Source organism: Salmo salar, chromosome ssa07 (assembly GCF_905237065.1).
Source record: "Salmo salar chromosome ssa07, Ssal_v3.1, whole genome shotgun sequence".
NCBI lineage: Eukaryota > Metazoa > Chordata > Actinopteri > Salmoniformes > Salmonidae > Salmo > Salmo salar.
Genome location: NC_059448.1, coordinates 25786023 through 25930201, shown reverse-complemented (window position 1 = coordinate 25930201; position 144179 = coordinate 25786023). Strand labels below are relative to the sequence as shown.

The 144179-nt window shown below is 40.7% G+C and overlaps 7 protein-coding genes, 2 long non-coding RNA genes and 1 pseudogene across 11 annotated transcripts; all 10 read right to left on the bottom strand.

The window, feature by feature from the left end:
• Positions 1-128: 128 nt before the first annotated feature.
• LOC106609007 (Fc receptor-like protein 4) lies at positions 129-11100 on the bottom strand. 2 transcript variants are annotated; one of them, XM_045721788.1, is made up of 14 exons: positions 10833-11100; positions 9910-9951; positions 9474-9746; positions 8980-9243; positions 8472-8756; positions 8135-8251; positions 7987-8011; positions 7804-7901; positions 7593-7643; positions 7114-7194; positions 6954-7016; positions 6760-6831; positions 735-797; positions 129-565 (listed from the first exon to the last, which is right to left on the bottom strand). In XM_045721788.1, exons 1-14 carry the CDS (start codon positions 10861-10863, stop codon positions 558-560), a joined length of 1473 nt encoding a protein of 490 aa, XP_045577744.1. In that variant the 5' UTR covers positions 10864-11100; the 3' UTR covers positions 129-557. The 2 variants fall into 2 exon arrangements, with proteins under 2 accessions (XP_045577744.1, XP_014062805.1); XM_014207330.2 differs by having other exon boundaries at positions 6760-6834; positions 10833-11099.
• A 16917-nt stretch (positions 11101-28017) lies between these two features.
• On the bottom strand, positions 28018-28967 carry LOC106608912 (uncharacterized). The gene is made up of 4 exons (XR_006770715.1): positions 28701-28967; positions 28507-28557; positions 28318-28380; positions 28018-28156 (listed from the first exon to the last, which is right to left on the bottom strand). It is a non-coding gene; the product is annotated as an uncharacterized lncRNA (long non-coding RNA).
• Positions 28968-29868: 901 nt separating this feature from the next.
• LOC106609008 (Fc receptor-like protein 4) lies at positions 29869-32373 on the bottom strand. Its single transcript, XM_045722551.1, has 5 exons — positions 32287-32373; positions 31342-31386; positions 30923-31189; positions 30078-30398; positions 29869-29974 (listed from the first exon to the last, which is right to left on the bottom strand). Exons 1-5 carry the CDS (start codon positions 32315-32317, stop codon positions 29895-29897), a joined length of 744 nt encoding a protein of 247 aa, XP_045578507.1. The 5' UTR covers positions 32318-32373; the 3' UTR covers positions 29869-29894.
• A 19618-nt stretch (positions 32374-51991) lies between these two features.
• On the bottom strand, positions 51992-76392 carry LOC123723867 (uncharacterized). The gene is made up of 22 exons (XM_045722584.1): positions 76385-76392; positions 76247-76302; positions 74083-74340; positions 73865-73981; positions 73341-73391; positions 72760-72831; positions 70818-70873; positions 64164-64221; positions 63217-63261; positions 62781-63053; positions 62278-62541; positions 61783-62067; positions 61417-61532; positions 58789-59203; positions 58415-58693; positions 58008-58256; positions 57802-57912; positions 53191-53307; positions 52889-52966; positions 52308-52388; positions 52136-52207; positions 51992-52011 (listed from the first exon to the last, which is right to left on the bottom strand). The coding sequence occupies exons 1-22, from the start codon at positions 76390-76392 to the stop codon at positions 51992-51994; spliced, it is 3081 nt and encodes a 1026-aa protein (XP_045578540.1).
• On the bottom strand, positions 52871-54066 carry LOC106608913 (uncharacterized). The gene is made up of 3 exons (XR_006770594.1): positions 53191-54066; positions 53046-53070; positions 52871-52966 (listed from the first exon to the last, which is right to left on the bottom strand). It is a non-coding gene; the product is annotated as an uncharacterized lncRNA (long non-coding RNA).
• LOC106608914 (signaling lymphocytic activation molecule-like) lies at positions 75934-82727 on the bottom strand. Of its 2 annotated transcripts, none has more exons than XM_014207124.2 (7): positions 82448-82727; positions 79710-80012; positions 79201-79470; positions 78920-79033; positions 78668-78726; positions 78505-78582; positions 75934-78376 (listed from the first exon to the last, which is right to left on the bottom strand). In XM_014207124.2, exons 1-7 carry the CDS (start codon positions 82518-82520, stop codon positions 78296-78298), a joined length of 978 nt encoding a protein of 325 aa, XP_014062599.2. In that variant the 5' UTR covers positions 82521-82727; the 3' UTR covers positions 75934-78295. The 2 variants fall into 2 exon arrangements, with proteins under 2 accessions (XP_014062599.2, XP_045577742.1); XM_045721786.1 differs by having other exon boundaries at positions 78920-79027.
• A 10844-nt stretch (positions 82728-93571) lies between these two features.
• Positions 93572-99163, bottom strand: LOC106609012 (SLAM family member 8-like). Its single transcript, XM_045721787.1, is given in 8 exon segments — positions 93572-95190; positions 95192-95233; positions 95349-95426; positions 95511-95569; positions 95674-95781; positions 95954-96223; positions 96473-96775; positions 98585-99163. Coding segments are annotated over 8 exon segments (966 nt in total). The 5' UTR covers positions 98658-99163; the 3' UTR covers positions 93572-95157.
• Positions 99164-108308: 9145 nt separating this feature from the next.
• On the bottom strand, positions 108309-113901 carry LOC123743760 (SLAM family member 8-like; annotated as a pseudogene).
• Positions 113902-114191: 290 nt separating this feature from the next.
• LOC106597027 (B-cell receptor CD22-like) lies at positions 114192-118544 on the bottom strand. The gene is made up of 4 exons (XM_045722583.1): positions 118280-118544; positions 117780-118043; positions 117267-117551; positions 114192-115013 (listed from the first exon to the last, which is right to left on the bottom strand). The coding sequence occupies exons 1-4, from the start codon at positions 118542-118544 to the stop codon at positions 114805-114807; spliced, it is 1023 nt and encodes a 340-aa protein (XP_045578539.1). The 3' UTR covers positions 114192-114804.
• A 922-nt stretch (positions 118545-119466) lies between these two features.
• On the bottom strand, positions 119467-124438 carry LOC106609011 (natural killer cell receptor 2B4). The gene is made up of 7 exons (XM_014207332.2): positions 124110-124438; positions 122932-123234; positions 122423-122692; positions 122143-122250; positions 121877-121935; positions 121715-121792; positions 119467-121586 (listed from the first exon to the last, which is right to left on the bottom strand). Exons 1-7 carry the CDS (start codon positions 124180-124182, stop codon positions 121506-121508), a joined length of 972 nt encoding a protein of 323 aa, XP_014062807.2. The 5' UTR covers positions 124183-124438; the 3' UTR covers positions 119467-121505.
• Between the last annotated feature and the right edge of the window lie 19741 nt (positions 124439-144179).

Here is a 144179-nt window from a genome sequence, read left to right as displayed (position 1 = left end):
GGAAATAACTCACACATTATGGAGCCTGAGATCTATACTAGGCTTAAAGGAGTTTTGACCAGATTAGGTTTTATGGAAAAGTTGATGACATTATCCATTTACTGTAAGAAAACACTCATGACATCTGGTGGATGAAAAATAGTTTATTAAAAAAGCACAACGCAAAGATATTGTAAAAGTACAGGTGATTAGAAGAAAACGGGAATAGTACTTTTTGGGAAATTCAAAAACAAATACGTTATTCTATCATCTGAATAAATCAACAATAAACTCAATACACAATACGACGATGTACCATATTGTTAAAAAAAGCTGTTACAGTGAAACACAATTTAACCATGTTGAAATACAATAAAATAAGTAAATAAAATAAGTGAGAACTCCTTGATGTACAAGGTGTTATTGCGTGTGTGTTTGTGCATGTGTGTTTGCTTGTGTGTGTTGAGCGTACAACATCCATGTTCTGGGTTCCTTCTGCTCTTCTGATGGTGTGTCCTTCCATCCTTCTGTCCCTCCATCCTTCCCTCCATCCATCCATCCCTCCATCCCTTACCCCCTCAAGTACCTGCAACATATCACCACACAAAGTTGTTTTTCGACATGCAGTCAAATAAACTCTTAAGAATTAAACAAAGAGACATACTTTAAATAGATACATTATACTTTGATATCAGAGAATTAGTTCCATATTAGTATCATACTAAGTATCAATAGCTTATGGCTATTAGTCTTACCTGGGGCTGTACATGGCTTCAATTGAGAATAGACCAAATCTGCCTCAGGTGGGGTTGCTGTTTCTGTAAGGGGTGAGGATAAAACATCAGAATAATATAACAGTTATATACAGAATATTATACAGCGAGTCAATTTGGGGTCAGAGGTGTGAGGTTATGATAGGGGTGTCGTGTCTTTGGCATCATTAACTTGAAGACATGTTTATCAAATAACTCTCTGTAATTATTATTACGCGATTAAACTGATTAATCGTGTAACTGTAATTAACTAGAAGGTCGGGGCACCAAGGAAAATATTCAGATTACAAAGTTATAATTTTCCTAATATAACTTTCAGATATTATAATATCTGATCCATGAGTCCCCTGATTAATGATATGTTAGTTTACCTCACGCCAGTCTCATTCCAAACGTCGCAAATTGTTGGTTATCTGCACGAACCCAGTCTTCACTATGAGTCATCCATGCAACAATTGTCTTAAAATCATTTATTTACTAAACTAAATAATTCACAGAAAGGCATATAAACAGTAGGTATCGTTACGAAGAAATGGTAGAGGAATGTGCCCTAGTGGGCTAAACCGGCATGGCGGCTTGTTAACCTCTTACATCTAGACGTTCCGCTAGCGGAACACCTGCTCCAATATCCAATGATAGGTGTGGCGCGAATTACAAATTCCTCAAAAATACAAAAACTTCAATTTTTCAAACATATGACTATTTCACAGCATTTTAAAGACAAGACTCTCCTTTATCTAACCACACTGTCCGATTTCAAAAAGGCTTTACAGCGAAAGCAAAACATTAGATTATGTCAGCAGAGTACCAAGCCAGAAATAATCAGACACCCATTTTTCAAGCAAGCATATAATGTCACAAAAACCCAGAAGACAGCTAAATGCAGCACTAACCTTTGATGATCTTCATCAGATGACAACCCTAGGACATTATGTTATACAATACATGCATGTTTTGTTCAATCAAGTTCATATTTATATCAAAAAACTGCTTTTTACATTAGCATGTGACGTTCAGAACTAGCATACCCCCGCAAACTTCCCGGGGAATTTGCTAACAATTTACTAAATTACTCACGATAAACGTTCACAAAAAGCATAACAATTATTTTAAGAATTATAGATACAGAACTCCTCTATGCACTCGATATGTCCGATTTTAAAATAGCTTTTTGGTGAAAGCACATTTTGCAATATTCTAAGTACATAGCCCAGCCATCACGGGCTAGCTATTTAGACACCCGGCAAGTTTAGCACTCACCAATATCAGATTTACTATTATAAAAGTTTGATTACCTTTTGTTGTCTTCGTCAGAATGCACTCCCAGGACTGCTACTTCAATAACAAATGTTGGTTTGGTCCAAAATAATCCATCGTTATATCCGAATAGCGTCGTTTTGTTTGTGCGTCCCAGACACTATCCGAATGGTAAATCAGGGTCGCGCGCATGGCGCAATTCGTGACAAAATAAATCTAAATATTCCATTACCGTACTTCGAAGCATGTCAACCGCTGTTTAAAATCAATTTTTATGCCATTTTTCTCGTAAAAAAGCGATAATATTCCGACCGGGAATGTCCATTTAACTAAACAGAGGAAAGAAAACAAAGCTTTCGGTCGACGCGGGCACGAGCCTGAGTCTCACAGTACTGTAACCAGCCACTATCCAAACGCGCTACTTTGTTTCAGCCAGAGCCTGCAAAGCCACGATTCAGCGTTTTGCCGCCTTCTGAGAACCTATGGCAGCCGTAGGAAGTGTCACGGGACAGCTAAGATCCTCACTCTTCAATAAACAGAGACAAGAAGAACGACACCTTGTCAGACAGGCCACTTCCTGCATGAAATCTTCTCAGGTTTTTGCCTGCCATATGAGTTCTGTTATACTCACAGACACCATTCAAACAGTTTTAGAAACTTTAGGGTGTTTTCTATCCAAAGCCAATAATTATATGCATATTCTAGTTACTGGGCAGGAGTAGTAACCAGATTAAATCGGGTACGTTTTTTATCCAGCCGTGAAAATACTGCCCCTAGCCATAACAGGTTAAACAAAAGGGGGGTGGGGGCAGCGGAGAAGACACTACAGAGTTGATAAATATTAACAATTGAAATGCTAATCCTTTGCACAATGAACGCTCACTCATTCGGGAACAATTGCAATCAATATATATTTACGCTTAGTGTGTCGTCGGGATCTTTGTTGAAAAGTTTGGTTCTGTTGGAGAGTTATGTCCTCGCGTTCTCTCTCTCGGTTAGAATGGATCTTTCAAAGTGACATTCATTAATGTCGTTATAGAATGGATGTTTCGTCGGTCTTCGCGTTCAATGATACCGAATTCCTAGCTGCAGACTAGTAATTAATATCTTATTCTGTATCGATAGTCTAATAGTTTAACCACGTGGTATGGTTAAAGTTCAGTAGAGGGATGCATGGTCAAACCTATTAGCCAACTCGTAATGGAGTGGAGGCCTGGTCTACGGAAAGAAACCCTGGGTGGGGGTTTATATACTGAACGTAGAAAAGGCTGTCACATGATGCCAGGACCTGTCTGTGTCCCTGGGGGCATGCCGATGACTTGGTAAAACTTTAAACAGAAAATACAATTCTCTCACATTAACATCTTACAAGCATCCCAACATATTCCAAATAGCTTTCTCCTTATTCATTAATTTTATACAACCATTTAGATGTAAGTCTCATAGCTGAGTCTAGTATATAAACATTATTATGGTAATATAACCGTATTGTCTCTCAAGAGTTTCACAAAATTGAACCAAACAGACCAGTTTGTAGCTGGATTCTTCACCGATCTTTTATACCTTCTCCAGAACATAAATGTCATTCAGTTCCCCAGTTTTGTGAGGTGGAAGAATTCCATTGTCTCTCTATGAAAACACTCTGTCTCTTTATACTGTGGCCATGAGGCAGGACATTTTCTTAGGAATTTACGACCCCTTCTGACCACAGCAGAATGGGTGTAGGAGACAGAGGGAGATGGTGAAGAAGTGCAGGGGGAGGTGCAGGGGGAGGGGGTTAACCTCTATGGGCTAGGTGGGACGCTAGCGTGCCACCCGTGGTGCACTCCATCAACAGCAGGTGCATTTCAAGAGCGGCAAATTTGAATCCAAATAAATGTCAAAATTCAAATTTTTCAAACATACAACTATTTTACACCCTTTGAAAGATAAACATCTCCTTAATCTAACCACGTTTTACGATTTCAAAAAGGTTTTACGGCGAAAGCATAAATTTAGAGTATGTTAGGACAGTACATTTACAAGAGTTGTGTGTAATGTTTTGTCAAGTCAAAGACAGGGTCACCAAAACCATAAAACCAGCTAAAATGATGCACTAACCTTTTACAATCTCCATCAGATGACACTCCTAGGACATTATGTTAGACAATGCATGCATTTTTAGTTCTATCAAGTTCATATTTATATCCAAAAACAGCGTTTTACTATGGCATTGATGTTGAGGAAATCGTTTCCCTCCAATAACCGGCAGTCAAGTCAGCGTCACAAATTAAATAATTAAAATTAGAAAACATTGGTAAAATATTATATTGTCATTTAAAGAATTATAGATTTACATCTCTTGAACGCAATCAACTTGCCAGATTTAAAAATAACCTTACTGGGAAATCACACTTTGCAATAATCTGAGCACTGCGCCCAGAAAAATACGCGTTGCGATACAGACTAGACGTCATGTTGGGGAGATCTAAAATCGAAAATACTATGTAAATAATCCATTACCTTTGATTCTCTTCATCAGATGTCACTTCCAGGTATCACAGGTCCATAACGAATGTAGTTTTGTTCAAAAAAGCTCATCATTTATGTCCAAAAATCTCCGTCTTGTTAGCACATGATCTAAGCCAGCCGGACTTCTGTCATGAACGAGGGGAAAAAATATATTTACGTTCGTTCAAACATGTCAAACGTTGTATAGCATAAATCATTAGGGCCTTTTTTAACCTGTTAGGGCTAGGGGGCAGCATTGACACGGCTGGATAAAAAACATACCCGATTTAATCTGGTTACCACTCCTACTCAGTAACTAGAATATGCATATACTTATTACATATGGATAGAAAACACCCTAAATTTTCTAAAACTGTTTGAATGGTGTCTGTGAGTATAACAGAACTCAAATGGCAGGTCAAAACCTGAGAGATTCCTTTACAGGAAGTGGCCTGTCTGACCATTTCTGGAACTTCTTTGCCATCTCTATCATTTACTAAGGATCTCTGCTCTAACGTGACACTTCCCACGTCGTCCATAGGCTCTCATAGCCCGGGAAAAAGAGAATGTCGTCATTCCAGCCCCAGGCTGAAACACATTATCGCCTTTCTCAAGTGGCCCATCAAGAGACACTAGCTTATGCGGGCCGACCCCGACCCCCCCCTTTGGGATTTTTTCCTCTGTTTGCCGAAAAGGAGATTCCCTGTCGGAATTTTACCGCTTTTCTACGAGAAAAATGACGTAAAAATTGATTTTAAACAGCGGTTGACATGCTTCGACCGACGGCAATTGAATACTTTGAATTTTATTGTCAGGAATTGCGCCAAGCGCGGACACTTCTTTACTATTTCGGATAGTGTCTGGAACGCACGAACAAAACGCCGCTATTCGGATATAACGATGGATTATTTTGGACCAAACCAACATTTGTTATTGAAGTAGACGTCCTGGGTGTGCATTCTGACGAAGACAACAAAAGGTAATGACATTTTTATAATAGTAAATATGATTATGGTGAGTGCTAAACTTGCCGGGTGTCTAAATAGCGAGCCCGTGATGCCTGGGCTATATACTTAGAATATTGCAAAATGTGCTTTCACCAAAAAGCTATTTTAAAATCGGACATATCGAGTGCATAGAGGAGGTCTGTATCTATAATTCTTAAAATAATTGTTATGCTTTTTGTGAACGTTTATCGTGAGTAATTTAGTAAAATGTTAGCGAATTCCCCGTAAGTTTGCGGGGGTATGCTAGTTCTGAACGTCACATGCTAATGTAAAAAGCTGGTTTTTGATATAAATATGAACTTGATTGAACAAAACATGCATGTATTGTATAACATAATGTCCTAGGGTTGTCATCTGATGAAGATCATCAAAGGTGAGTGCTGCATTTAGCTGTCTTCTGGGTTTTGGTGACATTATATGCTGGCTTGAAAAATGGGTGTCTGATTATTTCTGGCTTGGTACTCTGCTGACATAATCTAATGTTTTGCTTTCGTTGTAAAGCCTTTTTGAAATCGGACAGTGTGGTTAGATTAACGAGAGTCTTATCTTTAAATGGCTGTAAAATAGTCATATGTTTGAGAAATTGAAGTAATAGGATTTTGAAGATTTTGAAAATCGCGCCACAGGCTGGCAGTGGATGTTACGTAGGTGGGACGAATTCGTCCCGCCGGTCACATAGAGGTTAACCAGAACATGAATAATATTCAAGGTGGACGAATGCATACTCTTTTATAACGTATTGGAACGAGGGTACCCAACATGAACTCGCGCGCCAGGTGTCTAATGGGACATCATCGTTCCATGGCCCTTGTTCGGTCAGATCTCCCTCCAGAAGACTCAAAACACTTTGTAAAGGCTGGTGACATCTAGTGGAAGCAATAGGAAGTGCCAAAATATTCCTCAGCCCCTGTGTTTTTCAATGGGATAGGTTTAAAGGTAATACAACACATCAGGTATCCACTTCCTGTCAGAAAATGTCTCAGGGTTTTGCCTGCCAAATGAGTTCTGTTATACTCACAGACACCATTCAAACAGTTTTAGAAACTTTAGAGTGTTTTCTATCCATATATAATAAGTATATGCATATTCTAGTTACTGGGTAGGATTAGTAACCAGATTAAATCGGGTACATTTTTTTTATCCAGACGTGCAAATGCTGCCCCCTAGCCCTAACAGGTTAACTGTGCTCGCTGTACCCAAAGAGGGCAACGTCATGACAGGGGGAATATGGAAGGAGGGATGTCCAATCTTACCTTTCTTCTTCTTGGCTTTGGCCTTCTGTTTAAGGTTAACCTCAGCATAGGTCACATCAACAAGTCCAGTTGCTGCTGAAAATTGACATTTCCAGTCAACAAATTAAGGAATTAGATTATTCTGAATATTTTTTGAAACTCCAAAATCATACATTTAAATTTCACTGACCACCAACCTGTAGAATGGGTCTCACCTGTGGTCTTCCCTGTCTTCACCGCAGAATAGACTGGATTTTCTTTTGGATCAGCTGTCATTTCTGAGGAGGAGGAGAGAATTTGTACGTTTCTATCAATTTTGATGACTAAAAAACATTGCTACATTTTATATTAATTTATGTGACAATTGAAAGTTACTTTTCTTTTTCTTGTCCAACTGTTTGAGTTGAATCTGTGCGTACATCACATCACTTGATCCAGCAGTAGCAGTACCAGCATCTGAAATATATAGGTAATACACTAATATCTCTACTTAATGTTAGTATGCTAGTTATATTAAACATATGAAGAACAACAGCAACAACAACTCTATACTGTATTCATGCTAAATTTAACATACAGGTAGCCTTGTGGTTAGTAACCAAAAGATTGCTGGGCCAGTAACCAAAAGGATGCTGGATCGAATCCCTGAGTTGACAAGCTAAAAATCTATCGTTCGGCCCCTGAGCAAAGCAGTTAACCCACTGTTCCCCAGGCGCCAAAGATGTGGATGTCGATTAAAGCAGCCAACCGCATCTCTCTGATTCAGAGGGGTTGGGTTAAATGGGGAAGACATATTTTATTTGAAGGCATTCATCTACAACTGACTAGGTATCCCCCTTTCCCTTTCCCAGTACCATTGTCATCATTGTCTGAGGGTGTGATTGTATCATAGATGTTAGCGCCATCTGTTGGTCAAAGAAGAGAGAGAAAGATTAATAGGTTGGTTTTCCCTCAGCTTGCCTAGGGACATAGAGTACGGTAACATATATATAAAGTGAATGGTGAAAAGTCAGAATGTGATGTTACAGAGAGGAAAGTGACAGTGGTCTGGGATGAGAGACTGACCATGCTGTAGATGTGTATACCCAGCATCAGGAGCCTGGCTCTGGGTAGATCCTTGGTCCTGTTGGGGGTCCAGGTTGGTGCTCTGGGGCTGGGGGGGCCTACAGGGAGAGAGATACTCATGAAACACACAGATTATATTTTACTGTATGAAAAGGAACGTAGTTGAAAGACAGGTGTACTCACGAGAATATTCTGTTGCAACAGGAATCTGTAATGAGAAATGCATACTATTATACTGTATCAAGTCATTACTGTTTTATTATTTTGTTATTAGACACTTTTCTCCTAAACATGAACCAAAAAGACAAATGAGAATTGATAAAAGTCTCACCTTTGGCTTTTTTATATCGACACAGCAGTACCAGGAGAATGGCCAGTAGAACACCAGCAACAACCAGGCCCACAACCACTCCTACTAGGACTGATGTAGAGGGTCCAGGATTTACGCCTGGAGAGAGAACAGCAAATCACCATCAGACTCTGAGGTAGTTGTAGAAAATAAATAAAGTAGTGGACAAAGAAAAACATTAATACACATTTCTACACACACACGCACACACACACACACACACACACACACACACACACACACACACACACACACACACACACACACACACACACACACACACACACACACACACACACACAGACACACAATTACTCACCTTTCACAGTGATAGTGACAGGATCACTGATGATTGATGATATGGATCTGGACTGGATCTCTCCCTGACACCAGTAGAGACCCTGGTCAGACTCAGCAGCTCTACTGATGGTGAAGGTGGCTCCTGTTGTAGTGTGTCTGTCAGACAAGGTCACTACTTTCTTAGTGTTGTCTTTGTGCCATGTATAGCTCCAGCCACTGTCAGACCCCACTGAACACGTCAGAGTTACTGTCTCTCCTTTATATGCTGGGTTTGGATTTACGGTCAGTGTAGTTTCAGGAAGAGCTAAGAAAACAGAGAGCAGAATATCAAAACATCTGGATACATGCTTGGTCATTTATAATAATTTAACACTTACTGTTAAGTTTTGATTAAAGTTTATTTTAAATAGGGGTATGTTGACTCCATTCAGTTAGAATTTACAGTCTATACAGTATATTTAGATTTTCCTCATTCGCTTAAATTTCAGAAATTTCAGACAGTGATTGAAGGTTAATAGCGAGCTCACCTGTGACGCTAATGTGGAGAGATGAGCTGAGATATGAATTTTGGGGCCGTTTTGTCCTTGTCCCCTGACACTGGTACTGACCAGCCTGGTCAGAGAGAGAGATGGTGCTTGTTTTACTGGTCTGACTGGAAAGCAGTTCTTTATTCATTAACCAGTGGTACGTCCAGCCTGTGTAGTTTGATATGTCACACTGCAGCTTGACTGTGTCTCTGGGATACAGTGTCTCCTGGGTAGTGACCATCTTCACTGAGGCTGTAGGCAGAGCTGTGGAAACAGTTCAAGAAGACAAATACAGGTAGTGCACCAATCAGTTAAAAGTATGATCTTAGTACCGTACAACATATTTCTTCAATTATTACATGAAATGAGAATAAAATAACGGAAGAATCTGAACTGCAACTAAAATGACAAAATAGAATCCTTAAAATGGGGCCCAATGTCAAGTGGTTATGTGTATGGAGGCACTGATGTGAATGAGAGATAAGATGACTTACCTGTCACCGTCAGTGTGACTGCATCACTCCACTTAGAATCCTTCTTCTGATCAATATGTCTACCCAGACACCAGTAGTTACCACTGTTTGAAATATTAACCTCACTGATCTCATATTTATGCTTCCTACTGAATAAGTCTACAACATCCTTGCGCCATGTGTATTCCCAGTCAGTGACTTTTCCCCTCTGTATGTTACATCTGAAAGTGACAGACTCTCCACTGAATATCTGGGAGGATTTGGGGCGTATGGTCAGAACAGCCTTTGCCTGTCCTGAAAAACATAAAACCAGAATGAAACAATTTCTTTACACATGTTATTTTGAAACACTCAAAACACAAAATATGTCTATCCAAAAGCAGCTTTAAAAATTACAAATAAAACATTTGATGAAGCATTAAGAGATGAAGGCTTGATCAAGTGTACAAATATCTACCATCATCTTCAGAGTGTCCAGAGTAGATGTGTGTACTCAGCACTACAACAAAGAAAGTCACATTGCTCCAATATTAGATAGAAATAAATAACAACACGCCATATTCATGTTACTGATTACCAAATCCATCCTGTAATTTATTTTAAAGGTGCAATCTAAGATTTCTACACACATGTTGGATCTTTCAATTAATTATAGGCATTTATTCTTGAAGAGTATAACTTTTAATTCCCTCAACTGTCTTATCCCATCATAAACCAAAATATATGGTTATGTTATGACAACTATTGTAAACAATGTAGATGAATGAATTTCCTTAGCCCCATCCCTCAGCCATATACCACAAAAAGTGTCAGGGTGGCCATTTTGTTGTAGTTTGAATTACGGACTGCAGCATTAAATGGCCGCTGACTTCTCATGTTCTGCACACAGAGAGTGTACAGAGACCAAAAACACCAAAATACCACTCATCTCAGTTTAATATAACTGTAGCGAAGGAACCCTCAACCATTTACAATAATCACAACTTGATACTACAACACATCCAACAAATATTGCATTTTATATTCATTGTCATTGACAGCATATTTCGCAACCACTGAGTTAGCACCACTCTTTAGTTCCTGAGTGATGAGCTGGTTAAATGCACACCACCACACTAACCTGGTCTGCATGGCATCGGCTATACAAGCTCAGGTTCTCACAGTGATGCAACATCAATGTAGAATGGTTACTTTCTACACCATATTTGCTGATATTTCCTTTGAGTGCCATTTACTAATATTTTCCCAATAAGGGCTAAAACACCAAAAACAAAGCTAAAGCATGAAACTGTCTTCATATCGATTAATGTCTTATTCCTTTTCCCCTTAAATTCTTAGTAAATGAGATAATTAGTGTTCATAAACAAACTCAGTACTTACATAGTAGCAAACAGAGCAAGGTGTGCTCCATTCTGTCCCCACAGACAAGTGACTTTCTCTACAACTACAGTCCTTCTAACAAACCCTCTACTTCCTATATGATGACAGTCTGCTTAGATCACACCACATCATGCTAAGATCACACCTCTTCACCGTACACAGAAAAGCAGAGAAATATTCTAGAGAATTGTAAAAATAGATAAATACGTAAGTGTAGGACTTCCCTCAAACCTTTGCTCAGTTGTAAGGTGGCAAGCCAAGCCAGCTAACCTCTGTTGGGGCACAATGGAAATGGACATCTCCAGCCACCCCTCACTTCTCTCTCTCTCTCTCTCTCTCTTTCTCTCTCACACACACACCACACATCAGATGGTTCTGTTATGAGGAATATATTTAGTTAGCTACTGTCTACATATATATGTTTGTTATTGTGTTGTATTTCAATTTGTCTGTATACAGTATGTCATGTGTATCAGGTCTATTGTTCATGTACTGTATTATGTGTGTGTTGTTTGTGTGTGTGTGCGTGTTGTGTTGTGTGGTTTGTTTGTGTTTGTCTATTGTTTATTTTTGTCATTATTTTTTACTTTTTTTCACTTGCTTTTCTTTTTGTAAATTATTTTTGTAACTTATTTATTAAGTTATTTGTATATACAATATATATTTTAATTTTTTGTGTGTATTTTCTTAAAACCGCATTGTTGGTTAAGGGCTTGTAAGTAAGCATTTCACTGTTGTATTCGACGCATAGTACAAATAACTTTTGATTTATTTGCATTATTTATTACCACTGACCAGAGATGGGAGGAGTTTCAAAGCTGTAACTGGGGAAGTGGGTTTCCAGGTTAAAGTCTAGAGTTTCATTCAGCTTCACATCATTACATGTTGAATACATTCATCTATTTTCTTTAACTATTTACCTCTAAAATTATCTAAGTGGTTTGTCGTAGAGTGTAGAGTATGGGACATATGTACAACATCTGTGAAGAAACCAAGAGAAAGGTTACAGGGGAAAGCAGTTACAGACTTCACCTTTAGTTGGTATCCTATGGTAAACATCTGGGGTTTCTTATCGCACCCTTCAGGGACAGGCCTGTAACTACTCCCCATTCTTGTGGATCACAATATCAAAACTAATCAATCAATCAAATGTATTTATAAAGCCCTTTTTACATCAGCAGATGTCACCAAGTGCTATACAGAAACCCAGCCTAAAACACCAAACAGCAAGCAATGCAGATGTAGAAGCACGGTGGCTAGGAAAAACTCTAGAGAGGAACCAGGCTCTGAGGGGTGACCAGTCCTCTTCTGGCTGTGCCGGGTGGAGATTACAAAAGTACATGGCCATTAAGGCCAGACTGTTCTTCAAGATGTTCAAACGTTCATAGATGACCAGCAGGGTCAAATAATAAGGACCGTCGTTGTAGAGGGTGCAACATGTCAGTACCACAGGAGTAAATGTCAGTTGGCTTTTCATAGCCGAGCACTCAGAGGTAGAGACAGCAGGTGCGGTAGAGAGAGAGTTGAAAACGGCAGGTCTGGGACAAGGTAGTGAACTGGTCAAGGTTCTATAGCCGCAGGCAGAACAGTTGAAACTGGAGCAGCAGCACGACCAGGTGGACAGGGGACAGGCAAGAGTCATCAGGCCAGGTAGTCCTGAGGCATTATCCCAGGGCTCAGTTCCTCCTGGGGGAGGAGGGAGGGGTGGAGATGGAGAGAGAGAATTAGTGCTTAAAAAAAGTAAGGCCCGCATCCATAGAGACACATACCAGCTGTACTGGTAGTACTAATACTACCAGCAGTACTACACCTGCACCTGTCAATGACACAAGTTGTTCTGCTTCCACGAGCACATCCAATGCTAGCATCAGTAATTCTACTTGTTGTTAGACCAGATAGCATGGACACTGACAGTTGTGAATCTGATGCAGCAGAAGAGCTACTGCCTCCTTACCTGGGAAAGCACCGAACAACAGACAGGGACATTGGACCATCGAAGAGGCGCAAAAATGATGAGAATTACATTGATTTGAGGTTCATTTATATTGGGAGTAGTGCCTTTCCTCAGCCACAGTATGTTATATGTGCAAAAGTACTATCTCACAACTCGATGAAACCTTCACTCTTGCGCAGACATTTAGAAACAAAACATGCCAATTTGAAAAATAAGCCACAGGAGTTTTTTGAGCGAGAATTAAGACGACTTTCGAGTAGTAAGACATGTATAAAAGCAACAGATACCATTAATAAGAAGGGGCTAGAAGCATCTTATATGGTGAGCTACCGAGTGGCAAGGACAGGCATGCCCCATACTATTGTGGAGGACTTAATTCTTCCTGCCAGGATATGGCTGGGACAATGCTTTGGGAAAAGGCCCACAAAATTATACAGACAATGCCTTCAAGAAACAGCACTGTTTCACAATGCATCAGTGACATGGCAAGTGATGTTTTGAAACGATTACTGCTTCGCATACAAGCCAGTGAAATCTATGCGTTACAGCTGGATGAGTCAGACGTGGCGGGCCTGGCACAGCTCCTGGCATATGTCCGTTACGTTTATGGGGGGTCTATTAAGGAAGACATCCTCTTCTGCAAAACACTGGGAACCAGGGCAACAGGAGAGGATATTTTTTAAGTACTGGACAGCTTTGTGACATCAAACGGACTTTGGTGGTCAAGATGTGTTGGTGTCTGTACTGATGGAGCAAAAGCCATGACAGGAAGACGTAGGAGAGTTGTAACGCGCGTGCAAGCAGTTGCTCCCGACGCCACTTGGGTACACTGCAGCATCCACCGAGAGGCTCTTGCTACAAAGGGAATGCCTGACAGCTTGAAATATGTTTTGGACACTACAGTGAAAATGGTTAACTTTGGTAAAGCAAGGCCCCTGAACTATCATATATTTTCTGCACTATTCAATGATATGGGCAGCGACCATGTAGCGCTTTCACAACATACAGAAGTGCGCTGGTTATCAAGGGGCAAAGTATTGACATGTTTTTTTTAATTGAGAGATGAGCCTAAATTTTTCTTAGCTGACCATAATTTTCACTTGTCTGAACGCTTGCATGATGATGAGTTTCCCACACGACTGGCCTATCTGGGTGATGTTTTTTTCTCGCCTGAATGATCTGAACCTAGGATTACAGGGACTCTCCGAAACTGTATTCAATGTGCGGGACAAAATTGAGGGTATGATTAACAAGTTGGAGCACTTCTCTGTCTGCATTAACAAGGACAACACACAGGTCTTTCCATCACTGTATTACTTTTGTGTGTGCAAATAAACTCAAGCTTACGGACAATGTCAAATGTGATATAGCGAAGCACCTGAGTGAGTTGGGTGCTCAATTACGCAGGTACTTTCCCAAAACGGATGACACAAACAACTGGATTCATTATCCCTTTCATGCCCTGCCTCCAGTCTACTTACCGATATCTGAACAAGAGAGCCACGTCGAAATTGCAACAAGTGGTTCTGTGAAAATATTATTTAACCAGATTTCTGGATTGGGCTGCGCTCAGAGTATCCTGCCTTGGCAAATCGCGCTGTTAAGACACTGATGCTCTTTGCATCCACGTACCTATGTGAGAGTGGATTCTCGGCCCTTACTTGCATAAAAACTAAATATAGGCACAGACTGTGTTTGGGAAAATATTTAATACAACCGAATATTGAAGAATTATTTACATCCTTTCAAGCACACCCTTTTCATTAACCTGTGGTGAGTTATTCACAGTTTTCGATGAAAAAATTAGGTTTTATATGTAAGATGGTTAAATAAAGATCAAAATTACTGATTATTATTATATTATTATTTGTGTCATTATCCTATAAGAGGTTGTCACTTCCCACTTCCCAAAACGTACACTCATTCTTATGTTTAATATATGTATTGTTTTGTGTGTGTGTGGCAGGCTTACAATGATGGCAAAAACATTTGAGAGTGCGCTGACCGTGGTGCTAGAGGGGGTACAAGACGATAAAAAGTTTCTCAACCACTGATGTAGACCAATTAGGGTTTCAAATCTCTCCAAAAGAATGTGGTGATCGATGAAGTCAAAAGCAGCACTAAGGTCTAGGAGCTCGAGGACAGATGCAGAGCCTTGGTCTGACACCATTAAATGTCATTTACCACCTTCACGAGTGCAGTCTCAGTGCAATGATGTGGTCTAAAACCAGACTGAAGCATTTCGTATACATTATATTTCTTCAAGAAGGCAGTGAGTTGCTGCGCAAACAGCTTTTTCGAAAATGTTTGAGTGGAATGTTAGACTCGATATAGGCTGATAGTTTTTTACATTTTCCGTGTCAAGGTTTGGCTTTTTCAAGAGAGGCTTTATCACTGCCACTTTTAGTGAGTTTGGTACACATCCGATGGATAGGGTGCCATTTATTATGTTCAAGATAGGAGGGCCAAGCACGGGAAGTAGCTCTTCAGTAGGTTAGTTGGAATAGAGTCCAGTATGCAGTTTGAGGGTTTAGAGGCCATTACTATTTTAACAGTGAGAGAACTGACAATGCAAGACTCAGGGAATTTTATACTTACAGGCGAAGCGGACATAGGTCAGATTGGCAGTAAGACCATCACTCTGAAGGTCCATGGTAAGCTGTTATCACTTTTTTTGCATCCTATTTTGATAGCATTCTTATTTATATCCATAACCATGGCTGATGATCTTTACACTATAACACAGGTATTGTGGTTTCTTACTGACCTTACTCACCATGCTTTGTTAAATATCCATCACATTTTCAAGTCGTCTTTCTCCTGCTGGTATGGCTATGGTAGGGTTCATTTAGATGACTGATTATGTTTCTTTCTCTCTACTGGTTGGTTAGAGCCGATTTCCAGACAGACATTAAGCTATTGGCTAACCACTCCTGTACGGTGCGGCTGGTGTGCAACGTGTCCTGCTACCCCAACCTCACCTATACCTGGGAGAGAGACAATGAGATGTACAGGGACGCCCAGCAGATTCACTTCTCTCTCTCACCAGCAGAGTTAAAACCTGTTGAGTATTTCAATTTCTCAAACATATGACTATTTTATAACATTTTAAAGATACAATTCTCCTTAATGTAACCACATTGTCCGATTTCAAAAAGGCTTTACAGCGGAAGCAAAACATTAGATTATGTTAGGAGAGAACATAGACAAAAATAACCACACAGCCATTTTCCAAGCAAGGAAATTTGTCACAAAAACCCAAAATACAACTAAATGAAGCACTAACCTTTGACGATCTTCATCAGATGACACTCCTAGGACATCATGTTACACAATACATGTATGTTTTGTTCGATAAAGTTCATATTCATATCAAAAAACAACATTTTACATTGGCGCGTGATGTTCAGAAAATGTATTCCCACCAAAACTTCTGAATGAGCACATCAATTTACAAAAATACTCATCATAAACGTTGACAAAATACATAACAATTATTTAACCTGTCTGGGATAGGGGGCAGTATTTTCACGGCCGGATGAAAAACGTACCCGATTTAAACTGGTTACTACTCTTGCCCAGAAACGAGAATATGCATATTATTAGTAGATTTGGATAGAAAACACTCTGAAGTATAACAGAACTCATATGACAAAACTTCCGGTGAATTTACTAAATTACTCACGATTAATGTTCACAAAATACATAACAATTATTTTAAGAGTTTTAGATACAGAAGTCCTTTATGCAATCGCGGTGTCAGATTTTAAAATAGCTTTTCAGTGAAAGCACATTTTGCAATATTCTGAGTACATAGCCTGGCCATCACGGCTAGCTAATTTGACACCCACCAAGTTTGGCCCTCATCAAACTCAGATTTACTATAAGAAAAATTGGATTACCTTTGCTGTTCTTCTGCTGTATTTTCGATTGAGATGCCACAGAAGGAGAACAACAGACAGGGCACTTCCTGTATGGAATCTTATCAGGTTTTGGCCTGCCATATGAGTTCTGTTATACTCACAGACACCATTCAAAAAGTTTTAGAAACTTTAGAGTGTTTTCTATCCAAATCTACTATATGCATATTATATGCATATTCTCCTTTCTGGGCAAGAGTAGTAACCATTTTAAATCGGGTACGTTTTTTATCCGGCCGTGCAAATACTGCCCCCTAGCCCCAACAGGTTAATTTTTCTTCACATCATTACATTTTGAAGACATGAATCCATTGTTTTTTTTTACTATTTACCTTGTAGTGTGTAGAGTTTGAGACGCTGTGTGAAGAAACAAAGTAAACATCTCGGGTTTCTTATCGCCCCCTTCAGGACAGACCTGTAACTACTCCACATTCTTGAGGAACACAACATAGAAACTAAGATGTGATTGGTCACATAGCAATAACATAACCCCTCAGTCCACTGGGTCTGTCCCCTTATTCCTTCCTCTCTCTATGTCATCATATTAGTTTATATTATATGTTTCTCAGGCTCATGCTACAACCTGATTAAAAGCAGTAGTGACCAACAACTCCATTACTCTGCAGTCGGTAAACACAGTGTAACCAAACAACGTCATCATCAGTTACCACATTTATTGTGCATATATGACATACTTCATATTCTATGAATGAAACATATTCTTGTCCAATAAAGGAAATAGTTATCTAACAATATTCAAAATACATATAGATGTTCTTGAGTTACAGTCTGTCAACTGCTCAAAGTAATAACCCAGGAAAGTAGTGATCACAGTGATCGATTGAATGTAAAAGAGAAATGAATAAGTGAACTACAGAAAATGTATGCTGCAAGAACAATTGTCATTCGTCTCTCTGAAATGGACATAAATCCCTGCACAACTTTTCATGTGTACTCATCAGCCCAGCAACTAGGTTTTCACAGGTTTTTGCATATGATTACAACCATTTCTCTATTTGACTCTCTCTGATCACAGCGGGAAAAGACAGCTTCACAGAGTGCCTTCCTTCACAAACCCACACTGCTAAAGACGAAGGGAGCAAACCATGACCCCTCAACTATGACAAACAAGTGAAGTTCCTCAGCCTTTTAATTGCATACACTTTGCACTGGAAAAAGTCAAACTTAACCAATTGCTTAAGTAGCATTATTATGCAAGTTGAGTGGTCTTAAACATGACAAGAATTTAAGCCAATGTGTTAGTCTTTAATCAATAAACTCTGCTTGAAGTCAGTTGTACTTGAACAAGCTTGTTGAGTAAAATTCAAAATGAATCTTTGCTCAAAACAACACCAAACATCATCATTATCATTATTCCAGCATGATCTCTTCACAGGTTGATTTTCAGAATGGTTCGTTTCAATACCTGTGTATTTGCATGTACTATGACTGTTGATTAATCTTATGCTACACAAACACAGATAGGATTAGTTTCTAGAAATGTATGTTATCTGTTACTAGTTGGACTTATTTCACACATTACTGATATGTTTGTTCCAGTTTATATGATTTAGGTAGTCTCAAAAATCAATCTTCTCTACCCCAGCAGTCATTCTGAATGCAGGTTGCGTGTGACTGAAAGTTTAAATTGTTGGATATCCTAACTGGCTGGATTCCAATAGAAATGACACATCCCTTTGCAAGCCGGCATAATTTGACAAAACCAGGAGTTTCAGACCAGTGTGTTAGGGTATAACTAGGCCCTCAGGGGCTTTATGATATATGTAATGTGTTGTCATAATGAGTTTCATTTTAAAGATAACATATCCACTTAGACATTCACTTGGTGAAGGCTACAGTACTGAAAACCATTCAATACAACAATCACGTCTCTGTCGCTAACAAATACAGTCGTGAGTGGTAATTACAACTCACTCTAAATGCAAGGCACTCAAGGTATGCATATAAGGTAGAAATATTTGTTTTTCTCTGAACAGCATATTTTTTTTAGAATGAACTGAATTCCATCTGGTTATTGGGACAGACATGAATGCCATTTTGGACATGCGGACAAATCAAATAAGACCATCTACAATCAAAACGCAACCAAGGCTTGTCTATTTCAACACGCCTGCCTATTACACATTTCAGAATCTCCTAATTGTAACTAGGCCCTCAAAGAAAGGCATAAGGCCTGATGATATACTGTATATATGAAAATCAACGAAGTAAAAGTAAGCAAATAGTGTAGGTTGTGATGAAATTAAAGAGTAACATCTCGGCCTATTTACAGAATATACACGTGTAAGATGCAGAGGGTCCTATATCTATGGATTGCCAGTTTATGACCACATCCTGTTCAGCTCACAGTACTTTCTGGCAGGGAGAGGAGGGTGCATTCTGGGCGTCCAAATGTGATCTTGTCATTCAGATTCTGCGGTTACATGTGACAGATAATCAAGAAGAAACTGTTTCAACATCAAGAAAGGTAGTGACTATTCTCAAAGTAGACTACATAGCCTTCCATTCAACCACAGACATTTTACCATTATGACCATTTATATCTAACCTTGTTCAATCTTGGGATAACCAGATCATTGACAGTTTCATAGGTGGATAAATCCTGTTGGGGCTAGGGGGCAGTATTTTCACGGCCGGATAAAAAACGTTCCCGATTTAAACGGGTTACTACTCTTGCCCAGTAACTAGAATATGCATATAATTATTGGCTTTGAATAGAAAACACCCTAAAGTTTCTAAAACTGTTTGAATGGTGTCTGAGTATAACAGAACTCATATGGCAGGCAAAAACCTGAGAAGATTACAAGCAGCAAGTGCCCTGTCTGCGATTTTGTAGTTCTGCTTTTGCTTGTCTATCGAAACTACAGTATCTGTGGGGTTATGTTACACTTTCTAAGGCTTCCATTGGCTCTCTAAAGCCTCCAGAAAGTAGACTGGGGGGGTCACCTGTCTATGGGCAAAGTATAGGAGCACTGTTTGTTAGTGGAATGCCTGAGGACAAAGGGAATGGAAATGCTCGTTCACGAGAGATCACCATTTTTTTCTTTCCCTCTTGAATGAATACAACGTTGTCCGGTTGGAATATTATCGCTATTTTACGAGAAAAATCGCATAAAAATTGATTTTAAACAGCGTTTGACATGCTTCTAAGTACGGTAAAGGAACATTTTGAATTTTTTTGTTACGAAATGCGCTCGCGCGTTACCGTTTGGATAGTGACCTGAATGCACGAACAAAACTGAGATATTTGCACATAACTATGGATTATTTGGAACCAAAACAACATTTGTTGTTGAAGTAGAAGTCCTGGGAGTGCATTCTGACAAAGAACAGCAAAGGTAATCCAATTTTTCTAATAGTAATTCTGAGAGTTTACTGAGCCCCGACGTTGGCGGGTATCTGAATAGCTAGCCTTGATGGCCGAGCTATGTACTCTGAATATTGCAAAATGTGCTTTTGCCGAAAAGCTATTTTAAAATCTGACACCGCGATTGCATAAAGGAGTTCTGTATCTATAATTCTTAAAATAATTGTTATGTATTTTGTCAAGGTTTATCATGAGTAATTTAGTAAATTCACCGGATGTTTTCGTTTGGTATGCTAGTTCTGAACATCACATGCTAATATAAAAAACTGTTTTTGGATATAAATATGAACTTGATTGAACAAAACATGTATGTATTGTATAACATAATGTCCTAGGAGTGCCATCTGATGAAGATCAAAGGTTAGTGCTGCATTTAGCTGTGGTTTGGGTTTTTGTGACATATATGCTTGCTTTGAAAATGGCTGTGTGATTATTTCTGGCTGGGTACTCTCCTGACATAATCTAATGTTTTGCTTTCGCTGTAAAGCCTTTTTGAAATCGGACAATGTGGTTGGATTAACGAGAGTCTTATCTTTCAAATGGTGAAAAATAGTCATATGTTTGAGAAATTGATGTTACACCATTTAAGGTTTTTTTATTTCGCGCCAAAATAATCCATAGTTATGTTCCAACAGCGGCGTTTTGTTCGTGCGTTCAAGACACTATCCGAATGGTAAATAAGGGTCACTCGCATGGCGCATTTCGTGACAAAAGATTTCTAAATATTTCATTACCGTACTTCGAAGCATGTCAACCGCTGTTTAAAAAAAGCGATAATATTCCGACCGGGAGTCGTTGAATCCGTTCAGAGACGATAGAATAAAAACATGGTGTCGTCTCGTGCACGAGTCCCTGTGTCCGCTGATAGACCACTTAGCAAAAGCACTCGTGCGTTTCAGCCAGGGCTTGTAATTACGTCATTCAGCTTTTTCCCGGGCTCTGAGATCCCATGGGAGCCGTAGGAAGTGTCACGTCACAGCAGAGATCCTTTGTAATGGATAGAGATAATCAAGAATGGCAAGAAATGGTCAGACAGGGTACTTCCTGAACAGAATCTTCTCATGTTTTGGCCTGCCAAATGAGTTCTGTTATACTCACAGACACCATTCAAACAGTTTTAGAAACGTTGGAGTGCTTTCTATCCAAAGCTAATAATTATATGCATATTCTAGTTTCTGGGCAGGAGTAATAATCAGATTAAATCGGGTACGTTTTTTATCCGGCCGTGAAAATACTGCCCCCTATCCATAACAGGTTAACTGGGGAAGTCAGTTATGAACAAATTCTTAATTTCAATGACTGCGTAGGAACAGTGATTTGCCTTGTTCAGGGGCAAAATGACAGATTTTTACCTTGTCAGCATGGGGATTCAATCTTGCAACCTTTCAGTTACTAGTCCAACGCTCTAACCACTAGGCTACCTGCCGCCCTACCATAAATGAACCCTACTATAGCCATACCACCAGGAGAAAAACTACTAGAAAATGTGATGGATATTTAACAAAGCATGGTGAGTAAGGTCAGTAGAAAACCACAATACCTGTGTTATAGTGTAAACATCAGCCATGGTTATGGATATAAATAAGAATGATGTCAAAATAGGATGCAAAAATGGTGATAACAGCCTACCGTGGACCTTCAGCGTTATGGTCTGTTACGCACGCCTCTAGAAAGAGGGAACGCAACACCCTGCTACAACTTAACTCTCCGTGGTGTGAAAAAGGTATGGAAGTGTAGGTGTGAGCAAGGATGACAAATAGGCAGAGAATACCGTTAACAGGGAATTTATTCCTTCACGCGGTAAGGTTGGGAAAAGGGGCTGGACGGAACCAAAGCAAAGAAACTAAATATCAAAGCCCCCTCTCCTACCTTACCTGCCTACCCACTACTTACCTAACTAGCACCACCTGGTGCACTAACCAAAATACAGGGGATGGTCCGCCCAGGTCTTTCCTAGTGTGTATAGACAATAAATTACTACGGGTATATGTACGCCCGCGGGCCTCTTGCCTAAGCACTCCCTAGGTGCCTTCCCCTTCCCCCCTGGGAACAAAGGAAACAGAATAACAAACAATTTCACAACTAATCTGAGAAAACCTCAGGACATTAAAGAAGCTCTCTCTGAGCAACAAACTAACACAGAACATTACAATCAGCTCTCACAGCAACAACTACACAGTACATACCAAATGTCTTAGCAACCACCAACATGCTATAACTCTCAACCATTATCTCTGTGTCTCCCAACAAATATCTCTCTGCAATCATCTCTCCTCCCTGTCTGAGCAACAGAACTGGGGCTTATATAGCTTCAGGTGGGGTTGTTAATTGGAGACAGCTGCGTCCTGACGAGGGGGCGGGGTCAGCTCTCCAATCAGCAATGGGGCCGACCAATCAGCTGATTGGAGAACTTCAGGAAGCCATTACCTGAAACACACTCACAAATATACAAACTACAACACAGAAACTGGGGAACGTAACATGGTCTTACTGCCAATCTGACCTTTGTCCCCTTCGCCTGTCAGTTGAAAATCCCCTGAGTCTTGCAGTGTCAGTTCTCTGACTGTTAAACTGACGTTTTTTGTGTTCATCTTTAGTCTACCCTCAAACTGGGATCCAGGTGAATATACAACTTCTGTGTTGAATTCTGCAATATCCTTTCCCATATACTTCCACACCAAAGATTTGAAATGTTCCCTCTCTATGCCTGCCAGCAGCTCCACGGAGCCCCCCACTCTCTTGTTGATGATCAGAGGAACACCTACACCCGAAACACACAAATACAAACGTTTTAAAGAGTAAATGAAATAAAAAATGGAACAATTCTGACATCAATCAATGGTTGCACAATATATTACAATGACCTTATTACTGTGTAATTTTTCATGTAGTACGATGTAGCAAGTGTTGTTATTACTCATTGTTACACTGTAATACTTGTTACACTGTGACTGTAATACTTGTTACAGTGTGTCTACATGAATAATTACACAATAATAAACTGCAATGCAAAGTCCTACCTAATCAATAATAGATTATAATGGATTGGATATATTTCGTGCATTTCCAGGTTTCATTTATGCTGTTTGTGGGACTTTACATATTTTAACTTTATATCTTTACGTATCTGAGTGTGTGGGTGCTTTTTTACTTCATTAAAGTCCATTCCTTTCCCACATTCAGTAGAACAGGATGAGATGACAGGAAAAGAGAAGTGGGGTGGATCTGATAACCTCTCCTCAGCTCACAAGAACAAATACTTCTGTGTTTACTGTGTAATTATTCACCAGAAATGCATCATATACTGCATGGGCAACATTATAATTACATATCAGTCTGAAGTAATATTTTATAAACCCTTACACCAAAGAATGTCAGTCATGAATTAAGAAATTAATACAGTTACAGTTCATTGAAGAATTTAAGACATCTGCAGTTATCCTAGTCTGGCAATGTATCATATTATGTAATAGAAACAATAATTTGATACAATCCCATATCGCCTGAAGTTTAATGAATGACAGCCATTAGGCACAGGGTCGTACGATCTGTTGCGTTCTAGAAGCACTGTGTCACGTCCTGACCAGTAAAAGGGGTCATTTGTCATTGTAGTATGGTCAGAGCGTGGCAGGGGGTGTTGTGTTTGTGTGTTTTGGGGTTGATTTGTTTCATGGGGATTTGTTCTAGTTTTTATTTTCTATGTTAATTTTCTATGTGTGGCCGAGTATGGTTTCCAATCAGAGGCAGGTGTCTTTCATTGTCTCTGATTGGAAGCCATACTTAGGCATCCTGTTTTTTCCTTTGGGTTTGTGGGTGGTTGTTTTCCGTATAGTCTGTGCACCTTACGGAACTGTTTTGTCGTATTGTTTATTTTGGTTAAGTGTTTACTCTAATAAAAGAAGATGAGCACTTTACACGCTGCGTCTTGGTCCAATCCTTCCGACAGTTATGACACACTGCAACAGCTGCTGACCCAACCACACCATTGGCACTCATTCAAAACTGCAGAATACGTACATCATGATATGTTCCTGAATATAGGTATTATATAGGTGTTATCACACAGCAATAAAGCAAATGTTTTGAGATATCCAACCAATCACTGATGACTAGGCATTCTACAGTCAACACACACCATGTAAAGACCAACAACGAATTTAGAGAAAGCTGATGGTTTTCATTACTTTCTCATGCAAGCAAGCACATGCAATAGATCCTGTTTGGGGATGATGCTACCCTCTTGGTTTCACATTAGAATAAGGAGACCGTTGAAAAGACCCTAAGCAGCCAACTGACTAAAGTCAGTAAGTGGTTATCCATTTAGGCAAGACAGAATGTATCCTGTTTGGTTCCAAACAAAAAGTGAAAAACTCTCCAAGTTCTCGGTCAAGTTTAATGGTGTAGCGGTGAAGGAAAAATGCTTTGTTACATACATTGGGATGTGTACTGGACCAACACATGACATGCGAACTTGTGGCTCTGAAGGCCATTGTCACGACTTTTGCCGAAGTCGATGCCCCTCCTTGCACGAGTGGTGCTCGGCGGTCGACGTCACCGGTCTTCTAGCCATCATTGATCAGTTTTTCATTTTCCATTGGTTTTGTCTTGTCTTACATCACACCTGATTCCAATCCCATTAATTACTTGTTGTGTATTTAACCCTCTGTTTCCACTCATGTCCTTGGTGATTGTTTGTGATGTTATGTACGCGTGATGTTGTATCGGTGGCGATGGGTTTATTTGAACCATGTTATTTTGTCATTTGGTTTTGGAGTTTGTTTTATTATTAAATACTCCAGTTTACCAATTTGGTTTTCTCCTGCGCCTGACTTCCCTGCCACCTACCTACACGACATTGACAGCCATTGGGAATGTACACTCCAAGACAAAGTTCCTGGGAAGGGTAGCCAAGTTCCTGGATAGAGAGACTATGAGGACCCTGGCAACATCTCTGATACAAGCATAGTCATAGTGGCACTGTATCTCATGGTTCAGTGGCATAACAAAAAATCTGAAGGACAAACTTCAAATGGCCCAAAACAAACTAATGAGAATTATACTCAAGCTCAGCCATAGAGACGCACGTTGGTCCTAATCATTTCAGGGAACTGAACTGGCTTCCAGCTGATCTGGTGGTGGTGCAGATCAAACTGTTGATGGTTTTTAAAGTGATACATGACCTTTCCCCCAGTTACCTGTCTGGTTATTTTAATTCCATTAGAGACTCTCATAGCCATCACACCAGAGCCAGTGTTGCCAATATGAGACCGCTGCTCTATAGGAGCATGGCTGGAAAAAGCTCTTTCCTTAACACTGGTGCAGAGGAATGGAATGGTGTACCAAACCATATAAAATCTATCAATACACTAGGGAGTTTTAAGATACATCTTAAGAAATGGTTTATGTGCAAAATGCTTTAAAACTGTGGAAGTATAATTGTTTCAATGAATGTTACTTGGTAATCTATTTTATTCCTTTTACGGTTTCCTCTCTATTAATGAGATGTATTTTGTTTTCATGTTATCTTGTGTATACTGTATTTTAGTGTTCATGTATTTTCAAGAGGACCACAATGGGGATACATTTTTAAACGTGTTTGTGTCATCCTCGTTGATGCTTCTACTGTGTTTAAAATGTTCAAATAAATAGGAATAGTTACAAAACTTACCATAGTGGAGGTTGGAGAGTAGGAGAAGTAGTTTTCCCTGTTTGGAGAAGCAGGAGAAGGGACCACCAGACATCTCTGTCAGGCATTGGCTGTTTCGTCTGGCTGTATGTCCTTGTCTTTCACTGTCACTAATGGCTAGCAGTTGACTATCCTAAACACACAGAGAAGATAGAGCAGAGAGGAGAAAGAGCAGAGACTTCCTTTTGATGAGGGCTGCTGTTCTATAAAATAATTCCTGTATGTTAGCTGAAAAATAAGTAACATTCTAGGTACTTAGGGTGGTTGTGCGTGAGACGATGAGGCGTTGAGCGTGAGACGATGAGGCGTGGGTGTGTTTTGGGTCTGTCACTGATGGTGGTGGTTTTGGAGCCTGTGTTTCCTAGCTGCTGCTGTTTTTTTGTGGTAAATGGTCATGGTGTTTCACAGATACCAGTAGCTTTGTTATTTTGTGAGTAGACCACTCAAAGTTGCAGAGAAAGAGAAAGGAGGGAGATAGACGGCTTGGGGGAAGAGAGAGTGAGACAGATTGAGACAGAGACAGAGAGAGAGAAAGAAAGACAAAGCGAGAGGGGGAGAAAGAGAGAGGGGGTTAGAGAGAGAGAGAGCGAGCGAGAGAGAGCAAAAATATCATAACACTGTCTGTGCAGTTTCATCTTGGCTTCATATGCCTGCAGAAGTGTTTGCATGACTTCTTCTGCCTGCTCATAGGTCAGTGTGACTGAGAGACATGAAACACCTGGAAACTTTTTTCCGAAGGTAACGGGTCCCAGGTTACTGATAGAGGCCCCCCTTCTACATTTCAGGTAACATCTCTTGGTGATGTCACTTCCTGTGACTGTTTCTCAGGAGCAGTGACAATGACCTGGCTGCCGGCTGTCTGTCTGACCACATAGACATAAACACATAGACACAGGAACCCCCTAACTGGAACAGTGACCTTCCAGACCATGCAGGGACACTGAAAATAGCGGTAAGAGTCATACACCACTAATGTCATTATTCGTCATGACCTGTCTGTAGGATGAGCAGGTAATATGGGAGAACTGGTAGTCATTCATACGTAGGTTACTAGCTCCTCAGAACTCCTGCAGAGTATATGACATCATAAAACTGAGAAGAACTGTTCTTTTCAGGCACACTCTTTCCAAAAAAGTCATTCTGAAAAACTCAATGGGTCTTCAGCTGATGGGGTACGGCTTTTGAACTTTGCTCATGGGGCATTTTTGTTATATTTCTCAAGATGCAATGGGTAGATATAATTAAATCCAACAATTGATGTAGAAATAGCAGATTTCCCCTTTAACTCACACTTTGTGGAGCCTGAGATCTATACTAGGCTTCAGGAGTTTTGACCAAATTAGGTTGTATGAAAAAGTTGAAGATGACAATATCCATTTACTGTAAGAAAACACTCATACCATCTGGTGGATAAAAAAATGTTTATTAAAAAAGCACAATGCAAAGATATTGTAAAAGTACAGGCCGTTAGAAGAAAACGTCAATAATACTTTGGAAATTCATATACAAATATGCTATTCTATCATCTGAATTGCAGATATAAATCAACAATACAATTTGATACACAATACAAAGCAGATACAATTACTGTAGCTGCAGATACGATCCATTATCATTACACCTTAAAATAAAACAGCTGTTAAAGTAAAACACAATTAAACCATGCTTACATACAATATATCTATTTGTGAGTAATATAAGAGGAAAATCCTTAATGTACAAGATGTTATTGTGTGTGTGTGTTTGCTTGTGATGTTGAGCTTGCATAATCCATGTTGCTGGGTTCCTTCTGCTGCTCCTCTGATGGTGTGTCCCTCCATCCCTCCTTCTCTCCATTGTTCCATCTGTCCATCACACCATCCGTCCATCTTTCCATCCTTCCATCATTCAAATCAAATCAAATTTATTTTTATATAGCCCTTCGTACATCAGCTGATATTCTCAAAGTGCTGTACAGAAACCCAGCCTAAAACCCCAAACAGCAAGCAAAGCATGTGAAAGAAGCACGGTGGCTAGGAAAAACTCCCTAGGAAAAACTCCCTAGAAAGGCCAAAAACCTAGGAAGAAACCTAGAGAGGAACCAGGCTATGAGGGGTGGCCAGTCCTCTTCTGGCTGTGCAGGGCGGATATTATAACAGAACATGGTCAAGATGTTAAAATGTCAAAATGTTCATAAATGACCAGCATGGTCAAATAATAATAATCATAGTAGTTGTCGAGGGTGCAACAAGCACGTCCGGTGAACAGGTCAGGGTTCCATAGCCGCATCCCTCCAACCCTCCATATTTCCATTCCTCCATCCTTTTATCCTTCCATCCTTCTATATCTCCATCCCTCCCCATCACTCCATCCCTTCCCCCCTCAAGGACCTGCAACCTTTTTCCACATAAAGTTGTTTAGGACATGCAGTCAAACAAAATCTTTAGAATCAAACAAAGATACATACTTTAAATAGATACATTATACTTTGATATCAGAGCATTAGTTCCATATTAGTATCACATTAAGTATTAATAGCATATGGCTATTAGTCTTACCTGGGGCTGTGCCTGGCTTAACTTGAGAATAGACTGAATCTGCCTCAGGTGGGGTGGATGTTTCTGTAAGTTGTGAGGATAAAACATCAGCATAATATAACAGTTATATACAGAGTATTATGCAGCTAGTCAATATGGGGTCAGATGTGTGAGGTTATGATTGGGGGATTTTCACAAAGTGTACAGTACCACTGTCATTATTGTCTGAGGGAGTGATTGTATCATAGATGTTAGCGCCACCTGTTGATCAAAGAAGAGAGAGAAAGATGAATAGGATGGTTTTTCCTCAGCTTGTAACATGTTTTAAACATAGTGGATGGTGATAAGTCAGTATGTGATGTTACAGAGAGGAAAGTGACAGTGGTCTGGAGTAAGAGAATGACCTTGCTGCAGATGTGTATACCCAGCATCAGGAGCCTGGCCCTGGGTAGATCGCTGGTCCTGTTGGGTGTCCAGGTTGGTCCTCTGGGGCTGAGGGGCCTACAGGGAGAGAGATATTCATGAAACTCACAGATTATATTTTACTGTATGATAAGGAACGTAGTTGAAAGACAGGTGTACTCGTGAGAATATTCTGTTACAATTAGAAGCTGTAATGAGAACTACATATTATAATATTGTTATAAACTTTTGTAATTAGACATTTCTATCCTAAACATTAATGAAAAAGTTAAATGAGAAAAGTCTCGCCTTTGGCGTTTTTATATCGACACAGCAGTACCAGGAGAATGGCCAGTAGAACACCAGCAACAACCAGGCCCACAACCACTCCTACTAGGACTGATGTAGAGGGTCCAGGAGTTACACCTGGAGAGAGAACAGCAAATCACTATCATGTTCTGAGGTTGCTGAAGAAAATAAATAAAGTAGTGGAGCTTTAAACTCCAAACCTACAGGAAGCTTTTTAACACTATGAATGACTGATGACCACAGATGTTATGAAAAGGTCATGTGATCATGACCATTTTCTCACCTCTTACTGTCACCCAGCTCTCTGGTGATTCTCCTTCATTAGATTTACACTTATAGGAGCCTTCATCTGACTTGGACACTACAGGGATGGTCATCTCTCCTGTGGTCTCATTCCTGATGAATACTCCATCTTTGTAGAAATCAACCTTGGGGTTCGGGTTTGTTTCCTGATATCTATTTGTACAGCTCAGAGTCACAGAGTCTCCCTCAGTTATGGGATAGGAAGGGCTCTCCAGGATCAGAATGCCATCTGTGAAACATAATATATAAATAATACTGTAAATCTGGAGTTATCACTCACATGAGTTTGTATTTTATGAGATGCAACCATTCAATTACAGAATTAAACATCATTAACATACATTATAATGTAAAAAAAGGTAAGTGAATGTTGTACAACAGATATACCATCCACTGTGATTTTGACAGCATTACTGTACTCTCCTGATCCAGACTCAGACCAGTACACTCCACTGTACTTTTTACGTGTGGACCTGATGGTACATGTGGACCCTGCAATTGATCCCCATTTAGAGCCACACTCTGACTCCACTGCTTTCTCTCTGTATCTCTTCAGCCTCCATCCAGTAGAGTTCCTTTTTTCCTCACAGTTTAGTGAGAGAGACTTTGATGTAGTGTTGAGTTCTGTTATGTCTTATTTTGAGAGACACTGAAGGTTGCGGATCTGAAACAAAGGGTGACAGAGTAAAGCGTATATAGTAGTTATATATACACATGAGGGTGACTTATTAAATATGATTAAATGCAGTTTCAATTTAGTTAGTTACCTCCTGACCAGAAAAACGGAGGTTCACTGTATTGTATGTCATAGACTGGCTCTCCTCTCCCAGCTCTACACACATATCCTCCTGTGTGACTAGGACCAGCAGGGATCAGAGTGTAGGAGTCTTCACTAGTCCCATTGCCAGATAGAGGCTCTACAGAGTAGGACCTGCCTGATAGGGAGAGTAACCCAGCTGTGTAGGGAACAGTTCGGTACCAGAAGAACCTCTTGCCTGTAGATGACTCTTTAACCCCACAGCTCAGAGTAACTGAGTCTCCAGGGTTCAGCCACTGAGGAGAGACACTCAGGACAGCTTGGGGTTGATCTGTTAGGAAGGAAATTACACAAATCAAATGTTCAGTCTTTAAAATGTTTACCCATTTTGTTATTATGGTATTGTACCTTACCCCAAAATTGAACTACAGTTTTGTTCCATCATTGATCTCACTGTCTGCTATTTGACCTCATCCCTTCTGTCTTTCTCTTTCAATCCCATAAAAACAGACTTACCTAACACGGTCAATTGTATAGCATTACTTGTCTGGGAGTGTTTTAAGCCATTTCTTTTCTGAAGACCTTCACAGTCAAATAGACCATTCTTTGCAGGACTGATTCTGTACTCAGGCTCTGTTTTGGTGTAGACCGACTTCCCACTGTTATAAACATAATACTCAATCTCTTCTCCCCCCTGGTATGTCCAACTGAGTGTGACAAAATTCATAAAGTCCAGATAGTGATTGGAGATTAATAGCAAGCTCACCAGTGACACTAATGTAGAGAGATGGGGCCCTATGTCAAGTGGTTATGTGCATGGAGGCACTGATGAGAATGAGAGATAAGATGATATACCTGTTACCGTCAGTCTGACTGCATCACTCCACTCAGAATGCTTCTTCTGATCAATATGTATACCCAGACACCTGTAGTCACCATTGTCTGAAATCTTAACCTCACTGATCTCATATTGATTCTCCCTACTGATTGAGTCTACTCCGTCCTTGCGCCACGTGTATTTCCAGTCAGTGACTTCTCCACTCTGTATGTTACATCTGAGAGTGACAGACTCTCCACTGAATATCTGGGAGGATTTGGGGTGTATGGTCAGAACAGCCTTTCCTGCACAAAATAAAACCAGCATGATACAATTGTTGTTTTGAGACACTCAAAACTGAAAATATGTCTAGTCAAAAGAAGCTTTAAAAATCACAAATAAAACATTTGATGAAGCATTAAGAGATGGAGGCTTGATAAAGTGTACAAATATTTACCATCAACATCGTCAAAGTGTCCAGAGTAGATGTGTGTACTCAGCACTACAACAAAGAAAGTCACATTGCTCCAATATTAGCTTGAAATAAATAACAACATGTCATATTCATGTTACTGATTACCAAATCCATCCTGTACTTTATTTTATTGTTGCAATCTATGATTTCTACACAAATTTTTTACCTTTAAATTAGTAATATGCATTTATTCTGGAAGAGTATAACTTTTAATTCCCTCAACTTATCTTATCCCATCATAAACCGAAATATATGGTTATTTTATGACAATTATTATAAACAATATAAATTAATGAATTCCCTTTGCCCCATCCCTCAGCCATATACCACAAAAAGTGTCAGGGTGGCCATTTTGTGGCAGTTTGAATTACGTACTGCAGCTTTAAATGGCTGCTGACTTCCCATGTTCTGCACACAGAGAGTGTACAGAGACCAAAAACACCAAAACACCACTCATTAATCTCTTAACACAGTTTGCTATAACTGTTAGTGAAGGAACCCTCAACCATTTACAATAATCACAACTTTATAATACAACACATCCAACAAATATTGCATTTTATATTCATTGTCATTGACAGCACATTTTGCAACCACTGAGTTAGCACCACTCTTTAGTTCCTGAGTGATGACCTGGTTAAATGCACACCACCACACTAACCAGGTCTGCATGGCATCGGCTATACAAGCTCAGGTTCTCACAGAGATGGAACATCAATGTAGAATGGTCACTTTCTACTCCATATTTGCTGCAATTTCCTTTGAGTGACGTTTACTTATATATTCTTTAAGTGCTAAAACACCAAAAACAAAGCTAAAGCATGAAACTGTCTTCATCTCGATTAATGTCTTATTCCTTTTTCCCATAAATTCTTAGTAAATCAGGTAATTAGTGTTCATAAACAAACACACTAACTCAGTACTTACATAGTAGCAAACAGAGCAAGGTGTGCTCCATTCTGTCCCCACAGACAAGTGACTTTCTCTACAACTACAGTCCTTCTAACAAACCCCTCCACTTCCTATATGATGACAGTCTGCTTAGATCACACCACTTCACGCTTAGATCACACCTCTTCACCGTACACAGAAAAACAGAGAGAAATATTATTGAGAAATGTAGAAATAGATAGAGATAGTTGGGCTTCGCCCAAACCTTTGCTCAGTTGTAAGGTGGCAAGCCAAGCCAGCTAACCTCAGTTGTGGCACAATGGAAATCTCCAGCCACCCCTCACTTCTCTCTCTCTCTACTTCTGTTATGAGAAATACATTTAGCTACTGTCTAATGCTTGTTATTGTTGTATTTAAACCTGTTGGTTAAGGGCTTGTAAGTTTATTTTTTACCTTTATTTAACTAGGCAAGTCAGGTTTAAATACAAATTACCCTTTTCAAGGACAGCCTAGGGACAGTAGGTTAACTGCCTTGTTCAGGGGCAGATTGACAGATTTTTACCTTGTCAGCGCAGGGATTTGATCTTGCAACCTTTTGGTTTCAAGTCCAATGCTCCAACCACTAGGCTACCTGCCACCCCACTAAGCATTTCACTTTTGTATTCGGCACATGTGACAAATAACATTTGATCTGAAGTGTGCGTTTATTATTACCACTGACCAGAGATGGGAGGAGTTTCAAAGCTGGAACTGGGTTTCCAGGTTAAAGTCTAGAGTTCCATTTAGCTGCACATCATTACATATTGAATACATTAATCTATTTTCTTTAACTATTTACTTCTAAAAATATTTAAGTGGTTTGTTGTAGAGTGTAGAGTGTGGGACACATGTACAACGTGTGTGAAGAAACCAACATGGGGAGCGAAAGGTTACAGGGGAAAGCAGTTACAGACTTCACCTTTAGTTGGTATGCTATGGTAAACATCTGGGGTTTCTTATCGCCCCCTTCAGGGACAGGCCTGTAACTACTCCACATTCTTGTGGATCACAATATCGAAACTAATCAATCAATCAATCCAAATGTATTTATAAAGCCCTTTTTACATCAGCAGATGTCACAAAGTGCTATACAGAGACCCAGCCTAAAACACCAAGCAATGCAGATGTAGATGTAAAAGCACGGTGGCTACAAAAAAAACTCTAGAGAGGAACCAGACTCTGAGGGGTGGCCAGTCCTCTTCTCGCTGTGCCGGGTGGAGATTATAAGAGTACATGGCCATTAAGGCTAGATTGTTCTTCAAGATGTTCAAACGTTCATAGATGACCTGCAGGGTCAAATAATAATGACAGTGGTTGTAGAGGGAGCAACATGTCAGTACCTCAGGAGTAAATGTCCGTTGGCTTTTAATAGCTGAGCATTCAGAGGTCGAGACAGCAGGTGCGGTAGAGAGAGATTAAAAAAAAAAACAGCAGGTCCGGAACAAGGTAGCACGTCCTGTGAACATGTCAGGGTTCCATAGCCACAGGCAGAACAGTTGAAACTGGAGTAGCAGCACGACCAGGTGGAATGGGGACAGCCAAGAGTCATCAGGCCAGGTAGTCCCGAGGCATGATCCTAGGGCTCAGGGAGAGGGAGAGAGAATTAGAGGAAGCATACTTAAATGAACACAAGATGCCAGATAAGACAGGAGAAGTACTCCAGATTTAACAGACTGTCCCTAGCCCCCCGGCACATAGACTACTGCAGCATAGATACTGGAGGCTGAGACAGGGGTGGGTGGGGGACACTGTGGACCGGTCCGATGATACCCCAGGACAGGGCCAACCAGGCAGGCTTTAACCCCACCCACTTTGCCAAAGCACATTCCTCACACCAATAGTGGGATATCAACAATCAACAGACCACCAACTTACTACCCTGAGACATGGATGAGTATAGCCAACGATAAATCTCCTCCAGCACCCAAGCCCGAGGGAGCACAAAACTGGACAAAACGATCACGTCTGTGATTCAACCCACACAAGTGACGCACCCCTCCTCAGGATGGCATGGAAGAGCACTAGTAAGCCAGTGACTCAGCCCCTACAATAGGGTCAGAGGTTGAGATCCCTGTGGAGAGAGGGGAGCCGGCCAGGCAGAGCAGCAAGGGCAGTTCATCCCTCCAGTGCCTTGCTTTGGCGTTCACATTCGCACACTTAGGTCAGACTACACTCAATCATAGGTCTTACTGAAGAGATGAGTCTTCAGCAAAGACTTAAACTGTGTGCGTTTCTCACATGGATAGGCAGACCATTCCATAAAAATGTATCTCTACAGGAGAAAGCCCTGCCTCCATTTGCCTAGAAATTGTAGGGACAATACGGAGGCCTGCATCTTGTGACCGTAGCGTACGTGTGGATATGTACGGCAGGACCAAATCAGTGAGATAGATAGGAGCAAGCCCACGCAATGCTTTGTAGATTAGCAGTAAAACTTTGAAATCAGGCCTAGCCTTCACAGGAAGCCAGTGTAGAGAGACTAGCACTTGAGTAATATTATCAAATCCGTTGGTTCTAATCAAGATTCTAGCAGCCGTGTTTAGCAGTAATTGAAGTATATTTAGTGCTTTATCCAGTTAGCTGGAGAGTAGAGCATTGCAGTAGTCTAATGTCCGAGTTTAAAAGTAAAACATTTGCTGCCATCCACTTCCTTGTGTTTAAAACACAGCCTTCCAGGGTAGGCAATTTTGGGGCTTCACCATGTTTCATCGAAATGTTACAGCTGTGTGTTGCCCGCATAGCATTGAAAGTTCACATTTTGTTTCCGAAAAAATGTGATTCACATAAAAATATATATATATTTTTTTCTTTCTTTACATTCTATTCAAACAGTCCATTTATATTTTCCAACGGGGCTATACATTTGGGCGAGTTTTTTTTTCTCAACTGAGTAGCCTCGTTTCAATGAATACCATTTTTTTTTAACCATCAGCGAAAATAACAACACAATGTTCAGCGAAATAACAACACAATGTCAAATACAGGTAGCCTGGCCAAATAATGAACATCCAATCACATTAACTGTTACTCTCTCGCTGGAATTCCACTAACGATTCATATGTAGCCAAACGTAGCTGCTGCTCATTCCGTTTGCTCGAAAATTGATAAATGGTTAAAAAAAGTAAGGCCCGCGTCAATAGAGACAAATACCAGCTCTACTGGTAGTACTAATACTACCAGCAGTACTACACCTACACCTGTCAATGACACAAGTTGTTCTGCTTCCACGAGCACATCCAATGCTAGCATCAGTAATTCTACATTTATTGTTAGACCAGCTAGCATGGGCACTGACAGTTGTGAATCTGATGCAGCCGAAGAGCTACTGCCCCCTTACCCGGGAAAGCACCGAACAACAGACAGGGACGTTGGACCATCGAAGGGGCGCAAATATGATGAGAATTACATTGATTTGGGGTTCACTTATATTGGGAGTAGTGCCTTTCCTCAGCCACAGTGTGTTATATGTGCAAAAGTACTATCTCACAACTCGATGAAACCTTCACTCTTGCGCAGACATTTAGAAACAAAACATGCCAGTTTGAAAAATAAGCCACAGGGAGAATTAAGACGACTTTCGAGTAGTAAGACGTATACAAGCAACAGATACCATTAATAAGAACGGGCTACAAGAGTCTTATATGGTGAGCTAAAGAGTGGCTAGGACAGGCAAGCCCCATACTATTGTGGAGGACTTAATTCTTCCTGCTACCGCGGATATGGCTGTGACATTGCTGGGGGAAAAGGCCCAAAAACCTATACAGGCAATTGTCACGTCCTGACCAGTAAAGGGGTTATTTGTTATTATAGTTTGGTCAGGACGTGGCAGGGGGTATTTGTTTAGAGTCTTCTGTGGTTTTTGGTTATGTTCTATGTTAGTATATTTCTATGTTCTGGTCTAGTCTTTTAGTTCTATGTTTAGGGTTATTGGATGGACCTTCAATTGGAGGCAGCTGTTCCTCGTTGCCTCTGATTGAAGGTCCTATATAGAGGGGTGTTTTTGTAATGGGTTTTGTGGGAAGCTGTTTTTGCATAGCTGTGTGTAGCCTGCATTGCCGTTCGTCTCGTCCGTTCGTCCGTTCGTCTCGTTCGTCCGTTCGTCCGTTCGTTCGTTCGTTCGTTTTCTTGTCTTGTTTTGTTTTGTTTTTCAGTGTTCAAATAAAAGTTAAAATGAGCAATCAACCCGCTGCGCCTTGGTCCATTACATACGACGACCGTTACAGCAATGCCTTGATCAAACAATACTGTTTCGCGCCGTATCAGTGACATGGCAAGAGATGTTTTGAAACAATTACAGCTTCGCATACAAGCCAGTGAATTCCATGCGTTACAGCTGGATGAGTCAACAGATGTGGCGGGCCTGGCACAGCTCCTGGTATATGTCCATTACATTTATGGGGGGGTCAAGACATTTTTTTAAGTACTGGACAGCTTTGTGACATCAAATGGACTTTGGTGGTCAAGATGTGTTGGTATCTGTACTGATGGCGCAAAAGCCATGACAGGGAGACATAGTGGAGTGGCAACGCGAGTGAAAACAGTTGCTCCCGACACCACTTGCGTACACTGCAGCATCCACCGAGAGGCTCTTGCTGCCAAGGGAATGCCTGACACCTTGAAAGACGTTCTGGACACTACAGTGAAAATTGTTAACTTTGTTAAAGCAAGGCCCCTGAACTCTTGTGTATTTTCTGCATTTTGCAATGATATGGGCAGCGACCATGTAACGCTTTTGCAACATAGAGAAGTGCGCTGGTTATTAATAAGGGGCAAAGTATTGACACATTTTTATAAATTGAGAGACACGCTTAAAGTTTTCATTACTGATCGTAATTTTCACTTGTCTGACCGCTTGCATGATGAAGAGTTTCTCACACGACTGGCGTATCTGGCTGAGTTTTTTCTTGCCTGAATCTAGAATTACAGGCTCTCAGCAACTATATTCTATGTGCGGAAGTTGGAGCTCTTCTCTGTCTACACTAACAAGGACAGCACACAGGTCTTTCCACCATTGTATGATTTCTTTGTGTGCAAATGAACTCAAGCTTATGGACAATGTCAAATGTGATATAGCGAAGCACCTGAGTGAGTTGGGTGTACAATTATGCAGGTACTTTCCCTAAACGGATGACACACACAGCTGGATTCGTTAGCCCTTTCATGCCCTCCCTCCCTTTCATGTCCACTTACCGATATCTGAACAAGAGAGACTCATCGAAATTCCAACAAACGTTACTGTGAAAATTGTATTTAATCAGAAGCCCCTGCCAGATTTCTGGATTAGGCTGCGCTCAGAGTATCCTCCCTTGCCAAATCAAGCTGTTAAGACACTGATGCCCTTTGCAACCACGCACCTATGTGAGAGTGGATTCTCGGCCCTCACTAGCAAGAAAACTAAATACAGGCACAGACTGTGTGTGGGAAATGATTTAATGCAACCCAACATTGCAGAGTTATCCTTTCAAGCACAGCCTTCTCATTAACCTGTGATGAGTTACTCACAATTTCTGACGAACAAGTAAGGTTTTATATGTTTATATGGTTAAAGAAAGAGCAAAATCATTGATTATTATTATATTATTATTTGTGTCCTGGTCCTTTTAGAGCTCTTTGTCACTTCCTACGAGCTGGGTTGTGAGAAAAATGCACACTCATTCTTATGTTTAATAAATGTATCGTATAGTGTGTGTGTGTGGCAGGCTTACAATGACGGCAAAAAACAACATTTGAGAATGCGCTAACCCTGGTGCTAGAGGGGGTACGTGACTATATAAGGTTTGAGAACCACTGGTGTAGACCAATTAGGGTTTCCAATCTCTCCAAAAGAATGTGGTGATCGATGATGTCAAAAGCAGCACTAAGGTCTAGGAGCACAAGGACAGATGCAGAGCCTTGGTCTGACACCATTCAAATGTTATTTCCCTTCACAACATCTCAGTACTATGATGGATTTCACGGAGTTGCTGCGCAAAATCTTAATCTATAAGTGGAATGGAACTCGATATTGATGTTATTTCTGGGTCAATTTGCTTTTTCAAGGCTTTTTACTGCCATTAGTGAGTTTGGAACACATCCGATGGATAGGGCGCCATTTATAATGTTCAACATAGGAGGGCCAAACACGGGAAGTACCTCATTCAGTAGTTTAGTTGGAATAGGGTCCATTATGCATCTTGAGGGCTTAGAGGCCATGACTATTTTCATAAATGTGTCAAGAGATAGGATTAAAAAACTTGATTGTCTCCATTGATCCTAGGTCCTGGCAGTTCTGTGCAGACTTAGGACAACTGAGATATGGAGAAATACGCAGATTCAAAGAGGAGTCCGTAATTTGCTTTCTGATGATCTTCATCTTTTCATCTAAGAACTTCATGAATTCATCACTGCTGAAGCGAAAACCATCCTTTCTTGTTGAATGCTGATTTTTAGTTAGCTTTGCGATAGTATTGAAAATACATTTTGGATTGTTGATTTTGTTTTTAGGGGTGCGACTGCATCTAGGGTATTATCTTGTTATGGATAGGGGGCAGTATTTTCACGGCCGGATAAAAAACGTACCCGATTTAATCTGATTATTACTCCTGCCCAGAAACTAGAATATGCATATAATTATTAGCTATGGATAGAAAACACTCCAAAGTTTCTAAAACTGTTTGAATGGTGTCTGTGAGTATAACAGAACTCATTTGGCAGGCCAAAACCTGAGAAGATTCCAAACAGGAAGCGCTCTCTCTGACCATTTATTGGCCTTCTTGATCATCTCTATCCAAAACAGGGGATCTCTGGCATAACGTGACATTTTCTAACGCTCCCATAGGCTCTCAGAAGGCGCCAGAACGTTGAATGATGACTTTGCAGGCCATGGCTGAAAAACAGTGCACGAGACGAATCCATGTTTTCATTTTCAGTCTTTGAACGAAAACAACGACTCCCGGTCGGAATATTATCGCTTTTTTACGAGAAAAATCGCATAAAAATTGATTTTAAACAGCGTTTGACATGCTTCGAAGTACGGTAATGGAATATTTTGAATTTTTTTGTCATGAAACGCGCCGGGCGCGTCACCCTTCGTTACCCTTCGGATAGTGTCTTGAACGCACGAACAAAACGCCGCTATTTGGATATAACTATGGATTATTTGGAACCAAACCAACATTTGTTATTGAAGTAGAAGTCCTGGGAGTGCATTCTGATGAAGAACAGCAAAGGTAATCCAATTTTTCTTATAGTAAATCTGAGTTTGGTGAGTACCAAACTTGGTGGGTGTCAAAATAGCTAGCCATGATGGCCGGGCTATCTACTCAGAATATTGCAAAATGTGCTTTCACCGAAAAGCTATTTTAAAATCGGACACCGCGATTGCTTAAAGGAGTTCTGTATCTATAATTCTTAAAATAATTGTTATGTTTTTTGTGAACGTTTATCGTGAGTAATTTAGTAAATTCACCGGAAGTGTTCGGTGGGAATGCTAGTTCTGAACGTCACATGCTAATGTAAAAAGCTGTTTTTTGATATAAATATGAACTTGATTGAACAAAACATGCATGTATTGTATAACATAATGTCCTAGGAGTGTCATCTGATGAAGATCATCAAAGGTTAGTGCTGCATTTAGCTGTGGTATTGTTTTTTGTGACATTATATGCTAGCTTGAAAAATGGGTGTCTGATTATTTCTGGCTGGGTACTCTGCTGACATAATCTAATGTTTTGCTTTCGCTGTAAAGCCTTTTTGAAATCGGACAGTGTGGTTAGATAAAGGAGAGTCTTGTCTTTAAAATGGTGTAAAATAGTCATATGTTTGAAAAATAGAAGTTTTCGGATTTTCGAGGACTTTGTATTTCGCGCCACGCCCATCATTGGATATTGGAGCAGGTGTTCCGCTAGCGGAACGTCTAGATGTAAGAGGTTATGGAAGGTTAAATTTAGATCCTCAGTTAGGGGGTTAACCGATTTTTGTAGTCCGACTTCCTTGGGTAGGTGGAGGGAGTCTGGAAGGGCATTTCGGAATCTTGTGGTTGTCAGAGAATTTATAGCACAGCTTTTGATGATCCTTGATTGCGGTCTGAGCAGATTACTTGTTGCGATTGCAAATGTAATAACAGTACCTATAAAAAGTGATTGAGTATGTTCCATAGAGTTCAGTAGTTTAGAGACTCACAACTCAACCAGCAATTGAGTGTTGAGACTCTGCTGTAGAGCTCATCACTCCCCCCAACTGGGAGGGGGCATTGGTCACATAGCAACAACATAACCCCTCAGTCTACTGTGTCTGTCCTCTTATTCCTTCCTCTCTCTATGTCATCATATTAGTACAGACATGAACACTTCTGTATGGGTTCATATCAGTAGAAATCAAATCTAAATGTGGTTTACAGAAGACTGACAGCAATATGGTGCATAGAGATTTTGTTAGAAAGTTTTGCTTTACACATGTCACACCCTGACCATAGAGAGCCCTCGGGGTTCTCTATGGTGTAATAGGTCAGAGCGTGACTAGGGGGGTTTTATAGTTATTATAGTTCTATGTTGGTGTGTGAGAATGGTTCCCAATTGGGGACAGTTGAATATCGTTGCCTCTAATTGGGGATCATACTTAGTGTGTCCCTTTTCCCACCAGCGTTGTGGGATCTTGTTTATAGTTAGTGCCTATGTGCGCTACGTATTGGCACGTTCGTTAAATATTTGTTGTTGTTTTGTAAGTTTCACTTTAATAAATATGTGGAACTCTACTCACGCTGCGCCTTGGTCCACTTATTTATTCAATGAACGTGACAACATAATAACAAGTGTATAGGAATGTTCAAGATGTAAATGCATTGTTTCAACTCAGTAATACAGACCGTAAAAGGAATACGTCCTTAAATGAAATTATATTTTAAAGATATACAATGATGTTGGGAATCATCACTTTTTACTTGACATATGAGAATTAATACAACATACAACACGCCCCCCATATACAGTACCAGTCAAAAGTTTGGACACATCTACTCATTCCAGGGTTTTTATTTTTACTATTTTCTACATAGAATAATAGTGAACTATGAAATAACTCATATGGAATATTTTATATTTTAGATGCTTCAAAGTAGCCACCCTTTGCCTTGATGACAGCTTTGCACACTCTTGGCATTCTCTCAACAAGCTTCATGAGGATTGCTTTTCCAACAGTCTTGAAGGAGTTCCAACACATGCAGAGCAATTGTTGGCTGCTTTTCCTTCACTCTGCGGTCCAACTCATCCCAAATCATCTCTACTGGGTTGAGGTCAGGTGATTGTGGAAGCAAGGTCATCTGACACAGCACTTCATCACTCTCCTTCTTGGTAAAATAGTCCTTACACATCCTGAAGGTGTGTTTTGGGTCATTGTCCCGTTAAGTGCAAACCATATGGGATGGCGTATCGCTGCAGAATGCTGTGGTCGCCGTGCTGGTCAAGTGTGCCTTGAATTCTAAATAAATCACTGACAGCGTCACCAGCAAATCACCCCTACACCTCGTCCTCCATGCTTCACGGGGGGAACCACACATGCGGAGATCATCCGTTCACCTATTCCGCGTCTCACAAAAGACACGGCGGTTGGAACCAAAAATCTCAAGTTTAGACAGCTCAGACCAAAGGACTGATTTCCACCGGTCTAATGTCCATTGCTCTTGTTTCTTGGCCCAAGCAAGTCTCTTCTTCTTATCGGTGTCCTTTCGTAGTGGTTTCTTTGTAGAAATTCGACCATGAAGGCCTGATTCACTCATATTCCTCTGAACAGTTGATGTTGAGATGTGTCTGTAAATTGAACTCTGTGAACCATTTATTTGCAGCAGAGGTAACTCTGTGTCTTCCTTTCCTTTGGCGGTCCTCACGAGAGACAGTTTCGTCATTGCGCTTGATGGCTTTTGCAACTGCATTTGAAGAAACTTTTACATTTCTTGAAATGTTCTGGATTGACTGACCTTCATGTCTTAAAGTATTGATGGACTGTCGTTTCTCTTTGCTTATTTGAGCTGTTCTTGCCATAATATGGACTTGGTCTTTTACCAAATAGGGCTATTTTCTGTAAACCACCCCTACCTTATCACAACACAACAGATTGGCTCAAACACATTAAGAAGGAAAGTAATTCTACAAAATAACTTTTAACAATGCTCACCTGCTACTTGAAATGCATTCTAAGTGACTACTTCATGAAGCTGGTTGAGAGAATGCCAAGAGTGTGCAATGCTTTCATCTCAAATATAAAATATATTTAGATTTGTTTAAAACTTTTGTGGTTACTACATAATTCCATATGCGTTATTTCATAGTTTGGACGTCTTAACTATTATTCTACAATGTAGATAATAGCAAAACATAAACAAAAACCTTTGAATGAGTAGGTGTGTCCTAACTTTTGACTGGTACTGTATATAAAACACAGCAATGTCACTTGTTTTACTGAAATGGGCCTTTTAACAATAAAAGATGATACACTCTTGTTTAATTGACAAACTGAAATCAAAGAGAGGTAATGTGTAATATTTAGTATCCTCGTCTTGAGCAGATTTGGCTGTTGAACACATGCCTTTAGAAATATATAATGGACGGAGAGTAGCGTTAGACTTAAACTGATTCAACTGCTCGTCCAACTGCACAGCCCTAACATGTAATGCCTCAGAAGTAATGAAGGTTTGTTTGCCTTTTCGAGGGCTGAAGATTTCTATAGAAGAAATGTATCAGAAAAAGTTGGCCCTGGGCACTTTGTCTATTTACATTTGAAACGAACCATTTGAGTCAATTTTACTTGATGACAAGGATATAAGAGAATGACATAAAGAAGGAGAATATCAAGCTGGATAAGTTGATTGTAGATACACACTGAAAGAAAGTGGTCACCTCGAGCCCTGCAGCGTTACACCATAAGCATGATGGAAACCAGTAGAAAGGGAGACACCGCCAGCAGACCACACAGAAGCCTGGGCAGGAGAGAGATGGAGACAACAGAACCTGGAGGGACTAGCCTAACACATGTTTTACCATCTAGACACACACACACAGCTCTTCGCACCTCTCACTGTCACCCAGCTTTCTGGTGATTCTCCATCTTCAGATTTGGCACAGGATTTTGCTTCATAGTCAGTGTAGCTGTTGGGCAGGGCATTTAAGTTTTTTATTATTAATCCAATTATTTAAATTTCATTAGAGACTCTCATAGCCATCACACCAGAGCCAGTGTTGCCAATATGAGACAGATGCCCTATAGGTGTCACGCCTGCTCCCTCTTCCCCTCCCTGGAGCTTAAAGGCGCCAGGCTCCCCAGCATTACACACTCTGCCTTTCCCCCGTCACGCACATTATTTGACTCAGCTGGACTCAATCACTTCTGTCATTACCTCCCCTGTATCTATCTGGTTCCCCGCTCTATTCCCTGCTGCAGCATCGATTGTCATGTCCTTGTTTTCCCGTGTGCTGATGCTGTGCCTGTCTTGTTTCATGTCTGTACTTCATTAAATGTTGAACTCCCCGTACCTGCTTCTCGACTCCAGCATCGGTCATTACAGAATGCTGCAGCCACCACACGAAGCATTGGGGAGTGCTGGTTTTCCGGTTTGTGGTGACGTTGGGTCCGGGGCCGCCACCGATGGACCCGGGGGTGCCTAAGCCTTCTGTATTTTTTTTCAAAAGAGGATCACAATGGGGATACATTTTTAATCTTGTTTGTGTCATTCTCGTTGATGGTTGCATCGCGTTTATTTTGTGTTTAAAATGTTTAAATATATAAAAATAGTTACAATACTTACCATACTGGAAGGTAGAGAGTAGGATAAGTAGTATTCCCTATTTGGAGAAGCAGGAGAAAGGACCACCGGACATCTCTTTAAGGTGTTGTATGACTGTTTCCTCTGGCTACATGTCCTTATCTATCACTGTCACTGATAGCTAGCAGTTGACTATCCAAAACACACAGAGAAGAAAGAGTAGAGAGGAGAAAGGACAGAGACTTCCTTTTTGATGAGGGCTGCTATTCTATAAATAATTCCTGTATATTAGCTGAAAAAGAAGTCACATTCTATAGTTGCTCTCTGAAAATAACCCTTCACTCAGCTTGAGCGTTAGACGATGAGACGTGGGTGTGTTTGCGGTGTGTCACTGTGTTGATGTCTGATGGTGGTGGTTTTGGAGCCTATGTTTCCTAGCTGCTGCTGGTTGTGTGGTTAATGGTTAATCGTTTTGTCACCAAAGCCCCATATTCTACCTACCACTGCGACCTGTACGCTCTCGTTGGCTGGCCCTCGCTTCATACCCGTCGCCAAACCCACTGACTCCAGGTCATCTACAAGACCCTGCTAGGTAAAGTCCCCACTTATCTCCACTCACTGGTCACCATAGCAGCACACACCTGTAGCACGCGCTCCAGCAGGTATATCTCTCTGGTCACCCCCAAAACCAATTCCTCCTTTGGCCGTCTCTCCTTCCAGTTCTCTGCTGCCACTGACTGGAATGAACTACAAAAATCTCTGAAACTGGAAACACTTATCTCCCTCACTAGCTTTAAGCACCAGCTGTCAGAGCAGCACACAGATCACTGCACCTGTACATAGCCAATCTATAATTTAGCCAAAACAACTACCTCTTCCCCTTCTGTATTTATTTATTTATTTATTTTGCTCCTTGGCACCCCATTATTTCTCTTTCTATTTTGGACTTTCTTCCACTACAAATCTACCATTCCAGTGTTTTACTTGCTATATTGTATTTACTTTGCCACCATGGCCTTTTTTGCCTTTACCTCCTGTCATGACGTTGGCCTCTTTGAGTACAGGGAGGACAGTTGACCCCCTCCCCCCTTTGCACCATCCCCCAACCTACCTTCCCCCACCCAGGCCCTGTGTGAAAGGGTTGTAAAAACTCTAAGAGGAGAATCTCTTGCCACATGGCCCATAGAGAGACACAGGAAATTCTTCCAACTCACAGAATTTGGGAGCCAAGCAACATTTGTGTTCTGGAGAAGGTATGGAAGATTGGTGAAGAATCCAGCTACGAACTGGTCCGCTTGGTACAATTTTGTGATACTCAGAAGAAACAATATAGCCATATTACCATAAAACGGTTTATATAATAGCCTCAGCCTTGAGAATTGCATACACATGGTTGTATAGAATGTATTAATAAGGATAAAGCTATTTGTAATACATTGAGACGCTATGTACTAATGTTAATGTGATAGAATTGTATTTTTGTACCAAGCTTAACTCAGTCATCGGCACGCCCCCAGGGACACAGACAGGAACAGGCGTCATGTGACAAGCTGTTCTATGTCACTATAAAACATACCCTGATTTACATTTCTTCAGACCCGGCCTCCACTCCATTGCGAGTTAGCCAATAGGTTTGACCCTCCAAGTACTCTACTGAAAGTGAACTATACCACGTGGTTAACTTTTAGACTATTGATACCGACAGAATAAGAACAAGTCTTTGATATTAATTATTAGTCTGCAGCTAAGTAAATTATATCATTGAACGCGAAGACCAACGAAACATCCATTCTATGACGACATTAATGAATGTCGCTTTGAAAGATCCATTCTAACCGAGAGAGAGAGAGAGAGAGAGAGAACTCTCCAATAGAACGACGCTCCAACAAGGATCCCGTCGACACACTGAGCGTAAATATATATTGATTGCAATTGTTCCCGAATGAGTGAGCGTTCAATTGTCAATTGTTAACCTCTTACATCTAGACGTTCCGCTAGCGGAACACCTGCTCCAATATCCAATGATGGGCGTGGCGCGAAATACAAACTCCTCTAAAATACAAAAACTTCAATTTTTCAAACATATGACTATTTCACAGCATTTTAAAGATAAGACTCTCCTTTATCTAACCACACTGTCCGATTTCAAAAAGGCTTTACAACGAAAGCAAAACATTAGATTATGTCAGCAGAGTACCAAGCCAGAAATAATCAGACACCCATTTTTCAAGCGAGCATATAATGTCACAAAAACCCAGAAGACAGCTAAATGCAGCACTAACCTTTTATGATCTTCATCAGATGACAACCCTAGGACATTATGTTATACAATACATGCATGTTTTGTTCAATCAAGTTCATATTTATATCAAATACCAGCTTTTTACATTAGCATGTGACATTCAGAACTAGCATACCCCCCGCAAACTTCCGGGGAATTCGCTAACATTTTACTAAATTACTCACGATAAACGTTCACAAAAAGCACAACAATTATTTTAAGAATTATAGATACAGACCTCCTCTATGCACTCGATATGTCCGATTTTAAAATAGCTTTTTGTTGAAAGCACATTTTGCAATATTCTAAGTACATAGCCCAGGCATCACGGGCTAGCTATTTAGACACACGGCAAGTTTAGCACTCACCAATATCAGCTTTACTATTATAAAAGTTTCATTACCTTTTGTTGTCTTCGTCAGAATGCACTCCCAGGACTGCTACTTCAATAACAAATGTTGGTTTGGTCCAAAATAATCCATCGTTATATCCGAATAGCGGCGTTTTGTTCGTGCGTCCCAGACACTATCCGAAAAGGTAAAGAAGGGTCGTGCGCGTGGCGCAATTCGTGACAAAAAAATTCTAAATATTCCATTACCGTACTTCGAAGCATGTCAACCGCTGTTTAAAATCAATTTTTACGCCATTTTTCTCGTAGAAAAGCGATAATATTCCGACAGGTAATCTCCTTTTCGGCAAACAGAGGAAAAAATCACAAAGGCGGGGGCGGTCGGGTCACGCGCCTAAGCACAGAGTCCCTTGATCGGCCACTTGAGAAAGGCGATCAAGTGTTTCAGCCTGGGGCTGGGATGACGACATTCTGTTTTTTCCCGGGCTCTGAGTGCCTATGGACGACGTAGGAAGTGTCACGTTAGAGCAGAGATCCTTAGTAAAAGATAGAGATGGAAAAGAAGTTCAAGAAATGGTCAGACAGGCCACTTCCTGTAAAGGAATCTCTCAGGTTTTGACCTGCCATTTGAGTTCTGTTATACTCACAGACACCATTCAAACAGTTTTAGAAACTTTAGGGTGTTTTCTATCCATATGTAATAAGTATATGCATATTCTAGTTACTGGGTAGGAGTGGTAACCAGATTAAATCGGGTATGTTTTTTATCCAGCCGTGAAAATACTGCCCCCTAGCCATAACAGGTTAATATTAATGAACTCTGTGTACCTCCTCAGCTGACCCTTTATGACCCATTGTCTAACAGACCAGCCATGCCTGTTTTAGACCACTAGGGCACATTACTCTACCAATTCTTTGTGATGATAATTACTGTTTGTATACTTTATGTGAATTAATTAGTTTAGTAAATAAATGATTTTAAGACAATTGATGTATGGATGACTCTTAGTAAAGACTGGGTTCGTGCAGATACAACAATTTACGACGTTTGGAATGAGACTGGACACGAGGTAAAATACACCATTTAAACCAGAAGATAATCGGCCTATACTACAATAGAATAGAATATATAATGTTATAATATAGGAAAGTTATATTAGGAAAATTATAACTTTGTAATCTGAATATTTTCCTTGGTGCCCCGATCTCCTAGTTAACCTGTTAGGGCTAAGGGGCAGTATTTACACCGCCGGATAAAAAACGTACCCGATTTAATCTGGTTACCACTCCTACCCAGTAACTAGAATATGCATATACTTATTACATATGGATAGAAAACACCCTAAAGTTTCTAAAACTGTTTGAATGGTGTCTGTGAGTATAACAGAACTCATTTGGCAGGCAAGAAACTGAGAAGGTTTCATGCAGGAAGTGGCCTGTCTGACAAGGTGTCGTTCTTCTTGTCTCTGTTTATTGAAGAGTGAGGATCTTAGCTGTCCCGTGACACTTCCTACGGCTGCCATAGGGTCTCAGAAGGCGGTAAAAAGCTGAATCGTGGCTTTGCAGGCTCTGGCTGAAAAAAAGTAGCGCGTTTGGGTAGTGGCTGGTTACAGTACTGTGAGACTCAGGCTCGTGCCCGCGTCGACCGAAAGCTTTGTTTACTTTCCTCTGTTTAGCTAAAAGGACATTCCCGGTCGGAATATTATCGCTTTTTTATGAGAAAAATTGCATAAAAATGGATTTTAAACAGCGGTTGACATGCTTCGAAGTACAGTAATGGAATATTTAGATTTTTTTGTCACGAATTGCGCCATGCGCGCGACCCTGATTTACCATTTCAGATAGTGTCTGGGACGCACGAACAAAACGCCGCTATTCGGATATAACGATGGATTATTTTGGACCAAACCAACATTTGTTATTGAAGTAGCAGTCCTGGGAGTGCATTCTGACGAAGACAACAAAAGGTAATGAAACTTTTATAATAGTAAATCTGATATTGGTGAGTGCTAAACTTGCCGGGTGTCTAAATAGCTAGCCCGTGATGCCTGGGCTATGTACTTAGAATATTGCAAAATGTGCTTTCACCAAAAAGCTATTTTAAAATCGGACATATGGAGTGCATAGAGGAGTTCTGTATCTATAATTCTTAAAATAATTGTTATTCTTTTTGTGAACGTTTATCGTGAGTAATTAAGTAAATTGTTAGTGAATTCGCCGGAAGTTTGCGGGGGGTATGCTAGTTCTGAACGTCACATGCTAATGTAAAAAGCTGGTTTTTGATATAAATATGAACTTGATTGAACAAAACATGCATGTATTGTATAACATAATGTCCTAGGGTTGTCATCTGATGAAGATCATCAAAGGTTAGTGCTGCATTTAGCTGTCTTCTGGGTTTTTGTGACATTATATGCTAGCTTGAAAAATGGGTGTCTGATTATTTCTGGCTTGGTACTCTGCTGACATAATCTAATGTTTTGCTTTCGTTGTAAAGCCTTTTTGAAATCGGACAGTGTGGTTAGATTAACGAGAGTCTTGTCTTTAAATAGCTGTAAAATAGTCATATGTTTGAGAAATTGAAGTAATAGCATTTCAAAGGTTTTGAAAATCGCGCCACAGGATTCAACTGGCTGTTACGTAGGTGGGACGAATTCGTCCCGCCTAGCCCAGAGAGGTTAATTACAACTAAACGATTAATCAGTTTAATTGCGTGATAATAATTACAGGGAGTTAATTGATAAACATGTCTTCAGTTTAATGGTACTGTCACGTCCTGACCAGTATAAGGTTAATTGGTATTGTAGTTTGGTCAGGACGTGGCAGAGGGTATTCGTTTTATGTGGTTCGGGGTGGTGTGTTTTGTTGAAGGGGCATTTGGTTTAAGTATTCCGGGGTTTTTGGGCACTGTTTGGTTTTCAGGTATTCTATGATTTGTCTAGTATGTCTGTTTCTATGTTTGGTTAATTGGGGTTGGGACTCTCAGTTGAAGGCAGGTGTTGTCTATCTGCCTTTGATTGAGAGTCCCATATATGAGGGTGTGTTTGTGTTTGTTATTTGTGGGTGATTGTTCTGTGTTGAGCCTATGCTTTGCCAGACTGTTGGTTGTTCGTTCATTCTCGTGGTTTGTTATTTTGGCATTCATTTTGAAAATAAATAAACGTCAAGATGAGCCTGCACTTACCTGCTGCGTTTTGGTCCTCCTTCACCGACGACAAGTGTGACAGGTACCCCAAAGACACGACACTCCCTTATCTCACCTCATTTGCTCACATTGTGTATATAGCCTTATTTTTCTACTGAATTATTGACTGTATGTTTGTTTTACTCCATGTGTAACTCTGTGTTTTGTGTCGAACTGCTTTGCCTTATCTTGGCCAGGTCGCAATTGTAAATGAGAACTTGTTCTCAACTTGCCTACCTGGTTAAATAAAGGTGAAATAAAATTTAAAAAATGGTAATGTTTCACAGATACCGGTAGCTTTGTTACTTTGTGAGCAGACCACTCAATGTTGCAGAGAAAGAGGCTTGGGAGATGAGAGAGACGACAGAGAGCAAGGGGGAGAGTGTGTGTGGGGGGGTTTAGAGAGGAAGCAAAAATGTCAAGTGTCGGTGCAGTTTCCTCTCGGCTTCATATACCTGCAGAAGTGTTTGCATGACTTCATCTGCATGCTCATAGGTCAGTGTGACTGAGGGACATGAAACACCTGCCAACTTTTTCAGAAGTAGTGGGTCCCATGTTACTGATAGAGGCCCCCTTCTACGTTTCAGGTAACATCTTGTGATGCCACTTCCTGTGACTGTTTCTCAGGAGCAGTGACAATGACCTGGCTGGCTGACCACAGACATAACACCCCCTAACTGGAACAGTGACCTTCCAGACCATGCACGGACACTGAAGATAGCAGTCAGAGTCATACACCACTGTCATTAATCCTTTTTACCTGTGTTGGAATCGGCTAAACTTTGAACATTGAGATATTAAATAAATGAGAGAAGAAGCCTTGAATAGAAAGAGTGGTAGAGAATGGGTTTTATGTCAGAAGTTAAGGGTTCTCTGTAGAAAGCCAGGCTTCGGAATGTGTTTGAGGAGAGCAGAGTGACGTGTTGATATCGGGAAGCAAAATTGATATGTGGATTAGGTAAGGAGGGGTTGAGGTCAGTTCACCTTAAGGGAGTAATCAGGGTGTAGTATCTGGTTACCTTCTTCCTGTTGGGCATAAACTGCAAGGATTGGAGAGGAATGTTTTGCTGTCTGATTACAGCTGTACAGAACCTTTGGGAAGAATTAAACTTGGTTAAAGCTTCTCTAGTATCCGTGAGTGATTTACTCTGAAAAATAAGAACCTAACACCTGTCTGTAGGATGAGGAGGCAATATGGGAGTACTGGCAGTCAGTCATATGTTACTTGATTCTCAGAACTCCTGCAGAGTATATGACAAACTGAGAAGAACTGTTATTTTCAGGCACACTCTTCCCCAAGAAGCAATTCTAAAAATCTAAGGGTCTTCAGCTGATGGGGTGCAGCTTTTGAACTTTGCTCTTGGGGCATTTGTTATATTTTCAATGGGTAGATATAATTAAGTCCAAAAATGGATGCAGAAATAGCAGATTGCCTTTTAACTCACACATTGTGGAGCCTGAGATCTATACTAGGATGAAAGGAATTTGAACCAAATTAGATTTTATGGAAAAGTTGACGATGACAATATCCATGTACAGTAAGAAAGCACTCATGCCATCTGGTGGATAAAAAATAGTTTATAAGCACAATGCAAAGACATTGTAAAAGTACAGGCCATTAGAAGAAAATGAATAATATACAAATGTTATTCTATCATCTGAATAAATCAACAATAAAACTCAATACAAAGCAGATACAAATGCTGTAGCTGCATATGGTGCAATGATGATGCATCTTAAGGCAAAGAAAAAAGCTGTTACAGTGAAACACAATTAAACCATGCTTAAATACAATAAAATAAGTAATAAGTAAGAACTCCTTAATGTACAAGTTGTTTTGGCATGCGTGTTTGTGCGTACAAAATCCATGTTCCGGGTTCCTTCTGCTCCTCTGAGTGCGTCCGTCCATTCCTCCGTCCCTTCAATCACTCCAACTTTCTATCCCCCCCTCCATCTCTGACCCCCTCAAGGACCTGCAACATATCACTGCACAAAGTTGGTGTGGACATGCAGTCAAATAAACTCTTAAGAATTAAACAAAGAGACATACATTATACTTTGATAGAGCATTAGGCCTATATTAGTCTCAATAGCATATGGCTATTAGTCTTACCTGGTGCTGTACCTGGCTTCACTTCAGAATAGACTTAATCTGCCTCAGGTGGGGTTGATGATTTCTGTAAGGAGTGAGGATAAAACATCCGAATAATATCAGTTATTCAGAATATTATGCAGCTAGTCAATATGGGGTCAGAGGTGTTATGATACAGGGAATATGGAAGGAGGGATGTCCAGTCTTACCTTTCTTCTTGGCTTTGGCCTTCTGTTTAAGGTCAACCTCAGCATAGGTCACATCAACAGGTCCAGTTGCTTCTGAAAATTGACATTTCCAGTCACAAATTAAGGAATTAGATTATTCAGCATCTTTTTAGAAACTCCAAAAACACACATTTAGATTTCACAGACTGCCAACCTGTACAATGGGTCTTGCCTGTGGTCTTCCCTGTCTTGACCTCAGAATAGACTGGATTTTCCTTTGGATCAGCTGTCATTTCTGAGGCGGAAAGAATTTGTTTGTTTTATTCAAATTTGATGAGTAAAAAAAAAACACTGCTACATTTTGTATTCATTTGTGACAGTTGAGAATTACTTTTGTTGTCCAACTTTGAGTTGAATCTTGGCGTACATCACATCACTTGATCCAGCAGTAGCCGCACCTGAAATATACAGGTAGTACACTAATATCTCTACTTTCTGTTAGCATGCTAGTCATATTAAACATATGAAGAACTGCAACTCTATTCATTCTAAACTTAACAGTGTACAGTACCACTGTCATTACTTTCTGAGGGAGTGTCTGTATAGATGTTTGCGCCACCTGTTGGTCAAAGAAGAGAGAGAAAGATTAATAGGTTGGTTTTCCCTCAGCTTGCCTAGAGACAGATTACAGTAACATGTATGTAAAGTAAATAGTGAAAAGTCAGTACGTGAAGTTACAGAGAGGAGAGTGACAGTGTTCTGGGATGAGACTGACCATGCTGCAGATTATTATACCCAGCATCAGGAGCCTGGCCCTGGGTAGATCCTTGGTCCTGTTGGGGGTCCAGGTTGGTCCTCTGGGGCTGGTGGGGCCTACAGGGAGAGATACTCATGAAACAGATTATATTTTACTGTATGAAAAGGAAGGTAGTTGAAAGACAGGTGTACTCACCAGAATATTCTGTTGCAACAGGAATCTGTAATGAGAAATGCATACTATATACGGTATCAAGTCGTTACTGTTTTAAACTTTTGTAATTAGACGTCTTTCTCCTAAACATGAAACAACGTTAAATGAGAATTTATAAAAGTCTCACCTTGGGCTTTTTTATATCGACACAGCAGTACCAGGAGAATGGCCAGTAGAACACCAGCAACAACCAGGCCCACAACCACTCCTACTAGGACTGATGTAGAGGGTCCAGGAGTTACACCTGGAGAGAGAACAGCAAATTTACTATCAGGTTCTGAGGTAGTTGTAGAAAATAAATAAAGTATTGGACAAAGTGAATATATATTTGACAACTGACTTGAGATCAGATGACCAGCCTGAGCTTGCAACTCCAAACCTATGCTTTTTAACACTACAAATTACTTATGACCACAGATATTACCCTCATGCATTGTGTCCCACCACCTGCCAACCCCTCTTTTTACACTACTGCTACTCTTCATCATATTGCATAGTCACTTTAACCATACCTACATGTACATACTACCTCAATAAGCCTGACTAACCGGTGTCTGTATATAGCCTTGCAACTCTTATTTTCAAATGTCTTTTTACTGTTGTTCTATTTCTTTACTTACCTTCACACACACACACACCTTTTTTTTGCACTATTGGTTAGAGCCTGTAAGTAAGCATTTCACTGTAAGGTCTACTACACCTGTTGTATTCGGGGCGCACGTGACAAATAAACTTTGATTTGATATTATGAAAAGGTCATGTGATCATGACCATTTTCTCTAGCTCTCTGGTGATTCTCCTTCATTAGATTTACACTTATAGAAGCCTTCATTTGACTTGGACACTACAGGGATGGTCATCTCTCCTGTGGTCTCATTCCTGATGAGTACTCCATCTTTGTAGAAATCAACCTTGGGGATCGGGTTTGTTTGCTGATATCCATTTGTACAGTGTAGTCAGTCTCCCTCAGTTATGGGATAGGGAGGGCTCTGCAGGATCAGAGGGCCATCTGTGTAACATAACAATAAAACTGTAAATCTGGAGTACAGAATTGAACATCATTATCATACATTGTAATGTAAAAAAGGTTAATGAATGTTGTACAACAGACGTACCAGCCACTGATGTTGACAGCATTACTGTTCTCTCCTGATCCAGACTCACACCAGTACACTCCACTGTCCCCTGTGTATGTGGACCTGATGGTACATGTGGACCCTGCTATTGATCCACAGTTAGAGACACCTCTGACTCCACTGCATTCTCTCTGTATCTCTTCAGTCTCCATCCAGTAGAGTTCCTCTTCTCCTCACAGCTTAGTGAGAGAGACTGATGTAAAGTGTTGAGTTCTGTTAGGTCTTATTTTGAGAGACACTGAAGGTTGCGGATCTGAAACAAATTGTGACATATTCTAACGTATACTGTAGTTATATATACACACACACACACACGAGGGTGACTTAAATATTATTAAATGCAGTATCAATGCAGTTAGTTACCTCCTGACCATAAAAACTGAGGTTCACTGTAGAGTGTGTCATTGAGTGGGTCTCATCTCCCAGCTCTTCACACATATCCTCCTGTGTGACTAGGACCAGCTGGGATCAGAGTGTAGGAGTCGTCACTAGTCCCACTGCCAAATAGAGGCTCTACAGAGTAGGACCTGCCTGATAGGGAGAGTAACCCAGCTGTGTAGGGAACAGTTGGTACCAGAAGAACCTCCAGCCTGTAGATTACTCTTTAACCCAACAGCTCAGAGTCACTGAGTTTCCAGGGTTCAGCCACTGAGCAGAGACAATTCAGACAGCTTGGGGTTTTCTGTTATGAAGGAAATGACACAATCAAATGTTACGTCTTTAAAATGTTTACCCATTTTGTTATTATGGTATTGTACCTTAACCCAAAAATCTAACTATAGTTTTGTTCCATCATTGATCTCACTGTCTGCTATTTGACCTCATCCCTTCTGTCTTTCAATCCCATAAAAACAGACTTACCTAACACGGTCAATTGTATAGCATTTCTTGTCTGGGAGTGTTTTAAGCCATTTCTATTCTGAAGACCTTCACAGGTATATAGACCATTCTTTGCAGGACTGATTCTGTATTCAGGCTCTGTTTTGGAGAAGACCAACTTCCCACTGTTATTAAAAATAATGCTCAATCTCTTCTCACCTCTGTCATATCTGAGAGCGACAGTCTCTCCACTGAATGTCTGTGGCCAGCTGGGTTGGATGGTCAGAACAGGCACAAGTAAGTGGACAGACACAACACAGACAACTAACTGAATGAACATTTGCACAATTTTCACACACCTTAATGTAAAATAATGTGGATCAGTATTTATCACAAAATGAACATATCAAAAGTTGTCATTTCTGAACTTCAGACTGCATACTGTATCTGTCTGATTTACCAAGATCTATCAGAATACTGACATATACAGTGATGTCCACACACACACTGTAATGCTTTTCACAGGAGAAGTATCGAAGTCAGGCGCAGGACACAGGGATGAGTGCAAACAAAACATTTTACTCAAAAATAATAATCCAACTTCTCCCGCAGCAATAAAACATGGCTGGGAGAAAATCCTCCAACAACTACAAAACAGGTAACAATCACAGACAAGACAAACATGAAAGCCAGAGGGTTAAATAGTGAACATAATCAGGGAATATGAAACAGGTGTGTATAATAAAGACAAAACCAAACGAACAGGGAAACATAGATCGGTGGTAACTAGTAAGCCGGCGACATCGATCGCCGAACGCCGCCCGAACAAGGAGAGGGGCCGACTTCGGCGGAAGTCGTCACACACACACACACCACACACCACACACACACACACACAACAATAGTAATTTACAACATTAACAATGTCTGAAAAATGTGCTTTTATTTCAAAAACAAGGACATTTCTAAGTAACCCCAACACTTTTGAATGGTAGTGTTCATCAGAGGCAGCTGTGTGGAATGTTTTACCACTGACCAGAGATGGGGGGAGTTTGAAAGTTGTAACTGGGGAACTGGATTTCCAGATTAAAGTGTAGAGTTTCATTTTGCTTCACATCATTACATGTTGAATACATTAATCCATTTTTAAGCTATTTACCTCTAAACATATCTAAGTGTTCTGTTGTAGACTGTGAGACACCGTGTGAAGTAATAAGGTAAACATCTGGGGTTTCTTATCGCCCCCTTCAGGACAGGCCTGTAACTACTCTACGTTCTTGTGGATCACAATATAGAAACTAATATAGTCATTGGTCCATAGCAACAACATAACCCCTCAGTCTACTGTGTCTGCCCTCTTATTCCTTCCTCTCTCTATGGTCCCGTGTGGCTCAGTTAGTAGACCATGGTGTTTGCAACGCCAGGGTTGTGGGTTTGATTCCCATGGGGGACCAGTATGGACAAAAAATGTATGAAATGTGTACATTCACTACTGTAAGTCGCTCTGGATAAGAGTGTCTGCTAAATGACTAAAATGTAAATGTATCATTATCATATTAGTACAGACATGGACCACTTCTGTATGGATTCCAATCAGTAGAAGTCAAATCTGGATGTGGTTTACAGAAGACTGATAGCAATATTTTCAAAGGAATACAATGATGTAGGGAATCATCACTTTTTGTTTGACATATGAGATTTAATACAACATTTAAAATCCAAAATACAACACACCCTCCATTGTCTTACGTTGGTTTGCGTCACTCTTATGCGATCATCGTCGTGCGGAATCATTGCGCTATCTGACGTAAGACAACAAACACTCTCTTCATTCAAGTACCATAGTGGAATACTAATCTGGCTCCTATAATTACTGTAAAAATACAATTTTACAAAAAACATTGAGACATATAGAAGTGAAAATGATGTACAATGTATATAAAAAATAAGCGTTAATTGAATTAAAACAAACAATAAGTGTGGAAACTTAACAGTTAAAGTTGTATTAGCAGGTCGGCCAACCAAGTATAAACCCACCTTTAGTTTTATTTTAATTATGAAAATGTATATAAAAGGCTTGAAATTATGTAAAACACAAAATATAAAAAATGCAAATTCAGCTTGTAAACAAAACAGGCACTACACTACTGTTTAAACAACAAACTGAAGTCAAAGAGGGGTAAGTGTAATATTTCAAGAAAATGAACAACAATCAACAATAACAAAGACAAGCATACAAGCCCCCGAAAGCTGAAAACGGCAACTTGCTAAATCATAACATTTAGTATTTGTAAAATTCCATTCAGTGATATTTGACTCAGTAAACACTGTCATAAATCAATGTAAAGGCAATGGCAAAAATGTAAAAATCCACAAAAATGGTTGTTCAGTTTACAGTTCTTACTGTAATGATCACACGGATGATTCAGTCTGTTCAATAACATCATCAGATCGTAACTCGTATTGAAGAGATTTGGTTGTTGAACACAGGCCTATGGGAATATAACAGACGGAGAATAGCATTGGAGTTAAACTGATTCAACTGCTCTTTCAACTGCTCAGCACTAAAATGTAATCCATCAAAAGTAATTAAAAGGTTAGTTTGCCTTTTTTGAGGGGAGAACATTTCCATAGAACACATTTAACAAAAATAGCTGACCATGGTCACTTTTCTATTTACATTTGACATGAACCATTTGAGTGATATAAGAGCATGACATAAAGAAGGAGAATATCCAGCTGGATAAGTTGATTGTAGATACACACTGAAATAAAGAGGTCACCTCGAGCCCTGCAGCATTTCACCATCAGCACGATAGACACCAGTAGAAAGGGAGACACCACCAGCAGACTACACAGCAGCCTGGGCAGCAGAGAGATGGAGACAACAGAACCTGGAGGGACAAGCATAACACATGTTTAACCATCCACACACACACACACACACACACACACACACACACACACACACACACAGAGCTCTTCTCACCTCTCACTGTCACCCAGCTCTCTGGTGATTCTCCTTCATTAGATTTACACTTATAGAAGCCTTCATCTGACTTGGACACTACAGGGATGGTCATCTCTCCTGTGGTCTCATTGCTGATGAGAACTCCATCTTTGTAGAAATCAACCTTGGGGATCGGGTTTGTTTCCTGATATCTATTTGCACAGCTCAGAGTCACTGAGTCTCCCTCAGTTATGGGATAGGGAGGGCTCTCCAGGATCAAAGAGCCAACTGTGTAACATAATATATAAATAATACTGTAAATCTGGAGTTATCACTAACATGAGCTTGTATTTTATTAGATGCAAACATTCAATTACAGAATTGAACATCATTATCAAACATTGAACTGTAAAAAAAGGTTAATGAATGTTGTACAACAGACGTACCATCCACTGTGATGTTGACAGCATTACTGTACTCTCCTGATCCAGACTCACACCAGTACACTCCACTGTCCTTTTTACGCGTGAACCTGATGGTACATGTGGACCCTGCTCCTGATCCCCAGGTAGAGACACACTCTGATTCCACTGCTTTCTCTCTGTATCTCTTCAGTCTCCATCCAGTAGAGTTCCTCTTCTCCTCACAGCTTAGTGAGAGAGACTTTGATGTAAAGTGTTGAGTTCTGTTAGGTCTTGTTTTGAGAGACAGTGATGGTTGCGGATCTGAAACAAAGAGTGACGGAGTAAAACAAATATGTATATATACACATGAGGGTGACTTAAATATGATTAAATGCAGTTTCAATGCAGTTAGTTACCTCCTGACCAGAGAAACTGAGGTTCACTGTAGAGTGTGTCATAGACTGGGTCTCCTCTCCCAGCTCTACACACATATCCTCCTGTGTGACTAGGACCAGCAGAGATCAGAGTGTAGGAGTCTTCAGTAGTCCCACTGCCAGATAGAGGCTCTACAGAGTAGGACCTGTCCAATAGGGAGAGTAACCCAGCTGTGTAGGGAACAGTTCGGTACCAGAAGAACCTCCAACCTGTAGATGACTCTTTAACCCCACAGCTCAGAGTAACTGAGTCTCCAGGGTTCAGCCACTGAGGATAGACACTCAGGACAGCTTGGGGTCTATCTGTTATGAAGGAAGTGACACAAATCAAATGTTCAGTCTTTAAAATGTTTACCCATTTTGTTAATAGGGTATTGTACATTACCCCAAAATCTAACTATAGTTTTGATTCCATCATTCGATCCTCGTTTGTTAAGTCAAACGACACTGCTGGTCCTGCTCACATTGCCCTACCCTATGCTTTGACCTCTTTCTCCACTCTCTCTCCAGATGAAATCTTGCGACTTGTGACGGCCGGCCGCCCAACAACCTGCCCGCTTGACCCTATCCCCTCCTCTCTTCTCCAGACCATTTCCGGAGACCTTCTCCCCTACCTCACCTCGCTCATCAACTCATCCTTGACCGCTGGCTACATCCCTTCGGTCTTCAAGAGAGCGAGAGTTGCACCCCTTCTCAAAAAACCTACACTCGATCCCTCCGATGTCAACAACTACAGACCAGTATCCCTTCTTTCTTTTCTCTCCAAAACTCTTGAGCGTGCCGTCCTTGGCCAGCTCTCTTGCTATCTCTCTCAGAATGACCTTCTTGATTCAAATCAGTCAGGTTTCAAGACTTGCCGTTCAACTGAGACCGCTCTTCTCTGTGTCACGCAGGCTCTCCGCACTGCTAAAGCTAACTCTCTCTCCTCTGCTCTCATCCTTCTAGACCTATCTGCTGCCTTTGATACTGTGAACCATCAGATCCTCCTCTCCACCCTCTCCGAGTTGGGCATCTCCGGCGCGGCTCACTCTTGGATTGCGTCCTACCTGACAGGTCGCTCCTACCAGGTGGCGTGGCGAGAATCCGTCTCCGCACCATGTGCTCTCACCACTGGTGTCTCCCAGGGCTCTGTTCTAGGCCCTCTCCTATTCTCGCTATACACCAAGTCACTTGGCTCTGTCATATCCTCACATGGTCTCTCCTATCATTGCTACGCAGACTACACACAATTAATCTTCTCCTTTCCCCCTTCTGATAACCAGGTGGCGAATCGCATCTCTGCATGTCTGGCAGACATATAAGTGTGGATGACGGATCACCACCTCAAGCTGAACCTCGGCAAGACGGAGCTGCTCTTCCTACCGGGGAAGGACTGCCCGTTCCATGATCTCGCCATCACGGTTGACAACTCCATTGTGTCCTCCTCCCAGAGTGCTAAGAGCCTTGGCGTGACCCTGGACAACACCCTGTCGTTCTCCACTAACATCAAGGCGGTGACTCGATCCTGTAGGTTCATGCTCTGAAACCCCACCTCTTCAAGGAATACCTGGGATAGGATAAAGTAATCCTTCTAACCCCCCCCTTAAAAGATTTAGATGCACTATTGTAAAGTGGTTGTTCCACTGGATATTATAAGGTGAATGCACCAATTTGTAAGTCGCTCTGGATAAGAGCGTCTGCTAAATGACTTAAATGTAAATGTAATGCTCTACAACATTCGTAGAGTTCGACCCTGCCTTACACAGGAAGCGGTGCAGGTCCTAATCCAGGCACTTGTCATCTCCCGTCTGGATTACTGCAACTCGCTGCTGGCGGGGCTCCCTGCCTGTGCCATTAAGCCCTTACAACACATCCAGAACGCCGCAGCCCGTCTGGTGTTCAACCTTCCCAAGTTCTAGCACGTCACCCCGCTCCTCCACACACTCCACTGGCTTCCAGTTGAAGCTCGCATCTGCTACAAGACCATGGTGCTTGCCTACGGAGCTGTGAGGGAAACGGCACCTCCGTACCTTCAGGCTCTGATCAGTCCCTACACCCAAAGAAGGGCACTGCGTTCATCCACCTCTGGCCTGCTCGCCTCCCTACCTCTGCGGAAGCACAGTTCCCGCTCAGCCCAGTCAAAACTGTTCGCTGCTCTGACACTCCAATGGTGGAACAAGCTCCCTCACGACGCCAGGACAGCGGAGTCAATCACCAACTTCCGGAGACACCTGAAGCCCCACCTCTTTAAGGAATACCTGGGATAGGAAAAAGTAATCCTGCTACCCCCCCCCACAAAATATATAGATGTACTATTGTAAAGTGGTTCTTCCACTGGATATCATAAGGTGAATGCACCAATTTGTAAGTCGCTCTGGATAAGAGCATCTGCTAAATGACGTAAATGTAATGTAAATGATCTCACTGTCTGCTATTTGACCTCATCCCTTCTGTCTTTCTCTTTCAATCCCATAAAAACAGACTTACCTAACATGGTCAATTGTATAGCATTACTTGTCTGGGAGTGTTTTAAGCCATTTCTTTGCTGAAGACCTTCACAGGTATATAGACCATTCTTTGCAGGACTGATTCTGTACTCAGGCTCTGTTTTGGTGTAGACCGACTTCCCACTGTTATAAAAAAAATGCTCAATCTCTTCTCACCTCTGTCATATCTGAGAGCGACAGTCTCTCCACTGAATGTCTGTGGCCAGCTGGGTTGGAGGGTCAGAACAGCCACAGGTCTCTCTGCACAGACACAACACAGAAATTACATATTATCACACACTTTAAAATGTAAAATAATGTTGATCAGCATTCAGCACAACATGACCATATCATAAGTTATCATTTCTGAACAAACAGTATGAACTGTCTGACTTACCAAGATCTATCAGAATACTGACATATACAGTGATGTCCACACGCACACGCACACACGCACACGCACACGCACACACACACACACACACACAGTCACACAGTCACACATACTCACCTTTCACAGTGATAGTGACAGGATCACTGATGATTGATGATATGGATCTGGACTGGATCTCTCCCTGACACCAGTAGAGACCCTGGTCAGACTCAGCAGCTCTACTGATGGTGAAGGTGGCTCCTGTTGTAGTGTGTCTGTCAGACAAGGTCACTACTTTCTTAGTGTTGTCTTTGTACCATGTATAGATCCAGCCACTGTCAGACCCCACTGAACACGTCAGAGTTACTGTCTCTCCTTTGTATGCAGGGTTTGGATTCATGGTCAGTGAAGTTTCAGGAAGAGCTAAGAAAACAGAGAGCAGAATATCAAAACATCTGGATACATGCTTGGTCATTTATAATAATTTAGCTGTTGCTGTTAAGTTTATTTTAAATAGGGGTATGCTGACTCCATTCAGTTAGAATTTACACTCTATACAGTATATTTAGATTTTCTAATTCGCTTACATTTCTGAAATTTCAGACAGTGATTGAAGGTTAATAGTGAGCTCACCTGTGACGCTAATGTGGAGAGATGAGCTGAGATATGAATTTTGGGGCTGTCTTGTCCTTGTCCCCTGACACTGGTACTGACCAGCCTGGTCAGAGAGAGAGATAGTGGTGTTTTTACTGGTCTGACTGGAAAGCCGTTCTTTATTTATTAACCAGCGGTACGTCCAGTCTCTGTGGTTTGATATGTCACACCACAGCTTGACTGTGTCTCCGGAATACAGTATCTCCTGGGTAGTGACCATCTTCACTGAGGCTGTAGGCAGAGCTGTGGAAACAGTTTGTCATCAATCAGTTAAAAGTATGATCTTAGTACCATACACCATATTTCTTCAATTATTACATGAAAGGAGAAATAATTAAAGTAAGAATCTCAACTGCAATAGTAGACAGACCTTTTTAAAACGACAAAATAGCGTCCTTAAAATGGGCCTAATGTCAAGTGGTTATGGACAAGTGGTTATGGACAAGGAGGCAGTGATGTGAATGAGAGATAAGATGACTTACCTGTCACTGTCAGTCTGACTGCATCACTCCACTTAGAATACATCCTATTATCAATATGTGTACCCAGACACCTGTAGACACCATTGTCTGAAATCTTAACCTCACTCATCTCATATTCATGCTTGCTACTGATTGAGTCTACATCATCCTTGCGCCATGTGTATTTCCAGTCAGTGACTTCTCCCCTCTGTATGTTACATCTGAAAGTGACAGATTCTCCCCTGAATATCTGGGAGGATTTGGGGTGTGTGGTCAGAACAGCCTTTGCCTGTCCTGCAAAAAATAAAACCAGCATGAAACAATTACTTTACACATGTTATTTTGAGACACTCAAAACACAAAATATGTCTATCCAAAAGCAGCTTTAAAAATTACAAATAAAACATTTGATGAAGCATTAACAGATGAAGTCTTGATCAAGTGTACAAATATCTACCATCATCATCTTCAGAGTGTCCAGAGTAGATGTGTGTACTCAGCACTACAACAAAGAAAGTCACATTACTCCAATATTAGATAGAATTAAATAACAACATGTCATATTCATGTTACTGATTACCAAATCCATCCTGTACTTTATTTTAAAGGCGCCAGCTATGATTTCTAAACACATTTTTTATCATTAAATTAATCACAGGCATTTATTCTTGAAGAGTATAACTTTTAATTACCTCAAAACTGTCTCATCCCATCATAAACCAAAAAATATGGTTATTTTATGACAATTATTGTAAACAATGTAGATGAATGAATTTCCTTAGCCCCTTCCCTCAGCCATATACCACAACAAGTGTCAGGGTGGCCATTTTGTTGTAGTTTGAATTACGGACCGCAGCGTTAAATGGCAGCTAACTTCCCATGTTCTGCACACAGAGAGTGTACAGAGACCAAAAACACCAAAACACCACTCATTAATCTCTTAACACAGTTTACTATAACTGTAGTGAAGGAATCCTCAACCGTTTACAATAATCACTTCTTGATACTACAACACATCCAACAAATATTGCATTTTATATTCATTGTCATTGACAGCACATTTTGCAACCACTGAGTTAGCACCACTCTTTAGTTCCTGAGTGATGACCTGGTTAAATGCCCACCACCACACTAACCAGGTCTGCATGGCATCGGCTATACAAGCTCAGGTTCTCAAAGTGATGCAACATCAATATAGAATGGTCACTTTCTACACCATATTTGCTGCAATTTCCTTTGAGTGACATTTACTAATATTTTCTCAATAAGTGCAAAAACACCAAAAACAAAGCTAAAGCATGAAACTGTCTTCATATCGATTAATGTCTTATTCCTTTTTCCCTTATATTCTTAGTAAATGAGGTAATTAGTGTTCATAAACAAACACACTAACTCAGTACTTACATAGTAGCAAACAGAGCAAGGTGTGCTCCATTCTGTCCCCACAGACAAGTGACTTTCTCTACAACTACAGTCCTTCTAACAAACCCCTCTTCTTCCTATATGATGACAGTCTGCTTAGATCACACCACATCATGCTTAGATCACACCTCTTCACCGTACACAGAAAAGTAGAGAAATATTCTAGAGAAATATAAAAATAGATCGATAGTGTAGGCCTTCCCTCAAACCTTTGCTCAGATGGTTCTGTTATGAGTAATACGTTTAGCTACTGTCTACATAGATATGTTTGTTATTGTGTTGTTTATGGTTGTATTTAAATGTGTCTGCATATGTGATGTGTATCAGGGCGATTGTTCATGTAATGTGTTGTGTGTGTCTTGTGTTTGTGTGTGTATATTGTTTGTGTTTGTCTATTGTTTATTATTTTCATAATGTTTTAATTTTTTTCACTTGCTTTTCTTTTTGTTAATAATTTTATGACTTATTTACTTATTTATTTTTATATCCATGATTTGTTTTACTTTTTGGGGGGTATTTTCTAAAAGCTGCGTTGTTGGATAAGGGCTTGTAAGTAAAGTGTAGAGTGTGGGACACATGTACAACATGTGTGAAGAAACCAACATGGGGAGAGAAAGGTTACAGGGGAAAGCAGTTACAGACTTCACCTTTAGTTGGTGTGCTATGGTAAACATCTGGGGCTTCTTATCGCCCCCTTCAGGGACAGGCCTGTAACTACTCCACATTCTTGTGGATCACAATATCGAAACTAATCAATCAATCAAATGTATTTATAAAGCCCTTTTTACATCAGCAGATGTCACAAAGTGCTATACAGAAACCCAGCCTAAAACACCAAACAGCAAGCAATGCAGATGTAGAAGCTCGATGGCTAGGAAAAACTCTAGAGAGGAACCAGTCTCTGAGGGGTGGCCAGTCCTCTTCTGGCTGTGCCGGGTGGAAATTATAAGAGTACATGGCCATTAAGGCCAGATTGTTCCCCATACTATTGTGGAGCACTTAATTCTGCCTGCTGCCGCAGATATGGCTGGGACAATGCTGGGGGAAAAGGCCCAAAAAACTTTACAGACAATGTCTTCATCGAACAATACTGTTTCATGACGCATCAGTGACATGGCAAGAGATGCTATGAAACAATTACTGCTTTGCATACAAGCCAGTGAATTCTATGCGTTACAGCTGGATGAGTCAACAAACGTGGCGGACCTGGCACAGCTCCTTTTAAGTCCATTACGTTTATGGGTGGTCAATTAAGGAAGACTTCCTCTTCTGGAAACCAGGACAACAGGAGAGGATATTTTTTAAGTAATGGACAGCTTTGTGACATCAAATGGACTTTGGTGGTCAAGACGTGTTGGTGTCTGTACTGATGGGGCAAAAGCCATGACAGGGAGACATAGTGGAGTGGTAACGCGCGTGCAAGCAGTTGCTCCCAACGCCACTTGTAACGCTTTTACAACATATGCGCTAGAATTGCGGTAGTTATCAATGGGCAAAGTATTGACACGTTTTTTTAATTGAGAGACAAGCTTAAAGTTTTCTTTACTGACCATCATTTTCACTTGTCTGACCGCTTGCATGATGACGAGTTTCTCACACGACTGTTCTATCTGGGTGATGTTTTTTCTCGCCTGAATGATCTGAATCTAGGATTACAGGGACTCTTCGCAAAAATGTTCAATGTGAGGGACAAAACTGAGCCGATGATTAAGAAGTTCATATTTATATCAAAAACCAGCTTTTTACATTAGCATGTGACTAGCATGTGACTAGCATTCCCACCGAACACTGCCGGTGAATTTACTAAATTACTCACGATAAACGTTCACAAAAAGCATAACAATTATTTTAAGAATTATAGATACAGAACTCCTCTATGCACTCGATATGTCCGATTTTAAAATAGCTTTTCGGTGAAAGCACATTTTGCAATATTCTCAGTAGATAGCCCGGCATCACAGGGCTAGCTATTTAGACACCCAGCAGGTTTAGCACTCATCAAAGTCAGATTTACTATAAGAAAAATGTTCTTACCTTTGTTGTCTTCGTCAGAATGCACTCCCAGGACTTCTACTTCAATAACAAATGTTGGTTTGGTCCAAAATAATCCATCGTTATATCCAAACAGCGGCGTTTTGTTCGTGAGTTCTAGACACTATCCTAAAGGCTAAATAAGGGTGACGAGCATGGCGCAATTCGTGACAAAAGAATTCTAAATATTCCATTACCGTACTTCGAAGCAAGTCAACCGCTGTTTAAAATCAATTTTTATGCCATTTTTCTCATAAAAAAGCGATAATATTCCGACCGGGAATCTGCATTTAGATAAACAGACAAAGGAAAAGAAAGCATAAGGTCGAAGCGGGCACGCGCCTAAGCCCATAGTACTCTGAGTGGCCACTTGCCAAAAGCGATAAAGTGTTTCAGCCAGAGCCTGCCTCGATATCGTTCAACGTTTTCCCGGGCTCTGAGACCCTATGGAAGACGTAGGAAGTTTCACGTTATTGCACAGATCCTGAGTCTTCAATAAAAAGAGCCAAGATGAAACACTACTTCTCAGACAGGCCACTTCCTGCTTGAAATCTTCTCAGGTTTTGGCCTGCCATAGGAGTTCTGTTATACTCACAGACACCATTCAAACAGTTTTAGAAACTTTGGGGTGTTTTCTATCCAAAGCCAATAATTATATGCATATTCTAGTTACTGGGCAGGTGTAGTAACCAGATTAAATCGGGTACGTTTTTTATCCAGCCGTGCAAATACTGCCCCCTATCCCCAACAGGTTGCTTACGGACAATGTCAAATGTGATATAGCGAAGCACCTGAGGGAGTTGGGTGCACAATTACGCAGGTACTTTCCTGAAACGAATGACACAAACAGTTGGATTCGTTATCCCTTTCATGCCCTGCCTCCAATCCACTTACCGATATCTGAACAAGAGAGCCTCATTGAAATTTCAACAAGCAGTTTTGTGAACATTTTATTTAATCAGAAGCCACTGCCAGATTTCTGGATTGGGCTGCTCTCAGAGTATCCTGCCTTGGCATATCGCGCTGTTAAGACACTGATGCCCTTTGCAACCACGTACCTTTGAGAGAGTGGATTCTCGACCCTCACTAGCATGAAAACTAAATATAGGCACAGACTGTGTGTGGAAAATGATTTAAGACTGAGACTCTCTCCAATACAACCCAACATTGCAGAGTTATGTGCATCCTTTCAAGCACACCCTTTTCATTAACCTGTGGTGAGTTATTCACAATTTTCGATGAACAAATAAGGTTTTATTTGTAAGATGGTTAAATAAAGAGCAAAATGATTGATTATTATTATTTGGTGCCATTGCCCTATATGAGCTCTTTATCACTTCCCATGAGCCGGGATTTGACAAAAACTCACACTTATTCTTATGTTTAATAAATGTATCGTATAGTGTGTGTGTGGCAGGCTTACAATGATGGCAAAAAACAACATTTGAGAGTGCGCTGACCCTGGTGCTAGAGGGGCTACGCAGCTGGAGTTTGAATGTTTGAAGGGGTACGGGACTATAAAAAGTTTGGGAACCACTGGTGTAGACCAATTAGGGTTTCCAATCTCTCCAAAAGAATGTGGTGATCGATTATGTGAAAAGCAGCACTAAGGTCTAGGAGCTCGAGGACAGATGCAGAGCCTTGGTCTGACACCATTAAAATGTCATTTACCACCTTCACGAGTGCAGTCTCAGTGCTATGCTGGGGTCTAAAACCAGACTGAAGCATTTCGTATACGTTATATTTCTTCAAGTAGGCAGTGAGTTGCTGTGAAACAGCTTTTTCTAAAATGTTTGAGTGGAATGTTAGACTCGATATAGGCTGATAGTTTTTTACGTTTTTAGGGTCAAGGTTTGGCTTTTTCAAGAGTGGCTTTATCACTGCCACTTTTAGTGAGTTTGGTACACATCCGATTGATAGGGCGCCATTTATTATGTTCAAGATAGGAGGGCCAAGCATGGGAAGTAGCTCTTCAGTAGGTTAGTTGGAATAGGGTCCAGTATGCAGTTTGAGGGTTTAGAGGCCATTACTATTTTAAGTCAGAGTACTGACACTGCAAGACTCAGTGGATTTTATACTTATAGGCGAAGGGGACAAAGGTCAGATTGGCAGTAAGACCATCACTCTGAAGGTCCACAGTAGGCTGTTATCACCATTTTTGCATCCTATTTTGATATCATTCTTATTTATATCCATAACCATGGCTGATGATCTTTAAGCTATAACACAGATTTTGTTGTTTTATACTGACCATACTCACCGTGCTTTGTTAAATATCCATCACATTTTCAAGTAGTCTTTCTCCTGGTGGTATGGCTATGGTAGGGTTAATTTTGAAGGCTGATTATGTGTCTGTATCTCTCTCCTGGTTGATTAGAACCTATATCCAAACAGACATCAAGTTATTGGCCAACCACTCCTGTACGGTACGGCTGGTGTGCAAAGTGTCCTGCTACTCCAACATTACCTATACATGGGAGGGAGACAATGAGATCTACGGGGACGCCCAGCAGATTCACTTCTCTCTCTCACCAGCAGAGAGAGACATCAGTGTAAAGTTCAACGCCTCCAACCTAGTCAGTTGGAAAACTGCCTCTGAGACAGTAAAGTGTAGTAATGACACAACCGCCCCAGGTACCTGGATATCATAATAATCCCTTCCATACACGTTCATTGTGCTTGTACGCTTATGTTGTCAAATATAATATGTAATTCATGTGATTACATTGGATGTATATGATATAGAGCCATTTAGTCTTTATCATATTGTATAGTCTAATCATGTGTGTTGTACAATATGTGACAGGACTGGTGTGGTTTACCATCTACATCAGAGTATCAGTGGGAGGCGCTGTGGTGCTGATCCTCACTGTAGCTGTGTCAGTGTGCTACTGCAGGGGCCGAAGTAACACAGGTATGGACATGTTAGGGGTCTCCACTATACTTAAAGTCACATTTCAGGTGGTTCTAGAAGTATTCTTCAGCTGATATGATTTTGGGGCGGAATTTGCTAGAAATGAGAAAAAGAGTGATACCCCTCATTAATTCCTGGGTATGTTTGTTGATATCCTGTATAAAATGTTTCTGATTGGTTTTCGATAATCTGTCACATGTAGTCGCAGACTCTGTATGACAAGATCACATTTGCACACCTAGAAGGCACCCTCCTCTCTCTACCAGAAAGTACTGTGAGCTGAAAAGGATGTGTTCATAGGCTGGGTCATAGGCTGGGCATGTTGTATCTTACACATGTATATTCTGTAGATAGGCCTAGATGTTACTGTTTAATTTCATCACGACCTACACTATTTGCTTACTTTTATTTCCTTCTCCCTTTGTTGATTCTCATATATACAGTATGTCATAATGGCTTAGACCTTTCTTTGAGGGCCTAGTTACAATTAGGAGATTCTGAAATGTGTAATAGGCAGTAGAAGGCGTGGTTATCGGACAAGCTCCTATGTCGAATTTCTATTTTCTAGATTAAATAAAATAGTTGTAGATAATAGTATGACATTGATTTGTGAGATTTATTTACTCCTGTGAATAGAAAGTGTACTCTTTCACATTAGGATTATGTGCTCGCCAGGCATCAATGTGGTTGTGGTCAGGACTAGGTGTTCCGCTAGCGGGACACCCTCCGACAACATCAGGTGAAAAACATATTTTTCAACCAGCTCAGCCTTCACAAAACCACAAATAGCGATTAAATAAATCACTTACCTTTTGAAGCTCTTCCTCTGTTTGCAATCCCAAGGGTCCCAGCTACAACATAAATGGTCATTTTGTTCGATAAAATCATTCTTTATATCCAAAAAAGTCTGTTTAGTTGGCGCCATTGATTTCAGTAATCCACTCGTTCAACATGCAGACAAAGGAGTCCAAAAAGCTACCGGTAAGCTTTGTCAAAACAAGTCAAACAACATTTCTATTTAATCCTCAGGTTGTCTAACATGTAAATAAACTATAATATTTCACACGGAAAGTACTATGTTCAATAGGAAAGGAAAATTCGTAAGCGTGCGCCAAAATACTGATTTGCTTCAGGCGGTCCCATTACAAAAACTTCAAATACTTGTTCGTTTTTCAAAAAAGAAGCCTGAAACCTTGAATAAAGACTGTTGACATCTAGTGGAAGCCATATGAATTGCAATTTGGGTGACGGAGATATATAGAAACAATAGGTTTCCATAATAAGAGCCTGGGAGCTGAAAAAAATACAAATTCTGGTCGGATTTTCTTCAGATCTTTGCCTGCCATATCAATTCTGTTATAGTCTCAGACATTATTTTAACAGTTTTAGAAACTTCAGAGTGTTTTCTATCCAATGCTACCAATTATATGCATATCCTGGCTGGGCCTGAGTAACAGGCAGTTTACTTTGGGCAGTGTGTTCATTTTCATCTAGGCTTCATATACGTGCAGAAGTGTTTGCATGACTTCTTCTGCATGCTCCTAGGTCAGTGTGACTGAGGGACATGAAACACCTGCAAACTTTCTTGGAAGGTAGTGGGTCCCAGGTTACTGACAAAAGCCCCTCTTCTACGTTTCAGGTAACATCTTGTGGTGATGTCACTTCCTGTGAATTGTGGTCTCCGTGGTGACCTGTTTCTGTTTCTCAGAAGCAGTGACAATGACCGGGCTGCTGGGTGTCTGTCTGTCTGACAACATAGACATAAACACATAGACACGGAAACAGTCTAACTGGAACAGTGACCTTCCAGACCATGCATGGACACTGAAAATATCAGTCAGAGTCATACACCACTAATGTCATTAATCGTCATGACCTGTCTATAGGATGAGGAGACAATATGGGAGAACTGGTAGTCATGCATACATAGGTTACTATGTGGAATTCAACACAGAAATGTAAATATTCAATATTGTTTCCATTTAAATACCACACCCTGGCTAATGTGTCTTACCTTTGCTTTCTTGGAAGATCCCTTTGCCATCATAGACGTGCATGTCCACATTTCAATATTAACAAGGAAGTGATACACAGTACCAGTACTAACCAGCTCCTCAGAACTCCTGCATGACATCATAAAACTGAGAAGAACTGTTATTCTATTAAGGCACACTCTTCCCTAAAAGTAATTCTGAAAATCTTAATGGGTCTTCAGCTGATGTGGTACGGCGTTTGAACTTTGCTCATGGGGCGTTTATGTTATATTTCTCAAGATTCGATGGGTAGATATAATTAAGTCCAAAAATTGATGTAGAAATAGCAGATTGGTTTAAAGGAGGTTTGACCAAATTAGGTTTTATGAAAAAGTTGAAGATGACAATATCCATGTACTGTAAGAAAACACTCATACCATCTGGTGGATAAAAAAATTGTTTATTAAAAAAGCACAATGCAAAGATATTGTAAAAGTACAGGCCATTAGAAGAATACGTGAATAGTACTTTTTGGGAAATTCATATACAAATATGTTATTCTATCATCTGAATTACAGATATAAATCAACAACACAATTCAGTACACAATACAAAGCAGATACAATTGCTGTAGCTGCAGATAAGATCCATTGTCATTACACCATATTATACAAAAAGCTGTTTCAGTAAAACACAATTAAACCATGCTTACATACAGTATATCTGTTGGTAAATAAAATAAGAAAAAAATCCTTAATGTACAATATTTTATGTACGTTGAGCTTGCATAATCCATGTTGCTGGGTTCCTTCTGCTCCTCCTCTGATGGTGTGTCCCTCCATCCCTCCATTGTTCTGTCCGTCCATCACACCATCCCTCCATCCCTTCCCCCCTCAAGGACATGCAACATTTTACCACATAAAGTTGTTTAGGACATGCAGTCAAACAAAATCTTTAGAATCAAACAAAGATACATATTTTACATAGAAACAGTAAACTTTGATATCAGAGCAATAGTTCCATATTAGTATCATATTTAGTTTCAATAGCATATGGCTATTAGTCTTACCTGGGGCTGTGCCTGGCTTAACGTGAGAATAGACTGAATTTGCCTCAGTTGGGGTTGATGTTTCTGTCAGGGGTGAGGATAAAACTTCAGAATAATATAACAGTTATATACATAATATTTTACATCTAGTCAATATGGGGTCAGAGGTGTGAGGTTATGATTGGGGGAATATGGAAGGAGGGATGTCCAGTCTTACTGTCACGTCCTGACCAGTAAAAGGGGTTATTTGTTATTGTAGTTTGGTCAGGGCGTGGCAGGGGGTGTTTGTTTTGTGTGTTTCGGGGTTTTTGATTTATGTTCTATATTTTCTATTTCTATGTTTATTCTAGTTATCTATTTCTATGTTGTGTTTTTCAATGACCTCCAATTAGAGGCAGCTAGTTGTCGTTGTCTCTAATTGGAGGCCATATTTAAGTGTGTTCGTTTTTCACTTGTGTTTGTGGGTGGTTGTTCCTAGTATAGTCTGTGCACCTTACTGGACTGTTTTCGTCATTTGTTTTGTTTAAGTGTCTTCTCTTTACTAAAGTAAAGAAGATGATCAATATACCCGCTGCATTTTGGTCCACTCATTACGACGCCCGTGACACTTACCTTTCTTCTTCTTGGCTTTGGCCTTCTGTTTAAGGTCAACCTCAGCATAGGTCACATGAACAAGTCCAGTTGCTGCTGGAAATTTACATTTCCAGTCAACAAATGAAGGAATTAGCTTATTGCATATTCTGCATCTTCTTTGAAACTCAAAAATCGCACATTTAGATTTCACTGACTGCCAACCTGTTGAATGGGTCTTACCTGTGGTCTTCCCTTTCATGACCTAAGAATAGACTGGATTTTATTTTGCATCAGCAGGTATTTCTGAGGAGGAGGAGGGGGAGGAGGAGAGAATTTGTATGAATTTATCAAATTCGATGAGTAAAAAACTGCTACATTTTATGTTAATTTATGTGACAGTTGAAAGTTACTTTTCTTTTTCTTGTCCATCTTTTTGAGTTGAATCTGGGAGTGTCACATCAATTGATCCAGCAGTATCATCACCAGCATCTGAAATATACAGGTAATACACTAATATCTCTACTTACTGTTAGTATGTTAGTAATATTAAACATATGAAGAACAACGGCAACAACAACTCTATACTGTATTCATGCTAAACTTAACACAGTGTACAGTACCACTGTCATTACTGTCTGAGGGAGTGATTGTATCATAGATGTTAGCGCCACCTGTTGGTCAAAGAAGAGAAAGAAAGATTAATAGGATGGTTTTTCCTCAGCTTGCCTAGGGACATAGATTACGGTAACATGTTGAATACAAAGTGGATGGTGAAAAGTCAGTGTGTGAGGTTACAGAGAGGGTAGAGTGGTCTGGAGTAAGAGACTGACCATGCTGCAGATGTGTATACCCAGCATCAGAAGCCCATCCCTGGGTAGATCGTTGGTCCTGTTGGGGGTCCAGGTTGGTCCTCTGGGGCTGGGGAGTGTACAGGGAGAGAGATACTCATGAAACACACAGATTATATTTTACTGTATGAAAAGCAACGTAGTTGAAAGACAGGTGTACTTGTGAGAATATTCTGTTACAACATGAACATGTAATGAGAAATACATATTATAATACTGTTTTAAACTTTTGTAATTATACATTTTTATCTTAAACATTAATGAAAAAGTTAAATGAGAAATGATCAAAGTCTCACCTTTGGCGTTTTTATATCGACACAGCAGTACCAGCAGAATGGCCAGTAGAACACCAGCAACAACCAGGGCCACAACCACTCCTACTAGGACTGATGTAGAGGGTCCAGGAGTTACGCCTGGAGAGAGAACAGCAAATTACCGTCAGACTCTGAGGTAGTTGTAGAAAATAAAACGTACACACACACAACATCATTCACAGTGATAGTGACAAGATCACTGATGATTGATGATATGGATCTGGACTGGATCTCTCCCTGACACCAGTAGAGACCCTGGTCAGACTCAGCAGCTCTACTGATGGTGAAGGTGGCTCCTGTTGTAGTGTGTCTGTCAGACAAGGTCACTACTTTCTTAGTGTTGTCTTTGTACCATGTATAGCTCCAACCACTGTCAGATCCCACTGAACATGTCAGAGTTACTGTCTTTCCAGTGTCTGCAGGGTTTGGATTTACGGTCAGTGTAGTTTCAGGCAGAGCTAAGAAAAACAAAGATCAGAATGTAAAATTTGGATACATGCTTGGTTATTAAAAATAATATATCTGTTGTAGTTAAGTTTTGATGAAAGTTGAGTTTACATACTGTAGGGGTATGTTGACTCTATTCAGTTAGAATTTACAGTGTTTACAGTACGGTATTTACATTAACCCTCCTTGGCTCAGAATTCAGAAAGTCCAGATAGTGATTGAAGATAAATAATGAACTCATCAGTGACGTTGATGTGGAGAGATAAGCTGAGATATGAATTTTGGTGCGGTCTTGTCCTTGTCCCCTCGCACTGGTACTGACCAGCCTGGTCAGAGAGAGAGATGGTGATGGTTTTACTGGTCTGACCTGAAATATGTTCTTTATTTATTAACCAGTGGTAATTCCAGCCTGTGAAGTCTGTCACAATGCAGCTTCTATCAGATACAGAGGTACCGTACTCTGGAATTCTTATCTTCGCATTGTGAAAACCTCATCATCCCTCAATAACTTCAAGCGCAGACTGGGGGTCAGCCTGATGAACCAAACTACCCAATAATCCCCTTCATGTAGCCTAACTTTCACTCACACACACAAACACATGTACACATATATAATCAAATATGTTTTGTCTTGTTTACTGAATATATTATGTACACTTATAATTTATATGCTTTGTTTAACTGATTGAACAAACTTTTTTTTAACTTATATTTGTGGTGGTGTTTTTCATATCAGCCATTTTGGGCTTCTAACCTCAATAACAAACAGACAGACAGACAGACAGACAGACAGACAGACAGACAGACAGACAGACAGACAGACAGACAGACAGACAGACAGACAGACAGACAGACAGACAGACAGACAGACAGACAGACAGACAGACAGACAGACAGACAGACAGACAGACAGACAGACAGACAGACAGACAGACAGACAGACAGACAGACAGACAGACAGACAGACAGACAGACAGACAGACAGACAGACAGACAGACAGACAGACAGACAGACAGACAGACAGACAGATAGATAGATAGATAGATAGATAGATAGATAGATAGATAGATAGATAGATAGATAGATAGATAGATAGATAGATAGATAGATAGATAGATAGACAGTGTAGGCCTCCCCTCAAACCGTTGCTAAGTTGTCAGGTGGCAAGCCTAGACAACTAACCTTAGTTGTCCCCCCCACACACACAGAGTGTAGTTTAATTTAGCTTCACATCATTACATTTTGAAGACATTAATCCATTTTTTTTTTACAATTTACCTTGTAATGTATAGAGTTTGAGACGCTGTGTGAAGAAACAAGGTAAACATCTGGGGTTTCTTATCGCCCCCTTCAGGACAGACCTGTAACTACTCCACATTCTTGTGGAACACAAATATAGAAACTAAGATGTGATTGGTCACATAGCAACAACATAACCCCTCAGTCTACTGGGTCTGTCCCCTTATTCCTTCCTCTCTCTATGTCATCATATTAGTTTATATTATATGTTTCTCAGGCTCATGCTACAACCTGATTAAAAGCAGTAGTGACCAACAACTCCATTACTCTGCAGTCGGTAAACACAGTGTAACCAAACAACGTCATCAGTTACCACATTTATTGTGCATATATGACATACTTCATATTCTATGAATGAAACATTTTCTTGTCAAATAAAGGAAATAGTTAGCTAACAATATTCAAAATACAGAGAAATACATTAATCATCATCATCGCAGAGTTGCACATAAAGTGTACTCCATTCTAAGCCTCTGGCAAGTCTTCCGAACCCCTACAGTTCCTGTGGCTGTGACACGAATGGGGCTTTGACAGATTTAGAAAGGTACAGATGCTTAAAGAGAAACAGAAAAAATAGCATCTGATGTCATGTTCATCTCTACACAACTTCCTCTTACTGTAAAAGTAAACGGACACATAAGCACTGTGGTCTTTCTGTGGGAGGAAGAGAGAACTATAGTATATATCAGAGAAAGAAAGTTAGTGGATAAAACATTGTTGTACAAAAACTGAAGTCAATATTGCATTTATCATACCTGGTCATGTTCACATGTTCAGTACAATCTTTAATGTCACTAGGAGAGGTGTCAAAGGTTTGACGTCATGGCATGTTTATCATTTGGTTTATGTTGTAGCTATTTGGAGGTCAACTGCATGTAGATGTTCTTGAGTTACAGTCTGTAAACTGTTCAAAGTAATAACCCAGGAATGTAGTGATCACAGTGATAGATTGAATTTGAAAGAGATAAATTAATAAGTAAACTACAGAAAATGTATGCTGCAAGAACATTGTCATTCTTCTCTCTGAAAAGGACATAAATCCCTGCTCAACTTTTCATGTGTACTTATCAGACCAGCAACTAGGTTTTCACAGGTTTTTGCATATGATTACAACCAATTCTCTATGTGACTCCCTCTGATCACAGCAGGAAAATACAGCTTCACACAGTGCCTTCCTTCACAAACCCACACTGCTAAAGACGAAGAGAGCAAACCATGACCACTCAACTATGACAAACAAGTGACCTAATGTGAAGTTCCTCAGCCTTTTAATTTCATACACTTTGCACTGGAAAAAGTCAAACTTAACCAATTGCTTAATTAGCATTATTATGCAAGTTGAGTGGACGTAAAAATGACAAGAATTTGAGCCTATGAGTTAGAGTCTTTAGTCAACAAACTCTGCTTGAAGTCAGTTGTATTTGAACAAGCTTGTTGAGTAAAATGCAAAATTAATCTTTGCTCAGAACAACTCAAAACTGATCATTATCATTATTCCAGCATAATCTCTTGCAGGTTGATTTCAGAATGGTTTGTTTCAATACCTGTGTATTTGTATGTACTATGATTGGTTGATTAATCTTATGCTACACAAACATAGATAACATAGATTTTCTAAACTAATCCAATCTGTTAGTTGTTGGACTTATTTCACCCATTACTGATATGTTTGTTCCAGTTTATATGATAGTCTCAATAATCAATCTTCTCTACCCCAGCTGTCATTCTGAATGCAGGTTGTGTGTGACTGGAAGTTTAAATTGTTGGATATCGTAACTTTGGCTGAATTCCAATAGAAATGACAGGTCCTTTTGCAAGCCGGCATAATTTGACTAAACCAGGAGTTTCAGACCAGTGTGTTAGGGTGTAACTAGGCCCTCAGGGGCTTTATGATATATGTAATGTGTTGTCATAATGAGTTGAATTTTAAAGATAACATATCCACTTAGACATTCACTTGCTGAAGGCTACAGTACTGAAAACCATTCAATACAACAATCATGCCTCTGTCGCAATCAAATACAGTCGTGAGTGGTAATTACAATTCATTGTAAATGCAAGGCACTCAAGGTATGCTAATAAAGTATACTTTTTTTTAATTCTCTGAACAGCATATTTTTTTAGAATGAACTAAATTCCATCTGGTTATTGGGACAGACATGAATGCCATTTTGGACATGCGGACAAATCAAATAAGACGAACTACACTCCACACGCAACCAAGGCTCTCCAGCATATACTCTCTGATTACAACTTCATTGATGCCTGGCGAGCACATAATCCTAATGCAAAAGAGAACACTTTCTATTCACAGGCATAAATCAACCTCACTAATCAATGTCTTACTATTAACTAAAACTATTTAATAGAAATTAAAGAGAAATAGAAATTCGACATATAAGCTTGTCTGATCACCACGCCTAGTAATGCCTTTTACACGTTTCAGAATCTCCTAATTGTAACTAGGCCCTCAAAGAAAGGCATAAGGCCTGATGACATACTATATATATAAAAATCAACAAAGGGAGAAGGAAGTAAAAGTAAGCAAATAGTGTAGGTCGTGATGAAATTAAAGAGTAACATCTCGGCCTATTTACAAAATATACACGTGTAGGATGCAGAGGGTCCTATATCTATGGATTGCCCAGTTTATGACCACATCCTGTTCAGCTCACAGTACTTTCTGGCAGGGAGAGGAGGGTGCCTTCTGGGCGTCCAAATGTGATCTTGTCATACAGAGTCTGCGGCTACATGTGACAGATAATCAAGAAGAAACTGTTTCAGCATCAAGAAGGTATAGACTACTCTCAAAGTAGACTACATAGTCTTCCATTCAACCACAGACATTTTACCATTATGACCATTTATATCTTACCTTGTTCAATCTTGGGATAACCAGATCATTGACAGTTTCATAGATGGATATTGGGTTTACATGACTGTTTGATCTTGTCTGGAATCAAAATACAGCCCATTACAATTACAGCACATACAGCTTCCACACATTCAGATACATGATAATGGCAAAGCATACTTACATCTCTAATTCCTGTGTTGTCCATAACATCAGCATACATTGTGTTGTCAGTTAGATCTGCTATGTTTTATAAGAACAAAATATCAACCAATCAGATACATTTTATACAGGATATCAACAAACATACCCAGGAATTAATGAGGGGTCTCACTCTTTTTCAAATCCCCCCGAAACTCAAACCAGATGAAGATAACTTCTAGAACCACCTGAAATGTCATTTTAAGTATAGTTGAGGCCCCTAATCTGTACATACCTGTGTTACTTCGGCCCCTGCAGTAGCACACTGCCACAGCTACAGTGAGGATCAGCACCACAGCGCCTCCCACTGTTACTCCGATGTAGATGGTAAACCACACCAGTCCTGTCACTTATTGTACAACACACATGATTAGACTATACAATATGATAAAGACTAAATGGCTCTATATCATATACATCCAATGTAATCACATGCATTACATATTATATTTGACAACATAAGCATATAAGCACACTGAAAAGTGTATGGAAGGGATTATTATGATATCTAGGTACCTGGGGTGGTTGTGTCATTACTACACTTTACTGTCGTAGAGGCAGTTTTCCAACTGACTAGGTTGGAGGCGTTGCACTTTACACTGATGTTTAACTCTGCTGGTGAGAGAGAGAAGTGAATCTGCTGGGCGTCCCCGTAGATCTCATTGTCTCTCTCCCAGGTGTAGGTAATGTTGGGGTAGCAGGACACGTTGCACACCAGCCGTACCGTACAGGAGTTGTTGGCCAATAGCTTGATGTCTGTCTGGATCGCCACCTTGGATATAGGCTCTGACCAACCAGGAGAGAGACAGAGACTCATAATGAGTCTTCTAAATGAATCCTACCATAGCCATACCACCAGGAGAAAGACGACTTGAAAATGTGATGGATATTTAACAAAGCATGGTGAGTAAGGTCAGTACGAAACCATAAAACCTGTGTAATAGTTTAAAGATCACCAGCCATGGTTATGTACATAAATAACAATGATATCAAAATAGAATGCAAAAATGGTGATAACAGCCTACCGTGGACCTTCAGAGTGATGGCCTTACTGCCAATCTGACCTTTGTCCTCTTCTCCTGTAAGTAGAAAATCCCCTGAGTCTTGCAGTGTCAGTTCTCTGACTGTTAAACTGAAGTTTTTGGTGTTCATCTTTAGTCTCCCCTCAAACTGGGATCCAGGTGAATATACAACTTCTGAGTTGAATTCTGCAATATCCTTTCCCATGTACTTCCACTCCAAGGATTTGAAATGTTCCCTCTCTAAGCCTGCCAGCAGCTCCACGGAGTCCCCCACTCTCTTGTTGATGATCAGATGAACACCTAAACCTGAAACACACAAATACACACGTTATTCTGACATCAGTCAATGGTTGCACACTATATTACAATGATCTTATTACTGTGTAATTATTCATGTAGTACGATGTAGCAAGTGTTGTAATTACTCATTTTTGATTTTACACTCTAATATTTGCTACAGTGTGATTGTAATACTTCTTACAGTTTGCCTATATGAATAATTACACAATAATAAACTGCAATGCAAAGTCCTACCTATAATAGATTATAATGGATTACATTTATATAGCGCATTTCCAGGTTTCATTTATGCTGTACGTGGCACTTTGCATATTTTCACTTTATATCTTTACGTATCTGAGTGTGTGGGTCCTTTTTGTACTTCATTAAAGTCCACTCCTCCCCCACATCATATACTGCATGGGCAACATTATAATTACATATCAGTCTGAAGTAATGTTTTATAAACCCTTACACCAAAAAATGTAATTCATGAATTCAGAAGAAAATACAGTTACAGTTCATTGAAGAATTGAAGAGATAACTGCAGTTATCCTAGTCTGGCAATGATGTAATAGAAACAATAATTTGGTACAGTCCCATATCGCCTTAAATTTAATGAATTACATGCATCTAGTTGCGTTCTAGAAGCGCTGCAACAGCTGCTGACCCAACCACAACATTGGAACTCATTCAAAACTGCAGAATACATACATGATGTTATGTTCCTGAATATAGGTATTTTGTAGGTGTTATCAAACAGTAATAAAGCAAACGTTTCGAGATATCCAACCAATCACTGATGACTAGGCATTCTACTGGCAACACACACCATGTAAAGATCAACAAGGAAGTTAGAGAAAGCTGACGGTTTTCATTACTTTATCATGCAAGCAAGCACATGCAATAGATCCTGTTTGGGGATGATTCTACCCTCTTGGTTTCACATTAGAATTAGGAGACCGTTGGAAAGACCCTAAGCAGCCAACTGACTAAAGTCAGTATGTGGTTATCCATTTAGGCAAGACAGAATGTATCCTGTTTGGTTCCAAACAAAAAGTGAACAACTCTCCAACTTCTCAGTCAAGTTTAATGGTGTAGCGGTGAAGGAAAAATTCACTGTTACATACATTGGGATGTGAACTGGACCAACACATGACATGCGAACTTGTGGCTCTGAAGGCCATTGGGAATGTTCACACCAGGACAAAGTTCCTGGGAAGGGTAGCCAAGTTCCTGGATAGAGAGTCTATGAGGACCCTGGCAACATCTCTGATACAGTGCCACTATGCTTGTATCTCATGGTTCAGTGGCATAACAAAAAATCTGAAGGACAAACTTCAAAGAGCCCAAAACAAACTAATGAGAATTATACTCAAGCTCAGCCATAGAGACGCATGTTGGTCCTAATCATTTCAGGGAACTGAACTTGCTTCCAGCTGATCTGGTGGTGGAGCAGATCAAACTGTTGATGGTTTTTAAAGTGATACATGACCTTTCCCCCAGTTACCTATCTAGTTATTTTAATTTCATTAGAGACTCTCATAGCCATCACACCAGAGCCAGTGTTGCCAATATGAGACCGCTTGTCACGGTTGTCGTCGGTGAAGGAGGACCAATACGCAGCAGGTACGTGTATGCTCATCTTGAGAATTTATTTACTTCAAAAAATGAACGTACAAAAATCACAAAACAAAAGCACGAACGAACAACTACAAACAGTCTGGCTAGCATAGGCTCAACACAGAACAATCACCCACAAATAACACATACAAACACACCCTAATATATGGGACTCTCAATCAAAGGCAGATAGACAACACCTGCCTTCAACTGAGAGTCCCAACCCCAATCAACCAAACATAGAAACACACACACTAGACTAACCATAGAATTAACTAAACATAAACCAAAACCCGGAAATACTAAATCAAACACCCTTTACACAAACACACCACCCCGAACCACATAAAACAAATACCCCCTGCCACGCCCTGACCAAACTACAAAACAATTAACCTTATATACTGGCCAGGACGTGACACCGCTGCTCTATAGGAGCATGGCTGGAAAAAGCTCTTTCCTTAACACTGGTGCAGAGGAATGGTGTACCAACCATATAAAATCTATCAATACGCAAGCGAGATTTAAGATAAACCTTAATTAATGGTTTATGTGCAAAATGCTTTAAAACTGTGCAAGTATAATTGTTTCAATGAACGTTACTTGGTAATCTATTTTATTCCTTTTACGGTTTCCTCTCTATTAATGAGATGTATTGGAGATGTATTTTTTTTTTCATGTTATCTTGTGTATACTGTAGTTTTGTTTTCATGTATTTTCAAGAGGACCACAATGGGGATACGTTTTTTAACTTGTTTGTGTCATCCTCGTTGATGGTTGTATTGCGGTTTTGCTGTGTTTAAAATGTTCAAATAAATAGGAATAGTTACAAAACTTACCATAGTGGAGGTTGGAGAGTAGGAGAAGTAGTTTTCCCTGTTTGGAGAAGCAGGAGAAGGGACCACCAGACATCTCTTTAAGGCTTTGACTGTTTCCTCTGGCTGTATGTTCTTATCTATCCCTGTCACTGATAGCTAGCAGTTGATTATCCAAAACACATAGAGATAAAAGAGCAGAGATGTCCTTTTGATGAGGGCTGCTGTTCTATAAAATAATTCCTGTAAGTTAGTTGAAAAGGAAGTCACATTCTATTGTTGCTTCCTGAAAATAACCCTTCACTCAGCTTGATCGTTAGATGATAAGGCGTGGGTGTGTCTTGGGTCTGTCACTGTGTTGATCAGTCTGATGGTGGTGGTTTTGGAGCATGTGTTTCCTAGCTGCTGCTGGTTTTGTGTTTAATGGTCGCGGTGTTTCACAGATAACGATAGCTTAGTTACTTTGTGAGTAGACCACTCAATGTTGCAGAGAAGGAGAAAGGAGGGAGATAGACTGCTCAGGAGAAGAGAGAGAAAGACAGAGAGCGAGATTGAGAGAGACAGAGAGAGAGAGAAAGAATGACAAAGTGAGAAGGAGAGAGAGAGTGCGAGCGAGAGAGTGCAAAAATGTCATAACACTGTCTATGCAGTTTCATCTTGGATTCATATGCCTGCAGAAGTGTTTGCATGACTTCTGCATGCTCATAGGTCAGTGTGACTGAGAGACATGAAATACCTGCCAACTTTTTCGGAAGGTAGTGGGTCCCAGGTTACTGATAGAGGCCCCCCTTCTATGTTTCAGTTAACATCTTTTGGTGATGCCACTTCCTGTGACTGTTTCTCAGGAGCAGTGACAATGACCTGGCTGCCGGCTGTCTGCCTGACCACACAGAAATAAACACATAGACACAGAAACCACCTAACTGGAACAGTGACCTTCCAGACCAGTGACCTTCCAGACCTTAACTCACACATTGTGGAGCCTGAGATCTATACTAGGTTAATGGATTTTTGACCAAATTAGGTTTTATGGAAAAGTTGATGACGATGACAATATTCATATACATCTAAGAAAGCACTCATGCCATCTGGTGGATAAAAAATTGTTTATTAAAAAAGCACAATGTAAAAGTACAGGCCATTAGAAGAAAACGTGAATAGTACATGTAATATTTTGGAAGTTCTTATACAAATATATTATTCGATCATCTGAATTACAGATATAATAAATCAAGGATAATACGTTTTAATAAATTTACAACAAAACAATTCAATGCACAATACAAAGCAGACACAATTGCTGTAGCTGCAGATAAGATGCATCATCATTACACCATATAATAAAAAAAGCTGTTACAGTGAAACACAATTAAACCATGCTTCAATACAATATATCTGTTGGTGAATGAAATAAGAAGAAAATCCTTAATGTACAAAATGCTATTGTGTGTGTGTGTGTGTGTATATATGTGTGTGTTTGCTTGTTTTCGTTAAACGTGCATAATCCATGTTCCTGTGTTCCTTCTGCTCCTCCTCTGATGGTGTGTCCCTCCATCCCTCCATTGTTCCATACGTCCATCCCTCAATCTTTCCATCCGTCCATCCATCCCCCATCTTTCCATCCCTCCATCCTTCCATCACTCCACCCCTCCATATTTCCATCCATCCCTCCATCCCTCCATCCTTTTATCCCTCCCTCCCTCCATCCATCTATCCATCCATCCCTCAATCACTCCATCCCTGCCCCCTCAAGGACCTGCAACATATCACCACACAGAGTTGTTTAGGACATGCAGTCAAACAAACTCTTAAGAATCAAACAAAGAGACACTTTAAATAAATAGAGTATACTTTGATATCAGAGCATTAGTTCCATATTAGTATCACATGAAATATCAATAGCATATGGCTATTAGTCTTACCTGGGGATGTGCCTGGCTTCACTTCAGAATAGACTGAATCTGCCTCAGGTGGGGTTGCTGTTTCTGTAAGGGGTGAGGACAAAATATCAGAGTAATATAACCAGTTATATGCAGAATTATCACGTTTCAAGTAAGACCCAGATGCAGACAATGTCGAGGTAACAGCAGTTTATTAATATAACAGCGGCAGGCAAAAGACAGGTCAAGGGCAGGGAAGGGGTCAGCGGTATTGCCATCAGATGGGGGAACCCTGTGACCAAGTCCAGGGAGATGTGAGACCAGGGATGGTGAGGGACAGGCAGAGGTTGGAGGAGACCAGCCGGAGCTTGTCGAGGAGTCTTGTTTTGTGCACAAACCGTGCAAGTGGCGATGAATGCGGAGACCTCAGGGACCATGGTAGGCACGAACATCCGGTTATCTGGATTCCCCCCCAGGGTTCGGCTGGGAATGCTGCGCCTCCCAGACCTGCTTCCCTATACCTCAGCTGAGTGCTGTCGCCAGGCACGAGTTGGGAAGGATGGTCTCGGGCTCCGGGGTAATAGCCGTGGGGCTATAGCGGCGAGACAGCGCATCCGGCTTGACATTCTTGGATCCCGGCCAATATGAGATGGAGAAGTTGAACCGTGTGAACAGCAGGGCCCATCTAGCTTGCCTGGAGTTGAGGCAATTAAAGATGGCACCGAAGAACATGGCTGACGTTTTACATTCTCCCAACCAATTGTGCAATTTTGTTATTTTTTTGGCATTTTGTGTAACTAACTTATTTTTTTACTTATTGTTTACATAATGTTGCTGCTACCGCCTCTTATGACCAAAATAACTTCTGGACATCAGAAAAGCGATTACTCACCGTGGACTGGAAGAAACTTTTTCCTTTAACGAGTCTGACAAGAAGGATATCCTGCATTCACTGGAACAGTCTCAGATCCACGCCTTTTGCGTGAAGAAAAGATGCCGGAAAAGGGGACGCAGATCGGGGTCCTTCTGAGAATCCGTAGGTGAGCAAGTAAACTCCCAAAGCCTTCTATTCTTCTTTTTAACGTGCAATAAAATTGATACCCTACTGTGAAGATTATCCTACCAATGGGACATTAAAAACTGTAACATCTTATGTTTCACCAAGATGTGGCTGAACGAAGAAATGGACAATATAGAGCTGGTGTGATTTTCCATGCACCGGCAGAACAGAGACGGTACCTCTGGTAAGACGAGGGGTAGGGGTGTGTCTTTTTGTCAATAACAACTGGTGCGTAGATGTCTAATATTAAAGAAGTCTCTCTACCAAGAGAGTTCTCATCTGTATTATTTGTAGCCTTCTATTCACAATGCGAAGCTGGCACTAAGACCGCTCTTAACCTGTTTAGGATAGGGGGCAGTATTTTCACGGCCGGATAAAAAACGTACCCGAATTAATCTGGTTATTACTCCTGCCCAGAAACTAGAATATGCATACAATTGTTTGATTTGGATAGAAAACACCCTAAAGTTTCTAAAGATTGCCTACAGGAAGTGCCCTCTCTGACCATTTATTGGCCTTCTATAGCCTCTTTATGGAAAATAGAGGATCTCTGCTGTAACATGACATTTTCTAAGCTATAGGCTCTCAGAAGGCGCCAGAATGGGGAATGATGACTCTGCAGTCCCTGGCTGAAAAACAGTAGCGCATTTGGATAGTGGTCGATCTGAGAACAATGAAACGGGTGTGCGCATGCACGTGAAGAGTCCGTTTTACATTTTCAGTCTTTGAACGAAAACGACGTCTCCCGGTCGGAATACTATCGCTATTTTACTATCGCTAGACTGAAAAGATTTGGCATGGGTCCCCAGATCCTCAAGAGGTCCTACAGCTGCATCATCGAGAGCATCCTGACCGGTTGCATCACCGCCTGGTATGGCAACTGCTCGGCATCTGACCGTAAGGCGCTACAGAGGGTAGTGCGAATGGCCCAGTACATCACTGGGGCCAAGCTTCCTGCCATCCAGGACCTGTGTCAGAGGAAAGCCCATAAAATTGTCAAAGATTCCAGTCACCCAAGTTACAGACAGTTCTCTGCTAACGTCAAGTGGTACCGGAGTGCCAAGTCTGGGACCAAAAGGCTCCTCAACAGCTTCTACCCCCAAGCCACTAGACTGCTGAACAATTCCTAAATATCGCAACCAGACAATTTACATTGACCCCCCCCACGTGCACTGCTGCTACTCGCTGTTTGTTTGTTTCCTATGCATAGTCACTTCGCCCCCACCTGTAAAGATTAACTCAACTAGCCTGTACACTGACTCGGTACCGGTGCCCACTTGATATAGCCTCGTTATTGTTATTCTTATTGTGTTTATTTTAGCCAAAAAAAAAAAATGGCTGCTATGGTGTGTGGTCATCCACACCCCCTCCCCAAATTGGCTGCTGTGCCATTTCTTCCACTTGCATTACTTGACATAGATCCAGAAAAACTAGATGTGTAAATCTAGTAAGTTTGCCAAAGTCACTGAGGCTCAGAGTAATCTGTATACTTAAATGTGGAAGATTTATTTGTACTGAATAGGCTCTGTATTTGTCTTTTACCTAATGAACAGGTTCACTTTATTTTAACCAAATCTGTATTTTTTTTAACTGCACTGTTGGTTAAGGGCTTGTAAGTAAGCATTTCACTGTAAAGTCTACAGTTGTTATATTCGGCGCATGTGGCAAATAAAGTTTGATTTGATTTTTGTGGTCGGTCCATACAATGAACAAATGATCCGTCCGTTCCAGCCAGTGCCTCCATTCCTCCAACGCCATCTTCACTGCAAGAATCTCACGATTCCCCACATCGTAATTGTTCTCCGTGGCTTTGAGGGGGTGGGAGAAGAAGGCACAGGGATGTAGCTCCAGGTCAAGGGCAGAATGCTGGGACAGGACCACCCCCACTCCTACATCAGAAGCATCGGCCTCCACCATGAACTGAAGGGAAGGGTCGGGATGAACCAAGATGGGAGCAGTGGTGAAGCTGTGTTTGAGAGTTGTTGTTGCAGTTGTTCTTCATATAAAGAAAAGTAATTCTCAGCTGTCACATAAATTAATATACTTTACTGTTATATTAATTTATGTGACAGTTGAGAATTACTTTTCTTTTTCTTGTCCAACTCTTTGAGTTGAATCTGGGTATACATCACATAACTTGATCCAGCAGTAGCAGCACCAGCATCTGTAATATACAGGTAATACACTAATATCTCTACTTACTGTTAGTATGCTAGTAATATTAAACATATGAACAACTGCAACAACAACTCTATACTGTATGCATGCTTAACTTAACAAAGTGTACAGTACCACTGTCATTATTGTCTGAGGGTGTGATTGTATCATAGATGTTAGCGCCACCTGTTGGTCAAAGAAAAGAGAGAAAAATTAATAGGTTGGTTTTCCCTCAGCTTGCCTAGGGACATGGAGTACGGTAACATTATGTATACAAAGTGGATGGTAAAAAGTCAGTTTGTGAAGTTAGAGAGAGAGGAGAGTGACAGTGGTCTGGACTAAGAGACTGATCATGCTGCAGACGTGTATTCCCAGCATCAGGAGCCTGGCCCTGGGTAGATCGTTGGTCCTGTTAGGGGTCCAGGTTGGTCCTCTGGGGCTGGTGGGGCCTACAAGGAGAGAGATACTCATGAAACACACAGATTATATTTTACTGTATGAAAAGGAATGTAGTTGAAAGACAGGTTTACTCACCAGAATATTCTGTTGCAACAGGAATCTGTAATGAGAAATGTATATTATAATCCTGTTTTAAACTTTTGTAATTAGACATTTTTATCCTAAACATTAATGAAAAAGTTAAATGAGAAATGATAAAAGTCTCACCTTTAGCGTTTTTATATCGACACAGCAGTACCAGCAGAATGGCCAGTAGAACACCAGCAACAGAAAGGCCCACAACCACTCCTACTAGGACTGATGTAGAGGGTCCAGGAGTTACGCCTGGAGAGAGAACAGCAAATCACCATCAGGTTCTGAGGTAGTTGTAGAAAATAAAAAAAGTAGAGGACAAAGCAAAACATTACTACACATTTTTACACAGACACGTACACACACACACACAACATCATTCACAATGAAAGTGACAGGATCACTGATGATTGATGATATGGATCTGGACTGGATCTCTCCCTGACACCAGTAGAGACCCTGGTCAGACTCAGCAGCTCTACTGATGGTGAAGGTGGCTCCTGTTGTAGTGTGTCTACCAGACAAGGTCACTACTTTCTTAGTGTTGTCTTTGTACCATGTGTAGCTCCAGCCACTGTCAGATCCCACTGAACGAACTTGTCAGAGTTACTGTCTCTCCAGTGTATGCAGGGTTTGGATTTATGGTCAGTGTAGCTTTGGGCAGGGCTGTGAGATAAGAGCATGATTAAAAGATCTGAATACACACTTAGTACCTCCAAAGATGTAGCTGTTGTTGGAATGTTTTCATACTATAATATTCCATTATAGATGTATGTTGACTTGATATGTTTTGAATTAAAAGTACACAGAGTGACTGTCTCTCCAGAATAGAGAGGACTCTGTGGAGAGGCTTTCAGTTATGCCGTGGGCAGAGCTGTGGAAAAACAGTTATATATGAAGGCAAATTCAGTCAGAGCACAAATCTCTCCAACGTATGATCTTACTTCTGTAGGTAGTACTGTAACTATTCATTTTTCCATTCATACTGACACACAGACCACATCTACATGATTGACTCAATGTTGGATCAAAATTCAGAAAGTCAAGACAGTGATTGAAGATTAATAGCGAGCTCACCAGTGACACTAATGTGGAGAGATGAGCTGAGATATGAATTTTGGGGCCGTCTTGTCCTTGTCCCCTGACAATGGTACTGACCAGCCTGGTCAGAGAGAGAGATAGTGGTGGTTTTACTGGTCTGACTGGAAAGCCGTTCTTTATTTATTAACCAGCGGTACGTCCAGTCTCTGTAGTTTGATATGTCACACCGCAGCTTGACTGTGTCTCCGGAATACAGTGTCTCCTGGGTAGTGACCATCTTCACTGAGGCTGTAGGCAGAGCTGTGGAAACAGTTTGTCATCAATCAGTTAAAAGTATGATCTTAGAACCATACACCATATTTCTTCAATTATTACATGAAATGAGAATTTATTAAGTGACGAATCTGAACAGCAATGGTAGACAGACCATTCTAAAGCGACAAAATAACATTCTTTAAAATGGGGCCCTATGTCAAGTGGTGATGTGCATGGAGGCACTGATGTGAATGAGAGATAAGATGACTTACCTGTCACTGTCAGTCTGACTGCATCACTCCACTTAGAAATACATCCCATTATCAATATGTTTACCCAGACACCTGTAGTCACCCCTGTTTGAAATCTTATCCTCACTGATCTCATTTCCATGCTCTGCTCTGAGGAAGTCTACTCCGTCCTTGCGCCATGTGTATTTCCAGTCAGTGACTTCTCCCCTCTGTATGTTGCATCTGAGAGTGACAGATTCTCCCCTGAATATCTGGGAGGATTTGGGGTGTGTGGTCAGAACAGCCTTTGCCTGTCCTGCAAAAAATAAAACCAGCATGAAACAATTACTTTACACATGTTATTTTGAGACACTCAAAACACCAAATATGTCTATCCAAAAGCAGCTTTAAAAATTACAAATAAAACATTTGATGAAGCATTAAGAGATGAAGTCTTGATCAAGTGTACAAATATCTACCATCATCATCTTCAGAGTGTCCAGAGTAGATGTGTGTACTCAGCACTACAACAAAGAAAGTCACATTGCTCCAATGTCAGCTTGAAATAAATAAAAATATGCCAAATTCATGTTTCTGATTACCAAATCCATCCTGTACTTTATTTTAAAGGTGCAATCTACGATTTCCACACACATGTTGGATCTTTAAATTAATAATAGGCATTTATTCTTGAAGAGTATAACTTTTAATTCCCTCAAAACTGTCTTATCCCATCATAAACCAAAATATATGGTTATTATTATTGTAATTATTGTAAACAATGTAGATGAATGAATTTCCTTAGCCCCTTCCCTCAGCCATATACCACAAAAAGTGTCAGGGTGGCCATTTTGTTGTAGTTTGAATTACGGACTGCAGTTTTAAATGGCCGCTGACTTCCCATGTTCTGCACACAGAGAGACCAAAAACACCAAAACACCACTCATTAATCTCTTAACACAGTTTACTATAACTGTAGCGAAGGAACCCTCAACCATTTACAATAATCACAACTTGATACTACAACACATCCAACAAATATTGCATTTTATATTCATTTTCATTGACAGCACATTTTGCAACCATTGAGTTAGCACCACTCTTTAGTTCCTGAGTGATGAGCTGGTTAAATACACACCACCACACTAACCAGGTCTGCATGGCATCTGCTATACAAGATCAGGTTCTCACAGTGATGCAACATCAATGTAGGGTGGTCACTTTCTTACTTCATATCTACACCATATTTGCTGCAATTTCCTTTGAGAGCCATTTACTAAGCTTTTGCACTGTTTTCTCAATAAGGGATAAAACACCAAAAACAAAGCTAAAGCATGAAACTGTCTTCATCTCCATTAATGTCTTATTCGTTTTTCTCTTAAAGGCTTATTAGATTAGGTAATTAGTCTTCATACACAAACACATGTTGAAATCATGAATCCATTTTTATCAAAGTCTACCTTTAAAAATATCGAAGTGGTTTGTTGTAGAATGTAGTGTGAGACACATGTACAACATGTGTGAAGAAACTAACATGGGGAGAGAAAGGTTACAGGGGAAATCAGTTAAAAACATAAACTATTATTGTGTTCACTAAGGTAAACATCCGGGGTTTGTTATCGCTCCCTTCAGGACTGTAACTACTCCACATTCTTGTGGATGACAATATAGAAACTAATATGGTCACTGGTCACATAGCAACAACATAACCCCTCAGTCTACTGGGTCTGCATCTTTGGTCCAACAGACGATTACATCAAACCCAGAATGCATTGTGTGTGTCAGCAAACATGGCTCCACATATAGCTGGAATTAACTTAGCTCATCATAATCAGTACAACCTTCAAAAAAGTATTTTACACACATAATATGCGCCCATTACAATCTATGCAAGAATCGTAATGCATGATTTATCACCGGAACTTGAAAACATGTGAATAAAACAGTAAATATATAAATAATTACCGCACAAAACATTTTCTGATAGTGATTTATTGATACAAGTAGCACGTGCCGGCAGTCAATCACGTAACCTCTTACTCCCACTCTGGGCTATTCAGTGTTGTTGTTTATGTATGTAGCTAGTGTGCTAAGCTGTAGCATTAGCAATGTCTTTCAAAAGAAGACAACTCACAAATGCGGAAATTCTGGAGATTTTTTACAATTCTGACAATGAGTCTGAGTATGAAAGTCAGCAATCAGATTCTGACAGTGACAGTTAGGAGCTGCCCCGCAGCCATTGAGAACCCTGAATCTGAGGACCCCTTGTCCACTGACAAAGTCCCAGGTCCCTTTGAAGATGCTGGTGGTGATGGAGGCAGACCGACAGTGGATGAAGTACAGGAGATCTGTGGTAGCTGGAATGATGCCAGCCATTTCATCCCTCCTGTCCCTGCTGTTTGCTTTGATGAGTCCCAGTCTGGAGTGTAACGCTCCTTGCCATTTCCATCTGAGGCAGAGTGCTTCAAGTTGTTTCTGACAGAGGAGCTGGTGGGAGACATATTAGAGACCAATCGTGATGCCTTTGAGCTACAGGAGAAGACAGAGCCAGGAGAGGGGGGGACAACCACAATTTGTGAAATGTATACCTTCCTGGTGACAGTCCTTCTCATGGGGATAGTAAAGAAGAACTCCCTAAGAGAAAACTGGAGCACAGATCCTGTTTGCAACTCCCTTCTTTGCCACCCTCTTTTCCCAAGACCGCTTCCTAGTTCTGCTTCGATGCCTACGTTTCATCAACAATGCTACTGCCATCCTAAATGACCTGTTATACAAAATAAGAAATGTTCTTACCAGCCTGACAATAGCATTTGGAGCTACCCTGGCCCTAAAGCTAATATGCGCTAATAAATTAGCATAACTTGGCTGTGTTTGTGTATTAGCATACTGCAAAAGCATACTGAAAGGCCCTCTTTGATTAGCAACACAGTGATTCAAGGGGATGCTAAAACAGGAGTGAAAACGCTGAGGAGAACTAGCGTTTAGCACGCTAACACAATAGCATTGATGAGTAGGAGGGGCTTGGGATGTCCGGGTCCGTGGTGATGACCGTGCTGGCTCCTCATCTCAGCTAGGGACACACTATGTATGTGGACAATTGTTACAGCAGTCCCACACTCTTCCAGCATCTGCTCTTCAACCGTAGAGTGGCCTGTGGCACAGTCAGGTCAAACAGGAAGGGGTTGCTGGCATTCGGATGCAGGAAGATGCAGAGAAGGGAGGTGGAGTTCAAGGAGAATTGTCAACAGCTGGCAGTAAAGTGGCATGACAAACGAGACGTTCATGTCCTCTCTGCTGTCCATACAGCAACCATGTCGGCCACAGAGAAGGTGGACCACCTGACGGGAGAGAGAAAAATCAATCCAGACTGCGTGCTTGACTATAACCTCAAAATGGGGGCAGTGGATAAGGCGGACATGATAAACAGCTTTGTGGAATGCACTCGGAAAACGACCAAGTGGTAGAAGAAGATATTTTCCCATCTGATCAACACTGCCCTCAATGGCCACATAGTTCACTGCCAACTAACAGGTGAGATGATTACTGAACAAGGTCTTGTTTGTAGCTGGACATACAGTTCACATGCAAATTACATACAGAATCTATTAACATAATAAGGCACTTACTTAGATAGAAACGCAGCCTGGATTTGAACCAGCGTGTCTGTAGTGACGCCTCTAGCACTGAGATGCTCTGCATTAGACCGCTGCGCCACTTGAGAGTCATAAGGCCAGTATAGCTTCAAAATACACCACAAGCTAATACTTCTCTGGCGCAATTAGCATTGTTTTACAGAGCTAATAGAATAATGTTGCTAGCAACATAAGCACCATTGAATATAACACCATAAAGGTTATGAAATGAGTAATGTTACCTCGCGTGTCCACGGTTATAAGGAATATACACAAATATATTATGCTACAGTATAAATGACATAACACAACAAACAGAAACTATTATAACGTAATAAGGCACTTACTTTGATAGAAACGCACACATTTACAAAGTTTTTATTGGTAACGAAAACACCAATGACTGCGATGCAGGCAACAGACGGGACATGTGGAACATGTGTGTGCAGGACGGGAGATGCGCAAATGTCTGCAGACTTGAACTGCACAAACAATTGGGAAGTTCTTGGGGAATTTTGTCCGGATCAGAAATGTCCCAAAACAATTGGGCCCGGATAAGTATAAATGACTACTTTTATGTGAGGCGGAACACACCTCAATTCAAACTGTTCTTAGAAAATTAAAAACTTGTTAGAAAATCATTTGAAATTGACAAGTTGAAAACAGCCTATAAATAAGAACAGGCTGCGTGCTAGGTTTGAGGGCAGCGCGGATTAAATATACTGTTGCATAACAATCACATTCTGGAATGGAGAGAACGTTCAAACATCACGTGCATAAATAAACTCACATTGGGAAGACCGTTAGAGATGTTTGGAACTCACACATGAAAAGGTTATCTATGTTTGTGTAGCATAAGATGAATCAACCAATCAAACTAATCCAATCTGTTAGTAGTTCGACTTATTTCACACATTACTGTTATGGCTGTTCCAGTTTATATGATTTAGGCAGTAATCAATAATCAGTAATCAATCTTCCCTACCCCAACAGTCATTCTGATGAATGCAGGTTGCGTGTGATTAAAAGTTCCAATTGTTAGATGTCCTAACTCTGGCTGGATTCCAATAGGAATTAAACATCACTTTGCAAGCCAACATAATGTGACTTGTAGGCTTCATGTGGCCTGTATACCAGGAGTTAAAGACCATTGTGTTAGGGTATAACTAGGCCCTCAGGGGCTTTATGATATATGTAATGTGTTGTCATAATGAGTTAATTTTAAAGATAACATATTCACTTAGACATTCACTAGGTGAAGGCTACAGTACTGAAAACCATTCAATACAACAATCATGTCTCTGTCGCTAACGAATACAGTTGTGAGAGTTAATTACAATTCACTCTAAATGCAAGGCACTCAGCGTATTCAAAAAGGTATAAAAAAAAATGTTCTGTGAACGGCATATTTTTGGGAATTAATTGAATTCCATCTGATCATAGGGACAGACATGAATGCCATTTTGGACATGCGGACAACATTTTTTAAAACAACTACAATCCACATGTAACAAAGAATCTCCAGCATATACTCTCTGATTTCAACCTCATCAATGCCTGTCGAGCACATAATCCTAATGCAACAGAGTACACTTTCTATTCACAGGCATAAATCCACCTCACTAATCAATGTCATGCTATTATCTACATATATTTTCTTTAATCTAGAAAATAGAAATTCGACATATGAGCTTGTCTGATCACAACACCTACTACTGCCTATAACAGATTTCAGAATCTTCTAATTGTAACTAGGCCTTCAAAGAAAGGCCTAAGGCCTTATGACATACTGTATATATGAGAATCATCAAAGGGAGAAGGAAGTAAAAGTAAGCAAATAGACAGTTACATCTAGGCCTATCTTCAGAATAAACACGTGTAAGATGCAGAGCATGCAGAGGGTTCCATATCTATGGAAGGCCCAGCCTATGAACACATCCTGTTCAGCTCACAGTACTTTCTGGTAGGGAGAGGAGGGACCCTTCTGGGCGTCCAACTGCGATCTTGGCATACAGAGTCTGCGGCTACATGTGACAGATAATCAAGAAGAAACTGTTTCAGCATCAAGAAAGGTAGTGATTATTCTCAAAGTAGACTACATGGTCTTCCATTTTACCATTATGACCATTTATATCTTACCTTGTTCAATCTTGGGATAACCAAATCATTGACAGTTTCATAGATGGATATTGGGTTTACATGACTGTTTGATCTTGTCTGGAATCAAAATACAGCCCATTACAATACAGTACATACAGCTTCCACACATTCAGATACATAATAATGGCAATTCATACTTACATCTCTACTTCTTGTTTTGATCATAACATCAGCATATATTGTGTTGTCAGTTAGATCTGCTGTGTTTTATAAGAACAAAATATCAACCAATCAGAAACATTTCATACAGGCACCACCTGAAATGTCCCTTTTAGTATAGTTGAGGCCTCTAAGCTGTACATACCTGTGTTACTTCGGCCCCTGCAGTAGCACACTGCCACTGCTACAGTGAGGATCAGCACCACAGCGCCTCCTACTGATACTCCGATGTAGATGGTAAACCACACCAGTCCTGTCACATATTGTACAACACACATGATTAGACTATACAATATGATAAAGACTAAATGGCTCTATATCATATACATCCAATGTAATCACATGCATTACATATTATATTTGACAACATAAGTGTATAAGCACACTGAAAGTGTATGGAAGGGATTATTATGTTATCCAGGTACCTGGGGCGGTTGTGTCATTACTACACTTTACTGTCGTAGAGGCAGTTTTCCAACTGACTAGGTTGGAGGCGTTGCACTTTACACTGATGTCTCTCTCTGCTGGTGAGAGAGAGAAGTAAATCTGCTGGGCGTCCCCGTAGATCTCATTGTCTCTCTCCCAGGTGTAGGTAATGTTGGAGTAGCAGGACACGTTGCACACCAGCCGTACCGTACAGGAGTGGTTGGCCAATCGCTTGATGTCTGTCTGGATCGCCACCTTGGATATAGGCTCTGACCAACCAGGAGAGAGATAGAGACTCATAATGAGTCTTCTAAATGAATCCTACCATAGCCATACCACCAGGAGAAAGACAACAGAGGATAAAACTTGAAAATGTGATTGAAATGTAACAAAGCATGGTGAGTGAGGTCAGTATAAAACCACAAATTCAGATTTATATTGTAAAGATCATCAGATGTGGTCATGTATATAAATAAAAACGATATCAAAATAGGATGCAAAATTATGATAACGCCTACCGTGGACCTTCAGAGTGATGGTCTTACTGCCAATCTGACCTTTGTCCCCTTCACCTGTAAGTATAAAATCCCCTGAGTCTTGCAGTGTCAGTTCTCTGACTGTTAAACTGATGTTTTTGGTGTTCATCTTTAGTCTCCCCTCAAACTGGGATCCAGGTGAATATACAACTTCTGAGTTGAATTCTATAATATCCTTTCCCATATACTTCCACTCCAATGATTTGAAATGTCCTCTCTCTAAGCCTGCCAGCAGCTCCACGGAGTCCCCCACTCTCTTGTTGATGATCAGATGAACACCTAAACCTGAAACACACAAATACACACGTTATTCTGACATCAGTCAATGGTTGCACACTATATTACAATGATCTTATTACTGTGTAATTATTCATGCAGTACGAGGTGTCAAGTGTTGTAATTACTCATTGTTACACTGTAATACTTGTTACAGTGTGCCTACCTGAATAAATACACAATAATACACTAAAATGCAAAGTCCTACCTAATCAACAATAGAAAATAATGGATTGGATTTATTTAGCGCATTTCTACGTTTCATTTATACTGTAAATTATACTTTACATATTTGCACTTTATATATTTACATATGTGAGTGTTTGGGTCCTATTTTACTTCATTAAAGTGAACTCATCCCCCACATTCAGCAGAACAGAATGAGATGACAGGAAAAGAGAAGTGGGGGTGGATCTGATAACCCCTCTTCAGCTCACAAGTACAACTCCCACTGTGTTTAATGTTTAATTATTCACCTGACATGTGTCATATACAGCGTTGGCGACATTATAAATACATGTCAGTCTGAAGTAACAAATTATAAACCCTTACACGAAAAAACATCTGTCTTCAATTAAGACTAAATAAAGTGACAGCTCAATGAAGTGTGATATTTAGGGCATAACTGCAGTTACCCTAGTCCTGCAGTGTATCTTATTATGTAATAAAAACAATTATTTGATACAGTCCTGTATTGCCTTAAATTTAATAAATGACAGCCATTAGGCACAGGGTCTTCACATCTGTTGCATTCTAGAAGCAATTGTTAGGTTCTTAGACACTAGAGAAGCTTAAACAAGTTGAATTCTTCCCAAAGGGTCAACACAGCTGTAGTCAGACAAAGACATGTTGCCACCATCACAAGTATATATACTCCATCACAAGTATATGTACTCCATCACAAGTACATATACTCCACAAGTATATATACTCCATCACAAGTATATATACACCATCACAAGTATATATACTCAACAATTATATATACTCCATCACAAATATATGTACTCCATCACAAGTATATATACTTCTCTCCAATCCTTACATCTTATGGTTTGACAGGAAGAGGGTAATAGGATAATAAACCCTTATTTCTCCCTTCAGGGGATCTGATCTGACCTCCTGACCTCAACCCCTTCTTCGCCTTATCCACAGATGTCTATCCGCTTCCCCTATAGCAATCCTGTGACCTCCTCCTGTCCACCCAGCACATTCCAAAGCCATCTGTCCTTCTACAGAGACCCATTACCTTCTGGCATAAAACCCAGTCTCTTTCACTCCTTTATACACAATGTGTCTGATCTATCATGTCTTTAATATCTCAATTCTCAAAGTTTACCCCGTAACCAACACAATGCAACAGATGCTGACCCAACCACACCATTGGTACTCATTCAAAACTGCAGAATCACTTCATCATGATATGTTCTTCAGTTGGTAGAGCATGGTGTTTGCAACGCCAGGGTTGTGGGTTCGATTCCCACGGGGGAACAGTACGGGAAAACATTTTTTTATGAAATGTATGCATTCACTACTGTAAGTCGCTCTGGATAAGAGCGTCTGCTAAATGACTAAAAATGTAAATGTAAAATGTTCCTGAATATAGGTGTTATCACACAGTAATAAAGCAAAATATTCTAAATACCCAACCAATCACTGATGGCAAGGCATTCTACAGTCAACACACACCGTTGCAAAGACCAACAAGGAAGTTAGAGAAAGCTAATGGTTTCACGAACTTCATAATTCAAGAAAGCACATGCAATAGATATACAAAGCATAAACAGGATAAATATTATTTTTTTTTACAAAACTTACCATAGTGGAGGTTGGAGAATAGGAGAAGTAGTATTCCCTGTTTGGAGAAGCAGGAGAAGGGACCACCAGACATCTCTGTAAGGCTTTGACTGTTTCCTCTGGCTGATGTCCTTATCTAGCACTGTCACTGGTAGCTAGCTAGCAGTTGACTAACCGATACACACCGAGAAGGAATAGTAGAGTAGAGAAAGAGCAGAGACTTCCTTTTGATGAGGGCTGCTGTTCTATAAAATAATTCCTGTATGTTAGTTGAAAAGGAAGTCACATTCTATAGTTGCTCTCTGAAATAACCCTTCACTCAGACTGAGCGTTAGACAATGAGGCGTGGGTGTGTTTGGGGTCTGTCACTGTGTTGATCAGTCTGATGGTGGAAGTTTCAGAGTGTGTGTTTCCTAGCTGCTGCTGGTTGTGTGGTTCATGGTCATGGTGTTTCACAGATTCCGGGTAACTTGTTACTTTATGAGCAAACCACTCAAAGTTGCAGAGAAAGATAGAGGGCTCGGGGGAAGAGAGAGAGAGTGAGACAGAGACAGAGAGAGAAAGAGAGAAAGTGATAGAGAAATAGATACAGAGAAAGAGAGAGAGAACAAAAGAGAACAAAAGAGAGAGAGAGTGGGGGGGTTAGAGAGAGTGAGTGAGTGAGAGAGAGCAAAAATATCAAAGCAGTTTGTGTGCATTTTCATCTAGGCTTCATATGCCTGCAGAAGTGTTTGCATGACTTCTTCTGCCTGCTCCTAGGTCAGTGTGACTGAGGGACATGAAACACCTGCCAACTTTTTCTGGAAGGTAATGGGTCCCAGGTTACTGATAGAGGCCCCCTTTCTATGTTTCAGGCAACATCTTGTGGTGATGTCACTTCCTGTGACTTGTGGTCTCCATGGCGACCTGTTTTATAATATCAGGACCAGTGATAATGACCTGGCTGCCGGCTGTCTGTCTGACCACATAGACATAAACACATAGACACAGGAACCCTCTAACTGGAACAGTGACCTTCCAGACCATGCAGGGACACTGAAAATAGCGGTAAGAGTCATACACAACTAATGTCACTAATCGTTATGTCCTGTCTGTAGGATGAGGAGGCAATATGGGAGAACAGGTAGTCATTCATACGTAGGTTACTAGCTCCTCAGAACTCCTGCAGAGTATATGACATCATAAAACTGAGAAGAACTGTTCTCTTCAGGCACAATCTTCCCCAAAAAGTAATTCCGAAAATCTCAATGGTCTTCAGCTGATGGGGTACGACTTTTGAACTTTGCTCATGGGGCAGTTACGTTATTTTCTATAATGGTATTGTACCCCAAAATCAAACTATAGTTTTGTTCCATCATTGATCTCACTGTCTGCTATTTGACCTCATCCCTTCTGTCTTTCTCTTTCAATCCCATAAAAACAGACTTACCTAACACGGTCAATTGTATAGCATTACTTGTCTGGGAGTGTTTTAAGCCATTTATTTTCTGAAGACCTTCACAGGTATATAGACCATTCTTTGCAGGACTGATTCTGTACTCAGGCTCTGTTTTGGAGTAGACTGACTTCTCACTGTTAGAAAAATAATACTCAATCTCCCCCCCTGTATGTCACATCTGAGAGTGACAGTCTCTCCACTGAATATCTGGGGCCAGTTGGGTTGGAGGGTCAGAACAGCCACAGGTCTCTCTGCACAAACAAATATTATCACATTAGGTAACCTAGTGGTTAGAGTGTTGGGCCATAAACCGGGAGATTGCTGGATTGAATCCCTGAGCTGAAAAAGTAGAAATCTGTAATTCTGAGCAATGCAATTGTCACGCCCTGACCTAAGAGAGCTGTTTTTTCTCTGTTTAGTTAGGACAGGGGGTGATAGGGGGTGGGCATTCTATGTGTTTTGTTTCTATGTTTTGGCCGGGTATGGTTTCCAATCAGAGGCAGCTGTCTATCGTTGTCTCTGATTGGAAGCCATACTTAGGCAGCCTTTTCCCACTTGGTTTTTGTGGGTAGTTGTTTTCTGTTTCATTTGTGTAACCTGACAGAACTGTTGGCTGTCGTTTTGTTTATTTGTCTAAGTGTTCGATTTCATTCAAATACAACATGAGCACTCAATACGCTGCGCCTCGGTCCCCTCTATACGACGCCCATTACAGCAATTAATCCAATGTTCCCCCTGTGCCAAAGACCTGGATGTTGATTAAGGCAGCACCCACACCTTGCTGATTTGGAGGGGTTGGGTTAAATGTGGAAGACACATTTCAGTTGAATATATTCAGTTGGACAACCCTTTCCCCAACCTTAAAACCTCTCTGGGACAGAGATTATGAGATTATGTTAGGACAGCGCCTAAACAACGCTAGCGTCCCACCCGCGGTACACACTATCAACAGCCAGTGAAATAGCAGGGCTGCAAATTCTAAACAACAAAAATCTCATAATTCAAATTTCCCAAACATACAAGTATTATACACCATTGTAAAGATAGGATTCTCCTTAATCCAACCACAGTGTCCGATTTCAAAAAGGCTTTACGGCGAAAGCATAAAATTAGATTATGTTAGGACAGCGCCGAGACAAGAAAAACCACACAGCCATTTTCCAAGCAAGGAGAGGCGTCACAAAAACCAGAAATACAGCTACAATTAATCACTAACCTTTGATGATCTTCATCAGATGACACTCCCAGGACTCAATGTTACAAAATACATGTATGTTTTGCTTGATAAAGTTCATATTTATATCCATAAACCCCATTTTACATTGGCGCGTGATGTTCAGAAAATGTATTCCCACTAAAACCACTGGTGAATGAGCACATGAATTTACAAAAATACTCATCACAAACGTTGATAAAATTTACAACAGTTATTGAAAGAATTATAGATACACTTCTCCTTAATGCAACCGCTCTGTCAGATTTTAAAATAACTTTACGGAGAAAGCACATTTTTCAATATTCTGAGTACAGAGTTCAGCCATCAAAGCAAGCTATACAGTTACCCGCCAAGTTCTGGAGTCAACTAAACTCAGAATTAGTATTATAAATCTTCCCTTACCTTTGCTGATCTTCGCCGGAATGCATTCCCAGGACTCCCACTTCCAAAAGAAATGTTATTTTTGTTCGAAAAACTCCATATTTATGTCCAAATACCTCCGTTTTGTTCGCGCGTTCAGATCACTAATCCAAAGGCATAACGCGAGAGCGCAAAACCAGAGACAAAAAGTCTATTAGTTGCATTACCGTTCGTAGAAACATGTCAAACAATGTTTACAATCAATCCTTAGGGTCTTTTTAACATAAAACGTCGATAATATTCCAACCGGACCATAGCGTATTCATTGCAGAGGAAAAAGAAGGAGCGGCGCGCCAGAGTGCCGGCGCAGAAAACAACTCACTGCTCCCAGGCAGTCCACTGATTGACTGAGCTCCTATTCTCTGCCCAGTAACAGTAGACGCATGAAACAAGTTTCTAAAGGCTGTTGACAGCCAATGGAAGCATTACGAAGTGCAAAATGACCCCACAGATACTGTAGTTTGAATAGGGATTAGATATATAAACCACAAGTCACTTCCTGGTTGGATTTTTTCTCAGGTTTTTGCTTGCCATATGAGTTCTGTTATACTCACAGACATCATTCAAACAGTTTTAGAAACTTCAGAGTGTTTTCTATCCAAATCAACTAATAATATGCATATCCTACCTTCTGGGCCGGAGAAGCAGGCAGTTTAATTTGGGCACGCCTTTCATCCGGACGTCAAAATACTGCCCCCTATCCTAGAGAAGTTGTAAAATATTGTTGATCAGAATTCATCACAACATGACCATATCATAAGTTGTCATTTCTGAACATACAGTATGCATTCTGAACTGTCTGACTTACCAAGATCTAGTCATCAGAATACATATACAGTGATGTGTACACACACACACAATTACTCACCTTTCACAGTGATAGTGACAGGATCACTGATGATTGATGATACGGATCTGGACTGGATCTCTCCCTGACACCAGCAGAGACCCTGGTCAGACTCAGCAGCTCTACTTATGGTGAAGGTGGCTCCTGTTGTAGTGTGTCTGCCAGACAAGGTCACTACTTTCTTAGTGTTGTCTTTGTACCATGTATAGCTCCAGCCACTGTCAGACCCCACTGAACACGTCAGAGTTACTGTCTCTCCAATGTATGCAGGATTTGGATTCACGGTCAGTGTAGTTTCAGGAAGAGCTAAGAAAACAGAGAGCTAATATCAAAACATCTGGATACATGGTTGGTCATTTTAAATCATTTATCTGTTGCACTTAAATTTTGATTGAGGTTGATTTTACATAGGGGTATGTTGACTCCATTCAGTTAGAATTTACATTGTATACAGTATATCTGTAATTAGAATAACCCTCAAAGGCTCAGAATATAGAAAGTCCAGAAGTGATTGAAGATAAATATTGAGCTCACCAGTGATGTTGATGTGGAGAGATGAGCTGAGATATGAATTTTGGGTCCGTCTTGTCCTTGTCCCCTCACAATGGTACTGACCAGCCTGATCAGAGAGATAGATGGTGGTGGTTTTACTGGTCTGCCTGGAAGGCCCTTCTTTATTTATTAACCAGTGGTAAGTCCAGTCTGTGTAGTCTGAAAGTTCACACTGCAGCTTGACTGTGTCTCCAGAGTACAGTGTCTCCTGGGTAGTGACTATCTTCACTGAGGCTGTAGGCAGAGCTGTGGAAACAGTTCAATGAAGACAAATGCAGTTAGCGCACCAATCAGTTAAAAGTATGATCTTAGTACCATACACCATATTTCTTCAATTATTACATGAAATTACATTTAATTAATGGAGGAATCTGAACAGCAATGGTAGGCAGACCTTGAAATAGCGTTCTTAAAATGGGGCCCAATGTCAAGTTATTATGGGCATGGAGGCAGTGATGTGAGTGAGAGATAAGATGATATACCTGTCACCGTCAGTCTGACTGCATCACTCCACTTAGAATCTTTCTTCTGATCAATATGTGTACCCAGACAACTGTAGTCACCACTGTCTGAAATCTTAACCTCACTGATCTCATATTCATGCTTCCTACTGATTGATTCTACATCATCCTTGCGCCATGTGTATTTCCAGTCAGTGACTTCTCCCCTCTGTATGTTTCATCTGAGAGTGACAGATTCTCCACTCAATATGTGGAAGGATTTGGGTTGTATGGTCAGAAAACCCATTGCCTGTCCTGCACAAAATAAAACCAGCAATTGCTTTATTCGGGATCGGTGGCCCTTCCGCGGGACGGTTGAGCTAATGTAGGCTAATGTGATTAGCATGAGGTTGTAAGTTACAAGAACATTTCCAAGGACATAGACATATCTGATATTGGCAGAAAGCTTAAATTCTTGTTAATCTAACTGCACTGTCCAATTTTCAGTAGCTATTACAGTGAAAGAATACCATGCTATTGTTTGAGGAGAGTGCACAATTTTGAACATGAAAGTGATTAATAAACAAATTAGACACATTTGGGAAGTCTTGATACATTTCGAACAGAAATGCAATGGTTAATTGGATCAGTCTATTTTGTACAAAAAAAATACAAAATAACTGTTGTATTTTTGTAATATTATCTTTTACCAGATCTATTGTGTTATATTCTCCTAAATTCCTTTCACATTTCCACAAACCTCAAAGTGCTTCCTTTCAAATGGTACCAAGGATATCCATATCCTTGCTTCAGGGCCTGAGCTACAGGCAGTTAGATTTGGGTCTGTCATTTTAGGCGAACATTTTTAAAGGGCTGGATCCTTTTGAGTCACTCAAAACACAAAATATATCTATCCAAAAGCAGCTTTAAAAATTACAAATAAAACATTTGATGAAGCATTAGGAGATCAAGGCTTAATCAAGTGCACAAATATCTACCATCATCGTCTTCAGAGTGTCCAGAGTAGATGTGTGTACTCAGCACTACAACAAAGAAAGTCACATTGCATCAATATAAACTTGAAATAAATAACAACACGCCATATTCATGTTACTGTTTACCAAATCCATCCTGTACTTTATTTTACTGGTGCAATCTGCAATTTCTGCATTGATTTCTTTACTTTTAAATGAATCAGAGCAATTCAAGTCTTATCCCTTCATAACCCAAAATATACGGTTTATTTTATGACAATTATTGTAAATAATGTAGATGAATGAATTTCCTTAGCTCCATCCGTCAGTCGTATATACCACAACAAGAGGAAGGGTGTCATTTTTGTGGTTGTTTGAATAGCGGACTGCAGCTTTAAATGGCCATTGACTTCCCATGTTCTGTACACAGAGAGTGTACAGAGACCAAAATCACTAAAACTCCACTCATTAATCTCTGTAACAGCTGTCGGGAGAGAGAGTTGACCAAGGTGCAGCGGAGTTAGTGTTCAATTTGAATTTTAATGACAGAAAGACCACTAAACAAAACAAGACAAGACAAGACAAGACAAGACAACTGACAGCCAAACAGTCCTGTCAGGTGCAAAACACTCAACAGAAAAGATTACCCACAAAACCCAAAGGAAAAACATGCTCCTTATGTGTGACTCCCAATCAGAAACAACGAACCTCAGCTGTGCCTGATTGGGAGCCACACACGGCCCAAAACAAAGAAATACAAAAACATAGAAAAAGGAACATAGAACGCCCACCCAATGTAACACCCTGGCCTAACCAAAATAAAGAACAAAAAACCCCTCTCTATGGCCAGGGCGTTAGAATCTCTTAACACAGTTTACTATAACTGTAGCAAAGTAACCCTCAACCATTTACAATAATCACAACTTGATACTATAACACATCCAACAAATATTGCATTTTATATTCATTGTCATTGAGAGCACATTTTGCAACCATTGAGTTAGCACCACTCTTTAGTTCCTGAGTAATGACTTGGTTAAATGCACACCACCACACTAACCAGGTCTGCATGGCACAAGCTCTGGTTCTTACAGAGGGTGGTCACTTTCTTACTTCATATCTACACCATATTTGCTGCAATTTCCTTTGAGAGCCATTTACTAAGCTTTTGCACTGTTTTCTCAATAAGGGATAAAACACCAAAAACAAAGCTAAAGCATGAAACTGTCTTCATTTCCATTAACGTCTTATTCGTTTTTCTCTTAAAGGCTTATTAGATTAGGTAATTAGTCTTCATACACAAACACATGTTGAAATCATGAATCCATTTTTATCAAAAATGTACCTAAAAAAATATCGAAGTGGTTTGTTGTAGAGTGTAGAGTGTGGGACACATGTACAACATGTGTTTAGAAACCAACATGGGGTGAGAAAGGTTACAGGGGAAATCAGTTAAAAACATATTATTATGTTCACTAAGGTAAACATCTGGGGTTTCTTATCGCTCCCTTCAGGACTGTAACTACTCCATATTCTTGTGGATCACAATATAGAAACTAATATGGTCACTGGTCACATAGCAACAACATAACCCCTCAGTCTACTGGGTCTGCATCGTTGGTCCAACAGATGATGACATCAAACCCCTCAACAAACATGGCTCCACATATAGCTGGAATTAGCTTAGCTCATCATATTCAGTACAACCTTCAAAAAAGTATTTTACACACATAATATGCGCCCATTACAATCTATGCAAGAATCGGAATGCATGATTTATCACCGGAACTTGAAAACATGCGAATAAAACAGTAAATATATAAATAATTACCACACAAAACTTTTTCTGATAGTGATTTATTGATACAAGTAGCACGTGCCGGCAGTCAATCACGTAACCTCTTACTCCCACTCTGGGCTATTCAGTGTTGTTGTTTATGTATGTAGCTAGTGTGCTAAGCTGTAGCATTAGCAATGTCTTTCAAAAGAAGACAACTCACAAATGCGGAAATTCTGGCGATTTTTTACAATTCTGACAATGAGTCTGAGTATGAAAGTCAGCAATCAGATTCTGACAGTGACAGTTAGGAGCTGCCCCGCAGCCATTGAGAACCCTGAATCTGAGGACCCCTTGTCCACTGACAAAGTCCCAGGTCCCTTTGAAGATGCTGGTGGTGATGGAGGCAGACCGACAGTGGATGAAGTACAGGAGTTCTGTGGTAGCTGGAAGGCTGCCAGCCATTTCATCCCTCCTGTCCCTGCTGTTTGCTTTGATGAGTCCCAGTCTGGAGTGTAACGTTCCTTGCCATTTCCATCTGAGGCAGAGTGCTTCAAGTTGTTTCTGACAGAGGAGCTGGTGGGAGACATATTAGAGACCAATCGCTATGCCTTTGAGCTACAGGAGAAGACAGAGCCAGGAGGGGGGGGACAACCACAATTGGTGAAATGTATACCTTCCTGGTGACAGTCCTTCTCATGGGGATAGTAAAGAAGAACTCCCTAAGAGAAAACTGGAGCACAGATCCTGTTTGCAACTCCCTTCTTTGCCACCCTCTTTTCCCAAGACCGCTTCCTAGTTCTGCTTCGATGCCTACATTTCATCAACAATGTTACTGCCATCCTAAATGACCCGTTATACAAAATAAGAAATGTTCTTACCAGCCTGACAATAGCATTTGGAGCTACCCTGGCCCTAAAGCTAATATGCGCTAATAAATTAGCATAACTTGGCTGTGTTTGGGTATTAGCATACTGCAATAGCATACTGAAAGGCCCTGCTTAATTAGCAACACAGTGATTAAAGGGGATGCTAAAACAGGAGTGAAAACGCTGAGGAGAACTAGCGTTTAGCACGCTAACACAATAGCATTGATGAGTATGAGGGGCTTGGGGTGTCCGGGTCCGTGGTGATGACCATGCTGGCTCCTCATCTCAGCTAGGGACACACTATGTATGTGGACAATTGTTACAGCAGTCCCACACTCTTACAGCATCTGCTCTTCAACCGTAGAGTGGCCTGTTGCACAGTCAGGTCAAACAGGAAGGGGATGCTGGCATTCGGATGCAGGAAGATGCAGAGAAGGGAGGTGGAGTTCAAGGAGAATTGTCAACAGCTGGCAGTATAGTGGCATGACAAACGAGACGTTCATGTCCTCTCCTCTGTCCATACAGCAACCATGTCGGCCACAGGGAAGGTGGACCACCTGACGGGAGAGAGAACAATCAATCCAGACTGCGTGCTTGACTATAACCTCAAAATGTGTGCAGTGGATAAGGCGGACATGATAAACAGCTTTGTGGAATGCACTCGGAAAACAACCAAGTGGTATAAGAAGATATTTTCCCATCTGATCAACACTGCCCTCAATGGCCACATAGTTCACTGCCAACTAACAGGTGAGATGATTACTGAACAAGGTCTTTTTGTAGTTGGACATACAGTTCACATGCAAATTACATAGAAAATCTATTAACATAATAAGGCACTTACTTAGATAGAAACACAGCCTGGATTTGAACCAGCGTGTCTGTAGTGATGCCTCTAGCACTGAGATGCTCTGCATTAGACCGCTGTGCCACTTGAGAGTCATAAGACCAGTATAGCTTCAAAATACAGCACAAGCTAATACTTCTCTGGCGCAATTAGCATTGTTTTACAGAGCTAATAGAATAATGTTGCTAGCAACATAAGCACCATTGAATATAACACCATAAAGGTTATGAAATGAGTAATGTTACCTCGCGTGTCCACGGTTATAAGGAATATACACAAATATATTATGCTACAGTATAAATGACATAACACAACAAACAGAAACTATTATAATGTAATAAGGCACTTACTTTGATAGAAACGCACACATTTACAAAGTTTTTATTGGTAACGAAAACACCAATGACTGCGATGCAGGCAACAGACGGGACATGTGGAACATGTGTGTGCAGGACGGGAGCTGCGCAAATGTCTGCAGACTTGAACTGCACAAACAATTGGGAAGTTCTTGGGGAATTTTGTCCGGATCAGAAATGTCCCAAAAAAATTGGGCCCACATAAGTATAAATGACTACTTTTATGTGAATGAACAAGGAGGCGGAACACACCTCAACTGTTCTTAGAAAATAAAAAACTTGTTAGAAAATCATTTGAAATTGACAAGTTGAAAACAGCCTATAAATAAGAACAGGCTGCGTGCTAGGTTTGAGGGCAGCGTGGATTAAATATACTGTTGTGTAACAATCACATTCTGGAATGGAGAGAATGTTCTAACATCACGTGCATAAACAAACTCACATTGGGGAGACCGTTAGAGATGTTTGGAACTCACACATGAAAAGGGTATCTATGTTTGTGTAGCATAAGATGAATCAACCAATCTAACTAATCCAATCTGTTAGTAGTTCGATTTATTTCACACATTACTGTTATGGCTGTTCCAGTTTATATGATTTAGGCAGTAATCAATAATCAGTAATCAATCTTCCCTACCCCAACAGTCATTCTGAATGCAGGTTGCGTGTGATTAAAAGTTAATTTTGTTAGATATCCTAACTCTGGCTGGATTCCAATAGGAATTAAACATCACTTTGCAAGCCAACATGATGTGACTTGTAGGCTTCATGTGGCCTGTATACCAGGAGTTTCAGACCATTGTGTTAGGGTATAACTAGGCCCTCAGGGGCTTTATGATATATGTAATGGGTTGTCATAATGAGTTCAATTTTGAAGATAACATATCCACTTAGACATTCACTTGGTGAAGGCTACAGTACTGAAAACCATTCAATACAACAATCGTGTCTCTTTCGCTAACAAATACAAGTCATGAGAGTTAATTACAATTCACTCTAAATGCAAGGCACTCAGCGTATTCAAAAAGGTATAAAAAAAAATTGTTCTGTGAACGGCATATTTTTGGGAATTAATTGAATTCCATCTGATCATAGGGACAGACATGAATGCCATTTTGGACATGCGGACAAAAAAAAATAAAAACAACTACAATCCACATGTTTGTAGTCGTATACTCTCTGATTTCAACCTCATCAATGCCTGGCGAGCACATAATCCTAATGCAACAGAGTACACTTTCTATTCACAGGCATAAATCCACCTCACTAATCAATGTCATGCTATTATCTACATATATTTTCTTTAATCTAGAAAATAGAAATTCGACATATGAGCTTGTCTGATCACAACACCTACTACTGCCTATAACAGATTTCAGAATCTTCTAATTGTAACTAGGCCTTCAAAAAAAAGGCCTAAGGCCTTATGACATACTGTATATATGAGAATCATCAAAGGGAGAAGGAAGTAAAAGTAAGCAAATAGACAGTTACATCTAGGCCTATCTTCAGAATAAACACGTGTAAGATGCAGAGCATGCAGAGGGTTCCATATCTATGGAAGGCCCAGCCTATGAACACATCCTGTTCAGCTCACAGTACTTTCTGGTAGGGAGAGGAGGGACCCTTCTGGGCGTCCAACTGCGATCTTGGCATACAGAGTCTGCGGCTACATGTGACAGATAATCAAGAAGAAACTGTTTCAGCATCAAGAAAGGTAGTGATTATTCTCAAAGTAGACTACATGGTCTTCCATTTTACCATTATGACCATTTATATCTTACCTTGTTCAATCTTGGGATAACCAGATCATTGACAGTTTCATAGATGGATATTGGGTTTACATGACTGTTTGATCTTGTCTGGAATCAAAATACAGCCCATTACAATACAGTACATACAGCTTCCACACATTCAGATACATAATAATGGCAATTCATACTTACATCTCTACTTCTTGTTTTGATCATAACATCAGCATATATTGTGTTGTCAGTTAGATCTGCTGTGTTTTATAAGAACAAAATATCAACCAATCAGAAACATTTCATACAGGGACCACCTGAAATGTCCCTTTTAGTATAGTTGAGGCCTCTAAGCTGTACATACCTGTGTTAATTCGGCCCCTGCAGTAGCACACTGCCACTGCTACAGTGAGGATCAGCACCACAGCGCCTCCTACTGATACTCCGATGTAGATGGTAAACCACACCAGTCCTGTCACATATTGTACAACACACATGATTAGACTATACAATATGATAAAGACTAAATGGCTCTATATCATATACATCCAATGTAATCACATGCATTACATATTATATTTGACAACATAAGTGTATAAGCACACTGAAAGTGTATGGAAGGGATTATTATGTTATCCAGGTACCTGGGGCGGTTGTGTCATTACTACACTTTACTGTCGTAGAGGCAGTTTTCCAACTGACTAGGTTGGAGGCGTTGCACTTTACACTGATGTCTCTCTCTGCTGGTGAGAGAGAGAAGTAAATCTGCTGGGCGTCCCCGTAGATCTCATTGTCTCTCTCCCAGGTGTAGGTAATGTTGGAGTAGCAGGACACGTTGCACACCAGCCGTACCGTACAGGAGTGGTTGGCCAATCGCTTGATGTCTGTCTGGATCGCCACCTTGGATATAGGCTCTGACCAACCAGGAGAGAGATAGAGACTCATAATGAGTCTTCTAAATGAATCCTACCATAGCCATACCACCAGGAGAAAGACAACAGAGGATAAAACTTGAAAATGTGATTGAAATGTAACAAAGCATGGTGAGTGAGGTCAGTATAAAACCACATATTGAGATTTATATTGTAAAGATCATCAGATGTGGTCATGTATATAAATAAGAACGATATCAAAATAGGATGCAAAATTATGATAACGCCTACCGTGGACCTTCAGAGTGATGGTCTTACTGTCAATCTGACCTTTGTCCCCTTCGCCTGTCAGTAGAAAATCCCCTGAGTCTTGCAGTGTCAGTTCTCTGACTGTTAAACTGAAGTTTTTGGTGTTCATCTTTAGTCTCCCCTCAAACTGGGATCCAGGTGAATATACAACTTCTGAGTTGAATTCTATAATATCCTTTCCCATATACTTCCACTCCAATGATTTGAAATGTCCTCTCTCTAAGCCTGCCAGCAGCTCCACGGAGTCCCCCACTCTCTTGTTGATGATCAGATGAACACCTAAACCTGAAACACACAAATACACACGTTATTCTGACATCAGTCAATGGTTGCACACTATATTACAATGATCTTATTACTGTGTAATTATTCATGCAGTACGATGTGTCAAGTGTTGTAATTACTCATTGTTACACTGTAATACTTGTTACAGTGTGCCTACCTGAATAAATACACAATAATACACTAAAATGCAAAGTCCTACCTAATCAACAATAGAAAATAATGGATTGGATTTATTTAGCGCATTTCTACGTTTCATTTATACTGTAAATTATACTTTACATATTTGCACTTTATATATTTACATATCTGAGTGTTTGGGTCCTATTTTACTTCATTAAAGTGAACTCGTCCCCCACATTCAGCAGAACAGAATGAGATGACAGGAAAAGAGAAGTGGGGGTGGATCTGATAACCCCTCTTCAGCTCACAAGTACAACTCCCACTGTGTTTAATGTTTAATTATTCACCTGACATGTGTCATATACAGCGTTGGCGACATTATAAATACATGTCAGTCTGAAGTAATGAATTATAAACCCTTACACGAAAAAACATCTGTCATGAATTAAGACAAAATAAAGTTACAACTCAATGAGGTGTGGTATTTAGGGCATAACTGCAGTTACCCTAGTCCTGCAGTGTATCTTATTATGTAATAAAAACAATTATTTGATACAGTCCTGTATTGCCTTAAATTTAATAAATGACAGCCATTAGGCACAGGGTCTTCACATCTGTTGCATTCTAGAAGCAATTGTTAGGTTCTTAGACACTAGAGAAGCTTAAACAAGTTGAATTCTTCCCAAAGGGTCAACACAGCTGTAGTCAGACAAAGACATGTTGCCACCATCACAAGTATATATACTCCATCACAAGTATATATACTCCATCACAAGTATATGTACTCCATCACAAGTACATATACTCCACAAGTATATATACTCCATCACAAGTATGTATACACCATCACAAGTATATATACTCCACAAGTATATATACTCCATCACAAATATATGTACTCCATCACAAGTATATATACTCCTCCTTCTCTCCAATCCTTACATCTTATGGTTTGACAGGAAGAGGGTAATAGGATAATAAACCCTTATTTCTCCCTTCAGGGGATCTGATCTGACCTCCTGACCTCAACCCCTTCTTCGCCTTATCCACAGATGTCTATCCGCTTCCCCTATAGCAATCCTGTGACCTCCTCCTGTCCACCCAGCACATTCCAAAGCCATCTGTCCTTCTACAGAGACCCATTACCTTCTGGCATAAAACCCAGTCTCTTTCACTCCTTTATACACAATGTGTCTGATCTATCATGTCTTTAATATCTCAATTCTCAAAGTTTACCCCGTAACCAACACAATGCAACAGATGCTGACCCAACCACACCATTGGTACTCATTCAAAACTGCAGAATCACTTCATCATGATATGTTCTTCAGTTGGTAGAGCATGGTGTTTGCAACGCCAGGGTTGTGGGTTCGATTCCCACGGGGGAACAGTACGGGAAAACATTTTTTTATGAAATGTATGCATTCACTACTGTAAGTCGCTTTGGATAAGAGCGTCTGCTAAATGACTAAAAATGTAAATGTAAAATGTTCCTGAATATAGGTGTTATCACACAGTAATAAAGCAAAATATTCTAAATACCCAACCAATCACTGATGGCAAGGCATTCTACAGTCAACACACACCGTTGCAAAGACCAACAAGGAAGTTAGAGAAAGCTAATGGTTTCACGAACTTCATAATTCAAGAAAGCACATGCAATAGATATACAAAGCATAAACAGGATAAATATTATTTTTTTTTACAAAACTTACCATAGTGGAGGTTGGAGAATAGGAGAAGTAGTATTCCCTGTTTGGAGAAGCAGGAGAAGGGACCACCAGACATCTCTGTAAGGCTTTGACTGTTTCCTCTGGCTGATGTCCTTATCTAGCACTGTCACTGGTAGCTAGCTAGCAGTTGACTAACCGATACACACCGAGAAGGAATAGTAGAGTAGAGAAAGAGCAGAGACTTCCTTTTGATGAGGGCTGCTGTTCTATAAAATAATTCCTGTATGTTAGTTGAAAAGGAAGTCACATTCTATAGTTGCTCTCTGAAATAACCCTTCACTCAGACTGAGCGTTAGACAATGAGGCGTGGGTGTGTTTGGGGTCTGTCACTGTGTTGATCAGTCTGATGGTGGAAGTTTCAGAGTGTGTGTTTCCTAGCTGCTGCTGGTTGTGTGGTTCATGGTCATGGTGTTTCACAGATTCCGGGTAACTTGTTACTTTATGAGCAAACCACTCAAAGTTGCAGAGAAAGATAGAGGGCTCGGGGGAAGAGAGAGAGAGTGAGACAGAGACAGAGAGAGAAAGAGAGAAAGTGATAGAGAAATAGATACAGAGAAAGAGAGAGAGAACAAAAGAGAACAAAAGAGAGAGAGAGTGGGGGGTTAGAGAGAGTGAGTGAGTGAGAGAGAGCAAAAATATCAAAGCAGTTTGTGTGCATTTTCATCTAGGCTTCATATGCCTGCAGAAGTGTTTGCATGACTTCTTCTGCCTGCTCCTAGGTCAGTGTGACTGAGGGACATGAAACACCTGCCAACTTTTTCTGGAAGGTAATGGGTCCCAGGTTACTGATAGAGGCCCCCCTTTCTATGTTTCAGGCAACATCTTGTGGTGATGTCACTTCCTGTGACTTGTGGTCTCCATGGCGACCTGTTTTATAATATCAGGACCAGTGATAATGACCTGGCTGCCGGCTGTCTGTCTGACCACATAGACATAAACACATAGACACAGGAACCCTCTAACTGGAACAGTGACCTTCCAGACCATGCAGGGACACTGAAAATAGCGGTAAGAGTCATACACAACTAATGTCACTAATCGTTATGTCCTGTCTGTAGGATGAGGAGGCAATATGGGAGAACAGGTAGTCATTCATACGTAGGTTACTAGCTCCTCAGAACTCCTGCAGAGTATATGACATCATAAAACTGAGAAGAACTGTTCTCTTCAGGCACAATCTTCCCCAAAAAGTAATTCCGAAAATCTCAATGGTCTTCAGCTGATGGGGTACGACTTTTGAACTTTGCTCATGGGGCAGTTACGTTATTTTCTATAATGGTATTGTACCCCAAAATCAAACTATAGTTTTGTTCCATCATTGATCTCACTGTCTGCTATTTGACCTCATCCCTTCTGTCTTTCTCTTTCAATCCCATAAAAACAGACTTACCTAACACGGTCAATTGTATAGCATTACTTGTCTGGGAGTGTTTTAAGCCATTTATTTTCTGAAGACCTTCACAGGTATATAGACCATTCTTTGCAGGACTGATTCTGTACTCAGGCTCTGTTTTGGAGTAGACTGACTTCTCACTGTTAGAAAAATAATACTCAATCTCCCCCCCTGTATGTCACATCTGAGAGTGACAGTCTCTCCACTGAATATCTGGGGCCAGTTGGGTTGGAGGGTCAGAACAGCCACAGGTCTCTCTGCACAAACAAATATTATCACATTAGGTAACCTAGTGGTTAGAGTGTTGGGCCATAAACCGGGAGATTGCTGGATTGAATCCCTGAGCTGAAAAAGTAGAAATCTGTAATTCTGAGCAAGGCAATTGTCACGCCCTGACCTAAGAGAGCTGTTTTTTCTCTGTTTAGTTAGGACAGGGGGTGATAGGGGGTGGGCATTCTATGTGTTTTGTTTCTATGTTTTGGCCGGGTATGGTTTCCAATCAGAGGCAGCTGTCTATCGTTGTCTCTGATTGGAAGCCATACTTAGGCAGCCTTTTCCCACTTGGTTTTTGTGGGTAGTTGTTTTCTGTTTCATTTGTGTAACCTGACAGAACTGTTGGCTGTCGTTTTGTTTATTTGTCTAAGTGTTCGATTTCATTCAAATACAACATGAGCACTCAATACGCTGCGCCTCGGTCCCCTCTATACGACGCCCATTACAGCAATTAATCCAATGTTCCCCCTGTGCCAAAGACCTGGATGTTGATTAAGGCAGCACCCACACCTTGCTGATTTGGAGGGGTTGGGTTAAATGTGGAAGACACATTTCAGTTGAATATATTCAGTTGGACAACCCTTTCCCCAACCTTAAAACCTCTCTGGGACAGAGATTATGAGATTATGTTAGGACAGCGCCTAAACAACGCTAGCGTCCCACCCGCGGTACACACTATCAACAGCCAGTGAAATAGCAGGGCGGCAAATTCTAAACAACAAAAATCTCATAATTCAAATTTCCCAAACATACAAGTATTATACACCATTGTAAAGATATGATTCTCCTTAATCCAACCACAGTGTCCGATTTCAAAAAGGCTTTACGGCGAAAGCATAAAATTAGATTATGTTAGGACAGCGCCGAGACAAGAAAAACCACACAGCCATTTTCCAAGCAAGGAGAGGCGTCACAAAAACCAGAAATACAGCTACAATTAATCACTAACCTTTGATGATCTTCATCAGATGACACTCCCAGGACTCAATGTTACAAAATACATGTATGTTTTGCTTGATAAAGTTCATATTTATATCCATAAACCCCATTTTACATTGGCGCGTGATGTTCAGAAAATGTATTCCCACTAAAACCACTGGTGAATGAGCACATGAATTTACAAAAATACTCATCACAAACGTTGATAAAATTTACAACAGTTATTGAAAGAATTATAGATACACTTCTCCTTAATGCAACCGCTCTGTCAGATTTTAAAATAACTTTACGGAGAAAGCACATTTTTCAATATTCTGAGTACAGAGTTCAGCCATCAAAGCAAGCTATACAGTTACCCGCCAAGTTCTGGAGTCAACTAAACTCAGAATTAGTATTATAAATCTTCCCTTACCTTTGCTGATCTTCGCCGGAATGCATTCCCAGGACTCCCACTTCCAAAATAAATGTTATTTTTGTTCGAAAAACTCCATATTTATGTCCAAATACCTCCGTTTTGTTCGCGCGTTCAGATCACTAATCCAAAGGCATAACGCGAGAGCTCAAAACCAGAGACAAAAAGTCTATTAGTTGCATTACCGTTCGTAGAAACATGTCAAAAAATGTTTACAATCAATCCTTAGGGTCTTTTTAACATAAAACGTCGATAATATTCCAACCGGACCATAGCGTATTCATTGCAGAGGAAAAAGAAGGAGCGGCGCGCCAGAGTGCCGGCGCAGAAAACAACTCACTGCTCCCAGGCAGTCCACTGATTGACTGAGCTCCTATTCTCTGCCCAGTAACAGTAGACGCATGAAACAAGTTTCTAAAGGCTGTTGACAGCCAATGGAAGCATTACGAAGTGCAAAATGACCCCACAGATACTGTAGTTTGAATAGGGATTAGATATATAAACCACAAGTCACTTCCTGGTTGGATTTTTTCTCAGGTTTTTGCTTGCCATATGAGTTCTGTTATACTCACAGACATCATTCAAACAGTTTTAGAAACTTCAGAGTGTTTTCTATCCAAATCAACTAATAATATGCATATCCTACCTTCTGGGCCGGAGAAGCAGGCAGTTTAATTTGGGCACGCCTTTCATCCGGACGTCAAAATACTGCCCCCTATCCTAGAGAAGTTGTAAAATATTGTTGATCAGAATTCATCACAACATGACCATATCATAAGTTGTCATTTCTGAACATACAGTATGCATTCTGAACTGTCTGACTTACCAAGATCTAGTCATCAGAATACATATACAGTCAGGTGTACAAAAACACACAATTACTCACCTTTCACAGTGATAGTGACAGGATCACTGATGATTGATGATACGGATCTGGACTGGATCTCTCCCTGACACCAGCAGAGACCCTGGTCAGACTCAGCAGCTCTACTTATGGTGAAGGTGGCTCCTGTTGTAGTGTGTCTGCCAGACAAGGTCACTACTTTCTTAGTGTTGTCTTTGTACCATGTATAGCTCCAGCCACTGTCAGACCCCACTGAACACGTCAGAGTTACTGTCTCTCCAGTGTATGCAGGATTTGGATTCACGGTCAGTGTAGTTTCAGGAAGAGCTAAGAAAACAGAGAGCTAATATCAAAACATCTGGATACATGGTTGGTCATTTTAAATCATTTATCTGTTGCACTTAAATTTTGATTGAGGTTGATTTTACATAGGGGTATGTTGACTCCATTCAGTTAGAATTTACATTGTATACAGTATATCTGTAATTAGAATAACCCTCAAAGGCTCAGAATATAGAAAGTCCAGAAGTGATTGAAGATAAATATTGAGCTCACCAGTGATGTTGATGTGGAGAGATGAGCTGAGATATGAATTTTGGGTCCGTCTTGTCCTTGTCCCCTCACAATGGTACTGACCAGCCTGATCAGAGAGATAGATGGTGGTGGTTTTACTGGTCTGCCTGGAAGGCCCTTCTTTATTTATTAACCAGTGGTAAGTCCAGTCTGTGTAGTCTGAAAGTTCACACTGCAGCTTGACTGTGTCTCCAGAGTACAGTGTCTCCTGGGTAGTGACTATCTTCACTGAGGCTGTAGGCAGAGCTGTGGAAACAGTTCAATGAAGACAAATGCAGTTAGCGCACCAATCAGTTAAAAGTATGATCTTAGTACCATACACCATATTTCTTCAATTATTACATGAAATTACATTTAATTAATGGAGGAATCTGAACAGCAATGGTAGGCAGACCTTGAAATAGCGTTCTTAAAATGGGGCACAATGTCAAGTTATTATGGGCATGGAGGTAGTGATGTGAGTGAGAGATAAGATGATATACCTGTCACCGTCAGTCTGACTGCATCACTCCACTTAGAATCTTTCTTCTGATCAATATGTGTACCCAGATAACTGTAGTCACCACTGTCTGAAATCTTAACCTCACTGATCTCATATTCATGCTTCCTACTGATTGATTCTACATCATCCTTGCGCCATGTGTATTTCCAGTCAGTGACTTCTCCCCTCTGTATGTTACATCTGAGAGTGACAGACTCTCCACTCAATATGTGGGAGGATTTGGGTTGTATGGTCAGAAAACCCATTGCCTGTCCTGCACAAAATAAAACCAGCAATTGCTTAATTCGGGATCGGTGGCCCTTCCGCGGGACGGTTGAGCTAATGTAGGCTAATGTGATTAGCATGAGGCTGTAAGTTACAAGAACATTTCCAAGGACATAGACATATCTGATATTGGCAGAAAGCTTAAATTCTTGTTAATCTAACTGCACTGTCCAATTTTCAGTAGCTATTACAGTGAAAGAATACCATGCTATTGTTTGAGGAGAGTGCACAATTTTGAACATGAAAGTGATTAATAAACAAATTAGACACATTTGGGAAGTCTTGATACATTTCGAACAGAAATGCAATGGTTAATTGGATCAGTCTATTTTGTACAAAAAAAAATACAAAATAACTGTTGTATTTTTGTAATATTATCTTTTACCAGATCTATTGTGTTATATTCTCCTAAATTCCTTTCACATTTCCACAAACCTCAAAGTGCTTCCTTTCAAATGGTACCAAGGATATCCATATCCTTGCTTCAGGGCCTGAGCTACAGGCAGTTAGATTTGGGTCTGTCATTTTAGGCCAACATTTTTAAAGGGCTGGATCCTTTTGAGTCACTCAAAACACAAAATATATCTATCCAAAAGCAGCTTTAAAAATTACAAATAAAACATTTGATGAAGCATTAGGAGATCAAGGCTTAATCAAGTGCACAAATATCTACCATCATCGTCTTCAGAGTGTCCAGAGTAGATGTGTGTACTCAGCACTACAACAAAGAAAGTCACATTGCATCAATATAAACCTGAAATAAATAACAACACGCCATATTCATGTTACTGTTTACCAAATCCATCCTGTACTTTATTTTACTGGTGCAATCTGCAATTTCTGCATTGATTTCTTTACTTTTAAATGAATCAGAGCAATTCAAGTCTTATCCCTTCATAACCCAAAATATACGGTTTATTTTATGACAATTATTGTAAATAATGTAGATGAATGAATTTCCTTAGCTCCATCCGTCAGTCGTATATACCACAACAAGAGGAAGGGTGTCATTTTTGTGGTTGTTTGAATAGCGGACTGCAGCTTTAAATGGCCATTGACTTCCCATGTTCTGTACACAGAGAGTGTACAGAGACCAAAATCACTAAAACTCCACTCATTAATCTCTGTAACAGCTGTCGGGAGAGAGAGTTGACCAAGGTGCAGCGGAGTTAGTGTTCAATTTGAATTTTAATGACAGAAAGAACACTATACAAAACAAAACAAGAAAACTGACAGCCAAACAGTCCTGTCAGGTGCAAAACACTCAACAGAAACAATTACCCACAAAACCCAAAGGAAAAACATGCTCCTTATGTGTGACTCCCAATCAGAAACAACGAACCTCAGCTGTGCCTGATTGGGAGCCACACACACACGGCCCAAAACAAAGAAATACAAAAACATAGAAAAAGGAACATAGAACGCCCACCCAATGTAACACCCTGGCCTAACCAAAATAAAGAACAAAAAACCCCTCTCTATGGCCAGGGCGTTACAATCTCTTAACACAGTTTACTATAACTGTAGCAAAGTAACCCTCAACCATTTACAATAATCACAACTTGATACTATAACACATCCAACAAATATTGCATTTTATATTCATTGTCATTGAGAGCACATTTTGCAACCAATGAGTTAGCACCACTCTTTAGTTCCTGAGTAATGACTTGGTTAAATGCACACCACCACACTAACCAGGTCTGCATGGCACAAGCTCAGGTTCTTACAGAGGGTGGTCACTTTCTTACTTCATATCTACACCATATTTGCTGCAATTTCCTTTGAGAGCCATTTACTAAGCTTTTGCACTGTTTTCTCAATAAGGGATAAAACACCAAAAACAAAGCTAAAGCATGAAACTGTCTTCAATTCCATTAATGTCTTATTCGTTTTTCTCTTAAAGGCTTATTAGATTAGGTAATTAGTCTTCATACACAAACACATGTTGAAATCATGAATCCATTTTTATCAAAAATGTACCTAAAAAAATATCGAAGTGGTTTGTTGTAGAGTGTAGAGTGTGGGACACATGTACAACATGTGTTTAGAAACCAACATGGGGTGAGAAAGGTTACAGGGGAAATCAGTTAAAAACATATTATTATGTTCACTAAGGTAAACATCTGGGGTTTCTTATCGCTCCCTTCAGGACTGTAACTACTCCATATTCTTGTGGATCACAATATAGAAACTAATATGGTCACTGGTCACATAGCAACAACATAACCCCTCAGTCTACTGGGTCTGCATCGTTGGTCCAACAGACGATGACATCAAACCCCTCAACAAACATGGCTCCACATATAGCTGGAATTAGCTTAGCTCATCATATTCAGTACAACCTTCAAAAAAGTATTTTACACACATAATATGCGCCCATTACAATCTATGCAAGAATCGGAATGCATGATTTATCACCGGAACTTGAAAACATGTGAATAAAACAGTAAATATATAAATAATTACCACAAAAAATACAAAAAATACAAAAAATAAGACCAACTACAATCCACATCTTTGTAGTCGTATACTCTCTGATTACAACCTCATCAATGCCTGGCGAGCACATAATCCTGATGCAACAGAGTACACTTTCTATTCACAGGCATAAATCCACCTCACTAATCAATGTCATGCTATTATCTACATATATTTTCTTTAATCTAGAAAATAGAAATTCGACATATGAGCTTGTCTATATCACCACTCCTTCTACTGCCTATTACACATTTCAGAATCTCCGAATTGTAACTAGGCCTTCAAAGAAAGGCATAAGGCCTTATGACATACTGTATATATGAGAATCATCAAGGGGAGAAGGAAATAAAAGAAAATAGACAGTTACATCTAGGCTTATCTTCAGAATATACACGTGTAAGATGCAGAGCATGCAGAGGGTTCTATATCTATGGAAGGCCCAGCCTATGACCACATCCTGTTCAGCTCACAGTACTTTCTGGTGGGGAGATGAGGGTGCCTTCTGGGCGTCCAAATGCGATCTTGTCATACAGAGTCTGCGGCTACATGTGACAGACAGTCAAGAAGAAACTGTTTCAGCATCAAGAAGGTATAGACTACTCTCAAAGTGGACTACATAGTCTTCCATTCAACCACAGACATTTTACCATTATGACCATTTATATCTTACCTTGTTCAATCCTGGGATAACCAGATCATTGACAGTTTCATAGATGGATATTGGGTTTACATGACTGTTTGATCTTGTCTGGAATCAAAATACAGCCCATTACAATACAGTACATACAGCTTCCACACATTCAGATACATAATAACGGCAATGCATACTTACATCTCTACTTCTTGTTTTGATCATAACATCAGCATATATTGTGTTGTCAGTTAGTCCTGCTGTGTATTATAAGAACAAAATATCAACCAATCAGAGAAACATTTTATACAGGATATCAACAAACATACCCAGGAATTAATGAGGGGTCTCACTCTTTTTCTAAGTTCTACCAAATCCCCCCCAAAAATCATATCAGCTGAAGAATACTTCTAGAACAACCTGAAATGTCACTTTAAGTATAGTAGAGGCCCCTAAGCTGTACATACCTGTGTTACTTCGGCCCCTGCAGTAGCACACTGCCACTGCTACAGTGAGGATCAGCACCACAGCTCCTCCCACTGATACTCCGATGTAGATGGTAAACCACACCAGTCCTGTCACATATTGTACAACACACACGATTAGACTATACAATATGATAAAGACTAAATGGCTCTATATCATATACTTCCAATGTAATCACATGCATTACATATTATATTTGACAACATAAGCGTATAAGCACACTGAAAGTGTATGGAAGGGATTATTATGATATCTAGGTACCTGGGGCGGTTGTGTCATTACTACACTTTACTGTCGTAGAGGCAGTTTTCCAACTGACTAGGTTGGAGGCGTTGCACTTTACACTGATGTCTCCCTCTACTGGTGAGAGAGAGAAGTGAATCTGCTGGGCGTCCCCGTAGATCTCATTGTCTCTCTCCCAGGTGTAGATAATGTTGGAGTAGCAGGACACGTTGCACACCAGCCGTACCGTACAGGAGTGGTTGGCCAATAGCTTGATGTCTGTCTGGATCGCCACCTTGGATATAGGCTCTGACCAACCAGGAGAGAGATAGAGACTCATAATCAGTCTTCTAAATTAATCCTACCATTGCCATACCACCAGGAGATAGATGACCTGAAAATGTGATTGAAATGTAACAAAGCATGGTGAGTGAGGTCAGTATAAAACCACAAATTCAGTGTTATAGTGTAAAGACCATCAGCTGTGGTCATGTATATAAATAAGAATGATATCAAAATAGGATGCAAAAATGATGAAAACAGCCTACCGTGGACCTTCAGAGTGATGGTCTTACTGTCAATCTGACCTTTGTCCTCTTCTCCTGTAAGTATAAAATCCCCTGAGTCTTGCAGTGTCAGTTCTCTGACTGTTAAACTGAAGTTTTTGGTGTTCATCTTTAGTCTCCCCTCAAACTGGGATCCAGGTGAATATACAACTTCTGAGTTGAATTCTGCAATATCCTTTCCCATGTACTTCCACTCCAAGGATTTGAAATGTTCCCTCTCTAAGCCTGCCAGCAGCTCCACGGAGTCCCCCACTCTCTTGTTGATGATCAGAGTAACACCTACACCTGAAACACCCAAATACACACATTATTCTGACATCAATCAATGGCTGCACACTATATTACAATAATCTTATTACTGTGTAATTATTCATGTAGTATGATGTAGCAAGTGTTGTAATTACTCATTGTTACACTGTAATACTTGTTACAGTGTGGGGCCAGTGCCCCTGTGACAACAATTTTGGACCCCCTGTGGCCCCCCTAAATGTGGAGTATGAAATCATTTTTACATAACTAATTTTTGCAATCGTTCTTTTTTTACATCCGTTATTAGACAGTGGCAACACTAATGATAATGAACAAGGTATTTTGCCTGCAAATGCCTGCAATGCAATGAAGAAAATGATATGACAACAATCACGTCTAATGTAACTGGCCCCTCTAACAGTACCATTGGCCCCAGCTTGGCCCCCCCAGTTGAAATGTTCTAGAACCGCCACTGGTCCTTCTACAGAGACCCATTACCTTCTGACATAAAACCCAGTCTCTTTCACTCCTTTATAAACAATGCGTCTGATCTATCATGTCTTTAATATCTCAATTTTCAAAGTCTACCCCGAAACAAACACAATGCAACAGCTGCTGACCCAACCACACCATTGGCACTCATTCAAAACTGCAGAATCACTTCATCATGATATGTTCCTGAATATAGGTATTATGTAGGTGTTATCAAACAGTAATAAAGCAAAAGATTCTATATACCCACCAATCACTGATGGCAAGGCATTCTACAGTCAATACACATCGTTGCAAAGACCAACAAGGAAGTTAGAGAAAGCTAACGGTTTAACTAACTTCATAATTCAAGAAAGCACATGCAATAGATATACAAAGCATAAACAGGATAAATATATTTATTTTTTTACAAAACTTACCATATTGGAGGTTGGAGAGTAGGAGAAGTAGTATTCCCTGTTTGGAGAAGCAGGAGAAGGGACCACCAGACATCTCTGTAAGGCTTTGACTGTTTCCTCTGGCTGTATGTCCTTATCTAGCACTGTCACTGGTAGCTAGCTAGCAGTTGACTAACCGATACACACAGAGAAGGAATAGTAGAGTAGAGAAAGAGCAGAGACTTCCTTTTGATGAGGGCTGCTGTTCTATAAAATAATTCCTGTATGTTAGTTGAAAAGGAAGTCACATTCTATAGTTGCTCTCTGAAAATACCCCTTCACTCAGATTGAGCGTTAGACAATGAGGCGTGGGTGTGTTTGGGGTCTGTCACTGTGTTGATCAGTCTGATCGTGGTGGTTTTGGAGCATGTGTTTCCTATCTGCTGCTGGTTGTGTGCTTCATGGTCTTGGTCATGGTGTTTCACAGATACCGGTAACTTGTTACTTTATGAGCAAACCACTCAAAGTTGCAGAGAAAGATAGAGGGCTCGGGGGGAGAGAGTGAGACAGAGACAGAGAAAGAAAGGAAGAAAGTGATAGAGAAATAGATATAGAGATAGAGAGAGAGAGAGAGAGAGAGAGAGAACAAAAGAGAACGAAAGAGAGAGAGTGAGGGGGTTAGAGAGAGTGAGTGAGAGAGAGCAAAAATATCAAAGCAGTTTGTGTGCATTTTCATCAAGGCTTCATATGCCTGCAGAAGTGTTTGCATGACTTCTTCTGCATGCTTATAGGTCAGTGTGACTGAGGGACATAAAACACCAGCCAAATTTTTTGGAAGGTAATGGGTCCCAGGTTACTGACAAAGGCCCCCCTTCTATGTTTCAGTCAACATCTTGTGGTGATGTCACTTCCTGTGACTTGTGGTCTCCGTGGCGACCTGTTTTATTTTATCAGGACCAGTGACAATGACCTGGCTTCCGGCTGTCTGTTTGACCACATAGTCATAAACACATAGACACAGAAACCCCCTAACTGGAACAGTGACCTTCCAGACCATGCAGGGACACTGAAAATAGCAGTAAGAGTCATACACAACTAATGTCACTAATCGTTATGTCCTGTCTGTAGGATGAGGAGGCAATATGGGAGAACAGGTAGTCATTCATACGTAGGTTACTAGCTCCTCAGAACTCCTGCAGAGTATATGACATCATAAAACTGAGAAGAACTGTTCTCTTCAGGCACAATCTTCCCCAAAAAGTCATTCTGAAAATCTCAATGGTCTTCAGCTGATGGGGTACGGCATTTGAACTTTGCTCACGGGGCATTTATGTTATATTCTTCAAGATTCAATAGGTAGATATAATTAAGTCCAAAAATGGATGTAGAAATAGCAGATTGTTCCTTTAGCTCACACATTGTGGAGCGTAAGATCTGTACTAGGCTGAAAGGAGTTTGACCAAATTAGGTTTTATGGAAAAGTTGATGACGATGACAATATCCATTTACTCTAAGAAAGCACTCATTCCATCTGGTGGATAAAAAATTGCTTATTAAAAAAGCACAATGCAAAGACATTGTAAAAGTACAGGCCATTTGTCACGACCGTCGGATGAAGTAGACCAAGGTCCAGCGTGGTGAGCGTACATTTTCCTTTTTATTCAATGTCGCCAGCAAAACCAATAAAACATACAAAACGACCGTGAAGCTTACAGGGCTAAGTGCCACAAACAAAGTTAACTACCCACAAGGACAGGTGGGAAAAAGGGCTACCTAAGTATGGCTCCCAATCAGCGACAACAAGGTACAGCTGTCCCTGATTGAGAACCATACCAGGCCAAAAAAAAGAAATACAAAACATAGAAAATAGAACATAGAATGCCCACCCAAATCACACCCTGACCAATCCTAAATAGAGACATAAAAAGGCTCTCTCAGGTCAGGGCGTGACACCATTATAAGAAAACGTGAATAATTATTGTAATATTTCGGAAATTCATATACAAATATGTTATTCAATCATCTGAATTACAGATATAATAAATCAAAGATAGTAAGTTTTAATAAAGTTACACAAAAAAACATTACAATGCAATACACAATACATGTAAGGGGTGCGTACTGGCGGCAGAGAAGTCAGGCACAGGAGAGCAAAAACAGTGTTTTCAAAAGCGCACTTTAATAATAAAAACCCCTGGAAACAGAACAATATATCAATGGGCACAAAACCCGTCGCACACCAGAATAACGTGCACAAGCAATTCCGGACAAGGACATGGGGGGAACAGAGGGTTAAATACACAACATGTAATGATGGAATTGAAACCAGGTGTGTGGGAGACAAGACAAAACAAATGGAATATATGAAGAGGAGGCGGAGAAAGAGAGGCCGGCGAGCAGCCTGCCTGCTGAGAATTCAAAGGCAATCTAATAAACCCTACTTCTCTCAATTCTGCTAGCAAACGTGCAATCTTTGGACAAGTAAATCGACGAGTTACGTGGAAGATTAAACTACCATCGGGACATTAAAAACTGAAGCATCTTATGCTTCACGGAGTGTTGGCTGAACGATGACAATATCAACGTACAGCTGGCTGGTTATACGATTTACCGGCAGGATAGAACAGCGGCGTCTGGTAAGACAAGGGGCGGCGGACTATGAATTCCTGTAAATAACAGCTGGTGCACTATATCTAAGGAAGTTTTTAGCTATTGCTCGCCTGAGATAGAGTATATCATGATAAACTGCAGACCACAATACCTACCAAGAGAGGTCCCATCTGTATTCTTCGTAGCTGTTTAAACACACCTCCTCAGTCAGAGGTTGGCACTAAGATAGCATTGAATGAGCTATAGTCCGCCGTAAGCAAACAAGAAAACGCTCACCCAGATGTGGTGCTCCTAGTAGCCGGGGACTTTAATGCATGTTAAATGTGCAACCAGAGGGTAAAGAACTCTGGACCACCTATACTCCACACACAGAGACGCGCACCAAGCTCTCCCTTGGCAAATCGACCTCCATTTGGCAAATCGACCATAATTCCATCCTCCTGATTCCTGCTTACAAGTAAACATTAAAGCAGGAAGCACCAGTGACTAGAGCAATAAAAAAGTGGTCAGATGAAGCAGATGCTAAGCTATAGGACTGTTTTGCTAGCACAGACTGGAATATGAGGAGTACACCACATCTGTCATTGGCTTCATCAATAAGTGCATCGATGACATCATCCCCACAGTGAACGTACGTACATACAACAACCAGAAGCCATGGATTAAAGGCAACATCCACACTGAGCTAAAGGGTAGAGCTGCCGCTTTCAAGAAGCGGGACTTATAAGCTTATAAGAAATCCCGCTATGCCTTCCGAAGAACCATCAAACAGGCAAAGTGTCAATACAGGACAAAGATTGAGTCGTACTGCACTCTGATGCTCGTCGGATGTGGCAGGGCTTGCAAACCATTACAGACTACAAAGGGAAGAACAACAGAGAGCTATTTTACACCATTTTAAAGACAAGACTCTCGTTAATCTAACCACACTGTCCGATTTCAAAAAGGCTTTACAACGAAAGCAAAACATTAGATTATGTCAGCAGAGTACCCAGCCAGAAATAATCAGACACCCATTTTTCAAGCTAGCATATAATGTCACAAAAACCCAGAAGACAGCTAAATGCAGCACTAACCTTTGATGATCTTCATCAGATGACAACCCTAGGACATTATGTTATACAATACATGCATGTTTTGTTCAATCAAGTTCATATTTATATCAAAAAACAGCTTTTTATATTAGCATGTGACGTTCAGAACTAGCAAACTTCCGGGGAATTTACTAACAATTTACTAAATTACTCACGATAAACGTTCACAAAAAGCATAACAATTATTTTAAGAATTATAGATACAATACTCCTCTATGCACTCGATATGTCCGATTTTAAAATAGCTTTTGGTGAAAGCACATTTTGCAATATTCTAAGTACATAGCCCAGCCATCACAGGCTAGCTATTTAGACACCCGGCAAGTTTAGCCTTCACCAAAATCAGATTTACTATTATAAAAGTTTGATTACCTTTTGTTGTCTTCGTCAGAATGCACTCCCAGGACTGCTACTTCAATAACAAATGTTGGTTTGGTCCAAAATAATCCATAGTTATATCCGAATAGCGGCGTTTTGTTCGTGCGTCCCAGACACTATCCGAAATGGTAAATCAGGGTCGCGCGCATGGCGCAATTCGTGACAAAAAAATTCTAAATATTCCATTACCGTACGTCGAAGCATGTCAACCGCTGTTTAAAATCAATTTTTATGCAATTTATCTCGTAAAAAAGCGATAATATTCCGACCGGGAATCTCCTTTTCGGCAAACAGAGGAAAAATCACAAAGACGGGGGCGGCCAGGGCACGCGCCTAAGCCCACAGTCCCTTGATCAGCCACTTGAGAAAGGCGATAATGTGTTTCAGCCTGGGGCTGGGATGACGACATTCAGGTTTTTCCCGGGCTCTGAGCGCCTATGGAAGACGTAGGAAGTGTCACGTTAGAGCAGAGATCCTTTGTAAAAGATAGAGATGGCAAAGAAGTTCAAGAAATGGTCAGACAGGCCACTTCCTGTAAAGGAATCGCTCAGGTTTTGACCTGCCATTTGAGTTCTGTTATACTCACAGACACCATTCAAACAGTTTTAGAAACTCTGGAGTGTTGTCTATCCAAAGCCAATAATTATATGCATATTCTAGTTACTGGGCAGGAGTAGTAACCAGATTAAATCGGGTACGTTTTTTATCCAGCCGTGAAAATACTGCCCCCTAGCCATAACAGGTTAACCTTACAGCAGAGTACCCAGCCAGAAATAATCAGACACCCATTTTTCAAGCTAGCATATAGTGTCACATAAACCCAAACCACAGCTAAATGCAGCACTAACCTTTGATGATCTTCATCAGATGACACCCCTAGGACATTATGTTATACAATACATTTTTACATTAGCATGTGACTAGCATGTGACTAGCATTCCCACCGAACACTTCCGGTGAATTTACTAAATTACTCACGATAAACGTTCACAAAAAACATAACAATTATTTTAAGAATTATAGATACAGAACTCCTCTATGCACTCGCTATGTCCGATTTTAAAATAGCTTTTCGGTGAAAGCACATTTTGCAATATTCTCAGTAGATAGCCCAGCCATCACAGGGCTAGCTATTTAGACACCCAGCAAGTTTAGCACTCACCAAAGTCAGATTTACTATAACAAAAATGTTATTACCTTTGCTGTTCTTCGTCAGAATGCACTCCCAGGACTTCTACTTCAATAACAAATGTTGGTTTGGTCCCAAATAATCCATAGTTATATCCAAATAGGGGCGTTTTGTTCGTGCATTTTAGACACTATCCGAATGGTAAAGAAGGGTGATGAGCCCGACGCATTTCGTGACAAAAAAATTCTAAATATTCCATTACCGTACTTCGAAGCATGTCAACCGCTGTTTAAAATCAATTTTTATGCAATTTTTCTCGTAAAAAAACGATAATATTCCGACCGGGAGTGGTGGTTTTCGTTCAAAGAGAGAGAAAATAAAAACATCTCGTGCCCTCGTGCACGAGCCCCAGTCTGATGGTCCTCTGACAGGCCACTATTCAGCCAGGGGCTGCCTCGATATCATTCAGCTTTTTCCCGGGTTCTGAGAGCCTATGGGAGCCGTAGGAAGTGTCACGTTACAGCAAAGATCCTCATTCTTCAATAAAAAGAGCCAAGATGAACAAGAACTTGTCAGACAGGCCACTTCCTGTAAGGAATCTTCTCAGGTTTTTGCCTGCCATTTGAGTTCTGTTATACTCACAGACACCATTCAAACAGTTTTAGAAACTTCAGGGTGTTTTCTATCCAAAGCCAATAATTATATGCATATTCTAGTTACTGGGCAGGAGTAGTAACCAGATTAAATCGGGTACGTTTTTTTATCCGGCCGTGTAAATACTGCCCCCTATCCCCAACAGGTTAAGGCAGCACCCAAACCTTGCTGATTTGGAGGGGTTGGGTTAAATGTGGAAGACACATTTCAGTTGAATATATTCAGTTGGACAACCCTTTCCCCAACCTTAAAACCTCTCTGGGACATCTGGGACGCTAGCGTCCCACCCGCGGTACACACTATCAACAGCCAGTGAAATAGCAGGGCGGCAAATTTTAACCTGTGGTTAGATTAACGAGAGTCTTGTCTTTAAAATGCTGTAAGATAGTCATATGTTTGAGAAATTGAAGTAATAGCATTTCTAAGGTATTTGAAAGTCGCGCCACTGGATTACACTGGCTGTTGCGTAGGTGGGACGAATTCGTCCCGCCTAGCCCAGAGAAGCTAAACAACAAAAATCTCATAATTCAAATTTCTCAAACATACAAGTATTATACACCATTGTAAAGATAGGATTCTCATTAATCCAACCACAGTGTCCGATTTGAAAAAGGCTTTACGGCGAAAGCATAAAATTAGATTATGTTAGGACAGTGCCGAGACAAGAAAAACCACACAGCCATTTTCCAAGCAAGGAGAGGCGTCACAAAAACCAGAAATACAGCTACAATTAATCACTAACCTTTGATGATCTTCATCAGATGACAATCCCAGGACTCAATGTTACAAAATACATGTATGTTTTGCTTGATAAAGTTCATATTTATATCCATAAATCCCATTTTACATTGGCGCGTGATGTTCAGAAAATGTATTCCCACCAAAATTTCAGCTGAATGAGCACATCAATTTACAAGAATACTCATCATAAACGTTGCTAAAATTTACAACAGTTATTGAAAGAATTATAGATACACTTCTCCTTAATGCAACCGCTTTGTCAGATTTTAAAATAGCTTTTCAGCGAAATCACATTTTTCAATATTCTGAGTACAGAGCTCAGCCATCAAAGCAAGCTATACAGTTACCCACCAAGTTCTGGAGTCAACTAAACAAAGAATTAGTATTATAAATATTCTCTTACCTTGCTGATCTTGGTCGGAATGCACTACCAGGACTCCTACTTCCACAAGAAATGTTATTTTTGTTCGAAATACTCCATATTTATGTCCAAATACCTCCGTTTTGTTCGTGTGTTCAGATCACTATCGAAAGGCATAACGCATGAGCGTAAAATAGGAGACAAAAAGTAAAATAGTTCCATTACCGTTCATAGAAACATGTCAAATGTGGTTTACAATCAAACCTTAGGGTCTTTTTAACATAAAACGTCGATAATTTTCCAACCGGACAATAGTGTATTCATTACAGAAGAAAAAGAATGAGCGGCGCGCCAAATGTGCCGCGCAGAAAACAACTTACTGCTCCCAGGCAGTCAACTCATTGACTGAGCTCCTATTCTCTGCCCAGTAACAGGAGACGCATGAAACAAGTTTCTATAGGCTGTTGACAGCCAATGGAAGCCTTACGAAGTGCAAAATGACACCACAGACACTGTAGTTTGAACAGGGATTAGATAGAAAAACTTCAAATCACTTCCTGGTTGGATCTTTTCTCAGGTTTTTGCCTGCCATATGAGTTCTGTTATACTCACAGACATCATTCAAACAGTTTTAGAAACTTCAGAGTGTTTTCTATCCAAATCTACTAATAATATGCATATCTTAGTTTCTGGGAGTGAGTAGGAGGCAGTTTACTCTGGGCACGTCAGTCATCCAAGCGACTCAATACTGCCACCATCCATAAGAAGTTAACACAGTTTACTATAACTGTAGCGAAGGAACCCTCAACCATTTCCAATAATCACAACATGATACTACAACACATCCAACAAATATTGGCTGTTATATTCATTGTCATTGACAGCACATTTTGCAACCACTGAGTTAGCACCACTCTTTAGTTCCTGAGTAATGACTTGGGTAAATGCACACCACCACACTAACCAGGTCGGCAAGGCGTCGGATATACAAGCTAAGGTTCTCACAGAGATGCAACATCAATGTAGGGTGGTCACTTTCTTACTTCATATCTACACCATATTTGCTGCAATTTCCTTTGAGGGCCATTTACTAAGCTTTTGCACTGTTTTCTCAATAAGGGATAAAACACCAAAAACAAAGCTAAAGCATGAAACTGTCTTCAATTCCATTAATGTCTTATTCGTTTTTCTCTTAAAGGCTTATTAGATTAGGTAATTAGTCTTCATACACAAACACATGTTGAAATCATGAATCCATTTTTATCAAAAATGTACCTAAAAAAATATCGAAGTGGTTTGTTGTAGAGTGTAGAGTGTGGGACACATGTACAACATGTGTTTAGAAACCAACATGGGGTGAGAAAGGTTACAGGGGAAATCAGTTAAAAACATATCTATTATTGTGTTCACTAAGGTAAACATCTGGGGTTTCTTATCGCCCCCTTCAGGACTGTAACCACTCCACATTCTTGGATCACAATATAGAAACTAATATGGTCACTGGTCACATTGCAACAACATAACCCCTCAGTCTGCTGGGTCTGCATCGTTGGTCCGACAGACGATGACATCAAACCCTGAATACATTGTGTGTCAACAAACATGGCTCCACATATAGCTGGAATTAGCTTAGCTCATCATATTCAGTACAACCTTCAAAAAAGTATTTTACACACATAATATGCGCCCATTACAATCTATGCAAGAATCGGAATGCTTGATTTATCACCGGAACTTGAAAACGTGAATAAAACAGTAATATATAAATAATTATCACACAAAACATTTTCTGATAGTGATTTATTGATACAAGTAGCACGTGCCAGCAGTCAATCACGTAACCTCTTACTCTGACTCTGGGCCAATCACTGTCGTTTAGGGGCTCGTAAGTAAAGGCATTTTGGTTTTCAACCAGCGATTGAGTTGTGAGACTCTGCTGTAGAGCTCATCACTCCCCCCAACTGGGAGGGGGCCATTGGTCACATAGCAACAACATAACTCCTCAGTCTACTGGGTCTGCCCTCTTATTCTTTCCTCTCTCTATGTTATTATATTAGTACAGAGATCGACCACATTTCTATGGGTTCATATAAGTATAAGTCAACTTTGAATGTGGTTTACAGAAGACTGACAGCACTATGGTGCATAGAGATTTTGTTAGAAAGTATTGCTTTACATAATAAGAAGTGTATAGGAATGTTCAAGAAGTAAATGCATTGTTTCAACTCAGCAATGCTGACCGTAAACGGAATATGTCCTTAAATGAAATTATATTTCAAAGAAATACAATGATGTGGGGATTCATCACTTTCTATTTGACATATGATAATTAATACATCATACAAAAACAACACACACCCCATATTCATCACCAGTCAAAGGTTTGGACACATCTACTCATTCCAGGGTGTTTATTTATTTTTACTATTTTCTACATAGAATAATAGTGAAGACATCTGAACTATGAAGTAACACATATGGAATCATGTAGTAATCAAAAAAGTGTTAAATAAATCAAAATATATTTTATATTTGAGATATTCAACAAGCTTCATGAGGAATGCTTTTCCAACAATCTTGAAGGAGTTCCAACACACGCTGAGCACTTGTTGGCTGCTTTTCCTTCACTCTGCGGTCCAATTCATCCCAAACCATCTCAGGTGATTGTGAAGGCAAGGTCATCTGACGCAGCACTCCATCACTCTCCTTCTTGGTCAAATAACCCTTACACAACCTGGAGGTGTGTTTTGGGTCATTGTCCCGCTAAGAGCAAAATAGATGGGATGGCATATTGCTGCAGAATGCTGTGGTAGCCATGCTGGTTAAGTGTGCCTTGAATTCTAAATAAATCACTGACTGCGTCACCAGCAAATCAACCGCACACCATCACACCTCCTCCTCCATGCTTCACGGTGGGAACCACACATGCGCAGATCATCCGTTCACCTACTCTGCGTCCCATAAAAGACACGGCGGTTGGATCAAAAATCTCAAGTTTGGACTCATCAGACCAAAGGACAGATTTCCTCCGGTCTAATGTCCATTGCTCGTGTTTCTTGGCCCAAGCAAGTCTTTTCTTCTTATTGGTGTTCTTTAGTAGCGGTTCCTTTGCAGCAATTTGACCATGAAGGCCTGATTCACTCTGATTCCTCTGAACAGTTGATGTTGAGATGTGTCTGTTACTTGAACTCTATGAAGCATTTATTTGCAGCAGAGGTAACTCTGGGTCTTCCTTTCCTGTGGCCGTCCTCACGAGAGCCAGTTTCATCATAGCGCTTATTGGCTTTTGCGATTGCACTTGAAGAAACTTTGTAAGTTCTTGAAATTTTCCAGATTGACTGACCTTCATGTCTTAAAGTACTGAAGAACTGTCATTTCTCTTTGCTTATTTGAGTTGTTCTTGCCATTTAAACAATAACAGACGGTACACTCTTGTTTAATTGACAAACTGAAATCAAAGAGAGGTAATGTGTAATATTTTGTATCCTCGTCTTGAGCAGATTTGGCTGTTGAACACATGCCTTTAGAAATATATAATGGATGGAGAGTAGTGTTAGAGTTAAACTGATTCAACTGCTCTTTCATCTGCACAGCTCTAACATGTAATCCACCAGAAGTAATGAAAATGTTAGTTTGCCTTTTTTGAGGGTAGAAGATTTCTATAGAAGACATTTATCAGAAATAGCTGCCCCTGGGCACTTTGTCTATTTACATTTGAAATTAACCATTTGCGTCAACACAACTTGATGACAAGGATATAAGAGAATGACATGAAGAACGAGAATATCAAGCTGGATAAGTTGATTGTAGATACACACTGAAAGAAAGTGGTCACCTCGAGCCCTGCAGCGTTTTACAATAAGCATGATGGACACAAGTAGAAAGGGAGACACCACCAGCAGACCAACACAGCAGCCTGGGCAGCAGAGAGATGGAGACAACAGAACCTGGAGGGACTAGCATAACACATGTTTTACCATCTAGACACACACACAGCTCTTCGCACCTCTCACTGTCACCCAGCTTTCTGGTGATTCTCAATCTTCAGATTTAGCCGCAGGATTATGCTTCATAGTCAGCGTAGCTGTTGGCCAGGGCAAATTTTTTATTTTGTATTGTTATCAAATTATTTCAACTTTATTTGGATACATTTCCACATTTGAGCTGTTATTTGAGAGTTTTGATAAAAGTCCTTTTTAGGTGTATGTAATCAGTCTCAAGCTCACCAGTTGATCTGATGAGGATGGTTCCACTGAGTTGAGACTGCTGGGGCCGACCTTTGTACTGACCAGCCTGGTTACACATTCTGGTGATGGTTTTACCACGTGTACTAGAACTCTGTTGGTTGTCTTTGAACCAGCGGTACGTCCAGTCTGTGTAGTCTGATATGTCACACAGCCTGTCACATCCTGACCAGTAAAGGGGTTATTTGTAATTATTGTTTGTTCAGGACATGGCAAGGGGTATTTGTTTTATATGGTTTTGAGTGTGTGTTTATGTAGAGGGGCGTTTGTTTTATGTATTCCGGGGTTTTTGGTTAATTCTATGTTGTATAGTTCTATGTCTGTTCTAGGGTGTTTAATTCTATTTTTAGGTATTTCAGATTGGGGCCTTCAATTGGAGGCAGCTGTGTATCGTTGCCTCTGATTGAAGGTCCTATAATTAGGAGTATGTTTGTTTTGGGGGTTGTGGGAGGCTGTTCTTAGCACTGCTGTGTCTAGCCTGCAAGACTGTCAGTTCGTTTGTTTCTTGTTTTGTTTAGTTAAGTGTTCACTAATAAAGTTAAGATGAGCACTTGACCCGCTGCGCCTTGGTCCATTCACTACAACGACCGTGACAGAACCTCCCACCACCTACGGACCAAGCAGCGGAGAAATGAGCAGCAGGTGGACTATCGGGAGTTTTGGACATGGGAGGAAATTCTGGACGGGGCTGGACCATGGCACCAGGCTGGGGAATACCGTCGCCCACGGGAGGAGATAGAGGCAGCCAAGGCAGAGCGGCGCCGGTATGTGGCTATATATGCGCCGATAAGGAAGCAGGAGTGGCACCCCCAAAAAATGTTTTGGGGGGGCACACGGGTAGTTTGGCTAGGGCAGGCAGTAGACCTGTGCCAACTATCCGTGATTATTATGGGGAACAGAGGATCAGAGGAGCACCGTACTATGCGGAAGTGCGCACGATCTCGCCAATGCGCACGAACAGTCCGGTGAAATGATTCCAGCCCCTGTGCCATGCTCGAGTGAGCACTCAGGCCGTAGGGATTGTATGCTCCAGACCACCAGTAATGCTTCACGGCCCAGTGTATCCTGTTCCCGCTCCTCGCACTAGCCCTGAAGTGCGTGTCTCCAATCTGATACCTCCAGTACCAGCACCACGCACCAGGCTTCCAGTGCGTCAGCCCAGTCCAGAACGTCCTGTTCCCGCTCCTCATACTAGCCTTGAGGTGCGTGTCTCCAGTCTGATACCTCCAGTACCAGCCCCACGCACCAGGCTTCCAGTGCATCAGCCCATTCCCGAGCTTCCGACGATAGTACCTCGTCCAGAGTGTCCGGCAACAGTGCCTCGTCCAGAACCTCCGGCAACAGTGCCTCATTCAGAGTGTCCGGCAACAGTGCCTCGTCCAGAACTTCCGGCAACAGTGCTTCGTCCAGAGTGTCCGGCAACAGTGCCTCATCCAAACTTCCGGCGACAGTGCCCCATAGAGAGACAGCCCACTGTCCGGAACCAAGAGAGACGGCCCACTGTCCGGAACCAAGAGAGACGGCCCACTGTCCGTAACCAAGAGAGACGGCCCACTGTCCGGAACCAAGAGAGACGGCCCACTGTCCGGAACCGAGTGAGACGGCCTACAGTCCGGAACCGAGTGAGACGGCCTACAGTCCGGAACCGAGTGAGACGGCCTACAGTCCGGAGCTCCCAGAGTCGGCCTACAGTCCGGAGCTCCCAGAGTCGGCCTACAGTCCGGAGCTCCCAGAGTCGCCCTACAGTCCGGAGCTCCCAGAGTTGGCCTACAGTCCGGAGCTCCCAGAGTACAGTCCAGGGTCTACAGTGACACGCTTCAGGCTGAGGTATTCAATAGGGGTGGACTGGTCAGGTGGGGGACTTAGGCCTGAACCTGAGCCACCTCCACTGTAGGAGGTTTGGGGAGGGGGGGTGTAGCACGGGAGTATATTATTTCACATTGAAATCACAGGGTTTAGAAGCCATCACACCTACTCCATACCAATCCCCTTCCTTCCCTTTAGTTTAGGGGTTTAATTTTGTAGATATTTTTTGTTGTTAGGTGCATCCGGGGTCTGCACCTTTGGGGGGGGGGGGTACTGTCACGTCCTGACCAGTAAAGGGGTTATTTGTAATTATAGTTTGGTCAGGACGTGGCAGGGGGTATTTGTTTTATATGGTTTTGAGTGTGTGTTTATGTAGAGGGGCGTTTGATTTATGTATTCATGGGGTTTTTGGTTTAGTTCTATGTTGTATAGTTCTATGTCTGGTCTAGGGTGTTTAATTCTATTTTTAGGTATTTGGGATTGGGGCCTTCAATTGGAGGCAGCTGTGTATCGTTGCCTCTGATTGAAGGTCCTATAATTAGGAGTATGTTTGTTTTGGGGATTGTGGGAGGTTGTTCTTAGCACTGCTGTGTCTAGCCTGGAAGACTGTCAGTTCGTTCGTTTCTTGTTTTGTTTAGTTAAGTGTTCACTAATAAAGTTAAGATGAGCACTCGACCCGCTGCGCCTTGGTCCATTCACTACGACGACCGTGACACAGCCGTGACTTTCTCTCCAGAGTAGAGGGGACTCTAAGCAGAGATACTCACTGTGGTCATTGGCAGAGGTGTGGAAACACAAATACAATTAGATGATACATACGTAAGATTTTTTTATACTGTGGGTAATACAGTCACTATTATTTAAAACATACTTACATACAGACCATGTCTACAAGATGGACTCAATATAAATAGTGTTTGACAAAAAACACAACAAAATAACTCACCTACAGCAGTGAGAGTAATAGCATCACTTGGTTGTGAAGATGTGGTTCTAGAGAATCTGTGTCCTTCACACCAGTACTGACCCTGGTCAGACAGAGCAGCTGTACTGATGGTGAGAGTGTCTCCTGTTATAGTGTATTTATACTGGGACAAACTAATCTCACTGCTGTACCAATGATAGCTCCAGCTACTGTCAGACCCTGTTGAACAAGTCAGAGTTACTGTCTCTGCAGTGTACACCGGCTTTGGCATTATGGTCAGCTTTGGCATTATGGTGTAGCTTTGGGCAGGGCTATGAAAACACAGATTAGACACATCAATTACCTAAACTGATACATACATGAGTAGCTATATCAAATTAATCTTCAAAGGCAAATAAAAGTTTTACTCACAATGAAGAAACCATTTCTGTGGTTGTAAAGGGTTAGACTGATTATTAGAATGATGATTTCCAATGGAGAAATGCAGAAAAATACATTCTTATTTGTTCACTTTGAGTATGTACACAGATGAATAATGCACTCAGCACTAAAACACAGAGAGTTAGAGACAGAGAGAGAGAGAGGTAGAAAGACAGAGTGAGAGAGAAAGGGAGTGTGGTTGTGTGAGGTTGTGAGAGAGAGAGAGAGAGAGAATTGACTACATGACATTGACAGACTGAGAACAGTATGTCCGAAATTATTGTCACCCTTGATAAAGGTGAGTAAAAAAGACTGTAGAAAATAAATAATACAAATACTGAGCTACGGGAGTATTTCTCTCAAAAAGATACAGGTCAAAATTATTGCCCCAGGACCAGCGGAAGCAAAATAACCCCATCTTTCTTTCGACACAAAACCCACGACTGGCGTGCGTGGCCAAAGAGATCTATTTTCATGTCATCTGACCATCACACCAGTTCCAATCCAAGTGCTAATGCCTTTTAGCAAACTCCAGGTGTTTACATTTATTGGATGACATTAAAATATTACTCTTTTGTGTTGAAAGAAAGATGCATATGCACAAAAGAACCCCATATTTATTGTAAGTTATGGTGGTTGAACTTTGATGTTATGGGGCTATTTTGAAACTTGGCCGCAAATGGATCATTCATCAAGTCAATAACCCTGAGCACACATCACACTCCACGAAGAAATGGTTAATTGACCTGTAAGGGGTGCATACTGGCGGTAGAGAAGTCAGGTGCAGGAGAGCAAAAACTGATTTACAACGGCGCAGTTTAATAAATAAAAACCACCGTTAACAGAACAATAAATCAAATGGGTACAAAACCCATCAACCACCAGCATAACGTGCACAAGCACTTACAACAAACAATTCCGGTCAAGGAAATGGGGGGGAACAGAGAGTTAAATACACAACATGTAATGATGGAATTGAAACCAGGTGTGTGGGAAGACAAGACAAAACAAATGGAAAATGAAAGGTGGATCGGCGATGGCTAGAAGACCGGTGACGTCGACCGCCGAACGTCGCCCGAACAAGGAGAGGGACCGACTTCGGAGGAAGTCGTGACATGACCCAAAAAACTACATTTTGCAATGGCTCTTGAACCCCATTGAAAACCTGTGGTTTGAATTGAAGAGGGCAGACCATAAGCGCACACGATTGATATCAAGGATTTAGAAAGATTCTGTATGAAGGAATGGTGTAAGATCCCTCCCAATGTGTTCTCCAATCAGCAGGTAGCCAAGCAGTTATAGTGCTGGGCCAGCAATCGTGAAGTCGATAGTTCGAATCGCTAGTGAACAATCTGTTAACTTTTTAAGGTATAGGGGGAAGTATTTTCATTTTCGGATAAAAAACGTGCCCAGAGTAAACTGCCTAATTCTCGGGCCCAGAGTCAAATATTTGCATATTATTAGTACATTTGGATAGAAAACACTCTAAAGTTTCTAAAACTGTTTGAATGGTGTCTGTGAGTATAACAGAACTCATATGGCAGGCAAAAACCTGAGAAGATTCTAAGCAGGAAATGCCCTGTCTGCGATTTTGTAGTTCTGCTTTTGCTTGTCTATCGAAACTACAGTATCCGTGGGGTTATGTTGCACTTTCTAAGGCTTCCATTGGCTCTCTAAAGCCGCCAGAAAGTGGATTGGGGCGTCATCTGTCTCTGGGCAAAGTATAGTAACTCTGTTTGTCAGTGGTCTGCCTGTGGTCAAAGGGAATGGAAATGCGCATTCACGAGACCTCGCCAATTTTTCACTTCCTTTTGAATGAATACAGCGTTGTCCGGTTGGAATATTATCGCTACTTTACGAGAAAAATAGCATAACAATTGATTTTAAACAGCGTTTGACATGCTTCTAAATACGGTAAAGGAACGTTTTGAAATATTTTGTCTCGAAATGCACTCGCGCGTTACCGTTTGGATAGTGACCTGAACGCACAAACAAAACGGAGGCTTTTGCACATACCTATGGAATATTTGGAACAAAAACAACATTTGTTGTTGAAGTAGCAGCCCTGGGAGTGCATTCTGACGAAGAACAGCAAAGGTAATCCAATTTATCTAATAGTAATTCTGAGGTTAGGTTGCCCCGAAGTTGGCGGGTGTCAAATTAGCTAGCCGTGATGGCTGAGCTATGTACTCAGAATATTGCAAAATGTGCTTTCGCCGAAAAGCTATTTTAAAATCTGACATAGCGTTTGCGTAAAGGAGTTCTGTATCTATAATTCTTTAAATAATTGTTATGGATTTAGTCAACGTTTATCATGAGTAATTTAGTAAATTCACCGGAAGATTTTGGTGGGAATGCTAGTTCTGAACATCACATGCCAATGTAAAAAGCTGTTTTTTGATATAAATATGAACTTGATTGAACAAAACATGCATGTATTGTATAACATAATGTCCTAGGAGTGTCATCTGATGAAGATCATCAAAGGTTAGTGCTGCATTTAGCTGTGTTTGGGGGTTTGTGACATATATGCTTGCTTGAAAAATGGCTGTGTGGTTATTTGTGTTTATGTACTCTCCTAACATAATCGAATGTTTTTCTTTCGCTGTAAAGCCTTTTTGAAATCGGACAATGTGGTTAGATTAACGAGAGTCTTGTCTTTAGAATGGTGTAAAATAGTCATATGTTTGAAAAATTTTAATTATTGCATTTGAGGTTTTCGTATTTCGCGCCACGCTATTCTACTGGCTGATGAATAGAGTGGGACGGTGACGTCCCACTAGCCCAGAGAGGTTAACGGGCACGTGAGCAATGCACTTAACCCTAATTTCACCAGGTAAGCTGGACAACGCTGACTCTGGCTGTGACCCCATTCTCCGAGGTTGTCTCAGGGGGATTTGGGATATCCAAAAGATAATCACATTAAAATACACTGCTCAAAAATATAAAGGGAACACTTAAACAACACATCCTAGATCTGAATGAATGAAATAATCTTATTAAATACTTTTTTCTTTACATAGTTGAATGTGCTGACAACAAAATCACACAAAAAGAATCAATGGAAATCCTGTTTATCAACCCATGGAGGTCTGGATTTGGAGTCACACTCAAAATTAAAGCGGAAAACCACACTACAGGCTGATCCAACTTTGATGTAATGTCCTTAAAACAAGTCAAAATAAGGCTCAGTAGTGTGTGTGGCCTCCATGTGCCTGTATGACCTCCCTACAACGCCTGGGCATGCTCCTGATGAGGTGGCGGATGGTCTCCTGAGGGATCTCCTCCCAGACCTGGACTAAAGCATCCGCCAACTCCTGGACAGTCTGTGGGGCAATGTGGCGTTGGTGGATGGAATGAGACATGATGTCCCAGATGTGCTCAATTGGCTTCAGGTCTGGGGAACGTGCGGGCCAGTCCATAGCATCAATGCTTCCTCTTGCAGGAACTGCTGACACACTCCAGCCACATGAGGTCTAGCATTGTCTTGCATTAGGAGGAATCCAGGGCCAACCGCACCAGCATATGGTCTCACAAGGGGTCTGAGGATCTCATCTCGGTACCTAATGGCAGTCAGGCTACCTCTGGCGAGCACATGGAGGGCTGTGCGGCCTCCCAAAGAAATGCCACCCCACACCATGACTGACCCACCGCCAAACCGGTCATGCTGGAGGATGTTGCAGGCAGCAGAACGTTCTCCACGGCGTCTCCAGACTCTGTCACGTCTGTCACATGTGCTCAGTGTGAACCTGCTTTCATCTGTGAAGAGCACAGGGTGCCAGTGGCGAATTTGCCAATCGTGGTGTTCTCTGGCAAATGCCAAACGTCCTGCACGGTGTTGGGCTGTAAGCACAACCCCCACCTGTGGACGTCGGGCCCTCATACCACCCTCATGGAGTCTGTTTCTGACCGTTTGAGCAGACACATGCACATTTGTGGCCTGCTGGAGGTCATTTTGCAGGGCTCTGGCAGTGCTCCTCCTGCTCCTCCTTGCACAAAGGCGGAGGTAGCGGTCCTGCTGCTGGGTTGTTGCCCTTCTACGGCCTCCTCCACGTCTCCTGATGTACTGGCCTGTCTCCTGGTAGCGCCTCCATGCTCTGGACACTACGCTGACAGACACAGCAAACCTTCTTGCCACAGCTCGCATTGATGTACCATCCTGGATGAGCTGCACTACCTGAGCCACTTGTGTGGGTTGTAGACTCCGTCTCATGCTACCACTAGAGTGAAAGCACCACCAGCATTCAAAAGTGACGAAAACATCAGCCAGGAAGCATAGGAACTGAGAAGTGGTCTGTGGTCTCCACCTGCAGAACCACTCCTTTATTGGGGGTGTCTTGCTTATTGCCTATAATTTCCACCTGTTGTCTATTCCATTTGCACAACAGCATGTGAAATGTATTGTCAATCAGTGTTGCTTCCTAAGTGGACAGTTTGATTTCACAGAAGTGTGTAACGGCTGTCGGGAGAGAGAGTAGACCAAAGTGCAGCGGAGTTAGTGTTCATCATTGAATTTAATAACAGAAAGAACACTATACAAAACAAAACAAGAAAACCGACAGCCAAACAGTCCTGTCAGGTGCAAAACACTAAACAGAAACAATTACCCACAAAACCCCAACGGAAAAACAGGCACTTATGTGTGACTCCCAATCAGCAACAACACTCTACAGCTGTGCCTGATTGGAAGCCACACGGCCAAAATCAATGAAACAAACCAACATAGAAAAATGCACATAGAACTCCCACCCAATGTAACACCCTGGCCTAACCAAAATAAAGAACAAAAACCCCTCTCTATGGCCAGGGCGTTACAGTACCCCCCCCCCCAAGGTGCGGACTCTGACCGCAAAACCTGATTCTGAAGGGGAGGGTCCGGGTGGCTAGAGTACTGAAAGGCTAGAGTACTGAAAACCTTTCAATACAACAATCATGTCTCTATCGCTAATAAATACAGTCATGGGTGGTAACTACAATTCACTCTAAATGCAAGGCACTCAAGGCATAGATCCTTTTTTATTCTCTGAACAGCATCTTTTTTAGAATGAATTGAATTCCATCTGGTTATTGGGACAGACATGAATGCCATTTTGGACATAAGGACAAATCAAATAAGAGCAACTACCATCCACACACAAACAAGTCTCTCCAGCATATACTCCCTGATTACAACCTCATTGATGCCTAGCGAGTACATAATCCTAATGCAAAAGAGTACACTTTCTACTCACAGGCATAAATCAATCTCACGAATCAATGTCATACTAGTAACTCTTTTCTTCAACCAAGAAAATAGAAATGTCGACATATGAGCTTGTCTGATCACCACGCCTACTACTGCCTATTACACATTACAGAATCTCCTAATTGTAACTAAGCCCTGTTAGCAGATGATGTTATTCTTCAATAACACAAACCCCAAATCAAATCAGGAGGAGAGAAATAGGTTTATTCAAAGAGGACAAATCATAGATGTTATGCTGGAAGTTAGATGTTCAGTCTCCCCTGTCCTCAGCTTTTCTCCACAGAACAAAGGAACAGGATGCCATCTATACCCCACCCCCACACCCTAGCCTGGGGTTGACCAATCAGAAGTCCTTGCAGTACAACTGATTCTAAACAGCTGTTGAACTGAAAACCAGCTCCTATTTACATTGACAATTCCCTATTGACCATTAGTATTATATTTAGTTTTTAGTACTCTTGTCCTCTCATCCTCCGCGTTGTGTATCAATCTTCAAAATATTATT

What these genes read in the sequence shown, in the direction of transcription:
- LOC106609007 (XM_014207330.2), bottom strand. Translation starts at nt 10,863, where the DNA reads ATGGAGCACACCTTGCTCTGTTTGCTACTAT. An exon ending in TGGACACTCTGAAGATGATG is followed by an intron (nt 9,747 to 9,909) that starts GTAGATATTTGT and finishes TATGTTTTTCAG; the next exon opens with GACAGGCAAAGGCTGTTCTG. An exon ending in TCGATATAAAAAAGCCAAAG is followed by an intron (nt 8,012 to 8,134) that starts GTGAGACTTTTA and finishes TTCTCATTACAG; the next exon opens with ATTCCTGTTGCAACAGAATA.
- LOC106609008 (XM_045722551.1), bottom strand. Translation starts at nt 32,317, where the DNA reads ATGGAGCACACCTTGCTCTGTTTGCTACTAT. An exon ending in CTTGCTCTGTTTGCTACTAT is followed by an intron (nt 31,387 to 32,286) that starts GTAAGTACTGAG and finishes TCTTTGTTGTAG; the next exon opens with TGCTGAGTACACACATCTAC. An exon ending in AGTCAGACTGACGGTAACAG is followed by an intron (nt 30,399 to 30,922) that starts GTATATCATCTT and finishes CCTTCCTAACAG; the next exon opens with ATCAACCCCAAGCTGTCCTG.
- LOC123723867 (XM_045722584.1), bottom strand. An exon ending in GAAATGCTGCAGGGCTCGAG is followed by an intron (nt 53,308 to 57,801) that starts GTGACCTCTTTA and finishes TTCTCTCTCCAG; the next exon opens with GTGTAACTCCTGGACCCTCT. An exon ending in GGCCAAAGCCAAGAAGAAAG is followed by an intron (nt 52,012 to 52,135) that starts GTAAGACTGGAC and finishes CACTCCTTACAG; the next exon opens with AAATCATCAACCCCACCTGA.
- LOC106608914 (XM_014207124.2), bottom strand. Translation starts at nt 82,520, where the DNA reads ATGTCTGGTGGTCCCTTCTCCTGCTTCTCCAAACAGGGAAAACTACTT. An exon ending in TAATGACACAACCACCCCAG is followed by an intron (nt 79,034 to 79,200) that starts GTACCTAGATAT and finishes TTGTACAATAAG; the next exon opens with TGACAGGACTGGTGTGGTTT. An exon ending in CAGGGGCCGAAGTAACACAG is followed by an intron (nt 78,727 to 78,919) that starts GTATGTACAGAT and finishes TATAAAACATAG; the next exon opens with CAGATCTAACTGACAACACA.
- LOC106597027 (XM_045722583.1), bottom strand. Translation starts at nt 118,544, where the DNA reads ATGGGTTTTCTGACCATACAACCCAAATCCTCCCACATATTGAGTGGA. An exon ending in AGTCAGACTGACGGTGACAG is followed by an intron (nt 118,044 to 118,279) that starts GTATATCATCTT and finishes CTGTTTCCACAG; the next exon opens with CTCTGCCTACAGCCTCAGTG. An exon ending in TCTCCACATCAACATCACTG is followed by an intron (nt 117,552 to 117,779) that starts GTGAGCTCAATA and finishes CTGTTTTCTTAG; the next exon opens with CTCTTCCTGAAACTACACTG.
- LOC106609011 (XM_014207332.2), bottom strand. Translation starts at nt 124,182, where the DNA reads ATGTCTGGTGGTCCCTTCTCCTGCTTCTCCAAACAGGGAATACTACTT. An exon ending in CATCACTCTGAAGGTCCACG is followed by an intron (nt 122,693 to 122,931) that starts GTAGGCTGTTTT and finishes CTGGTTGGTCAG; the next exon opens with AGCCTATATCCAAGGTGGCG. An exon ending in TAATGACACAACCGCCCCAG is followed by an intron (nt 122,251 to 122,422) that starts GTACCTAGATAT and finishes AATATGTGACAG; the next exon opens with GACTGGTGTGGTTTACCATC.